A 144,179-nucleotide genomic window follows, 5' to 3' on the forward strand; every position below is an offset into this window, starting at 1 on the left:
TCTTTAAAACATAAATAAGACATTGCTGCTTAATTAAAATTTTCTTTATATGTTCGTTATTTTTTGCCACCTTCTCCAGCCACCATGGTCCCTGTCCCAGGCCTTTCCTTTTGCTCTTGTTACAGTTGGTGACTCCCAAACTTTTTCTCAAACATGCCTGAAACATGCAGTGCCGATGAAAACTTGCGGGCGATTGGTTTGTTGACAAGCTTAGTAGCTTGTTAATGAGTCATTTCAAAATGGTGGATGAGCTGCTGATTTCTGTGCTCACTCGCCTTCCATAATTTGGGAGATGGGCGTGATGATGTCGCATTGCCGACACGATGTCATCACACCAAATTTTTCGTCAGCGCCTGGTGGAGGGGGAGGGAGGAGAGGTGGGGGTGGGAGGTGGTGGGGGAGGGTCGGGAGCGATGCTTCTGATTAGGCAGGTAAATCCCAGCCCAGTGCCTATAACATCAGTGGCATTCTCCTTATAAGGAATCAAGGATTGTAGCTTGGGGAATCCTCTGCCTCCTATTTGCAGCGAGCACCTCCTGTGCTGTGCAGTCTTCCCCAGGAAACAGATGTAAAAGGAATATTTATATTTTTAAAAAAGTTTAGAAGAGGAAATGAGTTCCACTTAAAGTCCCTTGGCTCCAGTTCCATCCATCACTACCTGGTTTTCTGGAGTGGAACGCCCATCAATCCTTTAAGAGATTTTGGCAGAGGGAAAACAAATACTCATGTTTGGCTGCACCACGTACCAATGAATAATATCTAATATATAAAATGGCACAAAAAAAAATAGGCAGAATAAAGCAGGCTTGCCCAGCCCACAGCCCACGGGCCAGATGCAGCTTGTGAAGCCCCGGACTCACTGCTCAAAAATCTGGTAAGACAGGTAGGTGAAGCTGAAGATGCTGCAAGGGGGCTACACCTCCAATCAGAGACTGTTTCTCTCTCAATAGTGAGCCTATCAGCCGCAAATGTGGGAGAGGAACAGTCTCTGATTGGAGGAGCAGCAAACACTGGCGGCGGTGAGTTTGCTGGGGAGAAAGTGGTTTTCAGGAAGAGAGGGACCACGTGTGAGAGCGTGCGAGAGAACATGTGAAAGAGCAAGGTTAGGTGTGCGTGTGTATGTGTGTCAGTCTTGTGTATCTGTCTGTGTGTGGCGTGTGTGTGTCTGTGTGTGAGGGCGAGTGTGTGTGTCTATGTGTGAGGGCGACTGTGTGTGTGTGTCTATGTGTGTCTGTGTCTATGTGTGAGGGCGAGTGTGTGTGTGTATGTGTCTGTGTGTGTGAGTGTCTATGTGTGAGGGCGATTGTGTGTGTCTGTGTGTGTGTCTGTGTCTGTGTGTGAGGGCGAGTGTGTGTGTGTGTGTGAGAGAGGGAAAGCTTGCGCGTGTGTATGTGTGTGTAGAAACATAAAGACTAGGAGCAGGAGTAGGCCATTTGGCCCTTCGAGCCTGCTCCACCATTCATTATGATCATGGCTGATCATCCAACTCAATAGTCTGCTCCCGCTTTCTCCCCGTATCATTTGATCCCTTTCACCCTAAAAGCTATATCTAACTCCTTCTTGAAAATATACAATGTTTTGGCCTCAACTACTTTCTGTGGTAATGCATTCCACAGGCTCCCCACTCTCTGGTGACGAAATTTCTCCTCATCTCAGTCCTAAATGGTCTACCCCATATCCTCAGACTGTGACCCCTGGTTCTGGACTCCCACCATCGGGAACAACCTTTCTGCATCTACCCTGTCTAGTCCTGTTAGAATTTTATAGGTGTGTGTGTCTGTGTGTGTGTGTGTGAGAGAGAGAAAGGGCGAGTGTGTGTGTTTGTGGGAAAAGGCGAGTGCATGTCAGAGGGTGAATGACTGTGATCTTGTGTGAGAGAATGTGTGTGTGTGTGTGTGAGATGGTGATCGTGTGTTTGCATTACTCCCAGTCTCAGGTTTCTCACTCACCCTCACCCCCCAACAACCAACACATACTCACATCCACTCATAAAGTGGGTGAGGGTGCGTGGGTGAGTGAGCACCCTGAGACTGGGAGTGAGATGGACACATACATTCTGACCCTCTCACACTTTAATGGTCATTTTTATTCATTATTTTACCTTGACAGTTTATTACTTTGACATTGCTTTTTTTTTGCTCAGCAAGTTGTTTCTTTACTTCGCACCTCAACTTTTTTTTGGAAATTCTGTTTAATGTTTTGCCAAACCTTTTCTTTCTGAAATTTGCACATAAGTGAGAAAAATATGGAAATGTGCCCTCTGCCCCCAAGCGAAAAGGTTGGGTAAACTTGGAATAAATCAACCACTGGCTTGTGCAACACATGAAGTCAGATGATGTTCAACACGGTTAGCTGGCCCTCCTGAGCTGTTTTCCACCTCTTGCTTGTGGATTACTTGGGGCTTGTTGTTTCATTCTCCTGGTAGTCTAGCTGTGTTTTAAATAACATGGGATTGCTGAGTGTCCTTGTGTATTTTTTAATACTCTGGCATTGCGCTGCAATTTTTTGACGTTTCGCTTCAAAAGCTTTTAATAGTATTAAGACCTATCATGAAGCTTTGCTAAGGGAATATTTTAACATAGATGTTAAACCTAAGCTAATGATAATGTTGAAGCAGCACAGAGCAGGAATTTATCTGAATACATTAACTGTGAGCTAAAACTAAGGCCCGGAGGGAACTAGACCCATTAATGTCCTTCAGCCATTGGATGAATTATTTTACTATATTTAATGGTTTTATCATTTGTATCTTGTGTGGTGTGGTACATTTGCCATTTAGCACTGTTAGCATAAACAGAGGCGCACTTGTTAACAAAGGCTAAGTGATTTACTTCTGTTTATTAAAACAGTAAGTTTCCATAAATGTATCTATCTGATTATTAGTTTCTGTGTTGCTGCAGGCAATAAATTCCAGAAAGTACAATTCTTATGGGTCAGGACGTGCAACAAAAGGCCTGTGTTTCTCTGGGTTCAACAGGGTCTAATATCCATCTGCATCAGAAGTAAAAATGTCCCTGTCGTTTGCTTTCTTTAGTGCCCTGTCCTTGCTTATTCTTAGACTTCCATTTAACAAAAGAATGACTTGTCTTGCACATGCACTTTCATTCATAGATGACCATTTCATTCCGAGTAATTACAGGAACTTGGGTGGAGCTGAGTTCAAATAATCACCAAAAGTACCACTAGACCCTGTTTCGAAGGATTAAATAGCAAGTACAACAGTTTTGATTTTTTTTCTTTGAAAGTACTTCAACGCTAAGTTTAACAGGCTAGAGTTTCTGCCCTGGGTACAATTGGCAATCTTTTTGTGCTCAAAATGGTGTTCATTTTTCAAAATGAAATGATGGCTCGAATTTCTGCTCATAAAGGGTGCATAATTCGGATCTGTAATGCCGCTGCAGATGGTGTTCCAAGTGTGGTGTGCAGCATAGCACCTCATACTGGGAAGAGCTCTCACTGGGAGCACCCAAAGCCTCTGAACTGGTGCTGTTCAAACATCACTCAGAGCTAACGGCGCACTTGAGGCTCTATTCACAAACTTGGACCATTCAGGTCATTCGATGTACTCCCAAAGAACATGTTGCAAGGGGTGCCCTGCACCAGCATTGTTTAAAGAGCCAAGCACCTAACCGCAGGTAAGGTAATTTAGAAATCTCTTGCTATTGCAAAGTTTCCGGAAGTATCTTTGAGTGTTTTTGAAGGTATTGTGGATAGTTTTTGGCAGACAATTTTGCTGCTTCCTCACAGGAATGGCAGACGATCCACTGTCCTGTCTGCATAAAGGCTGCACTTGCTGCACATGCCTCTGGGTCTGCAGCAGGGCAGAGAGATGGAGCAGGGGCAGTGAAGAGGGGAACAATCTGTGCAATGCCTTCGACTAACCTGGAGCTGGACTTCGCCACGGTCTTTGTCAGTGGCAGGTGCCTGCCTGGTAGGATAGCAATGCACCCAGCATTCTGATATGGATCCCCAGTGGCATTCTCCTGTATGTTGTTGCATTGAGGCCTTCACTTGAGTCCTCTCTAACAGAACGTGTCTGTGATCTGACGCTCCAGTGAGCTGGCACACAAACTATCCTAACTCCCTCTGGCTTGGCAGCAGCCCACTCATGCTCGGTGATTCGCCACATGCTGATCCAGTTAAGATAGGTGCAGTGCCAGACCCCGAGCAGGTGGTTCTGAACTCAAGTGGTGGGGCCTTTTCATTAATGCTGTGGCGTTGTCCTCCTACCCCCTCGGGCTGTTGCTGGATGGCCAGTAGTTCTTGCGTGTCTGAAAGCAGGAAATCAGATTAGGTTAGGCTGGGTGAAAGAAGGATGTTAGGATGTGGAGCAAACCATCCATGGTCAGATCATCAGCAGCAGTTGCTCATCGTGCCAGATAGCAGGATGAACTGGAACTTAAGAAGGGGTTGGAAGGCAGAAATGTACCATCACTCTCAATGTTCTCAGCTACACTAGATACCACAGACTCAGTGGCAATTTGCTTCATCTCCTCCGTATGGGTCAGGAGTAGCAGGTATCCTTGCCCCTGCAACCCCCCCCCCTCCCTTCCCCCTGCCCCATCCCCACTCTTTCTGCTCAGTTCCCTCCTGTTATGGGTCATCTTGTCCTGCTATAGAGATGCTATAAGGGAACAGACAGGCACTTCTGCGACCATAGATGTGACTTCAGGATGGTATGTTGCCTCCCCGGTGCCAAGGTCAAGGATGTCACTGAATGGCTGCAGGGCATTCTAAAGGGGGAGGGCAAATATACAGAGGTCGTGGTACAGATTGGTACCAACGACGTAGGTAGGGAGAGGGATGAGGTCCTGCAAGCAGGACTTAAGGAGCTAGGAAACAGATTAAAAAACAGGACCTCAAAGGTGGTAATCTCTGGATTACTTCCAGTGCCACATGCTAGTGAGTGTAGAAATAGGAGGTTAGTCCAGATGAATGCATGGCTGGAGAGATGGTGCAGGAGGGAGGGCTTTAGGTTTCTGGGACATTGGGACCATTTCTGGGTGGTGTTGGGACCTGTACCAGGTGGACGAGTTGCACCTGAACTGCAATGGGACCAACATCCTTGCGGGGAGGTTTGCTAGAGCTGTTGGGGAGGGTTTAAACTAACTTGGCAGGGGGATGGGATCCTGAGAGGAGGTTCAGCAGGAGGAGATGCACAGCCAAAATTAGAAGAGAGAGCAAGTGAGTCTGGAAGGCATAAAAATTATAGGCCAGTTAAGGCACAAGGGTGTTTGGCAAGGTTGGATGGTCTTTATTTTAATGCAAGGAGTCTGACGAATAAGGCAGATGTGTTGAGGGCACAAATTAACACATGGAAGTATGATGTCATTGCTGTCACAGAGACATGGTTGAGAGAGGGATATAATTGGCAGCTCAATATTCCAGGATATAGGGACTTCAGAGACAGGGAAGGAGGTAAAAGAGGAGGGGGTATCACAATATTGATCAAGGAATCAATTACAGCAGTAAGGAGGGATGACATCTTAGAAGGCTCCTCAAATGAAGCCATATGGGTAGAACTGAAAACAAAAAGAACAATCACATTGCTGGGAGTGTACTATAGGCCCCCCAAACAGTCAGAGGGAAATAGAAGAGCAGATATGTAGGCAAATTACAGAGAAGTGTAAAAATAATTGATTAGTAATAGTGGGGGGTTTCAACTTCCCCAACATTAACTGGGTTACTCATGGTGTGATAGAGGGAGCGGAATTCTTAAAATTCATCCAGGAGAGCTTTTTAAGCCATTACATAGAAGGTCCTACAAGAGAAGGGGTGGTCCTGGACTTAATTTTAGGAAATGAAGCCAGGCAAGTGGTAGGGGTATCAGTGGGGGAGCATTTTGCAGATAGCGATCATAACTTTATTAGATTCAAGGTTGTTATGGAAAAGGACAAGGATGGATCAGAAATCAGAGTTCTAAATTGGGGGAAGGCCGATTTTAATAAGATCAGATATGATTTGGCCAGAGTGGACTGGGAGCAGCTACTTTTAGGTAAATCTGCGTCAGAGCAGTGAAACTCATTCAAGAAGAAAATAGGGAGAGTACAGGGCCAACGTATTCCAGTAAAGATAAAGGGAGGGGTATACAAGATTGGATAAAGAGAAAAAGGGAGGCTTATGGCAGATACTGAGTGCTGAAAACAGCGGAATCCTAGCGGAGTATAGGATGTGTTGGGGGGGAGCTTAAAAAGGAAATTAGGAGAATAAAAAGGGCACATGAAAAAACATTGGCAGGTAAAATAAAGGAAAATCCAAAGTTATTTTACATTACATTACATTAAGAGCAAGAGGATAGCTAGGAAAAAAGTAGGGCCCATTAAGGACCATTGTGGTAATTTGTGTGTGGAGCCGGAAGACATAGGGAGGGTTCTAAATGAATACTTTGTGTCGGTGTTCACAAGTGAGAGGGACAACGTGGGTATGGAAATCAGGCACAAGGACTGTGATATAATTAAAGAAATTAGCGTAGAAAGGGAGGAGGTTCTAAATGGCCTGGCAGGCTTAAAAGTAGATAAATCTCCAAGCCCAGATGAAATGTATCTCAGGCTGTTGAGGGAGACAAGGAAGGAGATAGCAGGGGCACTGACAATGATTTTCAATACCTCTCTGGCTACAGGAGACGTGCCAGAGGACTGGAGGACAGCCAATGTGCTATCGTTATTCAAGAAGGGAGCAAGGGATAAACCAGGGAACTACAGGCAGTCAGTCTAACCTCAGTGGTGGGGAAACTATTGGAAGCAATGCTGCGGGACAGAATTAATGTACACTTGGAGAGGCAGGGATTAATCAAGGACAGTCAGCATGGTTTTGTTAAGGGGAGGTCATGTCTGATCAATTTGATTGAATTTTTCGAAGAGGTGAGCAGGTGTGTAAATGAGGGCAATGCATTTGACGTAGTCTACTTGGACTTCAGCAAGGCTTTTGATAAGGTCCCACATGGGAGACTGATAACAAAGGTAAGAGCCCATGGGATCCAAGGCAATTTGACAAATTGGATCCAGAATTGGCTGAGTGGCAGGAAGCAGAGGGTGATGGTTGAGCGGTGCTTTTGTGACTGGATGCCTGTGTCCACAGGGATCAGTGTTGGGTCCCTTGTTGTTTGTGGTATATATAAATGATTTAGACTTGAATGTGGGAGGGTTGATCAGTAAGTTTGCGGATGACACGAAAATTGGTGTAGTGAGGAGGATAGCCTTAGATTATCGGAGGATTTACACAGGCTGGTCAGATGGGCTGATCAGTGGCAAGTGGAATTTAATCCTGATATGTGTGAGGTGATACACTTGGGCAGGACAAACAAGGCACAGGTATATACGATGAATGGTAGGACCCTGGGAAGTACTGAGGATCAAAGTGACCTTGGTGTGCATGTCCACCGGTCCCTTAAGGTATCGGAACAGGGAGATAAGGTAGATAAGTTAAATGGGATATTTAGCCTTTATTAGCTGAGGCATAGAATATAAGAACAGGGAGGTTATGCTGGAACTGTATAAAACGCTGGTTAGGCCACAGCTAGAGTATTGCGTGCAGTTCTGGAATCCGCATTATAGGAAGGATGTGATTGCACTAGAGAGAATGCAGAAGAGATTTACCAGGATGTTGCCTGGGCTGGAGAGTCTTAGTTACAAGGAGAGATTGGATAGGCTGGGGTTATTTTCCTTGGAGCAGAGGAGATTGACGGGGGGACATGATTGAGGTGTATAAAATTATGAGGGGCATAGATAGGGTAGATAGGAAGGAACTTTTCCCCTTGGTGAAGGGATCAATAACCAGGGGGCATAGATTTAAGGTAAGGGGCAGGAGGTTTAGAGGGGATGTGAGGAAGACTTTTTTCACCCAAAGGGTGGTGGGAACCTGGAACTCACTGCCTGAAAGGGTGGTAGAGGCAGAACCCTCATAGCATTTAAGAAGTATTTGGATGTGCACTTGCGATGCCTTGGCATACAAGGCTATGGGCCTAGTGCTGGAACTCCTTACAGGTGACTCCTCACAGGTGAGTTATGGGTAAATAATTGAACAGCATGCAAGCGTGGTGGTGTGGTGGGTAGGTGATGCATTCACTGACTGTGAGCACATAGGTGAGGTCATTAGGCCTTCGGTGGCACTGCTAGCAGCTCCTTGGAGCTGGACTCCCAGAGTTGATCTCCCTGGCTTTCTGCTCCAAGTCTCTTCTGGCAGTGGGGCTTGAGGGCTTCCTAGCCCCCTGGGGAACCATGGAATCTCTCCTTTCCACCTCCATGACTAAGGCTTCTCCTCCAGTGGCACATTTATGAAGCTGGGACCCCTTTCTCTGGCCTGATGTTTCATTTCCACAGCAGCAGCCTCCTGTGATTCAGTGTTGTCTCCTTTGACAAAGGACAGACTGCCTTTAAGAGGAGCAGGCTGGCTGCACCATGCACTCCCTGTGAAAGCTTGTGGCCCCTTTCCTGAGTGGTTAGGCAGCCAACAGCACAAGCCTCACTTGGACCAAAGCTACAAACTAATAAATGACGAGGCTGCACCAAATTTGAGTGCTGCCTATCTCCAGGGCAACAAGCACAGGCAGTTCACAAATTGTAATCCTGGTAGCCAAAAATTTGCACAGAGCAATTTCTGGTCTTTAATCTCTCATGTGCCTCTAATGTCCTTGTGCTTAAAAATACACAATTTAATGTTAACAGCCTCTTCAAGGGCCGCAAATGGTTACAATTGTTGGAAAATTGCCATGGTGATTAATTCAATTTGGGGGTCCATGGCCAGTAATGTGGGCAGGACCAATTATGTAGGGGCAGAAGGGATTGGCTGCTGGTGGGGAAAGAAGAGATCGGCTGCTGGTAGGAGTGGGAAGGAAACTGGCTGCTGGTGGGGTTGGGGAAGAGACTGTCTGCTGGTGTGAGAGAGTGTGTGTGTGTGTGTGCGTGTGCGTGTATGAGCGCAAGAGTGTGCAAGCGAAAGCGAATGTGCGTGTGTCTGTGTGTGTGAGGGAGTGGGAGAGAATGTGTGTATGTGAGCAAGAGAGTGTTGAGTGAAAGAATGAGTGTGTATGTATATGTGTGAGAGAGAATATGTGTGTATGTGAGCAAGAGATTGTGTGAGCGAGGGAGTGTGTGTGCATGTGTGTGTGAGGTGCGAGTTTGCATGTGTGAACGAGAGAGTGTGTGCGTGAGCAAGAGTGTGTGTGCATGAGTGGGAGTGTGTGTGTGTGATTGAGAGAGTGTGTGTGATCGAGAGTGTGTGTGTGTGGGCGAGAGAGAGTTTGTGTGTGAGCGAATATGTGTGAGTGAGTGTGTGTGAGTGAATGAGTGTGTGCGTGAGTGAGTGAGAGTGTGTGTGTGTACATGAGTGTGTGCGTGTGGGTGAGCGAGAGAGCGTGTGAGTGAGCAAGAGAGTGTGCGTGTAAGCGAGAGAGTGTGTGTGTGTGTACGTGAGTGTGTGCGTGGCTGAATGAGAGATTGTGTGTATGAGTGAGTGAGAGTGTGTGTGTGTGTGTGTGAGTGAGTGAGAGAGTGTATGTGTGTACGTGAGTGTGTGCGTGGGTGAATGAGAGATTGTGTGATTGAGTGAGTGAGAGAGTGTGTGTGTGAGTACGTGAGTGTTTGTTTGTGGGCGAACGAGAGAGTGTGTGTGTGAGTGAGTGAGTGTGTGTGTGAGTGTGTGAGTGAGTGAGAGAGTGAGTGTGTGTGTGTGGGCAGGATTTCTACCTCATTGGGTAGGTGCGGGGTGGGGGCGGGTCTGGGAGTGGCGACGAAGCTGACTGCTGCCCGCGATTGGCCCCCAAACACGACTTCACGCTGACTGGCCAATTAACGGCCAACCAGCTAGAATCATTCACTGAAACGCTCAGCGCTGCCTGAGTGGGGCCGAGCAGGGGGGCAGGAGGGTGAGCGCTAAAGTCAGCGCATGAGCTGACTCAGGGAGCTGAAGATTACTAACATTAAAAATAAAGATTTTAAAATTAAGGTGGACATGTCCCCTCAGACATGAGCAGAGACTTGTTAAAAATGAGATTTAAAAATTTTTATTATATTTTTAATTAACATCGGAAACCTCATCCCGCTAGTGGATGAGGTTTCCTCAAAAATCCAAAGGAGGCTTGGCCTTTTCGCCCACCTGCCAACTGTAAGGTTGAATGGGCAGGGAAATGTTCACTTTAATTAATTGATTAATGGGCTTTTAATTGTCGATGGGCGCACTGCCAATTCCCCGCGCTCGCCTGCTGACTGAAATATCGCACGGGTGCACAATCACGTCGGGACGCTCGCCTAATGTCATTGTGTGCTATTTCATTCTCGTGCATGTCTGGCACTCGCCCCGTTGTGTGTGTGTGAGCGAGAGAGAATGTGTATGTGTGTGTGTGTGTGTCTGAGCGAGAGAGAATGTGTGTGTGTGTGTGTGTGAGCGAGAGAGAATGTGTGTGTGTGTGTGTGTGTGAGCGAGAGAGAATGTGTGTGTGTGTGTGTGTGTGCGAGAGAGAATGTGTGTGTGTGTGTGTGAGCGAGAGAGAATGTGTGTGTGTGTGTGTGTGTGTGAGCGAGAGAGAATGTGTGTGTGTGTGTGTGTGCGCGCGAGAGAGAATGTGTGTGTGTGTGTGTGAGCGAGAGAGAATGTGTGTGTGTGTATGTGTGTGTGTGTGAGCGAGAGAGAATGTGTGTGTGTGTGCGTGTGTGTGAGCAAGAGAGAATGTGTGTATGTGTGTGTGTGTGTGTGAGAGCGAGAGAGAATGTGTGTGTGTGTGCATTTGTGTGTGTGTGTGTGAGCGAGAGAGAATGTGTGTGTGTGTGTGTGTGTGTGAGCGTGAGAGAATGTGTGTTTGCGCATTTGTGTGTGTGTGTGTGAGAGCGAGAGAGAATGTGTGTGTGTGTGCATTTGTGTGTGTGTGTGTGTGTGAGCAAGAGAGAATGTGTGTGTGTGTGTGAGAGAGAGAGAATGTGTGTGTGTGTGCATTTGTGTGTGTGTGTGTGTGTGTGAGTGAGAGAGAATGTGTGTGTGTGTGTGAGAGAGAGAGAATGTGTGTGTGTGTGTGTGTGTGTGTGTGTGAGCGAGAGAGAATGTGTGTGTGTGAGAGAGAGAAAGAATGTGTGTGTGTGTGCATTTGTTTGTGTGTGTGTGTTTGCGAGCGAGAGAGAATGTGTATGTGTGTGCACTTGTGTGTGTGTGTGTGTGTGTGTGAGTGAGATTGTGAGAGAATCTGGCTCACTCCCAGTCTCTGTGTTCACAACTCACCCTCACCCTCCACACATCAACACAGTCACATCAACTCGCGCAGTGGCTGTAGGTGAGGGTGAGTGAACAAGTGACCTGAGGCTGAGAGTGAGCTGGGAAAACAGAATTTGACCCTCTCACGCTTTAATGGTCATTTTTATTAATTGTTCATTATTTTAAATCATCAATTTATCGCTTTGCCATTGCCTTATCTTTGCTCAGCAAGTTGCTTCTTTTCTTGTTTTCAGGTTTAATATTGCACCAAGCCTTATCTTCACCTGAGTGAGAAAAAAATTGAAATGTGGCCCCTTGTATGTAAAGGCTGGACGAGCTTGTTTGAAACAAACGATTGTGGAAACTTGGTTTACACAGCATGCAACTTTCTCTTTAAGTTCCCCAATCATTTGCCCTGGCTTCACCAGCTTCTCTATCACATAATGTGTCACAAGGCGAGACGTGTTAAACTCCAGGGCCTAGGCCAGGATTTTTCAGTCAGCGTGCAGCGGGTGGGCTCGACACACCGACACGTAAAATGACCACGCGATGGTTTCGGGCCTGCGTCCTGACGTTATCGCGATGTGTTGTTCGGAGGGCGGGCGCTGGAGTCGGCTGCGCACCCGCCGATGTGTAAGTGGCCTATTAAGGTCATTAAGGAAGTTATTAGTGTAATTGTTAACGCTGCCCGTCCAACCTTACAGCTGGCAGGCAGGCAAAAAGGCCAAGCGGCGATCACCTTTTTTTTAGGAAACTTCATCCACGAGCGGGATGAGGATTCCTGAAACTTTTATCAGCTAAAAATAAAAAATTTTCCCTAAATATGAAAACATGTCCCACCTCATGTGACACATTTATGGTAGAGTTCATGTTTAATTAAATTTTTAAACCATTTGTTTAATAATTTAAATAGCAATTCAATCTCCCTGAGACAGCTCCGTGCCTCAGGGAGATTGAAGCGCTCTTTCGCGTGCATGCGCTGGCCCGGACTCTCCCTCCCGCCACCCCCCCCGCCCGCACAGGTAGCGCTGAGCTCCTGTCTTACACTGGTCAGACCTTAATTGGCCCGCCCACATAAAATGGCAGCGTGGAGCCGATTGCGGGCAGCGATCAGCTCCACCACTGCTCCCGCCCACCCTCGCTGGGCCCACCCGCTGCCTAAAAGGTTCAGGCCCATGAGTTCATGGTTCATTCATTGCTTTACTAAGGTACATAAAATTACTAATCACTTTGTGAATATCAGCGTGAGATCATGTTTATCAGATCAGTAGATCTGGGCTGTTACCTCCCTAATAACCAAAAACCTGCCTCTTGTGGATGATAAAACATAATGGGCGGAATCGTCCCGGATTTGCACAAAGTGCGGTAGCTGGTAGGAAATATGTCATTTTACCCACAGACTGCAATGGTGGATTTTCATGCTGTATTGTCCCATTCCCGCCAGCGGAGTGCTAGCTGCCTGCAAATGACAAGTTCTTTTGCACAACAAAACAACCATTGTCTTGATCGAAATTTATATTCCAAAAATTGAGAATGTTCTTGGTAAATTAAGAGAAAATAAAAACTGATAAGGAGTATTGGTACACTCTACCTATTCCCATCAGTGATATTCCAGATTTCCAGATGTTGATCTTTCACAAATAATGATCAGTTTTCCTGGCTTTAGATGCTGGCTGACCCAATGGAAATGTATGGTTTCTTGCGACAATTGCTCTTGGCTTTCCATGGTCAAAGCTCCTGGAAAGATCAGAGACCTCGAGCTGAGTTTAATGGTGGCCCCATCCATCTGTCGGAAAGCCAGCAGCAACCCGGCTGTGCTAGTCCCTAATTAACCGCTTAGTGTTGGAGTTCCAGTGCCTTTAAAGGTGAAGAGCTTTTAGGAGCTGACAGCTAATCAGGGCACTGGTGCCTCTTCAGTACTAGTAGCACCACCACTGACATAAGTTGGGGGGGTGGGGGGAGTCAGGAAGGTGACAGGCCCTTTACCCTGGGCCTTCCCACATGACAATATGGCCCTCCCTGTCTGCCAGCACATGCCCTGCGGGGGGAGAAGGGCTGGGGAATTTAATCCCACCCCCTCAATTCACTCTTCCCCAAGAAAGCATCTAGTGACCATCTAGATCTCTGTAAAAGCTGCTGGGGCTTTGTGATAGATGCTGCTTCCCATGAATTGGCTCAAGCAACCAAATCTTGGATCATGCACTAATTAACCTGCCTGTAACATGGAGCTTCTCTTGCTCTCTCGCTCTCAGTGGTGGAGTTTGGAGGCTATGCTGCGAAAGTTCCACGAAGCTCGGTTTAATGTTGAATCTGAAAGGCTGCACCTCTGACAGTTGAGCCCTCCCTCGGTTCTGCGCTTGAGTGCCAGCCTAACTGCTTTGCTCATGTTTCTGGAGCAGGACTTGAACTCACAACCTTCAGGCTCAGAACTGAATGTTACCAAATGAGCCACAGCTACATTTAATGCCAGAAACTTGCCAACAAATTGAAATGATAATAAATTTCCAAGCGGCAATGAGTTACCCTTTGTTAAGTTTGTAAAGCTGAGTCAGTGTGGGCCAACAAACACAAAGAAAAACAGTCTACACATGTTGTTCCGATTAACATTTGAATAGGCAGAATCCGTTGTGAAGCATTAAAGAGTAATATCCATACAATCGACAATATCCCCATGGTCTCTGATTGACACTGTGACCAGCACCACTGTTGATGAGTTGAATTTGGTACATATGCATCAGTTATGGGATTCTTGAAGTATGAATGGCTGAGGTTTGTGATGGTAATTTTGAACATTGTCTTGGCTCATGGTTTGAAAGAGGATCTAGGGGCTGCTGTGCAATCACTGAATCCACCAGAGCAGTAGCAAGCGAGAACAACTAAAATGAGCTTGACCATTTTAAATCACTGAGAGGTCTTTTTCAATTTATCATGTCCTTGTTCCACCAGAATTATTGCCAGACAAATAATCACTAAGCTTGATAGAGAAAATGATAACTTGATAGAGAGAATGATACGAATCAATTTTCAATGCTCCATCTTTAATCTTGTACCCTTGATCTTTCTACGTTTCTCAATCTGTCCATTGCTTTTGATACAGTTGACTGCTCCATACAACTCCAGCATCTGTCACTTGCAGTCCACTTGCATGGCTGCATGCTCTCCAGTTCCAGTACCTGTTATAATAAAGATATTACAGTGGAGGCCATGAAATGGCTGAGTTGAATAAATATTTTGCATCAGTCTTCACAGTAGAAGACACTAATAGCATACCAAAACTACTAAATAATCATGGGGAAAAGGTGGGGGGGGGGGGGGGGAAGGAAATAAATACAATAACTATCACTAGAAAAAAGGCACTAGGGAAACTAATGGGCTAAAGGCCAATAAGTCCCCTGGACCTGATGGGTTGCATCCTAGGATATCAAAGGAAGTAGCTGCAGAGATAGTGGATGCACTGGTAGTAATCTTCCAAGAGCCCTTAGATTCTGGAAACGTACCAGAGGATTGGAAAACTGCCAATGTAACACCCTTATTCAAAAAGGGAGGGAGACAAAAAACAGGCAACTATAGGTCAGCTAGCTTAATATCTGTCATTGGGAAAATGTTGGTGTCTATTATAAAGGATGTAATGAGCAGAACATTTAGAAATGCATAATATAATCAAGTAGAGTCAGCATGGCTTCATGAAGGGCAAATCATGCCTAACAAATTTATTAGAATTCTTTGAGGAGGTAACAAGCAGGATAGATAAAGGGGAACCAGTAGATGTAATATTTTTTGGATTTCCAAAAGGTGTTCGATAAGGCACCACACATAAGGCTTCTTACGAGCTAAGAGCCCATGGTGTTGGGGGTAGTATATTAGTATGGATAGAGGACCGGCTAACTAAAAGAAGACAAAGAGTTGGAATACAGGGGGGCATTTTCTGGATAGCAACCTGTAACTAGTGGAGTGCCACAGGGATCAGTGCTGGAGCCACAGTTATTTACAATATATATTAATGACTTGGATGAGGGAAATGAATGTATTATAGCCAAATTTGTGGATGACACAAAAATAGGTTGGAAGGCAAGTGATGAGGATGATACAGGGAGTCTACAGAGGGATATAGACAGGTTAAGTGAGTGGGCAAAAATGTTCCAGATGGAATATAATGTGGGAAAGTGTGAGGTTATGCACTTTGGGAGGAAGAATAAAGGAGTTGAATATTACTTAAATGGAGAAAGACTGAAGAAAGCTGCAGCACAGAGGGATTTGGGGGTCCTCATGCATGAATTCCAAAAAGCTAACATACAAGTTCAGCAGGTAATAGGGAAGGCAAATGGAATGTTGACCTTTATTTCAAAAGGAATGGAACATAAAAGTAGGGAAGTCTTGCTAAAACTACACAAGGCACTAGTTAGACCACACCTAGCATACTGTGAACAGTTTTAGTCCTCTTATCTAAGGAAAGATATACTGGCATTGGAGGCAGTCCAGAGAAGGTTCACTCAGGTGATCCCGGGGATGAAAGGATTTTCTTATGAGGAGAGGTTGAGTAGGTTGGGCCTGTGGTCATTGGAGTTTAGAAGAATGAAAGCCGACCTTATTGAAACTTAAAAGGTTATTAGGGGGTTTGACAGGGTAGATGCTGAGAGGTTGTTTCTCCTTTTGGGAGAGTCTAGGACCAGGGGGCATAATCTCAGAGTAAGGGGTGCTCACTTAAAACAGAGATGAGGAGGAATTTCTTCTCTCAGAGGGTAGTAAATCTGTGGAATTCTTTATCACAGAGCGTTGTAGAGGCCGGGTCGTTAGGTATATTCAAGGTTGAGATAGACAGTACTGGAAGACCAACCTCTTCTGTGCAGTGTTGACATTGATCACCCACTGCCACTGCCTCCCAAGCTGGAGTGGTGAGATTGCTGGACCTCCTGTGGCCAGAGGGGGGGGTGGTGGAGGACATCATGGCAGACCTCCAAAGGGCATTCCAGGGACGGGTCACTAAACACTTCTTTCAGGGCCATGTCTTCACTGGAGCAGTCCTGGGCTGCAAGCATTGCGAACTGTGTGCAGGGCTGCAGTTTAGATATGGCACCCGGAGTGAGGAAACACTGAGGTAATGATGTGGCAGGCGATTCAGAGACCACCCACCAGCGAGACAGCGTGTTTAATGATTTTAAATTAGTAAGGGAATCAAGGGTTATGGGGAAAAGGCAGGAAAGTGGAGTTGAGGATTATCAGATCAGCCATGATCTCATTGAATGGTGGAGCAGACTCGACGGGCCAAATGGCCAACTTCCGCTCCTTCATCTTATGGTCTTATGGTCTTAGTGTAAAAGCTACCTTTGTGGGGAGTGCTGCTCTGGCCCCATAAACAAAGTTCAGACTGCTGGCCCAGGATCTTCCTGTCTCACCTGCAAAATCCTTCCATACCCCATGACTTACCTGACTGACAGTCTCTGAGCCACCCAATCTTCGTATAGCCAAAGTCGGTAAACTGCATTGGGATGGCCATTTTACATGGCATTACAATAGACTGGGGGCAGAATCATTCCAGATTTGTACTAAGTGCTGTAGTGGGTGTGAAAAACGACATTTTACCTGCTGGCAGCAATGGTGGGTTTTTGCACGTATTGTCCGCTTCCTGCATCATTAATTTATGCAGCCACAGGAAACACGCTGTCGCGCTGGTGGGTGGTCTCTGAATCGCCTGCCACATCATTACCTCAGTGTTTCCTCACTCCGGGTGTCATATTTAAACTGCAGCCCTGCACACAGTTCGCAATGCTTGCAGCTCAGGACTGCTCCAGTGAAGACATGGCCCTGACAGCCAAGAAGTGTTCAGTGACTCATCCCTGGAATGCCTTTTAGAGACCCGCCATGATGTCCTCTACCCCTGCTCTGGCTGCAGAAGGCCTCCGAATTGGGAGGTGGTGGCAGTGGGTGGTCAATGCCAACACTGCACAGAAGTGGTTGGTCTTCCAGTCCAGATAGAGGATGAATGATCTCATCCATGCGGCCAGGGTAAGGCAACCATCTCATCACTCTAAACACACACTCACAAGGCCACCACACATTCACTGGCATCTCACTCACTGCCAGCTCAAGGGACATCACCGCTCACTCTCTCACGCACACCCTCACATCTCCATCTGCCTTCATCTCCACTGGAGACTGCCTCCTCAGCCTTCACCATCTTGAGGCCACTTTTACAGGTCAACATTTGCTGCCACACACACCCTGGGATACCCTCCTTCTGCAGTACACCCCTCACTCTGCAGCCACTTCCCCTGCCTGATGCCTCTTCTCCCCCTTCCCTAAGCAGACCTTAGTCCTGCAGCTGTTGACAAGCCACCCCTGATTTCCAGCTGGTCTGGTGGGCAGAGACCTGCGCGTGAGCCCCGCCTAAACGTGATGTGGTGCTGCCTGTGAAGCCTGGCACTGATGCCAGTGAGAGCCACCTGAAGCAAGGTGGGCAAATAAACCTCAAAGTCCCGAGTGAAGTGCAGCTCGCCAGGTGCATGTCGCTTATGTACAGTTGTGAAACACGTCATCATCGTGAGCTCATGGTCCAGCCTGGGGCGATAATTCCGGCCAGCAGCGCTCCTAATGAGATGCTAAAGTACTGACATTAAGGGCAGAATTTTGCCCGTGTCGGGCAGACTCGGCAGAGGTGGGCAGCAATCCGACTGCTGCCCGCGATCGGGGCCAGACCGCGATTTCATGCTGGCGGGCCAATTAAGGTAGTTGGGGTGGGGGGGGTGGTGGGGGGGCAGAGGAGGGCGAGCAGGGGGCAAGCACAAACTTTGCGCATGCGCGGGAGTGCACACTTCGTAATCTCCCTGAGGCACAGTGCTGCTTCAGAGAGATGAAGCATTTTTAAAAATAAAATAAAGATTTGAAAAATGTAATAAAACATGTTCCCTCATGTGACTCTGTCACATGAACAGGGACATGTTAATAATTAAACTGTAATGTTTTTATTTTATTTGTATTTGCTTTTGGAAACCTCATCCCGCCCATGGACGAGGTTTCCAAACAAACTCGGCCTTTTCACCTGCCCACCAACTGTAAGGTTGGACGGGAAGTGAAAAATTTCAGTTAATTGATTCTTTAATGGCCTCGACAGGCCTTTTAATTGTTGGCGGGCGCGCTGCCAACTCCGGCACGTGCCCACCGACCGAACTATCGCACGGCTGCACATTGACATCGGCGCGCTCGGCCGGCGTCCATGTGGGTCATTTCACGCTCGAGAGGGTCGGGTGTGCACCTGCCCACCCGCCGAGCTAAAAATTTTGCCCGAGGTTCCCGGCGTGTGGTGGTTGGAAACGCAGACCGCCATTGACGGGTGCAGCCGACGATTGCAAACCGATTTCACGACGGCCGCAAAACTGATTTTTGGCATTCTCGCCACATTGTCTGCTCACGCTTGCCCTGACAGGAGCCTCCAATGGGACCGGACAATTATGCCCCCGGTCTCCTTCTAAAGCGCCAGGGTAGGTATACCTTCTATCCTTCTGGTTTACCAAACAGAAATTAAGTTTACCCCTTTGGGTGAGATTAAATAAGACCAAAAATACTTCAACACCAACTACACCTTTGTCAGGGGTAAAATCTTTGCGACCAGCAGAAATTATATAGCAGCACATTTCAAACATTGATCCATTAAGCCTTCCTACCCAAGTCATTCCTGTCTTTTCCTGTGAAATATCTCTCCATCATTTCAAACTGTTGAAGTTTTGGAATTTTTAATTTTTCTTGGTCTTTACAGGAAGGTTTTCAGAATCGAGATTGCACAAACGACGTTGCAATAATATATAAACAAAATAAACAAAGAAAGAGAAAATAATTACAAGTAATTTTCTTAATTTTAACTTGAACTTCTCTTTTGCCACTTTCTTTGTTTTTATTGGGGAGAAAGCGGGAGCAGGCTACTGAGTTGGATGATCAGCTGTGATCATGATGAATGGCGGAGCAGGTTCGAAGGGCCAAATGACCTACCCCTGCTCCTAGTTTCTATGTTTCTAAACCGCTCAATCTGGGAAAAGCACATCAACAAATGAATAGGAAAAACAGAATTCAAACTCCATCAAGAAGTGGGAAGGAATATGTCAGGAGGCAACACAGCTGGTTCCCAATGAGGTTTAGCTGCCGCCTTCTAAATTTCCCAGTCTTGATTGGATAGAATTTGAAGAATATAGAAACAAGAGTGACCAGATGTCTTTATTTTACGCTGGGATTTGAAATGTAAGATTATTTTATTATTCATGAGCCCCGAGGAATGAGATCACAGTTGGAGTCCTTTATTCATGATTAATGCATGATGTATTAGCACAGACATGCAGCAATGGTGATGTGTACGGTTTTAATTACAATTATGGAAACCTTAATAGCTGTTTAGATATGCAAAAAGCACCACTTGGTTATTTACTTCGTCACAAAATAGGTTGTTGTTAGAGATTTGGTGGGAATTGAAAAATGTTGTGGAAGTTCAACTTCAAATTTTAAAAAAATATATTTAATTAGGGGCCTGAGCTCTCTTATTTCACTTGATGTGGTAAACATTCCATGTGTGGTGAACTTTTCCGTACTGAACGCATTCATCTCATGTGAATGGAGTTGTTGTGTTATCTCACATTTTCCCATCTGTTAAGCAATACATGTGCTGACAGTGAAATTGCTGTCACACAGTTCATTCTACTTCATCCATTAGAAAATCAATGACTAATCCATCCATCTCACTTTCCATTGCGTTCTGCATCACTTGTGCTCCCTATTAGTTGCTGCTGACATGAACGGAAGAAGATAAATATTGAGGGACTTTCTATAACTTTACTTTGATGTGCAAGGATTCAGTGAATGATGAAACAACAGCTTGAGTGTATGATTGCCTTTTAATGTGAAGAAACTATTTAGATTTATATATCACCTTTTGCATTATCAGGACATATCAAATGTTTTACAGCTAATTAAGTACTTTAGAAGTGTAGTCATTGTCATAACATAGGAAACTTGGCAGCCAATTTGTGCATAGGAGAGTCCCCGAACCACAATGATATAATTAGCGCATAATCGAATTGACGATGTTAGTTGAGGAATTAATATCGGCCAGGATACAGGGAAGAATTCCTCTGCTCTTATTCAAAGCAGTACCATGGGATTTTTTTTATCCACCTTAGAAGACAGAAGGGGCCTCAGTTTAACATCTCATCCAAAAGGTGGCACCTCCAACAGTACAGCACTCCCTCAGTCACTGTGCTCTGGGACCTACAATCATAAACTTCTGAGCTTCAGGGGTGAGACGCTAACAAGCGACCCAAGGCTGACAATATAGAAAAGCACCACAAGCTTCTTCAGAAACCTGTCTCGGAAAGTATGTACCATTATTGAAATCGTTGACGCCTAGTGGGTTAATCTGGACAGAATAAGTATTATAAGTCGGAGATTACAAGGGCCCTGTTATTCAACCATTTCTGCATTGATGCAAAGTGGTTTCAGATCCATTTTGATCCAAAAAGGTAGTCTGAACCCAGGAATCGGATCAATGATTTAACTGTCCACCTGATTGGAGCCAAAGGATATGACTGCGAGCAGGAAGTAGCCTCATGCTTCTTGCAATTCATACATGCTTATAGTGTAAGGGCAGTATGATGGTGCAGCCAAGTTTGGAAAATTTAAATTTGAGTATTGCTGAAAAAAAAGGACATGCTGTCGAAACTTTTTGTCTTGCCCTCATTAGGACAGAGTCAAAAACAAAAAATGCTGGAAAAACTCAGCAGTTCCAACAGCATCTGTGGAGAGAAAGACAGAGTTAATGCTTCGAGTCTGTATGACTCTTCTTCAGAGCTAAAGAGAAGTAAAAACGTGATGAAATTTATACTGTTTAAAGGGGTGGGGTTGGGTGGGGGAGGGGGGGCAGTGGTGGCGGAGGCAGAACAGGTGAAGCTGGATAGAAGGCCAGCCACAGGTGGAGGCAAAGGACAGATTGACAAAGATATCATGCACAAAAGGACAAAGGGGTGTTAATGGTAATGGTACTGGCTAAAGGTGGTGCTGATGGTGGCATTAAGGTTAGAAAGCAGAATGTGGTAATAGCAGGACAAGGGTAAGCACTCTGGAAAGAAACATCTCTACTGAGTGATTGAAGAGGGTATATTTTTACATTTCTATCTTTTATCAGAAATATTCCATTAACCAGATTTAATTCAACTTCCAATTACTTTTCTTATTTTGCCAGTCTGAAGCATGGAAGGAGCTGGTTGGTTATAAAACAAGTCAAATTTGGAGTAAATGTTGGAATAAAGCCCTTCCTTTATCTTTATTTCATATCTGTCCATTTCCAAGGTAAGTCTTTGTTTTTGATTGCTAAAATATTTTTGCACTTTCACAAGCACCTTGTAATAATTTCTCTGCATTATGTTGCATATGCTAACATTGACCGCATACTAGCTAAACAAGAAAGCTTACCACTCAGCGCATTCTTTCACATTCCAGTTCATCCATCTTATCTCTGAATGTCAATTAAGTATTTGACTTTAGGCAAGTTACTATGTTGGAATTCACCTGTAATATGCAGCACAGTGCCCCCTGGTGCAGTTAATTAGCCACAGCATATTACTCTCATGAATTCATAGGATCATAGAATTGTTTCAGCACAGAAGGAGGCCATTCAACCCACTTTGTCCATGCTACCTCTTGGTAGGAGCTACTCAGCTACTCCAGCTCCATTGCCTTTACCCCATAGCCCTGAATATATTTTTTTCTCTTCAGATAATTATCTAATTCCTTTTTGAAAGCCACCATTGAATCAGCTTCCACCACACTCTCAGAAAGTGCATTCCAGGTCCTAACCATTCGATGCGTTAAAAAAAAATTTCCTGTTTGATTGAGATTGGTCAAAATAAAATTGTGTGAGACTATCCGTAATTATGGGTTTGGCAAAAGAAGCTGGGGCGACAGAAGGAAAAACAACGTTACGGTTTGTGGGGTTTGGATTTGGAATGTGCTTTCTGATTGGATGGTGGAAACATATAACATATGCAACAGTGGCCTTCAAATGAGGATTCGATAAATACTTGAAGGGAAAGAAATTGTAGGGAACTGAGATTGACCGGGAGAGTGAACTAACTGGTTGGATTGCTCTACAGAAGAGCCAGCATAGACTCAATGGGCTGAATAGACTCTTCCAGTGTTGTGATTTTATAACTCTATGATTTCTTGTAAATTTATTGCCCTTTGGTATCATGGAGATTGATAACTGAACGATAATGGAACACTCAATGTTCTCTAATTATTGGTTAAATATGAACAATACTATCTTTCTTAGAAATAGTTTAAAATGTTATAGTGTAGTTTAATTGGAGTCCAACTTGCATAAGTGATAATCTCTTTTGTTTTGCATTCAGGAGTGGGAGAGGAACACAGTTAACATTTTGAGTCCGTATGACTCTTCAACAGAACTAAGGAAAAATAGAAGAGAGGTGAAATATAAGCTGGTTTAAGTGGGGGGTGCGGGGGGTGGTGGGACAAGTAGAGCTGGATAGAGGGTCAGTGATAGGTGGAGATAGCCAAAAGATGTCATAGACAAAAGGACAAAGAGGTGTTGACAGTGGTGATATTATCTAAGGAATGTGCTAATAGGTGACATTAAGGGTAGAAAGCAGGACGAGCAAGGTACAGATAGCCCTAGTGGGGGTTGGGTGGGGGAAAGGGATTGAAACAGGCTAAAAGGTAGAGATAAAACAATGGATGGAAATACATTTAAAAATAATGGAAATAGGTGGGAAAAGAAAAATCTATATAAATTATTGGAAAAAAAGGGGGATAGGAAAGGGGGTGGGAATGGAGGAGAGAGTTCATGATCTAAAATTGTTGAATTCAATATTCAGTCCGGAAGGCTGTAAAGTGCCTAGCCGGAAGATGAGGTGCTGTTCCTCCAGTTTGCGTTGAGCTTCACTGGAACATTGCAGCAGGCCAAGGATGGACATGTGGGCATGAGAGCAGGGTGGAGTGTTGAAATAGCAAGCGACAGGGAGGCCTGGGTCATTGCAAGGGTTATGGGGCAAGGCTGGGGGATTGGAACAGCTTTAGATCTTCAATGAATGAAAACAGGAAGTGATCCAGAATAAGCCAATGAGTGACCTGATGTAAAGTTGAAAATGGAGTGCGGCCACCACATATGTAGTGGAGTACTGACAGCAGCATGAAGATTTACAGTGTTAGTAATCATCTGATTGTCTCCTGACCCCTGCTGACTTTGTATTGGAAACTGGAACAGAATTCACTGCAGTGGCTCAAAGAGCCAATGAGTAGAGCATAGATCGCTTATGAAATTTACCGGTTATAGTGCCTATCAACTATTTTCATTGATCTGTCAACAAGCATTTATGCTGTTCTGATTTCAATGCTCTCTCAATCTCTTGATCAATAATTATTCCACCCCAATCAATAAAACAAAAGCAGTATTAGGGGGAGAACTGTATGTTTAATATCACACAGTCAATAGCTCATTGAATCATCAAATTATAGAAATTTTCAGCATAGAATGAGGACATTTGGCCCATCATGTCTGCACCAGCCGACAAATATCCAGCTTAATCCTGCTTTCCAGCTCTTCGTCCATTGTCTTGTAGGCTACAGCATTTCAAGTGCATATATAAGTACATTTTAAAGTAAACCTATTTTCTTAAAAACATTATTAAAACACTCCTTGAATGCAACACTTTCAGATTAGCATTGCAAAATATCATAATTTAGATGGGGGTCTGTGATTGTTAATCCATTTGAAAAGGGGTCCTTCAATTAAAAAACGTTTGAAAATCACTGCTATTATAGCTTGATATGGCTAAACTTGGCTATCCTAGTGTGAACCATTGAGAAGTTTACATTTTTCCGATGCTTATCTTCTCGAATAACACTGAGTATGTTTTCAAATATATTGTGGACCCTATGGTGTTTTGATTTAATGGAGCATAGAGAAATACGATAAATTGATTCAGCCAGTGTCTACTTAGAACCAGAGAAAGGTACAGCACTAGAGGAGGCCTGTGACTGTGCCAGCTCTTTGAAAGAGCGTGGCCCCACTCCCTTGTCCTTTCCCTATAGCTCTAGGGTTTCCTTCTCAACTCCCAACCCCCACTGCCTTCAAGTATTTGTCAATTCTTTTTGAAAGTCACTATTGAATCTGCTTCCAACATATTTTCAGACAGTGCACTCCAGATTATAACAGCTCAGCAAATTTTTAAAAATTCTCATTTTCACCTTTTTTCATTTACATGGAGTGAAATGAAAAGCAAGAGAGATGTATAATGGGGGGCAGAATTAGTATTGACTATTTCACCCTATTACTCAAAGCCAAAATCACCTCCTACAACTCTTTTGATTTCCCAAATCTTTTTTTTTAATTCATTCATGGGATGTGGGTGTTGCTGGCTCAACTAGCATTTATTGCCCATCCCTAACTGCCTTTGAGAAGGTGGTGGTGAGCTGCCTTCTTGAACTGCTGCAGTCCATGTTGTGTAGTACACGCACAGTGCTGTTAGCGAAGGAGTTCCAGGATTTTGACCCAGTGACAGCGAAGGAGCGGTGATATATTTCCAAGCCAGGATGGTGTGTGACTTGGAGGGGAACTTGCAGGAACTTACATCTGCTGCCCTACTCCTTCTAGGTGGTACAGATCAAGGGTTTGGAAGGTACTGTTACGAAGCCTTGGTAAGTTCCTGCAGTGCATCTTGTAGGCTGTACACACTGCTGCCACTGTGCGTCAGTGGTGGTAGGAGTGAATGTTGAAGGTGGCAGAAGAGGTGCCAATCAAGCGGGCTGCTTTATGCTGGGTGGTGTTGAGTTTCTTGAGTGTTGATGGAGCTGCAGTCATCCAGCAAGTATTCCATCACACTCCTGACTTGTAGATTGTGGACAAGCTTTGGGGAGTCAGGAGGTGAGTTACTCACCACAAGAATCCGAGCCTCCGACCTGCTCTTGTAGCCATAATATTTATATGGATGATCCAATTCAGTTTCTGGTCAATGGTAACCACCAGGATGTTGGTAATCCAATTTCCTCCCTTTTCAGTAATAGAATGCTTTTGTTTCCTCATCCAGTGCAATTTCTTGCTTCCTTTTTCTACAGCAAGTGGAAAGTCCTGTATTATGTGTTTGGGGATTTTACCAAATATTTTATTTCCTGCTCAGCTCTAGAACTACTTTGGTGAGTAAGCTCTTGCTCCATATGAACTGAACAGCTGCCTGGTATTGTAGCTCTGCCGAGAAACAAACAGGCACCTTTTGTTATTATATTTAGCTCAGTAGATATGACACAAGCCTTCTTGTGATATCCCAAACTTCAGGTATAAGAAGAATACTCAGAGCTCCCGGAGAGTTGACAGGCCTGGTTTATTGTACGTGTTACATAAAATTCCTTCTGAATATACATGCATGATCACTATAATCCACCCAATATCATAATCTAATGACCACTTGTGAGCTTTGTCCTAGACCTCCTCTGTCCGATGTCTCCTGTGGTTTGCAGTCAAATACATACTGAGAAAACAATTGTCCATGAATTTGTGAATGACTACTTAGGCTTTGCTGGTCCATTCTGGGCACTAAATTTCATAAATTGCACATTGTACATCACCATTTGCGACTCCTCAGATACTGAAGCAGTCCATGTCCAAATGCAGCAAGACCTGGACAATACCCAGGCCTGGGCTGACAAGTGGCAAGTAACATTCGTGCCACAAGAGTGTCAGGCAATGACCATCTCCAGCAAAAGAGAATTCAACCATCACCCCTTGATGTTCAATGGCATTACCATCACTGAATTCCCCCACTATCAACACTCTGGGGGTTGCCATTGACCAGAAACTGAACTGGACTAGCCATATAAATACTGTGGCTACCAGTCAGGTCAGAGGCTAGGAATCGTGTGACAAATAACTCACCTCCTGACTCCCCAAAGCCTGTCCACCATCTATAAGGCACAAGTCAGGAGTGTAATGGAATACTCCCCACTTACCTGGATGAGTACAGCTCCCACAACACTCAAGAAGCTGGACACCATCCAGTTCAAAGCATTCCGCTTGATTGACACCACATCCACAAACATTCACTCCCTCCAACACTGACGCACAGCAGCAGCAGTGTGTACCATCTACAAGATGCACTGCAGGAATTCACCAAGGCTCCTTCGACAGCACCTTCCAAACCCACGACCACTACTACCTAGAAGGACAAGAGCAGCAGATAGATGGGAACACCATCACCTGGAAGTTCCCCTCCAAGTTAATCACCATCCAAATTTGGAAATATATTGCCGTTCCTTCACTGTCGCTGGGTCAAAATCCTGGGACTCCCTTCCTAACACACAGTGGGTGTACCTACACTGCATGGACTGCAGCAGTTCAAGAAGGCAGCTCACCACCACCTTTTCAAGGGCAACTAGGGATGGACAATAAATGCTGGCCCAGCCAGCGAAGCCCACAACTCATCAATGAATAAAAAACAAAGGATGGTTGTCAAGACTTAGGAGAGGGTGCAGTGGAGATTTATCAGGTTTTGTGCAGGAGCTGTGGGACTTTAGACTAGAGAAACTGTGATTGCTCTTCTCTACGTATTGAAGGCAGTGAGGTATCAGGGTGTTCAGGTTTGAAAGGGTTAATGTGTGGGACTGAAAAAACAGCACCACCCACATGATAATGTAAGAGAGACACATATGACCAAGGATGGAGAAAGGACAAAGCTCATGACTTAGGCTGAGTAACACCTATAGTCTTGTATATCTGTATATGGTTATGTTCATCCAACAAACCAATTATTGCTCAAACATAACTATGTCTCTGCAATCGTTCCTTAGCCAGTCACAACCAACATACAGCATGGTTTCAGAGATAAGGGGCAATGGTGGGTTTTCACGCCATATCGTCCCAAACCCGCCGCATTACTTATGCGTTCCAGGGAAACACACCATTTCCAAGGTACGAGCTCTCATTCGCCTGCCACGCCATCACCTCGCTGCTTCATCACGCTGGGTGCCATTTTTAAAGTCCTGTCGCGGGCACACATCTCAGTGCTTCCTGCCCATGACTGCTGCAGGGAAGATGTCCATGAAAGGCAAAAAGACTGCAGACCCAGTTTTGGCGACGCATCTCTCGAACGCCTTTTGGATGCCGTGGAGGCTCACTGGGATGTCCCCTACCTCCGCTCTGGCAGCAGGATGGGCAGTGGCGTAACAGCCAGGCTTGGGAGGCGGTGGCAGTGGTGGTCAGCGCCAACACCCTTCAAAAGATGACAGCCACCTAGCGCCGCCAGAGGATGAATGATCTCCTCCATTCTGTTGGGCTAAGTCACTCTTCTCATCACTCTCAACTCACACACTCGCAAACACATCACACATCCACAGGGCCCTCACTCACTGCCAGTTCAAGGGACATCACCATTCACTCTCTCACACACACCTTCATTGTCCTCATCCTGTCCATGGGCGCACTCACCACCCACACATGCCAGGCATACTTATCATCTGGTCTGGGAGGCATCCTGATACACTCTCCCCATCTCTACTCATGCAGGACAAACTGACACACAACAACAGGGAGAGGTTGCAGACCGGTGGAGGAATGCCTGAAATCAAGGTCCTCACGGATTTTGAAAACAGAGCCATCCAGCTGGCCGGCGATGACCGGGACCAATCCCGTGCGGACGGTGAGGTCGGCGCTGCTCTACCAAGTGAGGATCCAGCAGTGAAACATCCATCAGACAGTCATTCTGTGAGTGATGTGTCCTGTTTCACAGGCCACTGCCATGCACTAATTGTCTCCCCTTGCTTCCAAAGGCACATATGGGAAACAGTAGACAGAGTCCATGACCCAGATCTTCCAATCAAGCCCCAAAGAAACTTCTGAAGAGGAATCTGAAGACACTCCCGCTGAAGACCCATCACAGCGCTCACCCATGCCCCCCACCAGTGCAGAGACACACACCTTGGGACCTAGCATTAGAATAGCCTTGGGATCACAATCCGGTGAGCACATCACACTATTTGATCCACAGCAGGTGACAGCAGGGAATTCCCAGGTCCCCGGCACTCAGGGAACTACTGGAGGCCAGAAATCTGCTGAGTCTGAGTCAGATGATGAGCCTCTGGACTGGATCATGTCTCAGTTGCTGGAGCTGCAAAGGCAAGCTCAGGAACACAAGGAAGGGATTTCTTTTTTATTATTCATTCATGGGATGTGGGCTTCACTGGCTGGGCCACCATTAATCGCCCTTACCTATTTGCCCTTGAGAAGGTGGCGGTGAGCTGCCTCCTTGAACCGCTGCAGTCCATGTGGTGTAGGTACACCCACAGCGCTGTTAGGAAGCGAGTTCCAGGATTTTGACACAGTGACTGTGAAGGAACGGCGATGTATTAGTCAGGATGGTGAGGGGATCATCCAGGCGGTGGTGTTCCCAAGTATCAGCTGCCCTTGTCCTTATAGATGGAAGTGGTCGTGGGTTTGGAATGTGCTGTCTAAGGAGCCTTGGTGAATTCCTGCAGTGCATCTTGTAGATGGTACACACTGCTGCTACTGTGGGTCAGTGGTGGAGGGAGTGAATATTTATGGATGTGGTGCCAATCAAGCGGGCTGCTTGGTCCTGGATGGTGTCAAGCTTCTTGAGTGTTGTGGGAGCTGCACTCATCCAGGCAAGTGGGGAATATTCCATTACACTCCTGACTTGTGCCTTATAGATGGTGGACAGGCTTTGGGGAGTCAGGAGGTGAGTACTCATTGCAAGATTCCTAGCCTCTGACCTGCCCTTGTAGCCACAGTACTTGTATGGCTAGTCCAGTTCAGTTTCTGGTCAATGGTAACCCCCAGGATGTTGATAGTTGGGGATTCAGTGATAGTAATGCCACTGAACTTCAAGGGACAATGGTTAGATTCTTTCTTGATGGAAATGGTCATTGCCTGGTACTTGTGTGGCGCTAATGTTACTTGCTACTTGTCAGCCCAAGCCTGGATATTGTCCAGGCCTTGCTGCATTTGGACATGGACTGAAGAGTGACTTATCTCAGCAGAATGGAGGAGACCAGTACTCCTCTTGCGGCTGTTGTTTTTTGAAAGCCGTTGGTGCTGACCATAGCTGCCACCACCTCCCAAACCTGGTTGGTCATGCCACTACCCATCCTGCTTTAGTATTTGAGAAGTCGTGAATGGTGCTGAACATTGTGCAATCATCAGTGAACATCCCCACTTCTGAACTTATGAAGGCAGGAAGGTCATTGATGAAGCAGCTGAAGATGGTTGGGCCGAGGACAGTACCCTGAGGAACTCCTGCAGTGATGTCCTGGAGCTGAGATGACTGACCTCCAACAACCACAACCATCTCCCTTTGTGCCAGGTATGACTCCAACCAGTGGAGAGTTTTCCCCCTGATTCCCATTGACTCCAGTTTTGCCAGTCTGCTGCACTCCTCAGGTTGCAAGGCACGATGGAGGAGACCGTCTACCTTCAGGCTGACGTGATAACTCTGACATGCCAACGCACCAAGTTCAATACTGGTAGGATGGCGGCCATCATGGAGAGCTTGATCCAGGACATCGCTGGTGCACTGATGCGCTGGCTCAACTCCATTGCTGATGCCATAGTTGGCCTCCAACAGTGTGTATGTGAGAGGGGTGCAGGGTTGCTTGATCTCACTTCAGTTACCCTTTCTCCTTAAGGAATTAGCCAGGGGCCCTTGAACACCCATATGGAGGTGGATCAGCAGGTGTCCCCCCCCCCCCCCCCACCCACAGGACCATCTATCCAGGTGACTCCAGGAGGGTCCAGCCCATCCAAATCCCCTCTTCTTGAGACCTCAGCAGCCCCAGCTCCACAAGTCGAGGAGGGGTCTCCGCATTGCATGTCGTCATTTACTCCACAAATCTAGCAGGCATGAGGGCCTCCCAAACGTGCCTGCCTTGTCTGGCCAGAGCGAGGGCCTCATCCCCGTCATCATCATCTTCGGGAACCTCCTCACCCTCATCCCTGTCACGCCTTCCACACGCTATTGTGAAACACGGCGGTGAGCTTTCCCGCTGATGTGGCCAGATGATCCAGCGGGTTGGGGGGGGGGGGAACAATTCCGGTGGGGCGGTCTGATAATGATATGCAGATGTATTACAATGAGGTTCCCGACGTCTGGTGGCAGGAAACGTGGTCCACCACCTGCAGGCTGAGCGGACAATCGCAAACTGGTTTCGCCGTCGTTAAACTGATCGCGCCATATTGGGCAGGATTTTATGCGTCAGCGAGTGGGGGTAGGGCCCGCTCACCGATGCGTAAAATGATGCGCGGTGATGTCGAGGGGAACTCCCGACATCAACACGCCCCATTTAAATTTTCAGGAAGGCGGGAGCGCAGCAAAATCAGCCAATTGAGGCCATTGACAGAGCTAATTAACTCATTAAAGGACCTGCCCGTCCAACCTTAATGTTGGCAGGCAGGCCAGGAGACCCGGCGGGAAGTAGAAAAAGCACGAAACCTCATCCACCGGTGGGGTGAGGTCTCATGTAGCTGGTAAAAACTTTTAATGAAGTATTTGTGAAAATTACGGACATGTCCCAACTCATGTGGCATTGTCACACGAGGGGACATGTTAGGGAGATTTTATTCTTCTATTTTTAGGTTTTTTACGTTTACATCTGACCTCCCTGAGGCTGTACTTAGCCTCAGGGAGATGAGTGTGGTCTTTTGTGCTCATGTGCGAAACAGCGCACTCTCAATTTTGGGATCCCCCCCGCTCGCATAGGGAGTGCATAGCGCTTCTGTACGGACGTCACCTTGGGTGGGCCTTAATTGGCCCGCCCACGTAAAATGGCGCCGCCCACCCGATCGGGGGTGCCGATCAGAAACACGCCTGTCACCTGCCCTTCAACTTCACCCCCGACAGGGGGAATAGACCATAAGACCATAAGACCCAGGAGCAGAAATTAGGCCATTCGGCCCATCGAGTCTGCTCCGCCATTCAATCATGGCTGATAAGTTTCTCAACCCCATTCTCCCGCCTTCTCCCCGTTAACTTTGATCCCCTTGCCAATCAAGAACCTATCTATCTCGTTGAATATTCAGCCCCATTGTCTGCTTATGCCACTGAGCACGCCCGACTCTCGCAGTCACGGAAAATCCCGGCTAAGATGTTACAACGGGTAGAGGAGACTTGATCACAGAGTTCAAAGTTATGAGATGTTTCAATAGAGTACATAAGCGGAATTCTTACCACTGGCTGGAAGGTCAATATCCAGAAGACACAGATTTAAGATAGTTGGCAAATTGGTGGGGGAGGGTGGGGAGGATGGAGAGAATTTTTTAGTGCTATGAAATGTATGTACTTGAAAGATGGTGAAAGCAGATTCAATAGTTACTTTCAATAGGAATTGTAAATGTCCTTCCAAAGGAAACTTTTTAGAGCCATTTGCATATAGTAGGGGAGTGGGAAATATTGGTCAGTTCTTTCAAAAAGCTAGTACAGGCATGATGGCTGAATGGTCTCCTTTTATGCTCTGTGTTTCTAAGAAATCAACAAATAGAAAATGGCATTTTTTTAATTCTGTTGTCAACATATTTAGAGACATTGGCTAATTTCACAGTATTTACTGTAAGAATTACTCTTCAGCATTTTACTTGTGGGTTTGAGTTTTCTTTGCTGAGTGACCAGGGAATATGCTCTCCACAGGCAGCAGAGGCCCATACTTCAGCCTGTTGGCATTGCTCTTGGCGTTCCGGGTCCTCGCTTGAGGGGTGAGGTGGGTTGGCCTGCCATTGATGTCGGTTGTAGCACTCATTCAAATGAGGTGGAAATGGGGCAGCCCAAGACCTCATGCCACATTTCCTTGTTCCTTTGCCAGCTGGCTGCTCACTCGGAGGGTGTACAGAAGGAGCATGTCTTAAATCTGAATGCTATGGGGCTCAAGACAGGCACTGCTCCAGTTCAGATTTGGGCAAAGGATTTATACCTCACACGCAGTCATTAGTGTAGTCAGGATGTTGTGCAAAAATATTATTTTCTGTAGTACACATTGGGATCGATTCTGCCCACCCCTGTGTTAAATGGTTGATAACAACCGCAAAGGTTGGTAGCCATACCACCCCGTTAACACCAGCAGCATGGCTTGTTCCATTTTAAAAGGGGTCTTTCACCATCACCAGTTGTCCAGATTCCACCACTACTCTCCTCCGTCTGGCTGAACTTGTTCTCACGCTGAACAATTTCTCCTTCAACTCCTCTCACTTCCTCCAAATAAAAGGTGTGGCTATGGGTACCCGCATGGGCCCCAGCTATGCCTGTCTCTTTATGGGGTATGTGGAACATTCCTTGTTGCAGTCCTACTCCGGCCCCCTTCCACAACTCTTTCTCCGGTGCATCGATGATTATTTCGGTGCTGCTTCATGCTCTCGTCAGGACTTGGAAAAATTTATTAATTTTGCTTCCAATCTCCACCCCTCCATCATTTTCACGTGGTCCATCTCTGACACTTCCCTTCCCTTCCTTGACCTCTCTGTCTCAATCTCTGGTGATAGACTGTCCACCAATATCCATTACAAACCCACCGACACCCACAGCTATCTCGACTACAGCTCCTCACACCCCACTTCCTGTAAGGACTCCATCCCATTCTCTCAGTTCCTTCGCCTCCGTCGCATCTGTTCCGATGATGCTACATTCAAAAACAGTTCCTCTGACATGTCCTCCTTCTTCCTTAACCGAGGTTTTCCACCCACGGTCGTTGACAGGGCCCTCAACCGTGTCCGGCCCATCTCCCGCGCATCCGCCCCCACTCCTTCTCCTCCCTCCCAGAAACATGATAGGGTCCCCCTTGTCCTCACTTATCACCCCACCAGCCTCCGCATTCAAAGGATCATCCTCCGCCATTTCCGCCAACTCCAGCATGATGCCACTACCAAACACATCTTCCCTTCACCCCCCTTATCGGCATTCCGTAGGGATCGCTCCCTCCGGGACACCCTGGTCCACTCCTCCATCACCCCCTACTCCTCAACCCCCTCCTATGGCACAACCCCTTGCCCACGCAAAAGATGCAACACCTGCCCCTTCACTTCCTCTCTCCTCACCGTCCAAGGACCCAAACACTCCTTTCAAGTGAAGCAGCATTTCACTTGCATTTCCCCCAACTTAGTCTACTGCATTCGTTGCTCCCAATGTGGTCTCCTCTACATTGGAGAGACCAAACGTAAACTGGGCGACCGCTTTGCAGAACACCTGCGGTCTGTCCGCAAGAATGACCCAAACCTCCCTGTCGCTTGCCATTTTAACACTCCACCCTGCTCTCTTGCCCACATGTCTGTCCTTGGCTTGCTGCATTGTTCCAGTGAAGCCCAACGCAAACTGGAGGAACAACACCTCATCTTCCGACTAGGGACTTTACAGCCTTCCGGACTGAATATTGAATTCAACAACTTTAGGTCGTGAGTCCCCTCCCCCATCCCCACCCCCTTTCTGTTTCCCCCTTCTTTTTTTTTTCCCAATAAATTATAAAGATTTTCCTTTTCCCACCTATTTCCATTATATAAAAAAAAACCCACTAGAGCTATACCTTGAGTGCCCTACCATCCATTCTTAATTAGCACATTCGTTTAGATAATATCACCAACTTTAACTTTAACACCTATGTGTTCTATTGTACTATTGTTGTTGACATCTTTTGATGATCTGCTTCTATCACTGCTTGTTTGTCGCTACAACCACACCAACCCCCTCCACCTCTCTGTCTCTCTATCTCTCCGCCCCCCACACACACACCTTAAACCAGCTTATATTTCAGCTCTTTCCTGGACTCGAACTCAAGTTCTGTCGAAGGGTCATGAGGACTCGAAACGTCAACTCTTTTCTTCTCCGCCGATGCTGCCAGACCTGCTGAGTTTTTCCAGGTAATTCTGTTTTTGTCCAGATTGCATGCCTGATTCAGATGGTAGGCCCATTACCCTGTGGAAATCATGTAAATCATGGAAATCATGAATGGCCTTACAGGTTGGAATGGGTTCAGAGCATGTGCAATGGGAACTCCGATCAGCTCCATAGGCAATGGAGGGGACGAGGCCTTCTACAGGAAGTGTTCAAGCGCCTCCTGTTTGCCACCTTGAAAATTCAAATGAGGCTGGAACCTCAAACTGATGGGAGTCATTTCGTTCAAGTCAAAATCCACCCCACTGTGTCAATAAAAATGACAACTTCAGACTGATGTAGACAATTCATTGCATCTTACTAAGGATTATTTGCTAGTAATATTTTCCCTTTCAATGTAAAAGAGATCTATTTTTCTCAGTATTGCACCTCCCACTGTGATGCCACCTCCCACTGTGTTAGTCTCCTAACACCTATTTCATATTCAGTTTCAGCCCTATTCGTCCTCCTGTTTGCAACAATTAAGTCAGAAGGTTGTATGTTCAAATTCTGCTGCAGAGACAAGCAAATAATCTAGGCTGACACTTCAGTGCAGTACTGAACAAGTGCCTTACTGTTGAAGGTGCTGACTTTCAGGTAAGGTGTTAAACAGAGGCGCCATCTTCCCTCTCAGCTGAACACAAAACATATCCTGGCACTATCTGACAAAGTGTAGGAAAGTTCTCCTGGTTCCCTGGCCAATACTGTCACAGGTTCTGCAACAGGAGGCTATGGGTGGAGTTGTTCCAGATTTGTACTAAGTGCAGTAGCGGACGGAAATAGGACATTTATCCTGCTGGCCGCAATGGTGGGTTTTTGTGCTGTATCGTCCCAATCCCACCTCATTAATCGTGCATTCCCAGGAAACATGCCGTTTCGCTGGCGGGAGGATTCTGATTTTTCCCACCATGCCGTCACCTCGCCGCTTCCTCACGCCAGGCGCCATATTTAAGGCGCAGCCGTGCTCACAACTCTCAGTGTCTCCAGCCCAGGACTGCTGCACAGAGGGCATGGCCCCAAAAGGCTAGAAGACTGCAGGCCCCTGATTCAGTGACGTGTCCCTGGGATGCTTTCTGGACACCGTTAAAGCCCACCGTGATGTCCTCTACCCTCTGCTCTGGCTGCAGGAGGCCCATCAGGGCCACCGCGCTGGCTTGGAAAGCAGTGACAGTGGTGGTCAGTGCCAACACTGCATGAAGAGGTCGACCATCGCGTGCAGGAAGAGGATGAACGATCTCATCTGTGCCGCCAGGGTAAGGCAAACATCTCATCACTCTAAACTCACACACTTACAAGGCCATCACACATTCACTGGCAGCTCACTCACTGCCAGCTCAAGGGGCATCACCACTCACTCTCCCACACACACCACCCCCACATCTCCAGCTGGAGACTGCCTCCTCAGACCTCACCCTCTTGAGGCCACTTGCACAATCAACATATATCCCCGCACACACCCTGGGATACTCCCCTTCCCCAGTAATGTCCTTGCCCCGCAGCCCCTTCCCTTGCCTGAGGCCACTTCTCCCCCTTCCCCAAGCAAACCATAGCCCTCCAACCATTGGAAAGTCACCCCCGCCTTATGGCTGGTCTGGCAGGTAGAAACCAACCTAGAAGCTGTGAGCCCCTCTAACAGCAATGTGGTGCTGCCTGTGAAGCCTGGCACTGATGACCGCGAGTGCTGCCCAAAGCAAGGTAGGCAAACAAACCCTGAAGTCCTGAGGGAAGTGCAGCTCGCCAGGTCCACGTCGATTACATACTGTTGTGAAACACATCAGCATGCAGTCACGCCGATGTGCCCGGACGATCCAGCGTGGAGAGATAATTCCGGCGAGCCAGCTTTATAATGATACGCAGATGCTTTACAAGGAATCTCCTGACGTGCAGCAGTGGAAAATGTGGCACGCCATTGACGGGTGGAGCAGACACTTGCAAACTGGTTTCATGATGTTGTGAAGCCTATTTTTGGCCTTCCCACCATATTATCATGCCCGCCATGATGCCTGATGCCAAAGGGCACTGAAAATTCCATCCTATAGCATCAAACATGGAAGAGAGGGAGGCAGAAATATGGTTTAAGTTGAGTTACATTATAGACAGGGCGGTGAGTTTATGGAATGCCTGCCAAGACAGGCAGTAGGGTCTGATTATACCAATAAGAGAGGTATACATAGGCAGCTGGCCAAAGAATTCATAGAGGAATATGAAGGTTGTGGGACACGATGAGGTAGAAATTCACTTCTGCGAGTTTTCCAAATGGTTGATTTCACATTTGCTGTCTGTTATACTCTCAACTCCATTGACCTCAACAGAAGTAAATAATCGCAGGGAAAATAGACTGATATAAGATTTTGCAGCACAGAAACATTCCAAATAGTGTGTGCTAGTGCTTATACTCCACACAAACATCCTTCCGTCTTACTTCTCCTATCAACATATCCTTCTATACCTTTCCCTCTCATGTTCTTATCTAGCTTCCCCTTAAGTACGTCTACGTTATTCCTCTCAACTACTTCATGCAGTAGCGAGTTCCCATTCTTACCACAAAGCTCCTGCCCAAAGCAAGTAACTACTCTTCAATACTGGGGTTGGACAGATGAATCATCATGGTCTCACTCAGTCCTGTACATTCTTGTTCTCCTGTATAATCCGTAGATTTCCACTTTCTGCGTGGCAGTAAGTTTGTTTTATTTAAATTCAGAAATTCGATGAAGGGCCACGATCGAGTGAGTACAAAAAAGTACTGGGGGTGTGAAAGAGTGAAAGAAATTGGCAAGTATTATTACAAAGTATTTACAGCACAGAAACAGCCTATTTGGTCTAACAGATCCATGCCATTATTTATGCTCCACACAAGCCTCTCCCCACCTATCTTCATCTAACCCAATCTCATGTCCTTCAGTTCCTTCCTCCCTCTTGTGCGCAACTAGCATCCCTTTAAATGCATCTATCCTATTTCCTTCAATGATTCCTAGTAGTAGCGGGTTCCACCTTTTAACCACTCCCTGGTTAAGGAGGTTGAATTCCCTGTTGGTTTTATTATTCACTATCATTTATTTATGGTCATTACTTCTGGACTCACCTACAATTGGAAACATCTTTTCTATGTCTACCCTATCAAGCCTCTTTCATAATCTTGAAGGCATCTGTCAGGACCCCTCAGTCTTGTCCTTTCTAGAGCCCAACCCTGTTCAATCTTTCAACAGGTGTCTGTTTTAGAGGTCTGTGGAATTTGGGAGGAAAGAAAGAATGTGAGAAGTAGGAGGTGCCACAGTATTGAGATAGTGGGAGTAGGAGATAGTGAAATGAAGTTGAGGAGGGTGGGTGGGAGGAGGTTGGCTAAATTTCAGTTTTATCACTAGGGCAGTGACCTGATGATGCAGAGCTCCCGTTCATTGTAAATTTTAATGGAACAACAAGTGGGCAGGTTGTACCATAGCTGGGTAATCTGCAATTCAGTTACCACCCAGATGGCAAAACACAAATTATCGCTGGTTTCTCTAGAGCTTTGAAATTGTCAACAAGCAGAAAGTAATCCTATAAATGATTTAAATGTTTATTTTTAGCTGCCACAAATGACACATGGCATGAAACATAATTCATAATTCAAATTTTGATGATTTGGAAATTTTTATCCTCTTTATTTAAATCCTATTGGTTTGCTATAAACATTTCTAATCCAACCAGTCTTATCACTTCAGTACATTACTGGGGAAAAAATAGCACATTCTAGTCATGGTTGGAATCAAAGGCACAAATTTTTCTCAACCCAACCCAATCCGATAAAAGCAAAATACTGCGGATGCTGGAAATCTGAAACAATAACAGAAAAAGCTGGAAAAACTCAGCAGGTCTAACAGCACCTGTGGAGGCAGAAACAGAGTTCATGTTTCGAGTCCTTAAGACTCTTCTTCAGAGCTGAAGAGAAGTGGAAATGTGATAAAATTTATACTGTTTAAGGGAGGGTGGGGCAGGTGAAGCTGGTTAGAGGGCCGGCGATAGGTCAGGGCAAAGGAGAAATTGACAAAGATGTCATGAACTGAAGGACAAAGGGAGTGTTAATAGTAGTGGTAAGTGCTAATAAAAGGAGCTAATAGTGGCATAAAGGTAAGAAAGCAGAATGTGATAATAGCAGAACAATGGTAGCATTGTGTGAAAGAACAACATGGAACAAGTAACAGATGGCCCTGTGGGGGATGGGGTGGGGAGAGGGGGCAGTGGTGGGGGAAAAAAGGGTAGAAAATGGGATAAAAAAGGGGATAAAACCACAGATAAATGAATAAAAGTAAAAATAAATGGATAAAAAATAAAAATGAATGAATTAAAAAAGGGCATTAAAAAGGGGGTGAGGATGGCAGAGAAAGTTCATGGTCTGAAGTGGTTGACAGGGCCCTCAACCATGTCCAATTCATCTCCCGCGCCTCTGCCCTTGCACCTTCCCCTCCCTCCCAGCACCATGATAGGGTCCCCCTTGCCCTCACTATTCACCCCACCAGCCTCCACATTCAAAGGATCACCCTCCACCATTTGCACCAAATCCAGCAGGATGCCACCACCAAACACATCTTCCCCTCAACCGTGCCCCCCCTCCAAGTTAGCATTCCGTAGGGACCATTCTCTCCGGGACACCCTGGTCCACTCCTCCATCGCCCCCAACACCTTATCCTCTTCCCATGGCACCTTCCCATGCAATCACAGAAGGTGCAACACCTGCCCTTTTACTTAACCCTCCTCACCGTCCAAGGGACCAAACACTCCTTTCAGGTGAAGCAGCATTTCACTTGCACTTCCCTCAATTTAGTCTACTGCAATCGCTGCTCCCAAAGCGGTCTCCTGTACAGACTGGGTGACCGCTTTGCGGAACACCTTCGGTCTGTCCGCAATCATGACCCAGGTCTTCCTGACGCTTGCCATTTCAACACTCCACCCTGCTCTCATGCCCACATGTCCGTCCTTGGCCTGCTACAATGTTCCAGTGAAGCTCAACGCAAACTGGAGGAACAGCACCTCATCTTCTGACTAGGCACTTTACAGCCTTCCGGACTTAACATCGAGTTCAACAATTTCAGACCATGAACTCTCTCCTCCATCCTTATCCCCTTTTTTAATCCTTTTTTTTTACATTCATTTTTATTTTTTATCCACTTACTTTTATTTTTATTCATTTATCTGTGGTTTTAGCTCCTTTTTAAATCCCATTTTCTACCCTTTTCTCCTCCACCACCACCCCCTCTCCCCACCCCATCCCCCATAGGGCCAGCTGGTACTTGTTCCATGTTGTTCTTTCACACAATGCTACCCTTGTTCTGTTATTATCACATTCTGCTTTCTTACCTTTATGCCACTATTAGCACCTTTTATTAGCACTAACCATTACCATCAACACTCCCTTTGTCCTTCAGTTCATGACATCTTTGTCAATTTCTCCTTTGCCCTGACCTATTGCTGGCCCTCTATCCAGCTCCACCTGCCCCACCCTCCCTTAAACAGTATAAATTTCATCACATTTCCACTTCTTTTCAGCTCTGAAGAGGACTCACTGAATAAGAGCTCAAAATGTTCTTTTGTTTCTGTCTCCACAAATGCTGCTAGGCCTGTTGAGTTTTTCCAGCATTTTCTGTTCTTGTTTTTGTTTCCACCTAATCTGAAGCTTGGGAGGGGGTTGTTGGTTCATTGAAGTGGTTACACAAAAAAAGGGTTTGACCAAACATTTTTACTCTCTGTTTACCAACATATAACTCAATATAATCTCATTAAATGAGTAGCTGACATGATATCATCAGATGGTGATCTTGCTCTCCTCCCTCTCTGACTGAACAATTTTCTTTAGTCATGGTACTGCTTTTACTGTCTTCTTAAAGGTCTTAGACCAAGTGTGTTTGCTGCCTTACAGGTTTATGAGGTCCCCTAGTTCATGTTGTTTAACTCTAGTTGAATTGCATCCAGCCAATCCCTTTGCATTATTCTAGATGCTTTTTCACACCATGACTGGAGGAGAGACTAGACTATAGGATCAATTTTAACATGGGGAAGGAGTCAAAGGTGCAGGGATCGGAGCAGACTCTGATCTCTCTTGGTCTGACAGAGCAGTTTTTGACTCCCAGGCTTGCCTTACATCTCCCAGCTCTAACTCCCCCCCTGAAGCTGCTGGGAGTGATGTAGAGGCTGATGAGTGAGAGTGGGAAATGGCACTGAGTCCCATTGAAACAATTCCCAGCAAGGTAAATCAGGAAGTGAGGGTAATGGTGAGGCGGGGGAGTGGGATGTCAGGAATGCAGTCAGGGATGTGGGGAATAAAGCCATGTTGAGGCTCAAGGTTTCCTTTAAGGAAGTGTTAAAATAAAATAATTTATAAGACACATTTTTGATATTCTTGTGGCCACGACAGTGCCTGGAGCCAGATTTTGCTAAAGGGTCCAGGATTTTCCGAGTCTTAATTGGCTAATGTCAAAATGCCATGTACATCCAAATGACTCCAGCTTTGCCTCTTAAGTGAGAATTCCACTCATCTGGGATGGGCACCTTTTCCCAGAGTCAAAAAAAATTATCAGTTAAATTTATCACCTCTGTAAACAGTAGATGAAGTTTTTAAACTCAATTTAACTCCCTCACAACCATACTGTTCCCACCATGCTAGGTAGGGTTAATAATGACCCTTCACCAATGTATGTTATCGCCCTGGGGTGGCTGTGAGTCTGGAGTCCCCTTGTGGGCGAGGTCATTTTGTAACATTAGTGATAGATACAGACACTTTATGGGTGGAAACATTAAGTTTATTTACGATATACTCAGCAGCAACTAAACATGTGCTTTCAACTCCAACTCTAACTCTACACTGATTGCTGAGGTTTTCCACACTACTCTCCTATTGGTTACTACAGATCATGTGATCTCTCCTAACAAGTATTATTCTTAAAGGTACATTACACACTAAATAAAACCATAATTACTACATTACTCCCCCTTTAACTCAGCTGTACGTATTATCTTTACAAGTACATATTTTTCAAGACAACATAATATTTACACTGGGTAAGGAATTTACAAGTTCAGACTTTCAGGTAGTTTCCTGGTACGTGTAGAACGCCCCAGCTCCACAGCTTCAGATTCTTTGTCAGGAACCTCCTTTTCTGGAGTCGCCTGAATATCAGGTGCTTCAGTGGGCATTTGCAGTTCTGAATCCTCAACTCTTACAGGAACATCAGACATGTCAGTCCTGAGCTGAGCATCCTCAACAGGAAACCTGGTTTATATTTTCTGCGTTTATTTTGCTTTAAGATTTCCAGAATTTGTAGTTTTATTCTGACCCAATCACGGTCACTGGTGGAAACAGATCTTGGTGATTTGTCTCTCTCTTCCTTTAATGGTCTACATGTTTACGGATGATTCGGCCTTCTACTTCCATGTGGTAATATAGAGGTCAAGTCACCGCATTTATTTCACCCTGGTAACCACTTTGGTCCTTCCCCAAAGTTTTTCACATATACCATCTCTCCCACTGTAAATTTCCTCTCGCGACAATGCCAGTCGCGTCTGGTTTTCTGGCTCCCCTGAGCCCTCTCCACCTTCCCCTCTAAATTCGACATTATTAAGCTCAGTCTTGTCCTGAGACGGCGTTTCAGTAATAAGTCATCAGGTGTGACACTTGTTGTTGTGTGAGGGGTGGTCCTGTAATGAAAAAGAAAGCGTGCTAGCTTGGTTGCCAAGGAATTGACAGTTAGCTTTTTCATGTCTGCCTTGAACATTTGAACCACCCTTTAGGCCAGTCCATTTGAGGAAGGGTGGGACGGTGCAGTTTTCACATGAGAGATACTGTTGAGCCTGATAAACCGCTGAAACACAGCATTCGTAAATGCCATGCCGTTATCGGAAATGACTACTTCTGGTAGTCCGGGAATGGCAAAACTCTGTCGTAGTTTCTCAATTATAGCAGTTGATGTTGGTGACTTCACCTCATATGTACATCCAACCATTTTGAATGGGCATCGACAATGAGCAGAAACATTATTCCCAGGAAAGGTCCGACACAGTCAATGTGTAACTGCACCCAGGGTCTACCTGGCCACTTTCATGGGTGTAATGGAGCTGTCACAGGCAACTTTTACAGTTCCTGATATTGCACACAGTACTTTACTAAACTGTTTATTTCATCATCCATCCCAGGCCACCATTGATTGTTGCATGCTACAGTCTTCATTTGGGAAATTCCTGGATGGGAACTGTGTAGTTCAAATAAAAGTGGCTCCATTCCCTTTGGAGGAACTAACACTTGTGCTCCCCACAATAAGATGCCAGCCTGGCTGGTTATTTCACTTCTCCTGTTGAAGTACGGTTTCATGACATCAGATACACGTAACTCCTGTAACCAACCATATAGCATTTGATCTCGTACTTGAGATAGGACTGGGTCCGGACTTGTCCAGCCTCTGATCTGCTACTGGTGAGGGATCTAAGAAACTTAACAGTAAAACAAGTTATTGTGGAGCTGGGATGTGCTCATCATTTTCTTGTAAAGGCAAATGACTAAGGGCATCGGTGTTTGTGATTTGCTTGCCAGGCCTATGTACGAAAGTATATTTGTTCGCTGTCAGAATTAAAGCCCAACGTTGTCTTCTTGCTGAGGCTTTGGGTGGTATTGCCTTGTCCTCACTAAACAATCCTAGCAATGGGTTGTGGTCTGAAACAATTGTAAAATGGCAGCTGCGTATGTACTGGTGAAATTTCTTGACACCAAAGATGATGGACAGGCCTTCTTTCTCTAACTGCCCGCATCCCTTTCCCGCTGTAGTGAGCGTTCTTGATACATAACCTATAACCTACATAACCTCCATGCTGTCGCCCAGCCGATGAGAGAGCACTGCTCCCACTCCAGAGGGAGGTGCATCACATGTCAGCACCAATTCTTTCGTCTGGTCATAATGCATTAATAGATTGGAAGAGTGCAACAATTGTTTCACCTTTATGAAAGATTCTTTCTGGGGCACCTCCCAAGACCAACGTTGGCTCTTTTTGAGTAGAGAATGCAGGGGAGACAGCACTGTAGACAAATTGGGTAAGAACTACCCATAATAGTTGATTATTCCTAGGAATGATTTGAGCTTGGAGGCGTTCTTTGGCGCAGGTGCCTCTCTTATGGCTTTCACTTTCTCCTCAACTGGGTGGAGGCCCTGTGAACCTACCCGGTGACCCAAATAGATTATTTCCCTCACTTGGAATGTACACTTTTTTTTTAAACACACTCCTGCTTGCAAGAAACGTTTTAAGACTTCTTCTAAGTTTGCCAAATGCACTTCTTCAATGAATCCTGTCACCAATACATCATCTAAATAGATTACAATCTGGGGCAGTCCCTGCAGTAAGCTTTCCATTGTTCTTTGAAAGTTGGCACAAGTGGAGGAGACACCAAAAGGCAATCGTGTACATTGGTACAACCCTTTGTGGGTATTAATTGTGACAAATTCCTGGGAGGCATTATCCAACTCTAGTTGTTGATAAGCATGACTCATGTCAAGCTTAGTGTACATTGCCCCCCCCGCACCAGCTTGGCATACAGATCTTCGATTTTTGGAATGGGGTGTCTGTCTAGCTTAGCTACTTTTTTAACCGTCAGCTTGTAGATTCTACAAATTTGGACTCTTTGGTCGGGTTTAAGGATGGGGACTATGGGTGCTGCCCATTCTGAGAGCTGAATATGTTGTATAATGCCCAGTTTCGCTAGTCTGTTCAGTTCAATGTCGACTTTTTCTTGCAGGGCATATGGTACCGGTCTCACCTTCATGAAGCAAGGGGTTGCTTCCGGATCCACATGAATCTTGGCCTGCAGGCCCCGGATTTTCCCCAATTTGCCCTTAAAGACAGTGGTGTACTTTCTAAGTAGCTCTGGTCGCCCATTTGCTCTCAGCTGGAAATTTCAGCCCATTCTAACTTAATCTCCTTTAACCAATTTTGTCCCAGGGGGCTTGGCCCTTCACCTGCTACCACAATCAAGGGTAGCTTTACCGATTGGCTTCCATAATAGACAGGTATTCTGCTTATGCCTTTTACTTGAGTGTCTTCGCCCGTATATGTTTTTAGCTTGGCGGCTGTTTCTTCTAAACTTAATTGATGTTCACCATAATTCAAATATCTGAAGGTATGTTCCCCAGTTACTGTAGTGGAAGCTCCCGTGTTCACTCCCATTCTAACAGGTTTGCCATTTACTTTCAATGTGACAAGTATTGGTTCTGACTTTCCAACTTTCAGATTAAACAATGAGTAAATGTCTGAATTTGTTGTTTCAGGCTCTTCTGCATTGTAGATTTCATTGGGCTTCTCCTTTTATTTACAAGTCTGCTTGAATCTTTCCTTGCATTGCCTCATCATGTGTTATTTCTGTGACAATAGTAGCATTCAACTTTTTAAAACTGCCAATTGCTAAAAGACTGATTGTTTCCACCTCTATTAAAATTATTCTTTGATTTTGTTGCTAAGTTATTTTTCTTTATTCTTCGGTTAGCTGTCTCCCGCTTCTCGGCAGAGTCTCGCTTTGTCGCACTACTTCCGGTTGAGGTTTCCCACCCGATGTGGAGGACGGTGCCATTTTGTGCACCCTGTATTCCTTTTGAATCTCTTACTGTGCTTTCCATGGCCAGCGCTATCTCTAGCGCCTTGTTGAGACCCGGATTTACTTCGGACAATAATCTTTTCTGAATAGTGTCCTCTTTCATACCATGCACTAAACGATTTCTGAGCAGGTTGTTCAGTCGTACCGAACTCACAATGTTCCATTAGCTGCTTCAAATTTGCCACATAGCATGATGCAGCTGTCTCACCCGGGGCTCTATTTCGCAGATTAAATCTGAACCTCTGCATCGTGACTGAGGGCTTGGGTTGAAAGCGACCCTTCACGAGGTCCACAAATTCATCAAAATTCTTCGAATCTGGGGCACTGGGTGCTATTAAACTTTGAATCAGACTGTAGGTTTTGCTCTCACAAGTACTCAAGAGGATCGCTAGCCTCTTTTCCCTCTTAATCTCGTTTGCTTGAGAAAAGAATGTAAGGTGTTCTGGGTATTGAGACCAATCATCTGTGGCAGGTTCAAAAGGATCAATTCTCCCAAGTTCTGGCATTTTGAGAGAGGATAACTTCTGTAATTCTAACAGAGCTTGCTATTTACAATCACTGGGTGAGATACAGTGCTGATTTCTTTTTAACTTGATTTCTCCTGTTCAATCCTATCCCGTCCTTGTCTCCAGTTTGTTGTAGGATGGCTGAGTTGTACTGTTAGTGACAGAGTTGATCTGTACACACTTCTTGAGTAGAAAACATTATGTTTATTTACAATATACTCAGGAGCAACTACACGTGTGCTTTCAACTCCAACCCTACACTCACTGCTGAGGTAGCCTGCACTACTCTCCTATTGATTACTACAGATCATGTGATCTCTCCTAACAAGTATTACTAAAGGTACATCACACACTAAATAAAACCATAATTACTACACTCATTGTATTGAACTGGTGTTTAGGTGGATGCAACTAAAGTTCGAAGTTTTCACCTCCACACTATCAGCATTGTGATCCTGTGCATGTGCCAGTCTGAAGGTATGTACAGACTACAGGCATGGTAACAGCAACGGAACATTTTCACATCCCTTTTCAAACAATTGCTGAGTTTATTTGGCACTATACTCGCATACTTCTCTGTTTCGTCCACAACATTACATTTCTCTAACAGCAGAAACTATGGCATCCATGCATTGGGCATCAAAGCAGTGGTGCTTAGAAAAGATCAAGACAATCAATTCATCTGAGCATTGGTGTCAAAACCTAATTTACACTTTGACACTTGACCCCAACTTTGTCCCCTCCTCGTTGACAAGAGAAGAAAACCAGGAATAACCCTCTGTGTATTCAGAGACACAGAAGGCAGAGGGACATCTCCAGGACTCACTGCTCAACAAAAAATGAACTTATTGCATCTGATGCTAGGGCAGATAGTGAATTACAGGCCACTTATACCACATAACTCCATAGTTAAAGCCTCTATGTCATTCGCTTCGATGTGCCAGGCTATCCGCCTGCATTATGGTTTCTAGGCCTACCTCTTAGGCCTGGCTGATTTCAGATTGCAATCAGACTAGAGGCATGAGGACCTGTATCACCATCTGATGGCCTTCTTTGAACGTGTGAACATTGGAACATAGGACTTAGGAGCAGAGGTAGGCCATTTAATAAGATTGTGGCTGATCTGGTTGTAATCTCAGCTCCACTTTCCTGTCTGTTTCCCATAACCCTTGACTCTCTTGTCTAGCAAAAATCTGCCAAACTCAGCCTTGAATTAATTCAATGACCCAGCCTCCACTGTATTCCGGGGAAGAGAATTTCACTTCCTTATGAGTCTCTGAGAGAAAAGATTTCTCCTCGTCTCTGCCTTAAAAGGGAGACCTCTTATTCTTAAACTGTGTCCCCTAGTTTTAGTTACCCCTGCAAATGGAAACATCCTCCTGGAATTTATCCTATCAAATCTTCTCAATGTCTTATATGTTTCAATAAGGTCACCTCACATTCTTCTAAACTCCAATGGTATAGACCCAACCTGTTCAACCTTTCTTCATAAGATAAGCCCTTCATTGCAGGAATCAGTTTGAGTAAACATTCTCTGAACTGCTTCTAATGTAATTATATCTTTTTTCAAATAAGGAGACCAAAACACAGTATTCCAGATGTGGTCTCACTAAGGCCCTGTAAAGCTGTGATAAAACTTCCCTACTTTTATATTCTATTCCTCATGCAATGAATGCAAATATTCTACATACCTCCCTAATCACTTGCTGTGCCTGCATACTAACTTCTTGTGATTCACATGTCAGGACACCCAGATCTCTCTGTACCTCAGAGTTCTGCATTCTCTCTCCATTCAAATAGCATATTGATTTCCTATTCTCCCTGTCAAAGCGCATAAGAACATGAACATATGGATTATGAGCAGGGATAGGCTAGTCAGACCCTCAAGCCAGCTCCGCCATTCAATAAGATCATGGCTGATCTGATTGTGGACTCATCTCCATCTTCCGCCTACCCCTGATAACCTTTGACTCCCTTGTTAGTCAAGAATCTATTCACCTCTGCCTTAAAAATATTCGTTGATCCTGCATCCACCACTCTCTGGGGAAGAGAGTTCCAAAGATTCATGACCCTCTGAGAGAAAAAAATTCTCCTTGTCGCCATCTTAAATGGAAGACCACTTATTATTAAACTGTATCCTCTAGTTCTAGTGTCTCTCTCAAGGGGAAACATCCTTTCAGCATCCACCCTCTCAAGTGCCCTCAGGATCATATATGCTTCAACAAGATCCATCTCCCATTCTTTTAAGCTCCAATGGGTACAGGACCAGCCTGTCCAACCTTTCCTCATAAGATAACCACCCTCCATCCCAGGTATCAGTCAAATGGACCTTCCCTGATCTGCTTCTAATACATTTATACCCTTTCTTAAATAAGGAGACTAAAACTGTACATTGTATTCTAACTGTGGTCTGAACAACGTCCTGTACAAGTGTGGCAAAACATTCCTAGTTTTGTATTCCAATGGACAAGTTCACATTTTCCCATATCGTACTTCATCTGCTAATTTTTGTCCACTCACTTAATCTGTCCATATCCCTTTACAGGCCCTTTATCTCTTCTTGACAATTTACTTTTCTACCTATCTTGGTGTCTTTGGCAAAGTTAACTACCATACATTTGGTCCATTCATCCAAGTTATTGATGAAGATTGTAAATAGTTGTGGCCCCAGTACTGATTCCTATGGCGCTCCACTAGTTACTGCTTGCCAACCTGAAAATGATCCATTTATCTCTACTCTCTGCTCCTGTTGGATAACCAATCCTTTATCCATGCTAATATTTTACCCCCTACACTATACGCTCTTAGGTTGTACAATAGAGCGCCTTATCAAATGTCTTTAGGAAATCCAAGTACACCACATCTCCAAGTTCCCCTTTATGCATCTTGCTTGTTACTTACTCAAAAGACTCTAATAAATTAGTTAAAATTGATTTCCCTTTCGCAAGGCTATGTTGATTCTGCCTGACCACATTATGATTTTGTAAGTATCCTGCTATTAGCTCCTTAATAATGCATTCTAGCAATTTACCTATGACAGATATTAGTAATAACCATCTCTAACAAGAGAGAATCTAACTATTTCCCTTGACATTCAATGGCATTACCATTGCTAAAGTCACCATGATCTACATCTCTGAGTCTGCGAGTGACCCTCCAGAGGTGCTTGGCGTCTTGTTTGCTCCTGACGTTATTAAGTGTGAACTACAACTCATTTTGGTTGTATGTGAATGTATCGCTTCTTACACTGCTACTTGCATCATTGCCAGTGAATAACATGACACCTTGAGGGTTGGTCTCCTCCAGTGCGCACTTTGTCCACTGGATGGTCCCCTAGCTGTGGACTGATCGTGCCCAGGGATTTCCATTCTGTTAGGAGACAAGATGCTTCAGGAACTTCGCATTGCCATTGAGCTCGGGAGATTGAAAAACTCCAACAAGAACCCAGTAGTGGAGAAGGTAATGTGGGAATGGGAGGATAGGCCCTTATGCCACAAACCACATGGAGACCCTATCACATCTTTGGCCCTGTCCATTGCCACTACTCATGACTCAACCCATGTCTTCGATTCTCTTTCTGCTAGAGAATTATGGACACAATGAGACCAGTTCACCAACATGTAGATTCTCTGTTCAACGACAGTGTTACTGAGCTTTAGTACTGGCTCCATCAGGACAATCATCCTACTACAGTCTTGCAGCCCCCAGGCTCCTGATCCTATAGAAAACAAAAACAGAATTACCTGGAAAATCTCAGCAGGTCTGGCAGCATCGGCGAAGAAGAAAAGAGTTGACGTTTCGAGTCCTCATGACCCTTCAACAGAACTGAGTAATATTAGGAGAGGGGTGTATTGTATTGTTATTTTGTTGGCTTCATTAAAGTTCAACATTTTCAGTTCAACACTGTTGGTATTGTGATCCCGTGCATGTGCCAATCTGAAAGTTTACTGGCGTTTAGTGCAAGAAAAAGCAAAAGGAGAGGAATGTCCATCATTTTTCTCACCAATCTCAATAATGACTCATAGTTTGATTCTTTATTGTACTTTATTTTGCTGCCATCAGAAATGCTTCAAAAACAAATGCTGAATTTTGCACAATAACTTTTTCCCCATTTTTATCCATAAATGGATCTTCAGATAAGGAATATTGTCATCATGTTTGGTGGAGATTTTGTGGAGAAGTGGGAATTCGAGCCTTGCAGACAGACTGTCAACATTTGAGGTGCGCAACAGAAAGGGGGGAATTGTGAAGCCAGAAGGATGTCACTTTAACCGCAGGATTCTCATCATGAGGAAATGTAATCAAAGTACCTGGAAAACACAAAAGGACAAATCAGTCATAGAGTTCAGCTACATCCTTTCTTTATAAACACTTTGTTCCACACCCTGGTGTCAATTTTAACTTTCAGCCAGTTACCAGTTCTGGCTGAAAACAAGTAGCCATAATTTTGTGTTACTTACATCAAAGTGATGAGCTGCAGGATGTCAAACTAGTGTCCCAATGCTGCTCACTGGATACAGGCTGACCAATGTTGGCTTGTGTTGCTTGCAGCAAAGTAAAGAGTTTGTGATCACAACAGGGGCCGAAATTATTTTTCTCCGGCCCAGGGGAGCCCAATGAAAATAAAAATTAAGAGGGATGTAAAATTAGCCGTCAATTCGCTAGCCCCTGTCTTACTATTGCACAAAGTTAAAATTACCCCCAATCTTGTCTTGCTCATCCTTCAAGGTGAAGATGTTCATCATCTGGGGATTTTTGGTAGGGTTGAAGTGATATATAGGTGACTGCTAATGCTGATCTGCACCCGGAAGGTTCTGTTGTAAGTAGGACAGGATACCGGAGACAATTGAATTTTGGATGAGTTGCTGGCTTGGGATTTCTTCCCCTTGCATTTTCTGTCCTCAGTAGCTGATATTGAGACTTGTGGAAGACATGAAGTGTCTGTGGGGCTTTGAATTGGTTCATGCTTTTATTAAAACAGTAGAATTTCATATAATTGTATTAACTTATTCATTATAGCTTTCGACCTCTCCTAGGTCTTTGAAGAAATGAAAGAGACAAAAGATTTCAATTGTTCCATTGAGGGAAGAAATCAATTTTTAATGATTCAATTATTGTACTGAAAGAGGAATGGAGGTTGTGTGAACTGATGAAATGCGATCTTAAAGGAAGTTAATGAATGTAAATAGGGTTGGGTGATGACTGGGGAGGAGAAGTTGGGCATTGATATGAGAAAGAAATAGTGTGAGAGAAGATAGAGGATCTTTCAAAAGCTAGGCGAGAACATTGAAGACATCATTGGGAGGCATTTGATGATAATATTTTTAGACATGCACATTGCCAGACCTTGTCAAAGACTTTTGAGATCCTCAAGGCACTGGCAAATCATTTGCCATAGTGTTCAAGAACAGATTTACATAGTCAAAATCACCAATTAAATAGTCAGCCCAAAAGCCATAATGACAGTTATAAATTAGATCGTACTTTCAAGATTGTGGATAATTTGAATTAACAACAGCTTTTGTAACTTTAGAAAGTATTGATATAAGGGCAATAGGGTATTAGAAGGGTAAGTGGGTTTGTCTTACCCAGAAATAGGGCCAAAATAGGCATATTTCCAAGGAGAAGGAAAGAATACTTAGGATAAGAGGGACCAAAGAGATTGTATAGTACAGGGTTACATCTGAAGCCATACGTTTTGGGGAAACTTGCAAAGATATTGTCAAGTTCACAAATCGTATTGGAAACTAAGGGCAGAATTTTGCCCCTGTTGGGCAGGCTTGGCGGGGGTGGCCAGGGGAAGTTGGGAAGCCGACTGCTGCCTGCGATTGGGCCGTGACTGCGATTTCATGCTCACGACCTAATTAAGGCCCGCCCAGCATGAAACGCGTGCTGCAGCGCTCAGCACTGCCTGGGGGGGAGTGGGGAGGGGGTGAGGAGGACGAGCGCACAAGTTCACGCGTGCGCGTAGGTGTGCTTAGGGAAAGCTCCCTGAGGCACGGAGCTGATTTGAAAATGCAAAATAAAGAATTGTAAAATGTTCAAAAACATGTCCCCTCATGTGACTCTGTTGCATGAGCAGGGACACGTTATTAATGAAATGTTAACATTTTAATTTTATTTTTAATTGCTGTTGGAAACCTCGTCCTGCCCACTCCCGCGCCCGCCCACCGAGCAAAATATCACGCAAGTGCACAATGACATCAGGAAGCTTGCCCGGCGCCATCACATGTCATTTTACGCTTGTTTGGGGCCTAGGAAGCAAGAGGATCCAACCAATCTCATAGAGATAAAAAAATGGACCAATCTCCTTTTTTAAGCTAAGACCGTGGTTTGAGTTGTAGGAGAAAAGTCAGGCGAAAGGGTCAGCTTTCTCTTGAGAGAGTTCGTAACGGTGCCATCAAGGTGGAAGAGGACGGAAAAGAAGATTAGCGGAAGTTATGAGAAAAGTTTTGGCAAGGAAACAGGAATTGTTGCTCAGGAGGCAGGAAATTTAAGTAATGAATAGAACATTGGTTAGTAATTGATATAAGATGACCCAGCACCTGCATAGAACCACTTCATCAGTTAGACATAATAAATAGCTTCACTGTCGATGCCAAGAACCTGTCATTGTGTTTATCTCCCTGGCAGCTGTTACCTGGTCCAACCCTTCCTCTTTGGTTTTCCAAAATGCAGTCCCACCATATCATCTTTTTGCCTTTCATGAGGCCTATTTCATAGTTTGTTCTATATAGTGTATAAATATGTCAACAACAATTGAGTAGATTAAAAGCATGTTATGATTTATTTTTACACTTGCTAGAATGTTCAGTGCTCAGATTGTGCAATAGCTCAGAAACTTGGCTACTCATTGCTGTGACACATCATTTTGTAAATAATGTTAAATATAGCTTTACAAAGCTTCTCTGATGGCTGGACTGGTTAAGCTAGTATGCAGATAAAGTGTACAGACCAGGTACACCCCAGGTTCGATCCCTGATCCGTGCTCAGTTAAGTAATCTCAATTAGGGCAGCAGTAACTATTTGACTCTTCTCAACCCATGGGTGCCAAAATAGGCTTCAGTGTCCTGGATTTGAAGGGAAAAGTAGCTCATTTTGATTTGTGAGTGGACGTTGGATGGGGGTCACATTCAGACTTCGTTGTGACGCTCACATCTCCTCCCCATTATAAAATAGTCCACTAAGACTCACTCACTCGCGTTAGGCTTGAGAAATGACAACTTTGGGCATCCTTGGAATGAGACTCCAGTTGAGAATGGTGAGGCTGGGAAAAAGGAGGAGTTAATACAATTTTAATTATCCCAAAATAGCAGCAAAATAGCACAGGAATAAGCAGAGTTAATTAAAATCAGGCAATGATTAGGTGAGGGATCTTAATTGAAAAGCCAAATGGATATAAGCCCGTGTCCAGTGGCGTCCCACAGGGATCTGTGCTCGGTCCCCTATTATTCGTCAATTATATAAATGACATAGATGACTATGTGGGGGTAGGATTAGTAAGTTTGCGGATGACACAAAGATTGGCCGGGTGGTTAACAGTGAGGATGAGTGTCCTGGGCTACAGGAAGATATAGACAGGATGGTCAAATGGGCAGATAAGTGGCAGGTGGAATTTAACCCTGAAAAGTGTGAGGTGATACATTTTGGAAGGAGTAATTTGACAAGGAAGTATTCAATGAATGGCATGACACTAGGAAGTTCTGAGGAACAAAGGGATCTTGGCATGTGTGTCCATAGATCGCTGAAAGCGGAGGAGCATGTTAGTGGGGTGGTGAAAAAGGCATATAGGACACTTGCCTTTATCAATCAAGGCATAGATTACAAAAGTAGGGAGGTCATGTTGGAGTTGTATAGAAACTTGGTGAGGCCACAGCTGGAGTACTGTGCGCAGTTCTGGTCACCACATTATAGGAAGGATGTGATTGCACTGGAGGGGGTGCAGAGGAGATTCACCAGAATGTTGCCTGGGATGAAACATTTAAGTTATGAAGAGAGGTTGGATAGACTTGAGTTGTTTTTGTTGGAGTAGAGAAGACTGAGGGGGCGACCTGATTGAGGTGTACAAGATTATAAGGGGCATGGACAGGGTGGATAGGGAGCAGCTGTTGCCCTTAGTTGAAGGATCAGTCATGAGGGGACACAAGCTCAAGGTGAGGGGCAGAAGGTTTAGGGGGGATGTGAGGAAAAACTTTTGTACCCAGAGGGTGGTGACTGTCTGGAATGTGCCGCCTGGGAGGGTGGTGAAGGTGGGTTGCCTCACATCCTTTAAAAAGTACCTGGATGAGCACTTGGCATGTCATAACATTCAAGGCAATGGGCCGAGTGCTGGTAAATGGGATTAGGTAGGTAGGTCAGGTGTTTCTCAAGTGTCGGTGCAGACTTGATGGGCCGAAAGGCCTCTTCTGCACTTTGTGATTCTGTGATTCTGTGACATATTCTTAAAAATTAAAATCCGATTTAAAGTAAGGTTTAACATTTTCTATTGTCTTACAAGTATACTTATCCAGTGATAACCATTTTATTTCACAGTCAATTCTTGAACCTGTTGTGAACAAAGCTGTAGACTATTATTATCCAACAATATTGCACATTTTATGTTGCCTTTTGCTACTTTTATTAACCAATCAATAACCTTGGTAAATAATGCTGGGATGAAGGCCAAATTTATAAACATTTTTCTATTACTTTTTAAAATCTAAACTTTTCTTCACCTCCAATGACCTGTTCTTTATTCTAGAATTATGGTCCATATCCATAAAATTCATAAAATAAAAACAGAAAATGCAGGAAATACTCAGCAGGTCAGGTAGAATCAATGATCGACCTGAAATGTTGGGTAGAATCTTCTGCCCTCCTCTGTGGTGAGTTTGGCGGCAGGGGGGGTGGGGGGGCGGGTGGGGGGTGGGGGGCGGTGGTGGGGGAATGTCATTTATTTGGGCAGGAGGGTGGGCAGTGGAAACCCCTAATTAAGCCCAAGGCCGGAAGGCCCATCCAGCCACCTCTGATATGAACCCAGAGATGACAGTGGGATCACCATGTGAGGAATACGACCAGCACACCCATGTGGAACATTGGGACTTTCCACGGGAACATCCCCTTCTGACATCGGGAAGGGGAGGGGGCCACCCTCCTGCCACTGCTGCTGACCTTCCTTCCCCCGACTCCCTTTCCCAAGACCCTCTCCCCGCACCCGTCTCCCAACATCACTCACTCACCAGTGAGGGTACTAGACCTCGGGTCAGTGTCATCCAGCAGCTGCCACTGCATCCCTCTTATTGGCTGGTAACTCTTGGCAGGCAGGACTTGCTGCTAGCCTGTCAAGTGCCTGAGTGGAACAAGATGCAACACCCCTTCCCTAAAAGAGGCAAAGTCGAGCTCTTGCAAGCTCTCCAGCCAGCGGCTGAGACCTCCTTCATCTCCACAATATTTGGCCTGTTAACTCTGTTTCTCTCTACAAAGATAATGCCTAATTTGCTGAATATTTCCTACATCTGTTTTTGTCTCAGATTTCCAGCATCTGTGGAATTTTGCTTTTCCATAAAATTATTCTTCTCATGTACCTGAAAATTGGTCCCAACAACCATGTCTTTCTAGCCCAACAGAAGACAGAGTGTTGAAGTCTGACCGGGTCATGATTATTGACTTACCCTTTACCAGTATGAAGTGCCTAATGAAATAGCTTACACCTGTGAGTCATCTCATTGGTAACAGCTGAGGGGTAAGACTGATTGGACTTTTCTCTATGTCCTGTATTTTGGCTATCAAACAGCTTAGCAGAAAAACAGTGATAAGATTCAGTGCTGGCCAGCAAGGAGACTCCCATGTTATTGGTAAATTTCTTAGGCCTGGGGGCTATGCAAGTGTACATGGGGTACAAATATGGTGAGAAATTGTTGATGTTAGCTCCATTGAAACAGGAATAATTTGGGAAGCTAAAGCCTTTGGACCTAGGCCAGTATAAGCTTTGGTGTTTTACAGATTTCACCTACAGTAGAAGCTGCGGCAAACCAGCAACAAGAGCCAAATGGCTTATTTCCATCAACGAAGGCAGAGATTTTCACCATGGTGGAGAGGCTCTTCAAATTCCAGAGTGTGCAGATTAGGCCAGGTAAGAGGAGGTCTGAATTTGGCGGATTAATTTGGATAGTGAAGAGCTATGGTACCCCTTTGGTTGGGGTCCCAGAACAACTTTGGGAGAGGTAAAGCACCCTATGGGATTGCTAAAATTAAACTGATTATGCACCTATTATGCACAAATTTACTGGATCTGTCAAGTTGTCAAAGTACTGTCCAACTGTCAAGGGACTGTCCAGTTGTCAAGGAACTGTCAAGCTGTCAAAAAACTGCCAAGAAATTATCCAGCTGTCAAGGAACAGTCCAGTTGTCAAAAAACTGTCCAATTTGCAAGGCACTATTGAGGAATAGTCAAAGCTGTAAAGGAAATGTACAAGGATACTATGTGAGTTGGCATGGAGAGAGTAAGGCCAAAATGTTGTGGGTAGGGGGAATGGGTTGGCAAAGGAGGTATGAGGGGCCATGAGGGATCAGTGGGAGTGTGTGGGGGGTGAGGGATGAGGGTTGGAGAGGATTTGTTTTGTTCTAATGTTTTATTTAAGCAAACCCAGTGCCTGAGCACAGAGGCAGGCCTTCTGCCCAGCCCACCTCTGCACCTGGCAGCCTCTGTACTCAGTCCAGGGTCGCCGGCCCCGACTTCTATTTCAGCCTGCACCCCACGGCCAAAAATCCGACCTATGAGTGGACATTTTTAAAGGTCAGGTTTGCAGACTTGGGAAATCTCCCAACTCTGTCCATCCAACCTGAGAGTGAAAACATGGGCCTAAGATTGTGATTCGACACAATTTCGTCACACAGTCCATTAGATGGTTGGAAAGTAAGCTGCCATGCAGAAATGTACACCTAATTGTGCCTATTATCATAAAATCACCGTATTGCTCCTATTCAAGATTGTTTCATTTCTAATCTTAATGGAAAATTTTCCCCATGTTGGGTGGGCTGTGTGGGAGCGGGAGTGGACCTGATCACCGCCTGCGAATGAATCTGAACCGCCATTTTACACAGGCGGGCCAATTAAGGCCTGCCCAGTGTGGTTCGCGATTCCCGTGCATAGCGGGAGTAGGTGGGCAGCGGCAGGTGTGCACAGACCGCTGGGTCCATTGGCGACTCAGCGGCCTATTTAAATGAAGGCCTGGTAGCCTTTGTAAGGCTGCTCGCAATAGCCGGGAGAAGAGCACATTAGAGGGACAATGTGCCTGATGCAAGTCCGAAGGGCAGGCCATTGGGGCAGGCCAGGCTGGAGGGTAGGCTAACGGGACAGGCCAGGCCGGAGGGTAGGCTAACGGGACAGGCCAGGCCGGAGGGTAGGCTAACGGGACAGGCCAGGCCGGAGGGTAGGCTAACGGGACAGGCCAGGCCGGAGGGTAGGCTAACGGGACAGGCCAGGCCGGAGGGTAGGCTAATGGGACAGGCCAGGCCGGAGGGTAGGCCACTGGGGCAGGCCAGGCTGGAGGGTAGGCTAGCGGGACAGACCAAGCTGCAGGATAAGCCATCGGAGCAGGCCAGTCTGGAGGGTAGGCTAACGGGACAGGCCAGGCCGGAGGGTAGGCTAACGGGACAGGCCAGTCTGGAGGGTAGGCCAGCGGGACAGGCCAGGCTGGAGGGTAGGCCAGCGGGACAGGCCAGGCTGGAGGGTAGGCCAGCGGGACAGGCCAGGCTGGAGGGTAGGCCAGCGGGACAGGCCAGGCTGGAGGGTAGGCTAACGGGACAGGCCAGGCCGGAGGGTAGGCTAACGGGACAGGCCAGGCCGGAGGGTAGGCTAACGGGACAGGCCAGGCCGGAGGGTAGGCTAATGGGACAGGCCAGGCCGGAGGGTAGGCCATTGGGGCAGGCCAGGCCGGAGGGTAGGCTAACGGGACAGGCCAGTCTGGAGGGTAGGCCAGCGGGACAGGCCAGGCTGGAGGGTAGGCCAGCGGGACAGGCCAGGCCGGAGGGTAGGCTAACGGGACAGGCCAGGCCGGAGGGTAGGCTAACGGGACAGGCCAGGCCGGAGGGTAGGCTAACGGGACAGGCCAGGCCGGAGGGTAGGCTAACGGGACAGGCCAGGCCGGAGGGTAGGCTAACGGGACAGGCCAGGCCGGAGGGTAGGCTAATGGGACAGGCCAGGCCGGAGGGTAGGCCATTGGGGCAGGCCAGGCCGGAGGGTAGGCTAACGGGACAGGCCAGGCCGGAGGGTAGGCCACTGGGGCAGGCCAGGCTGGAGGGTAGGCTAGCGGGACAGACCAAGCTGCAGGATAAGCCATCGGAGCAGGCCAGTCTGGAGGGTAGGCTAACGGGACAGGCCAGGCCGGAGGGTAGGCTAACGGGACAGGCCAGTCTGGAGGGTAGGCCAGCGGGACAGGCCAGGCTGGAGGGTAGGCCAGCGGGACAGGCCAGGCTGGAGGGTAGGCCAGCGGGACAGGCCAGGCTGGAGGGTAGGCTAACGGGACAGGCCAGGCCGGAGGGTAGGCCAGTAGGGCAGGCCAGGCCAGAGGATAGGCTAATGGGACAGGCCAGGCCAGAGGGTAGGCCATTGGGGCAGGCCAGGCCGGAGGGTAGGCTAGCGGGGCAGTCTGCTCTTCGTTTTTCTGGTGAGTGCCTAGCTGCCCTCCTGGAGGAGGTGGCAGTGCGGTGGGAGGTCCTTCTTCTGAGGGACAGGAGGCGGAGGCCTCCCACCTGACCAAATGTGTGTGGGAGGAGGTGGCCGAGAGTGTGAGCTCCCGTGATGTGGTGCGGTGCACATGGCTCCAGTGCCGCAAAAGGTTCAATGATCTCCTGCGCTCGGGAAGGGTGAGCACCATGTTGGCTCAGGTCACTTAATGCAGCCGCCACCCTTTCCCCCAAACCACCTCCCCTCCCCCGCCCACCCGGCAACTCTGAGTACAGTAATGGCACTGAATCCTTTACAGCGTGTATCCCTCACCGGGTGAGCCAGCAGATATTGCCCATGCCGGGTGCACCCTGAGAGGGTTGAGTTAAGATGGGTTCTGCATCCGCAGCATGTGTGACATTGACACCCAGAGTATAGTGTGGGGGTGAAAGTCAAAGGTCTGCACCCAGGCAGAGTGCTGGAACTGGGAAGCATGTCAAAGTCAGGGTGCTAACATGCTGGGAGGGGAGCTTCCAGGTGGTGGGACACCAATCCATCTGCTGGTCTTTGCGCTCCACCTGCTTGTGCCTCCTTGCTTAGCAAAGTGACACCTTGTGAAGGGAGCAGCATTTGGGCAATGTGGGGGGGGTCAGCCCTGGCTTGTTTGGGTGAGTGTGCAGCAGCTGTGAGGTGATGAAGAACTGGAGACCTGCAATGTCCCACTCTGGCTGGGTTGGCTGGGATGTGATGGGAATTCAGGTGCAGGCTGGACTAATCAATGCTCCTCTCTCCTTTTCAGGAAAAGACTGCACACAATGCGTCTGAACGAATGCAGACTGGCGAAGGCCAGGCCCAGTTCACCTTCCTAACGTCTTACGAGCAGCAGGCCATGGATCTGGAGAGGCGCCATGCCTCCAGGTCCACTGGTGGCAGTGAGACTGGGGTGCCACAAGGAGGTATGTTTGGTGAGCACCCAGGTCACCATGTGTGTCCCAAAAGCCAAGGCACTGCTGAATGCTCAGTGATTGAAGTTAGCAACATGGGTTTACCATTGATTATGGAAGGATGAGCGCATAATGATCTAGGGGAGCAGCATGTAAATTGACATTGTCTCCACTGTAACTAATCAAATGTCCTTTTTCTTCCTTTCAGCATCACCGGAGCAGGGCTGGGAGGAAGAGGCAGAGGACCCACCTCTCACCCCTGAGGCCCCAGAGGAAATCCACTCACCAGCGTCACACCATCTCAGCCAGGCAGGCACCAACGCAGATACTAGCTCCTCATTGGGATTTAGATATTCAGCTAGTGTCCCGGGGCACGGTGATGAGGGCACTTCACACTTGCTTGAGGTGTGGGCAGAGACAGAGAGAGTGCCCAGGGCGCCGACAGTCGGAGGACTCCTGGGGACCATGTACATGCTCGGTTGGTGGATGATGATGTGCCTCTGGAGTCGCCTGTGAGGCAGCAAACACTGGAGGTGCAGCAGGGTATGCGGGGCGATCCGGCAGAGATACATGAGGCTATGTGTGGCATGGCGCCCATGCTTGAGGAGTTCACAGGAGGTTATGCTGAACTGTATAAAACGCTGGTTAGGCCACAGCTAGAGCATTGCGTGCAGTTCTAGAATCCTCATTATAGGGAGGTTGTGATTGCATTAGAGAGTGCAGTGGAGATTTACCAGGATGTTGCCTGGGCTGGAGAGTTTTAGTTATGGGAAGAGATTGGATAGACTGGAATTATTTTCCCTGGAGCAGAGGAGATTGAGGGGGGACATGATTGAGGTGAATAAAATTATAAGGAGCATGGATAGGGTAGACAGGAAGGAACTTTTCCCCTTGGTGGCGGGATCAATAACCAGGGGCATAGATTTAAGGAAAGGGGCAGGAGATTTAGAGGGGATGTGAGGAAGAATTTTTTCACCCAGAGGGTGGTGGGAATCTGGAATTCACTGCCTGAAAGGGTGGTAGAGGCAGAAATCCTCATAGTATTTAACAAGTGTTTGGATGTGCACTTGTAAAGCCAAGGCATAAAAGGCTATGGGCCTACTGCTGGAAAATGGGATTAGAATAGTTAGGTACTTGTTTGACTGGTGCAGATTCAATTGGCCGAAGGGCCTTTTTCTGTGCTGTAGACCTCTATGATTCTATGACTATCCCAGCTTGGTGCCCATCCATCTATGGTGAGCAGGGAGGTCTGAGGTGACTTCACATTGCCTTTGGTCTCTGCGGGCTCCTCTCAGGGCACTCCGGATGAGGGCGCAGCTCCTCCGCTCCTATGCCAGTGACCATGGCATCTAATGAGGCTGCAGCGACTGGGGAGATGCCAGCTGTGGAACTGGCTGCTCCATCCCAAGCGGGGCCATCAAATGCTCCACTGGCCAGCGGATGTCCACCAAGGTCATCGAGGCTAACAGGACAGCACAGTGAGCAGGCTGTCTCAGATGTCAGTGCCAGCAAGGGGATAGCACCTAGACGTAGCACCCGTAAGTGTAAATTTAAGGCACCTTAGGGACACCACAGATTTCTCACTGGTGCTTTTATGTTGGCCCATGGTATTTTGTGGAAGATTTGGTGTGATGTCCAGCACCATTTTTGTCTTGCTTTACGAAGTTACATTTGTTCTCTCAATAAATTTGGACATGTTGCCATGCCTCAGGGTGATTCCTTACATCTGCAAGTGGACAGGAAGCCATGATGTTATGAGTGAGTTTTTTGACATTGAGCTTTATTGACAAGAGCCTTAGTTAATGTTAGTATCCAGGCAGATTCAGCACTCAGGTATCGAACATGGAGCCTGCAGCCCTGGCGTGTGTTGAAGGTCCACCTGTGGTGAGCTGGCTGAAGGTTCTTTGGATTAAAGCCTCTTGGGTGTCCCTGCCTCCCTGGAGTATGCCCGGGTCAGCGTCTACCCTCTCAGCAATTCCCTGTGCATGCTCACCCTCAGACTCACTGTTGGATTCATCGTGTGCAGCCGGAGCAACTGCGTCTACGTCTTCCTCATCTACTGCGTCCCCCTTTCCAGTGCCAGATTGTGGAGAGTGCAGCATGTAATCACTATCAGCGACACACTATCTGTGGGGTACTGGAGTGCGCCGCCTGAACGGTCGAGGCATTGGATGCGCATCTTGAGAAGACCGATGGTTCTCTCCACCACAGCCCTTACGGAGTTGTAGCTCCTATTGTACCGCTGCTCGGCCTCTGTTCTTGGATGACAGAGAGGCGTCATGAGCCACCTTCTGAGAGGATAGCCCTTGTCACCCAGCAGCCATCCATCCATCCAGCCAGGCTGGAGGACTGAAGAGCCCCGGCACCTGGGAGTATCTGAGGATGTAAGCATCATGGGAGCTGCCTGGGTACCTTGCACAGACTTACAGAATCAGCATCCTGTGATCACACACTATCTGTTCATGGAGTGGAAGCCCTTCCTGTTGTCGAAGGCCCCGGGCTCACCTGCTGGCGCCTTGATAGTCACATGTGTACAGTCTATAGCACCCTGGACACGGGGGAAGCCAGCAATGGCTGTGCAGCCTCTGGCTCGCTGTGTCTGACTTGCCTGGTTGCAGCAGTAGTGAATGAAAGTCAATGCGCACCTGAATGGAGCGTCTGTCACCTGCTTGACATGAGTGTGGACAGCTGATTGGGAGAATCCGCAGAGATCACCCACCGACCCCTGGAAAGAGCCGGAAGCATAGAAGTTGAGGACAGCTTTGACCTTTAGAGCCACTGGCATGGGGTGCCCACCCATACAGTTTGTGGTGATCTCAGGGCCTATTATCTGACAGATAGAGGTGACTGTCTCCCTTGAGAGACTGCGCCTCCTTTGGCACTGGACCTCAAGCATATTGAAATGGTTGCTTTGCCGCCTATAAACCCTGACAGCAGGATAATGGCATCTTCTGTGGCCCCTTCCGCCTTGGACTTCCTGTTGGCCCTGCGCCCCTTGTGTCAGTGCCTGTCCTCTCAAAGGTGGCTCCCCTGGAGGCTGAATGTGAACTCCTGGCCTCCTTCCCCTTCCAGCCCTCCCTTCCTCCTCAGAGGAGACACCTCCAGTGGACAACAACTCCCATTCCCAGACTATGGGAAGGCTTCCTGAAAGCTGCAGGCCCTAAAAAAGATCTTTACTGTAGAGTCCTGGCCTGAAGGCTTTTACTCCTGTCCAAGCAGCTGGGTATGAGTTTTGAAGTATTTCTGCTCACACAGGCAAGTATAAGCTACTTTCACACTTAAATACCTGAAAGATCACATTCGCGACCCCACTCACCCCTCTTATCCCCCCAGTGGATGAGGTTTATACAAATGTCTCCTACCCACCTGCCCATTGTGCCCATGCGATGTCCTGAAGATCACACGGGCCCTGAAAAATTGTATTCAATTGCTGCCTCAAGGGCCTTAACTGGCCCGTTAATTGGTGGTGGGTGCGCATCCGAACTCATAGCGCCCGCCTTCCCAAATAGCGCAATGGCGTGCAGTGACATCGGGATGCACGCCCAGCGTCACTGCCCGTCATTTTATGTGTCACCGCATGAATGGGAAAATTCTGCCCTTAAAATTGTTCTTTTATGTGATAGAAAATGGGGGATTTATCCCCTTTCAAATTCTAGAATATTTTCATCTTTTCATTTGAATTGAGTTTAGGTACTGGGGTTTTAGAATGGAGATTTGTTGTTTCTGCTTAAGTTCTCCTTTGTCTTGACATGAAGTTTTGGGTGTGAGCATAGTTCGTGCGCAGGGTGAGGTGGGGAGGTACACTGCATCACGCTACATCATCAATCTGTTTTGAAATTTTCATCCTTGTTTCCAAATCCATCCATGGCCTTACCCACTTTTTGTTTTAGCTCTGTAACATGTTCCAGCCCCTACAACCCTCCGAGATCTCTGTGCTCCTTCGATTCTGGCTTCTTGTGTTTTCTCAATTTTCACCATTGGCAGCCAGCTTTTATTACCTCAGCCCTAAGCTCTGCAATTCCCTTCCCAAATCACTCTGCCTCCCTATCTCAATCTCCTCCTTTGAGATGTTCACTTAAAGCTTGCCTATTTGACCAAGCTTTTGATTATCTCTCCTAACGTGACTTGATGTCATATTTGGTCTAATAATATTCCTGTGAAGCGCCAATGGATGTTTTACTATTTTAAAGGTGCTATATATAGGTTGTTGCTGATTTTTATTCCATTGATTTGACTCCAGTGAAAATCAGATAAGTTCTCTAATTAACAGGCTCCATCAGTTTATCACCCAGGTAGTGAAGGTGACAATTTGCTCCATGCTTTCCAGGCTTGATAGTGAAGTGGGAGGAGGCTTGTGTGGAGCATCAAACAGTTGGGTCAAATGGTTTGTTTCTCTGCTCTTTATTCTATGTATTTGTAAAGGAGCTTGGCACACTCTTGTTTGTGTCTTTGTAAATACTCACTTATCAGGTTATTACGACTTGTTGTCTTAACCCTCAGGCTTGTAAAATGCTCATTTTTACAGGATTGCACTTTGAAAGAAGATGAATCGTGCTGTTCAGGAACTGTAATTAAGTGTTTTAGTTACAAAAGCAACAGTCACGCCTTGGCTATGCAATTAGCTGAAATAATGACAGAGAATGCTGGAAAAACTCAGCAGGTCTGACAGCATCTGTGGAGAGGAACACAGTTAACGTTTCGAGTCCATTTGACTACTATTTTTCCTTAGTTCTGTTGAAGAGTCACATGGACTCGAAACGTTAACTGTGTTCCTCTCCGCAGGTGCCGTCAGACCTGCTGAGTTTTTCCAGGTATTTTTATTTTTGTTTTTGTTTTGCTCACTTTTATTCTGGGCTAAGCAGAATGTCAGTGCAGCTGCCCTCAATGTAAGATTGCACTGGGAAAACATTCAACTCACAACTGGGAAAAGTTAGAAATGTAATAGGTTTTGAGCAAGTGAAAGGGGAGAGGGTGGGAAGAAGAACAAAAGGAAGGTCCATGTTAAGGTGGAGGGCGGGAGAGATTAAATGGTGCAAGACCAACGAGAGTGGTAATGGGACAAGTAAGGAAACAAAAGGTGTCATAAGAGGTGTGAATGGCAGGATTCTGAATTAGCTGCCTTCCAAAAGCAAAAAAAAAGGAAATAAGAAACAAGAGAGAAAATAAAACAAAAAGGCAAAGAAAAAGGGATTAAAATAAGGGCAGAGGTTATGATCTAAATTGTTGAACTCAAATGATTGTTTTTATTTCAGATTCCCAACATCCTGGCTATTTTGTTCTTGTTCAATTGGTTAAACTTGCTTACCAGCTTGTTCAGAAAGGATTAGAGGCTTCCTGAAATAAGGTCTTCGACTCAGCCAGTTCACGTTGGTCTTCATCCTCCAGCTGACCAACAGTCCTAATGTTCCATACTTTCCCTGTTCTTTTCATTTCTTTATCCCCCTTTCCTTCAACCAGCTACCTAACCAATTCCTAAAGGTTGTCATGGTTAGTAAATCAGCTCGTTCACTGCAGCTTCACAAACATGAGTATAAACAGGATTCCCCTGCTCTCTACCCTGAATCTCTTACAGTTACAGAAAGAATGAGCATTTCAATAGAAGGTTTTTTTCCCCCATTGGGACTAACATCATCTTTGACTGCCCATTTTACACCTCTTGCAATTTTTCTTTCCATTCTCTTCCTTCATCGTTCTTTAGTTCTGAGGATTATTTGCTCTACCTCCTATTTTGATATTATGTAGGGAGACAGTGGAGTAGTGGTAATGTTACCAGCCCAGTAATCCTGAGGCTCTGGGCACATGGGTTCAAATCCCAGCATAGCAGTTTTAAGTTAAATTAATAAATCTGGAATTGAAAGCTAGTCTCAGTAATGATGACCATGAAACTATCACTGATAGTTTGATTGTTGTAAAAACCCATCTGGTTCACTAATGCCCTTTAGGGAAGGAAATCTGCCTGACTAGTTTGTACTATATGTGACTCCAGACCCACAGCAAATGGCCCAGCAGGCCACTCAGTTCAAGGGCATTTAGGGATGGGCAACAAAATGTTGGCTTTGTTAGTGACATCCACATCCCACAACAGAATAAAGAAAAAAATCTGGACAAGACTCTCTTTCACCCTGCATCCACATCACTGGGACACAAGTGTTCCCAGGACAAATTCCTGGGGATAGCACTGCCCACTTACAGTCAGTTTAAGGAATTGTCCCTAACATCGACTCTCTGGTTTTACCATTTTTAAGCAAATTTCAATCCAGTTTGATATCCTTCCCTTCCATTCCATACCCCATCGTGTCCTGTGTGGTACATTGTCAAAGTCTTGTATACATCAAAGCCACTGCTGCTCACCACTCAACATAACTCCTCGACGAACTCTACCAGGTATGTCAAAATGATATTCCTTTCTAAAATCTGATGGCTGCTTCTACTCCATCCAGGTATTTAGCCATTCCACCTGTAATTACAGATGTTAAGCTAACTGCCTTGCAATTACTGAGGTCATTTCTGTCTCTGGTTTTGAAAATGACTATTACATTTTCAACTTCCCAATCCTCTGACACACTTCCACCCTCAATAAAACCCTGAAGGATCTAGAGCCTCCATGATTTCTTCCCCCACTTCTCTTAGGATCCTCAGATGCAGCCCACCAGGACTAAACCAAAGAAGAGCTGTTGGGAGAGGTGACCAAAACTTTGGTTAAAAACAGTAAGTTTTAAAAAAAGAGAGGGAGGCAGAGAAGTGGAGGAGTTTAGGGAGACAATTCCAGGGTGTGGTGTTTTGGTGACTCGACATAGTTGACATTGGGGGTGAAGGAGGGGTGCAAAAGAGGCCACATTTGAAGGAATGAGCAGTTTGGGATGGGGTGGTGCCTGCAGGAGGTCATAGAGATGTGGAAGGGCAAGGCTTTGAAAGAATGAGCATTTGAAATTTTGAGGCGTTGGTTTCTCCAGGGAAACGCAGTACTATTGGAAAGGAGTACTGTATAATATGAGAAAAGAGTCTTTGTTAGTCAGGTGGCACATTGTTCCATGCATTCCATGCATGATATTTATACATTTTAGACCATGGGTGGCACAAGCCTGCCTATGAGAACTGCCTGTTTTACTGAGATTGAATAATGAATGTCAAGTGAAGCCTGCATTGTGACAGTTGATAGAATTCTTGGGGACTATATAATCCTGAAACATATTTCTGCTTGACCTTGAATCCATTAAGCCTGTTGGGGCTGCACTGGGAGGATTATCATAATATTGTGTTTCTCTTTATTGAAATGTCAACAATTCCTGGCTTATGAGGTGACAATTTGACACATAAAGTGATACCGGCACTGCTACCATAACCACTTTCTTTAAGCATTTCTCCAATCTCCCCCCATTCACCCAAGTCATTGTGAGTTGCTCTATATGCTGCCGTGAGCTGTTCCTGATTCAGTTGCACAGCACTTCCTTTAACCATGAACTAGAAACACCTGCACACACATACAACCTGATCGGTTGTTGTTTTTAAGGTTAGTCATGCAAAACTTTGTGAGGTACAGAATAAAGCAATCAAATGTCCAGTGATGCTTTATTGGCACCATTTCAGAGATTGGGCGAACTTGGCATTCTTTTCGTTTAACATAAAAAACGCCTTTGAAATTTGAGGCACCTGAAATCCCAGTTTGGGATTATTATTGCAAGTCGCATGGTTTGAGCCTTTTGTCTTTTGCTGTCAATAAAAGGTGTCAGGCGCACTGTTCTCTGATGTCTTTACACTAGAAGTTACCCTTTCAAAAATTATCAGGATTTTCTTCAAATTGCTTCCCATTTTCTAGGTTTTCTGGTGTTAAATGGATTAAACTTTAGTGTGGGGTGTTAAACAGAGTAAGGCCTCACACCTTAAATCCTCCATTAATAAACTGCCGATGTGCCCTCTGAGAAATAAATGCCTTTGCCCTTTTGATCCTCACCCAGATTCTGCCCCCTGCCCACTCTCTCTCTCTCTCTCTCTCTGCTTTTCAACAGGGGCTAGTGATGTGACCAATATTTCTGCCGTATTCCCCCCCCTCAAATTTCCAGCTCAAACCCAATTCTATAGGTGCAATGTCCCTTTAAATCCACTATCCCTCAAGATGAGCAGATACCCCATGTGCAGGCAGTGAGTTTGGAGTGTGGTAAGAGAGTCAACGTGGTGCTTCGCTATTTCTAGACGTGGTTCTTTGCATACACCATTTTCTCTGACACCCAGATGATGACGCAACAACAACTAGCATTTATGTAACGCTTTTAACATTGTAAAACTCCCCAAAGTATTTCACAGAATCAATTAGACAAAATTTCACCCTGAGCCAGATAAGAAGCGATTTGATTTGGGAAATAATAGGTCAGGTGACCAAACACTTGGTCAAGGATAAAGGTTTTAAGCAGTGCCTTGAAGGAAGGACACAGAAGGATCACGAGAGTTAGGGAAGTAAGTGAAATCTTTATCGTTGGTACAGAATGTGCTTTAAGAATGGCGAATTACCTTGAACATCCTTTTAAGATCATTGCACTTTTTCCTGCACTGTGTGGGGTGGTGGAAGTTGAACTAATTGCTTCAGAATCTCCCCTCATAGAGTCTGAACCATGCTCTGTGAAGCATCTTAGAAGGTTTTACTATGTTCAATGGACTATATCAATTCGACTTGTTGATGCTGTGAAGTTTGAGGATCAGCACTTCACCTTTTGATTAAGCACATTATAATCTTCCAGACCCAATATTGAGTTCAACAAGTTCATTTCATAACTTCTGCTCCTTGTTATTTGGCATGCGCTGATAGTGGTTAAACTGTTGCCATTCTCACCTCCTCTAGGCCCATCTTGTATTTCTTCCCATGTCCATTACCACTCCCTTTTGTTCATACAGTCATTCCTTTTGTCATTCAATCATTCCTGCCTTTCATACAGACATAGGAAATTGGAGCAGGAGTAGGTCATTCAGCCCTTCAAGCCTGCTCTGCCATTCAATATGATCATGGCTGATCATGGTGCTCTCCCAATACCCCTTGAGGTCGTTAGAATCCAGAAATCTATTTCCTTCTTAAATATATTCAGTGACTTGGTCTCTACAGCCTTTTGTAGTAAAGAATTCCATAGGTTCACCACCCTCTGAGTGAAGAAGTTTCTCTTCATCTCAGTCCTAAATGGTGTACCCCGTATTGTGAGACTGTGACCCCTTGTTCTGGACGCCCCCAGCCAAAGGAAATATCATCCTATCCCTGTCAGGATTTTATATGTTTCAATGAGATCGCTCATTCTTCTAAACTCAGGTGAATATAGGCCTAGTCGGCCCGATCTCTCCTCATACGACAATTCTGCCATCCCAGAAATCAGACTGGTGAACCTTCACCGAACTTCCTCTATGACAAGTATATCCTTTCTTAGGTAAGGAGACCAAAACTGCACACAATACTCCACCCTATCGCAGATATTCCCTTTTGCTCTTTTCACCCATCCTCTGTTTTCTCTGCCTCTATACTTGCATATAAATTATTACATCTTAAACTTTTGCCAGTTCTAATGAAAAATCAACAGCCTAAGATATCTGGATGAATTTTGACTCCTGAAAAAAGGTGGGTTGAGGTTGGGTCTGAGGTTAAGATTCAAAAATGAAATCTGAAACAGGAACCCAACCCATACTGAACACATCCACAGCCTGTTTTATTGGAGGCAGGATGAGCAGTGGGCAACCAATCACCGGGAGACAGGTTGGTCAATTAAATATTATAATTAGGAAGTGAACTTGGTTTCTCAGGCCTCGGGAAACCTGATAGGTAAGAAGGAATAAGTGACTTTACAGCGCTGTTTGTGGGCCGGGGTGTAGCAGGAGTGTGTCCTCAAAGCCCAACAAGCTACTCAGTAAACTCTGCCCTAACCAGAGTCAGATTGTGCCTCTGCAACACCACCACACCCCTCCCCCCCACCACCAATCCTGTGATTGGTTCAACCGACTATACTTTCCTGCGCTCCTTGGCTACGGCCTTGTGCTGCAGGCTTCCTCAGTTGGCAGGCCTCTAGCCTATCAGTCAGACTGCCTGTGGGCAGAAAATTGTCAAAATTGACAAAAAAAAAACGTTAAAGCCCTGCAATTAAAATGTGTAGCACATCCGAGCGACCCATTCTTATGGGATCCCTGACCTCATAAAAACCTTCTTGCATGTAAAGTGCATCCGGACTGAATTCCAAGACATTAACTCTGTCCACAGGTGTTACCTGACCTTCTGAGTGTTTCCAGAATTTTCTATTTTTATTTCAGATTTCCAGCAACCACGTTATTTTGCTTTTGTGCTAGCAATCAGATGTTAGATATTTATTGCCCGGAACTGTTTTGATGCAAATTAATTTCTTTTGAAATGAGCAAGCAAACGGAATGTAAACACATTGATTACATTCATTTTAATGCTAAACAGAAGAACGGCTTATAACTGCCAGCTTCTTTCAGGGAAATGGAAAAGACTCCATGGTGCCCGTTGATTCCGTGATACCTGGAGTGAGTGGGTTGTTTTATGAGGAAAGATTGGACACATTGGGCTTGTTTCCACTGGAGTTTAGAAGAGTGAGGGGTGATTTGATTGAAGTATACAAGGTCCTGAATGGCCTTGACAAGGTGGACATTGAAAGGATGTTTCCTCTTGTGGGTGAGTCCATAACGAGGGGGCACTGTTTTAAAATTAGGGGAGGCCCTTTTAGGACAAAGATGAGGTGAAATTTTTTCTCTGAGGGTTGTGCGACTTTGGAATTCTCTCCCTCAGGTGGTGGTGGAGGCGTGGCATTGAATACTTTTAAGGCAGTGGTAGAAAGATTCTTGTTAGGCAAGGGAGTCAAAGGTTATCGGGGTTAGGTGGGAATGTGAAAATCAAAACACAGGAAGATCAGTCATGACCTTATTGAATAGCAGAGCAGGCTTGAGGGACCGAATGGTTTACTCCTGCTCCTATTTCTTATGTTTTTATGTTCTTATGTGCTACTTTATACAAGAGCCATGAAGTTCTCTGTGGTATCCTGGCCAATATTTATCCCTCAACCAGCACTACTGAAAACAGGGTCACTGGTCATAATCACATTGCTGTTTGTGGGAGCTTGCTGTGTGCAAATTGGCTGCCACATTACAACAGTGATTACACCTAAAAAAGTACCTCATTGGCTGTAAAGAACTTCTCGGATATTCTGAGATTGCGAAAGGTGCTATATAAATGCCAGTCTGCCTTTCTATTCCACAACAATGAATAATGCTGCGGATTGAGATCAGGCAAATGAGCTTGGTGTCATAGGAGCTTGGGGCATGGGACGTGCATGGGGGTCCAGGGTCAGAGAGGGAGAGAAAATGGAGATAAGGGGTCAGGTGCAGTGGGAGGGATCAGAGGTTGGGCTTTGGATGAGGACGCCTTGACATCTCCGATTGGTGGCCTAGGGGGAATATAGAGTGGGAATCGGCGATCGGTAATGGTGATGATCAGGAGGACTAAATGTGGCTACGACTGCTCCTCTGGTCTCCACATTCAGGTAAGCCTCTTAATTTCTTTGCAGCAATGGCTGAGGGTGGTTTCCCTGCGATGTGGCCTGTTGCCTCAGGGCAAACCACTCTTGAAGAGGAGACCACAAGATGACATTAGACCCATTGTTTTGCTTATACAAAGTGACAAACATCTACTTCAGATGATGGTAAAGGACATCTCTGATTTGTACTAACACAACATGGTGACTAGTGCACTTCTAACTAAAAGCATGTCGGCTTTTCCTGTCTGCTAACTGGGTCCCATAGACGCTTGGACAGCCCACAAATTCTAGACCTGGTTGACATAATGGAAGTAGTCGCCTAATTGTGACAGTACAGGTGCCAGCAAAAGTTAAAAGTGGTGTGAAGTATGCTCAAAGCACATTTTTCTGCATGAGCTCCTTTACCCACCCTAAGGTCACATTCCAGAAGTGAGAAAGATGTTGAATAGTCTGTAAAACCTGCCCATATTTATATCAACAGTAGCATCCCTGATTGTAATCTAACAACTGCTTGTTCCTGGGCTGCTGGGTGAGAGAGAATATAATCATTTTGAATGGAAAAAAACAAACTAATCTGCAACAATGTATTTTTACGGTATTGTCTTACAAAAAATTTGATGCTACTTTGAGGCTGCCAGACTGGAACATTATGGCCTAGATTTGCTGACAAAATGACAATGGCATTATTAGTGTGAGTGTGGGATCACACCAGCAATTTGTGGCAAGCAAGAAAAACACACCGACTTGTTGGATGATTTGTGCTGCTTCACTGTTAACTTGGCAAAGACAGCAACTCATCGCCAACCTCCCCATGAGTTTCAACCAATTGCTGCATTTGCACTGTTAAAACAAACTGAAGTCACTGCAGAAAGTTAGGGCTGCTACTTCATGGCACAAGGACCCTGTTAATAGGATAATATGTTTCCAATAGCCTTCCTCCTAGAAACCAGTTAACAAAATGGTAGTTACTCTGCACACAACCAGGATGCAAGCTTTGTTTAACCGAGTTATCACATTAATTTGTTGTGAATTCTGACTGGGAGTAAAATCAATGGTTAAATTCATATCCGCTTTGGTCCACCAGTTTTGTAAGTAACCAACGATCACCACGCTGATTCCAAAAATAACACAAGTTGAATTACTAAAAAAAGAAATAGCATTTGCATGCAGGCACCAGCCACCTTTGATTCTTAGGCCAGAATTTTCCACCCCTACCGTAAGGGAACCCGCTGTGGCAGTGCTGGTGAAACTATTGAAATCTCCATTGAATCAGGAAGATCCTGCTGGCGCGAGTGGCTAGGAAATTCCAGCCTAAATTAAAAACCATCAAACAGTGGGCAGGAGGCTGTTTTATTCAAACATTTAGACATGATGTCCCATAAGCAAAGTAAACTTAAAACTAAACATTTTCCTGCATCTTATTTGGTAATAAACAACATTATGAGATCCAAATTGTTACTTTGGAGCTTTGCTAGCCATTTATATCCATAAATTTAATTGATTAAGGAGATGTTGATTGTGTTGTTCACCACCAAGGTCCCATGTGCCCTTCCAGCAACTGGTGGTGCAAAATTACTTGGAACTGAAGGGTGAGGAAATGATTCAACTCATATTGTTCATCATGAAATGCCCCGCTTCAACAAATTTGGGTTATTAAAACAGCTCACTGAGAACTGTATCTCAACCTTGCAATGCTAGTTACAGATAAGCAGTAGTGATAACATAGAAGCAGTTTCAGACAGGAGGAGACACTTGGTCCATCTCACCCACCTATCCACAGTATTCACTTGATGCATTGTTAATACCGCTGAATCCTATTTGTTAAAAAAAAACACCAGTTTAGTTTAGTTCCTACTTGAAATCCATTGATGTTTCTTGTTCCACCATCCACGCTGACTTATATAACCCGTTTGCAGAGCTGATAACATAATTCAGTAATCAGATCAACAATCTTGATTGCATCATGGTGAGGGCTGTGAGAACATTTCCACAAGGTAACCTCAGACTGCTTGGGTTTTGCACCAGCTTTAAGGTAACTGCAGTCCATTGCACAGTCATATTGCGTATTCTAGATCATGACAATTCTCTGCATAAAAGGATGTCTCCTCAACTCCCCTCTGGTTCTTTTGCCAACCATTGTAAATTTGTGTCTGCTGGTTACCAACCCCCCCTGTCAGTGGCAATGGTTTCTCCCAATATACCCTATCAAAACCATTGATGATTTTACATATCTCTATGAAATCTCCTCTTAACATCTTTCTTAAATTCAGTTCAGGAAAGCTTACCACTAAATTGCATGACACAGTTTATACCAATAAAACCAGAAATTTCTTCAGATTAATGCAAGTTGTGGCAAACAGTCAAAATGTCCCTGGCATTCCTGTGTCCGTTCATTGGAACAACAAAGCAGGTGGATGTTAGTCGTGGGGGAGTTACACTGGGGGAGATCACCTATGGATGATTTGTCATGTTCCAAGCTGACCTGAGTATCCTGAGTTTGGGGAGCTCCTCATTGTTTCTTCCAGTTGAATATGACTCTTCTTCGGAAATTGAGAACTCCAGTCATATTCGACTCAAAACGTTAACTCTGTTTCTCCAGAATGTTGCCAGATCTGCTGAGTATCTCCAGCACTTTTCTGTTTTTACACCAGGAGTAACTCCCCTGCTCTTTTCAGAATAGTGTTGTGGGATCTCCCAACAATGCCAGAGACTAACAATGCCAGCCAGAGTCGACTTGCCAACCAATCAGCATCCTTTTCTCTTGTAGTATAAATTGTTGTGATCATTTGAAATTTGGCATTCTTGTGTTTGTCCTGATGAGTGCAAGACAAAAAGTTTTGGCAACATGTCTCTCTTTTCAGCAATATTCAAGTTCTGCGCTGCCAATTGACTATTATGTAGTTTTACGCAGTATTTACAGCAAAGAAAAGGGACAATAAAGGCTAGAGAAAGGTGAATAAAGGCAAATATTTATTTATTGAAGCTTTGCTATTCAATCTATCTCTCATAGACCATTCCAAAACTTTTCAGTCTTTCTCTGGGGAAATTCTTGGAATTTGGTGGTCTGCCAGTAAACTATTATTAAAAAGACTGAAATTACTGGAAACACTCAGTGGCCCAGGCAGCATCTGTGGAGAAAGAAATAGAGGAACATTTTAGGGTGAGGACCTTTCATCAGACTGAGTTGTCAGCATTGGAAATCACACCTAATATGCTGAGGTAATCAGTAATTTAAGAATCAAAGCTGAAAGTCAGGAATGATAGCACAAATAGTCTCCCATGTGTACAAATATATGTGTTAGCTGTGGCTCAGTTGGCAGCACACTCATCTTAGTCAAGAGGTTCTGGGTTCAAATCCCACTTGAGAACTTGGACACAAAAAAGGCTGACACTCTAGCATTATTGAAACTGTTAGAGGTGCTGTCTTTTTGGATGAGAGGTTAACCCTTCTGCCCTCTCAGGTTGATGTAAAAGATCCCACAACACTATTCTGAAAAGAGCAGGGGAGTTACTCCTGGTGTAAAAACAGAAAAGTGCTGGAGATACTCAGCAGATCTGGCAACATTCTGGAGAAACAGAGTTAACGTTTTGAGTCGAATATGACTGGAGTTCTCAATTTCCGAAGAAGAGTCATATTCAACTTGAAATGTTAACTCTCAAACAATGTCACAAAAACATTATCACATTGTTGTTTGTGGAAGCCTGCTGTGCACAAATTAGCTGCCACATTTCCTACATTATAACTGTGACCTAGTATTTAATTGGTTAAGCACTTTGGGATAGCCTGAGTTTTTGAAAGGTACTATATAAATGCAAATCTTTCTATCCATGTGGCAGCAATTAATGAAGAGATCCAGTAAAGCATCTCATACCTGAGGCAATCTCTGAAAAGAGACACCAGATCAAAACCTTATCAGTGTTTCCTTTCTCGTGGTAGAAATCAGATATGATATTCAGGGATGACTATCGAGGCTGGTAAGAGAAATTCTTCAGATTCACTTTAGTTTCATTCAGAGATGTGTAATTAAACAAAAATGGTTTAAATTACGAATTTGTTTCCATTCATATGATGGAGCAAAAAAGATACATTTAAAATTAAAACAATTTTAAAAATATCCTGTTGTGGCATAATCATTATATTTATTTATAATGATCTATTTGGGAGACTAACTAAAATAAAGATATAAATGGGTACCAAACACTTTGGTTTATCTACAAATTGTGAGGTTTTAGCATCTGGGGTGCAATTTCACTTATATTCTTGGTGCGTACTGTGCTCGCCAGGATGAGGGATGTCAACAGTGGGGAGAGGAACACTATTTCACTTTTGGAAGTGCCACTTTTGAGGACTCCTAGATTAAAAAGAAAATAGTATGGATGCTGGAAATCTAAGATAAAAACAGGAAACACCAGAGTGCTTCTGTAGGTCAGGCAGCATCTGTGGAGAGAGAAATAGAGTTAATGGGCTGGAGAGTCGGCAGGAGCCCCATGTCGTCTCTGTTCAGGAAGGCACACTGTACTAAGTACCTATCAGGTCACTGGCTTATCTGGCCAGCGTGTTAAAGTCATTGTTCATACTTTGAGTAAAGGTCAATCTGGAGCCAGTCTTTTCCTTAGCACAGGTTTAGTCACAAAACCATAGAGCACAGCCACAGATTCTCCTTTTCCTTCCCCTATACTAATATAAACCAGTTCTTGTAAACTTAAGAATAATTCCCTAATCTTTCCCCAATTAGTAACAGCTGCTCTCACTTACAAACTAAAGCGTGCACTTCATTGTAACAGGATTCCAACACAGTAGCTGGCCTTCCTCGGGATTTAGGGCCCAAGGGGTAGAAATTCCAGACCCCACAATGGTGCCGGCCAATCAGAGGCCAGCAGCAATCCAATAGGGAGGCATCACCAGGAGCAATGCAGCTGCTGGTAACATACCCACCAGAGGCCTAGGATCACTGAGAGACCCAGGCCAGAGGTGGCTTGCTGACAGGGGTAGGAGGGAAGGTTGGAAGAAAGGGCTGGGGAGTGGCTATTAATGCCCCCCACCCCCCACCTCCTTTCAGATGCTGGGCCTCTCGATAAACAAAAGGGAAGGTCTGTGATAGGGTAGAGAGCAGCAATGATTAAAAAGCAAAGAGGATGATGGTGCGAAGCAAAGGGGGTGGCATTGGAGCAACAAATAAACAGAAGTTGAAACCAATGGATGTGTCGGAAGAGCCATTGACAATATCTGCTGGTGAGAAAATAGGAGCTGTATTTATAATCTGAACTTGGTAAACTCAATATTGAGGCTGTAAGGCTGTAAGGTGCTTAATTGAAAGAAGAGTTGCTCTTCTTGAACTTGCATTGTATTTCTCTAGCTTCTCTCTAGCTTCTCTTCACTCTTGCCTCATGTCATCTCCAAGTTTATTTTGCCTAAGCGGAACATCACCAGCTTCTTTGAACCCATTTCCATTAAACTGCAGACCACCAAACATCCTGCTCTCATGCTAGCTGATATTGTAAATGTTTTTCTCTCCTCAGGGGACATCTTCACAAGGCATGAAGAAAGCAACAAGCAGTTAAGGAGTAGGCAATGAATTGCCAATAGACATCATAGTGGGAGAGGGCAGGGTGGTGTATGAAACCATTGCCAATTCATTGTGATCCAAAAAGGGGCATATATTGTTGGTATATGTTCTATTGATTTTAAGCAGCCCATCTCACCAATTTCTATTGATTATCTCCCCCCCCCCAACCCCCCCACCCCATACTAACCTCATAAATGCACATTCACAATCACTGCTTGGTAGTATTAATGATTTATGGTGTTAATGCCCATTTGATAGCAGTAATTATTTTCAGTATTAATGACAGATAATATGAATCAATGATACAGCTTTCATTAATAAAAGTTGTTTTTATTTTCCAGGTTGAAACAAACAAGAAACAGTTAACAACATAAGCTGATATCAAGCCTAATACACACATCGGTATTATCAAATGCATCCCAAACGAAAAATCTACCTTCGCAATCTGCCTCCTGCTCTTCCTGAAACACATTCTAAAGGAAGACAAAAAAAAAGTATTATCCAACTTGGTTGGGACCAGTAGTCCTAGCCTAAGTCCCCTAATGTGGCATCCGATTGAATTTATATTACGAAAGAATCTCCGTTTCTCCCCAGCGATCAGCTTAGTTGGGGTCATTTTCCACACTTTCCAAGCTCTCAGCAAAGAGCTTCTTGGGGGCGGGGGGGCGGGGGGAGGCAATGTGGTAGGACACATTTTTTCAACCATGAGCTGCAAAAAAAAATTGCAAAATCTTGCTTGTTCCTCTCAAAGTCTGAGAGCTCACCTTGTATTCTAAAACGCCAGCCTGGCTGTTCCATGGGATCAGACACTTACTTTGATGATGGGAACTGGCTGGCCCCAATCTTGTGTGTGTGTATGTATGTGTCTTTCTCTTAATCTGGCATTAATAACTATCCAAAAGCACTAATCACTGTTTGGTAAGATTTCCTCGCTGCTCTAGCAGTTAAGAGCTTGCAGCCTCACACGTTGTCCACAGTCTTTGAAGAGCTCTCCCCGGGCACGTTTTCTGCGCTGGAGATCGAGTCGAGCCTGGTGACGGCGCGGTTTTCCACGATCAGACCCGGCGCCTCCTTCACGAAGCTGAAGAACTTCCTCTTCTTCGCCTTCTCCCGTTCGAAGAAGTCGAACGGGAGCTTGTTCGCCGTCTTCTGCGTGCTGTAGTTGTCCAGCATCTTAAAGACGACCACCGCCCCCGCGATGCCGAACACCAGCAGGATGTAATAGATGGCATCGCCCTCGTTCATTCGGGGGGCTGTGCTGCTGGTCACGGCGGAGAAGTGTCCCGTCAACTGGTCGCTGGCAAGACCAGAGAGAGTGGCGTTTAACGGAGCCTCACTGACTGCCATTGACTCAAGCTGATGAGTGTCACTGGAGGGAAGGGATTGAAAAAATAAAACTGCTTGAGAGTCTGATTCGAAGTGGTCATTGTTGGTATCAAGTGCACAGTGATCAAAAACTATCAGGAGTTTTAGCTCAACACAAGTGATTAAGATTAGGCAGCTAAAGCGATTGATCTATTAAGCAGTCATACGGTTCTCACTATAATTACCAGAAACTGAAACTTTAAAAACATTTATATATTTTATTCCTGATCCATTGAATAATGCAAACAATTATGATTCTAAATTAATAACTCGCAGTGATAATTATAATTGAAAAAATTCAACGTGCATAATTATAGTTCTTATTTAATAGAGCTGGTGAATAAGATGGCATTGATATAGTTCACTATTAATATAAAATAATTAATATACCACAAGAGGTTGTATTTTCTCCCGCTTGGATAGCAATTGATCAGCTCCTCCCGTCAGGCTGGGTTAAACTAGTAATAAATCTTTTAATTTCACTTTTTTAAACATGTAGAAGACTAAAAAAATGGGAGGAGTTTATTTTAAAGAAACCTAAGGAGCAAGTCACGCGTTCCAGAACACAGAAATCAAGAGCTTTTCCACACCTTTACTGCTACTATCACATTCCCTTACACCCTGTAATATGATAGTAAGGGGAGAGGTCTGGAAAGTAGCTTAATTTTAAACTGGGCACTGGGTTCTGTCTTACTGCAGTGCAGGGGAATGCACCTGGCTGGGCCTCTGCTTACCTTGAGGATAGTGGAATTCAGTATAAGCTACCTATGACAGCGCGGTATTAATTTTATTGACGGAAAATGTCAACAGCTTGTGTTGAAAGCAAACAAGGGAAACGGGTTGCTCCTGATTCGATTGAGAAATGAGTTGTCACTTTGGCACTTCACGCACTCGAGGCTGCAACTGGGATGCCTATGGACAGCTCCACGTCTGATCACTTGCCATCGGTTACCTTCCTGTGCCGAGAATTCAATGCACTGGTACTCCGGCCGTGTGACAGTGAATAAACTGCTCTTCTTCACGACCCACAGCATTCTGCACATAGTCAGGGTTTACACATTTGCATTAAGTGTTTGGCATGTGTTCCTGGCTGATGTCAGTGCTTTCTCTTGTGCTATTTCCCTATCTGCAAGATGGGCACCAAATTCCGGGAAAAAGTCGAATATAAATAACCACTCTTGCCCAAGTAAAATATCATGGAAGGAATGTCAGAAAACATCCACACCCATGCCTCAGGATCCTGATCTCTATACAGGTTGCTTGAATTGATCAGAATATAATGGCAGTCTGGTCTGTCTACCTGTTAACTTTGACAGTGACGCAGAAAGTAAAGTTAGTAGTTATTATGCTACCCTTTCCACAGTGCTTATCGCTGAGTACTGAAGGTCTTTGCCTTTTACTCCAAGGAGACCTTTGACTCATGAACTGGTATTCTTTTAGTCTTATGAGACTAAATAAGGTAAAAGTAAATGTAAAAGTAAATGTGAAGCGCAAGATAATGGAAGGATTAATCAGCAGTGTCGCACCTATATTTACGTCGTGTCTTGGCAGACAGGACCAATGTAGGAGATTGGTGACAAGACTAATAGCCATAGGGACAGCTAATAACATCATTGAATCACAGAATGATTCAGCACAGATGGAGGCTATTCATGCCTCCATCTTTGGAGTATTTGGATGTGCACTTGAGATGCCATGGTATACAAGGCTATGGGCCTAGTGCTGAAAAATAGGATTGGAATAGTCAAGTACTTGTTTGACTGGCGCAGACTCAATGGGCCAAACGGCCTCTTTCTGTTCTGTAGGCCTCTATGACTCTATGCCTGTGCCAGCTCTTTGAGAGAACTATCGCATTAGTTCCATTCCTTACTCATTCCCTCATTAGACTGAAGTGGTGATGTTCCAGCCATCGTAATAACTTTAAGATATTCTTTGCATTTTAAAAATTTGCACTATGGGTAGGTAGATGTTTTCAATTGCCATTCTTGCTTCCCTTTTGGAACGTTTTTATTGAGTCAGCTTCCACCATCATTTTAGGAAGTCCATTCCCAATCATAACAACCTGCTGCAGAAAAAAAAATCCTCCTCATTTTGCCTGTTTTTTTTGCCAATTACCTTAAATCTGTTTTCTTTGGTCACTAACCCTTCTGCCAGTGGAAACCATTTCTCCGTATGTACTCAATCAAAACCCTTCATGATTTTGAACATCTCTATCAAATCGCCGCTTAATCTTCTCTGCTCTAAGGAGAACTACACCAGCTTAATGTAAGAATACAAATAATAGGAGGAGGAATAGGCCATTGGGCCCTTCGAGCCTGCTCCACCATTCACTAAGATCATGGCGGACTGACCTCAACTCCACATTTTGCACTATCTCCATTCCCCTTAATTCCCTTAGTACCCAAAAACCTAGTGATCTCTTGCCTTCAAAATACTGACTGACTGAACATCTGCTGCCCTGTGAGGTAGGGAATTCTGAAGCTTCGCACCCCTTTGGATGATTTTCTCCTTACTTCTCCTTATCTCAAAGAACTAAAAAAATTAGCATACAGGTTATTCTAGCAATTCAGAAAGCAAATGGCACGTTGGCTTTTAATAACAAGGGATTGGAGTACAAGAAGTCTTGCTACAATTGTACGAGGCTTTGATGAGACCTAGAGTACTATATAGTTTTGGTCTCCATGTTTAAGGTAGGACATACTTACATTGGAGATAGTACAGTGAAGGTTCACTAAATTGGATCATGGGGCTGCCTATGGTGACAGGCTGAATAAACTGGATCTCTATTCACTGGAGTTAAGAATGAGAGGTGATCGCATTGAAACATTAAGGGTTATGAAGGGGCTTGACAGCGTAGATACTGACAAGTTGTTTCTCCTGACTGGGGAGTCTGGACAAGGGGATAAAGTATCAGGATAAGGGGACAATTATTTAGGACTGCAATGAGGAGAAGTCTTCACTCAAAGGGTTGTGAATCTTTGGGATTCTCAGTGGGTTGTGGGGGAGCCATCATCAGATATATTTAAGGCTGAGATAGACAGATTATTATTCTCTCATGAATCAAGGGATATAGGGGCTGGGCAGGAAAATGGAGTTGAAGCCCAAGATCAGCCATGATAGAATGATGGAGCAGGCTCGACAGGTCATATGTTCTTCTCCTGCTCCCATGTCTTACATTCTTATGCCCACAGTCCTAAATGGCTGACACCTTATTTGGAGACCGTGACACCTAGGGTGGAATTGTCCCAGAAATTGGCAAAGTCCAATATTGGGCGGGTAAAGCAGCATTTGACCCATCAACGGCAATGGTGGCTTTTTCCATTGTATTGTGAGGCACTTTGTTTAAAAAATGCAGAGGCACGGGCTTCATGTCAGATGACTGGCAGTGCGGCCTCTGATTTGCCCACCCCTCCATGACCTCAGGCCTTCAGTAATCCAGGCACCAGATTTGAAGGGCACCCCTGCACAGAGCTAGCCCTCCCTAAGGGATCGAAAGCTGCTGGAAAGTCCTCCTAAGGGAGGAAACATGCTGCTCCCCAAATTTAGTGACACCTCCCTCGAGCGTCCCTACTGAATGCAGTGGAGGCCAGCCGTGAAGTCCTCTACCCCCTCTCTGGGTGAAGACCAGCAAGCAAGGTCTCCAATCCCGCATGGGAGGTGGTGGCAGTGATGGTCAATGCCAATGCCCTGCAAAAGGGGACAGTCACTCAGTGCTGAAAGGGGGTGAATGGTCTCCTGTGTACCACTGTTCCACTCCTTTGTTCCACGAGGGTACGTCACTCTTCTCATTACTCTCAACTCACATTCTCACAAACCCTCTCACACACGCCTTCATTTGCTCTGTGGATCATGTCCTCATCCTGTCCATGGCGCCGCTCACCACCCACACATGCCTGTTATCCTTATCATCTGGTCTGGAAGGCATCCTGCTTACACTATCTCCATCTGTCTTCATGCAGGAGAAGCTGGCACACAACAAAAGGGAGAGGTCACAGACTGATGGAGGAATGCCATCAGAGGAATCCAGGCCCTCCAGCTGGCTCTGATGGTCTGGACTATCCCTGTGCTGATGGTGAGGTCAGCGGTGCTAACCCAGGTGAGGATCCAGCAGTGCATCATTGATCAAACAACCATGCTGTGAGTGAGTTTCCCCATTCTGCAGTCTCCTACCATGCACTAACTATCTTTCCTTGCTTTTGCAGGCACATCTGGGAAGCAGCCAAGGGGGTCCACAAGCCAAGTCCTCGACTCCAGCCCCTAAGGCACCTTGAAAGAGGAATCTGATGACACCCTAATTGAAGACCCATCACAGCATTCACCCATACCCTCCACCAATGCAGACACACACCTCGGTGGAATCTAGTTCTAGAGTAGGCTTGGGGTCACAATCTGGTGAGCACATTGCAGGCAGCAGCAGGGACTTCCCAGGTATCCAGCACTCGGAGGACTTCTGGAGGCCAGAAATCTGTTGAGTCCAAGTCAGATGAGGAGCCTCTGGACTTGGTCATATCTCAATTGCTGGAACTGCGAAGGCAAGCTGGGAACATCAGGAAGGGATGTTTGCTGCACTCCTCAGATTGCGAGGCATGATGGAGGAGTCTGTCTACCTTCAGTCTGAGATGGTGGCGTTGGCATGCCAATGCACCGAGTTCAACACTGGTAGGATGGTGGCCACCATGGGGACCTTGATCCAGGACATTGGTACTGCACTGTTGCAGGAGCTGCATTCCAACGCTGAGGCATTTGCAGGCATCCATCAGTGTCAATACCAGAGAGGGGGAGGACATCTTGATCTGACGCCAGCTGCCTCTTCCACTCAATGAGTCAGCCAGGGGCCCTCAGGCACCAATAGGAAGCAGGGTCAGCAGGTGCACAGTCTGGGGGTCATCCATCCAGTTGGACTCCGGGAGTGTCGGCCCATCCGGATCCCCTCTTATTTTGACTCCAGCAGCTCCAACCCCACAGGCCAAGGAGGGTGCCACTGGCACACTGCAGGATCCTGAAAGCAGGTTGGGGCCCTGTAGGTCTCAGCCTCCCAGAGGACACCTGCTATGGTCATCCCAGACAACAGGGCTTAGCAGTCAGCAGGCTGCCTCCACCTCCACTGTGGATGTCGGGGGAGCACCAAGATGTAATGGCAGTTAGAAAGGTCGAGAAAGTTTAGTTGCACAACATGGGCATGGGTATTAATCACTTGTACCTAATGTCTACCATTGTAAATATGCTTCCAAAAATATCTCCTTGTCTATGGCTCCTTGTAATGTTGAGCAGTGTTCGTGTCAATCAGATGTGAAACCTCATTTCCTGCACAAGACAAAAGCTAGTGTTACAGTGCAGGGCCTCTACCCTGTGCAGAGTAACCTTTTGAGCACAGTGATCGTCCAGCTTCAAAGTCACACTCCAGATTAGTGGTGCCTGCACCTCCATGTGGCTTGTTGCTGCTGCAAGAATCTCGTACCCAAGCGTCACTGGGTTCCGTGATGTTCTCTGTGTGCTCACAGCACCTTTGAGGCAGTTCTGCACCCCCCCATCTTGACACTATTCTTGACAGGTGAAGGTGTGGTGCTGAAGAGAACAGGTGATGCAGCCTGCCAAAGGATCAAGTTGTCTTAAAGCCCATGTGCCTACTGTATCTCAGCAGCCTCTCGATGATATGAGCCTCTTCACAGAGTGTATGTGCGCTGCCCTCAGCAAAACAGGTCGCAGATGCAATGTGAAGATCTCAGGACTGCTTTCACTGCACCTTGTCATCGTCCTCCTGGAATCTTGTGACAATGAGTTCCTCATGAGTAAGCCTGCGTTGTTTGGCCAGTGCAATGGCCTCATCGCCTGCACTCTCACCTTCCAGAACCTCATCACTCTCATCCCTTTTGAGTTCCTCCTCATTGGAGGACGCGTGCAGCTCTTGTATCTCCTCATCATCCAGGTCCTCCCCCCTTTGCATCGCCAGATTGTGTAGTGCGTAGCAAGTCACTATGATGCACGACACCCTCTGGGGAGTGTACTGCAGTGCTCCACCAGATCTGTCCAGGCACCAGAATCTTATTTTCAGGATGTCAATGGAGTGTTCAACAAACTCCGGGTGGCGGCATGAGCCTCGCTGTACCTTCTCTCACCAGAAGTCTGAGGGCACCATACAGGTGTCATTAGCCATGACGTTTGTGGGTAGCCCTTGTCCAGGAGGTGCCAACCCGGCAGCCTGTGTGGTCTCTGGAAGATGTCAGAGCTCTGAGACCTGCCGAGGATGTATGAGTCATGGACGCTTCCAGGGTATCTTACACACAGCTGCATGATCTGTTTGTTATGGTCGCAAACCAGCTGAACATTGAGAGGGTGGTTCACATACAGGTCTGCTTGTTGCCAGGGAGATGTAAAAGCCACATGGGTGCAGTCAATGGCACCCTGCACCTGTGGGAATCTGGAAAACTGAGCAAATCCCAGCACTCTTGCTTCCTGGCTTGCCTGATCCCTGTTGAAATTGACAAAGGTGTGCCTTGGCAAAAGGGTGTCTGTGACCTCCTGGATACATTTTTGGAACACCTTCGGTCTGTCCACAAGCATGACCCAGACCTCCCTGTCGCTTGCCGTTTCAACACTCCACCCTGCTCTCATGCCCACATGTGTGTCCTTGGCTTGCTGCATTGTTCCAGTGAAGCTCAACGCAAACTGGAGGAACAGCACCTCGTCTTCCGACTAGGCACTTTTCAGCCTTCCGGACTGAATATTGAGTTCAACAATTTTAGATTATGAACTCTCTCCTCTATTCCCACCCCCTTTTCGATCCCCCTTTTTTCCAATAATTTATATAGATTTTTCCTTTCCCACCTATTTCCATTATTTTTAAATGTATTTCCAACCATTGTTTTACCTCTACCTTTTAGCCTGTTTCGATCCCTTCCCCCCACCCCACCCCCACTAGGGCTATCTGTACTTTGCTCGTCCTGCTTTACACCCTTAATGTCACCTATTAACACATTCCTTAGATAAAATCACCACTGTCAACACCTCTTTGTCCTTCTGTCTATGACATCTTTTGGCAATCTCCACCTATCACTGGCCCTCTATCCAGCTCTACTCGCTCATCTGCAGGTAGCACATGCACCATCTGTAGACCTTGGGCCTAGTGATGCACCTATAAACAATGGCTTTGTGGGGTTCATCCTCTGTGTGCGGAGGAGGCTGTCCCACCCCTTGATCTTGAAGATTCTGCTCCTCCCTTTGGTGAGGCAGGTTCCTCGGTCACATTTGTGTCCTTCTTCTCCCCTGCCTATAAGCAATCAGGCAGACAGCCAGACTCCATGTTCTTCTCAACGCAGTATCAAAAAGAGAGACGCAAGAGACGCAATTGTCTCCTTGGTCAGGTCATCGTCTGCGGCTGCCTCTCCAGGCCCCTTAACGCATGCTGAAGGGTCCAGGTCACCAATGGATGCTCAGTACTTAGAGCACATGAGTCACCGTGCCCACACCTGGCACCGCCTGACACCACATGACCAAGTGGCAGCAGCTTCGGTCACTCGACTGCATCCTGAACTCTTATTTCAGGCACAGGCATTTTCCTAACTTGGATTTGAAAGCTTTGCAGTTTGCTTGTACCATGAGGGTCACTTTTCACTGTCTACTGAACTATAATGCAAGGGACTAGGAGCGCACCTCTCCATCAGTGTTCAATGGCCACCTTCCCCAGCAGGATGCTCAGGCTTGCCCATTTGCGCAATGGTTCTGTAGCACCATAGCACACATTCGAGTTTGAAGTGTATGTGCGAGGGTTAACAGTAGAGGGGCAATCATTGGCATTGTGAGGAATTAGTGCTGCTCGAATGAAGGATTGCCCATACCAACCCCGCATTAAAGGAGCTGTTCGCAACCACTCCCCAACCCATTGCTTCTACTCCACCCAATCAATATGGCTTCTGGCCTGACCACTGATTGCTGATGTCCATCTCTCCTCTCCTCCTGACCCAATCCCAGCTCTAACTTTAGCAATCGCCAAAACTGACTCCAGCATTTCCCACTGACCCCTGACTACTATCCACACGGTTTCCGACATTGATCCTGAACTTTGACCCAGGCCCTGAACACTGACTCATCTCCTGACCACTGATGTGGGCCCCAACATCCAACCCATGCCTCAATCTTCATACCCAACCTTCCAATTCAGGCCCCAAACCCCGATCCTTGGCTTGGATGCCCAAGCCATATTCCATCCTGGACACCCCAATCTCGACCCACCTTCATGCCTGATACTTTGACTCCCAATCCCGCATTTTCTTTCTCCCAGTTCTCAAATCCCCAATTTTTGACATCACAATCTCTGGACACCAAGCCCCATGCCCCAGTGACTGACTTGACACAACACCCACCCTGGACTCACTTTACTGAAGGTTGCAGTGGTGCTAGTAATGGTCAAATTTACGCTACTCCTTGCCGTTGCTCTGTGATAGTTTTACTATAATGAAGCTTCAAGCCCAATACCTAGTGAGTCTTGGGTCCCACCCTTCCCATGTAGATTGTACAATGTACACCAATGTAGATTGGGAAAATCAAATTGGCAGAGGTAGCCACAAGCAAGAACTCATAGAATATAGTTGGGATAGTTTCCTAGAACAATATGTTGTGGATCCAATCAGGCATCAGGCTATTTTGGATCTGGTAATGTGTAATGAGGCAGATTTTTAAAATGATCTCAGAGTAAAAGATCCCCAGGAAACAGTGACGATAACATGGTGGAATTTAGCATTCAGTTTGCGAATGAGAAACTTAGTTTGGAAACAACTGTGCTAATCTTAAATTAGGGTAATTACAAAGGAATGAGGGCAGAGTTGGCTGGAGTGGACTGGGAAAGGTGTTTAGCAGGAAAGACGGTTCATGAACAATGGTAGACATTTAAGAAAATAGTTAATGACTCACAACAAAGATATATCCCAGTGAGGAAGAAAGATTGTAGGAATGAGATAAACCAACCATGGTTAATAAAGGAAGTTAAGGATAGTATCAAAGGGAAAGAAAAAGCATATAATGTGGCAAAGAGTAGTGGTAAGCCAGAGGATTGGGAAAGTTTTAAAAAGCAACAGAAGATGACCAAAAAAATAATAAAGATGGAGAAAATAAACTCTGAGGGTAAACTAGCAAGTAATATCAAAACAGACAGTAAGAGCTTCTTTAAATATATAAAATGGAAGACAGAGTCCAATGTGAATAGAAGCCCCTTAGAGATTGAGGCTGGGGAAATAATAATGGGGAACTAGGCAATGGCAGAGGAGTTGAATAAACACTTTGCATCAGTCTTCACGGTAGAAGACATGAAGAGCATACCAAAAATACGAAATAATTGTGAGGCAAAATTGGGGGGAGGAAATAAATACAATGACTACCACTAGAGAAAAAGTATTAGTGAAACTAATGGAACTAAAGGTCAATAAGTCACCTGGACCTGATGGGTTGCATCCTAGGATATTAAAAGAAATAGCTGCAGAGGTGGTGGATGCACTGATAGTAACCTTCCAAGAATCCTTAGATTTTGGAAAAGCCCCAGAGGATTGGAGAACTGCCAATTTAGCACCCTTATTCAAAAAGGGTGGGAGACAAAAATCAGGTAACTATAGGCCACTTAGCTTAACATCTGTCATTGGGAAAATGTTGGAGTCTATATAAAGGATGTAATAGAGTATTTAGAAATGCATAGTACAATCAAGCAGAGTCAGCATTGCTTCATGAAGGGGAAATCATGCCTGACAAATTTATTAGAATTCTTTGAGGAGGTAGCAAGCAGGATAGATAAAGGGGGACCAGTAGATGTAATATATTTGGATTTCCAAAAGGCATTCGATAAGTACCCCACACATAAGGCTACTTAATAAGGTAAGAGCCCCTGGTGTTGGGGATAGCATATTAGTATGGATAGAGGACTGGCTAACTAATAGCAGATAGAGAGTTGGGATACAGAGGCATTTTCAGGATGGCAATCTGTAACTAGTGGAGTGCCATAGGAATCAGTGCTGGGGCAACAATTATTTACAATATATATTAATGACTTGGATGAGGGGAGTGAATGTACTATCGCAAAGTTTGCAGATGACACAAAAATAGGTTGGAAGGCAAGTGGTGGGGATGACACAAGGAGTCTATGGAGGGATATAGACCAGTTAAGTGATTGGGCAAAAACATGGCCGATGGAATATACTGTGGGAAAGTGTGAGGTTATTCTCTTTGGCAGGAAGAACAGAGGAACAGAATATTATTTAAATAGAGAAAGACTGCAGCACAGAGGGATTTGGGGGTCCTTGTGCATGAATCCCAAAAAGCTAACATGTAAGTTCAGCAGGTAATAGGGAAGGCAAATGGAATGTTGGCCTTTATTTCAAAGAGGATGGAGTATAAAGTAGGGAAGTCTTGCTAAAACTATGTAACGCACTAGTTAGACCACACCTAGAATACTGTGAACAGTTTTGATCTCCTTACCTAAGAAAAGATATACTGGCATTAGAAGCAGTTCAGAGAAGGTTCACTAGGTTGATCCCATGGTTGGAGGGATTTTCTTATGAGGAGAGGTTGAGAAGGTTGGGTCTGTACTCATTGGAGTTTAGAAGAATGAAAGGCTACCTTATTGAAACATATAAGATTCTTAGGGGGCTTGACAGGGTAGATGCTGAGAGGTTGTTTCTACTTGTGGGAAGTCTAGGACTAGAGGGCATAATCTCAGAGTAAGGGGGTGCCCATTTAAAACAGAGATGAGGAGGAATTTCTGCTCTCAGAGGGTAGTCAATCTGTGGAATTCTTTACTACAGAGGGCTGTAGAGGCTGTGTTGTTAAGAATATTCAAGGCTGAGATAGAAAGATTTTTGATCAGAATCAAGGGTTATGGGGAAAAGGCTGAAAAGTGGAGTTGAGGATCATCAGATCAGCCATGATCTCATTGAATGGCAGGGCAGACTCAATGGGCCAAATGGCCTGCTTCTGCTTCTATGTCTTTTGGTCTTATGGTCATTCCTGAATGTGGAATGCGCTCTGCAGCACCGCTTGCCAGAAATGAACGTATCGAATTTCTGGGCCAGAAAATCCGCTATATTTGGTGAAAGTGTGGGCTGGTCTACAAATGAGCTAAGTGGTATTTGTACCGCTTAAGAATCCAGATTTTTCTTATCAGTTGTTGACAGGACCAGGACTGAAATCCAAACGGAAAAGTTGGAAATACACAGCAGATCAGGTAGCATCAAAAAAGAGAAAAAAAATTAACTACCATGTTTCAGATTGAAGGCAAAAGTATTCACATTTGAAAAATAGTGAGAGGAATTGGAGGGGGTCTGGAGGGGAGAAGGGGAATAGGAGAATGAATCAACAGGTTTATCAATCACAGAGAGGGCAATAATGAGGGTAAAATTTATCTGCGCCCATAAAGGGGCAAGATGGGAGCACCAGGCCTGAATGGACACTTATTATTGGACCTTGGGCCTCATGATCAGCAATCCAGTGATCTGAATCATGATCAGCAATCCAGTGATCTGAATCATGATCAGCAATCCAGTGATCTGCATCATGATCAGCAATCCAGTGATCTGAATCATGATCAGCAATCCAGTGATCTGCATCATGATCAGCAATCCAGTGATCTGAATCATGATCAGCAATCCAGTGATCTGAATTATGAGCATACCCAGGCAGCTCGGTGGAGGCCCTTGACGATTAGAATAGCACATTGTTGGCCGTGATCCTGAGATAAGTCCTTAAAGAAAACCGGAAGAGGTTGGGAGAAACAGTGACCAGTATCATGAAGGGTAGTGTTGGGCAGGGTCAGGGATTAGCACTCCTGCTCCTCCCACCTTTGCATTCAGGGGAAGTACTTTTAACAACTTTACCCTTTTTTGCGGTCCCTTAAGGACTGCCTGTTAGGCCAGATGTAGACCTGCTCTTCCTGAATGCAACTGCCGTTTGCACCACACACCCCCTTCAGCTGCAAACCAATAATGCAGACAGGGATTCAAATAGGTGCCAGGTCTCTTTTTGTACAAGCAAAGTAGCGAATACCTGTTTGAGATGTGGGCCCTGAAAGTCTATTTTTTGTGACTAGGCCAGAAGAATGTAAACATTCTGTGCAGGATTGGCTTACTTTCAAATGCTACCGGAAAGCTTCTAAAGTATTTTAAATCTTTTCGAATACAAAAGCGATGGTCATCAGAACTAACCAAACCTGCCCTGAAATTGACATGAGGAAATCAAATCTACCTTCTTGAAATTAACTTGTCAATTAAGTACAAAGGGTAGAACCCACTAATTAAAATTGAAGGCGGGGCACCAATGATATGTCCCTTAGTGGCTAAAATCTTCATTTATGTAAAGAAACAGAGAAGGGCCTGTTATTTGGAGGAGACATACGATATACACCTTTAGAAAAATACTGACCCATTTAATCTATTGTGCTTTATCTCCTGCCAAACAAAATATGAATAAGATTTACTAATCTCTCTCTCTATATTTTGTTCCGTTTCTTATTTTTCACCAGGTTTATCTTGTGAGACTAACACAGGGGCAATCGAAATTACATATAAAACTTTAAAACAATGAAATACTGAGGGTTACCAAAGCAGGAATGGAAGGAAATGGAAGGCTCTGAAACGTTAACTGTTTTTTTCTCTCCGCAGATGCTGTTAGACCTGCTGAGTTTTTTCCAGCATTTTCTGTTTTTGTTTCAGATTTCCAGCATTCACAGTATTTTGCTTTTATATTATGGAAGGAAACTAGTTGAACGAAGTGAGATTGCATTCCAAGTTCATTAAGCCTCGGGAAACAGACGGCATTATCCAATATCACTAAGAAAGGTGCACCAGTTTTACCCCTTTTATTCACCTTGAGTTATGGAAGAAGAAACATAGGTTTTGCTGAAAAAAGAGACATGCTGTCAAAGCTTTCCATCTTGCACTGATCGCAAGAATACCAAATTGTAATGGGAACAACAATTTACACCGCATGAGAAGAGAGTGCTGATTGGTTGGCAAGTAGACTCTGATTAGTAGAAGTGTTGCCATGGAGAATGCATTAGGTAAATCATAGGTTTTCTGGATTGTGGTTTTATTGTGAATCAGAAAAAAACAGTGTATGCTGTAAAGTGGACTTCAGTTTTATTTAAGCATTTGACAGTTCCCCAATTATAAAATTATGTATTAATATCTGACTAAGTAAACCATACTGTGAAAGCTAATTGGGCTGACATTACAGAGTCAACAGCGTAAAGTCGAATGGGTGCTCGCCAATAATTTAAACAGATCTATGCAGAAATGCATTGCAGATAGTGACAGTGAAGGACCATTGCAGGAAGTTTCTTCTCTGGTTTCTGCTTCTGCTTCTGTTTTAGTTGCGTTGGCATCACGGTCTAATATCCGTATTCGGCAAACATTAATATGGGTAGCGCTAGCTAAACCAGGCATGACCTGCTGAGATGGTAGCCTTGATAATGAAAACTTTTAAATGGAAATTACCTAGAGATGGGTCTTGAAGATTTCAGGGAGTGAGGCTGTGGACTATTTCCTTTGGCAGCTTGTTCCATTGTGGGATTGTCCTTGGGAAGGAAGATTGTTGATACACTGTCTTGGGAACAAATGGTCTTTGTAGTTTGTGTGGATGGCTAGCTCAGATTTTCTCATTGCCACAAGGCACCAGGTACTTGTTTCTGTCAACTCCCACCATTCCATATTTTATAGAACATATTGAGTCTAATTTATTCCCTCCTTTGCTGTAGCGATTCCCATTCCAAATCTTTGATCAAGGATGTGACGCTGGTGTAATTCCCTTACTGATTCGTGCAGGATCATCAACATCCTTTATCCACACCTGATACAAGTGTATCAACAATCTTCCTTCCCAAGGACAATCCCACAATGGAACAAGCTGCCAAAGGAAATAGTCCACAGCCCCGCCACCTAAAATCTTCAAGACCCATCTCTAGATTGTTTCCATTTAAAAGTTTTCATTAAGAGGACTATCATCTCGGCATGTCATGCCTGGTTTAGCTAGCGCTACCCATATCAATGTCTTTGGATTGCTTCAATCTTATTTATATCTCTTGCCATATAAGGGTCGCGCATGCAACTTGCATACTCCAAGATTGGACAAACAAATGTTTGGTATGCTGTAACTCTGATATTTTTGTTGCAATACCAAAGATTCGTCCTCAGAAATCCAACAGCCCTGTTTGCTTTGGATGTTATCTGCTGAATGTGGAATCCCCATTGAAAGTTGTTTTTAAGAGGAACCCCCAGGTATGGCTGTGTATCTACCTGTTGGAGAATTTGATTACAGAACTTAAAAGCTATCTGTTGGTGGATACTTTTTGTTGGTGATTCATGTAACATAGCATTTTTTTTGGCAATGAATGTCATTTCCCATTGGTTCTGCCATTTTTGCAATTCCAGAAGATCAGGGTGCAGCGAATTGATATGATCTTGAGTTTTCCCTGATGTGCAAACCATGCAGTCATCTGCAAATAGTTGCACCCTGTTTTTTAATTTGTGTGGAAGATCGTTAATGTACGTCAAGAAGAGTAAACAAAGTTCCCTGGGGCACTCTGGAGAGGACATCTCTAGCAGAGGATGATTCCCCATCCCACACCAGTCTTTGTCTTCTGTTGTTAAGGAAGTGCCACATCCAATTGAATAATGTCCCCCTGATTCCACAGTAATGAAGTTTGGACAAGAGCTTTCCGTGAGGAACTTTGTCAAAGGCTTTTGAGAAATTTAATATTGCCTTGTGAATAGTTTCATTTCTTTTGACACTTGAATCTAGGCCACCAACAGTATGTAAAAGCTATGTTTTGGTAGATCTTTTCAACCAAAAGCCATGCTGACCATCTATCAGGATATTGTGTGCTTCAGAGTGCTTCATTACATGAGAATGAACAATATGTTTGAGCAATTTGCAAATGACAATGGTGGGAGACACAAGTCTGTAATTTCCTGGCTGATTTTTATCCCCTTTTTTGAATATGCCACAGATTTAGCTTATCTAAGTAGCCCCAGTTGATTGACTCTTGAAAGAGAATGGCAATATTGGAGCCAGTTCATCAGCTGCTAACTTTAAAATCTGGGGAGGAGTTTTACCTGGACCCAGAGCTTCATTTAGATTTATTTCTTGCAATAATTTCAAAACACCCTCTTTACTTATAATGAGGTTTAGTATGTATGGTAGTGCTCACCATCTAAGTTGGGTATGTGGGTTAAATCTTCCCTGTTATATACACTGGAAAATTCATCACTTAGTGTTTCTGCTTTACCCTCAGGATCGCAAATAACTCTGTTGTCTATTTTGATATCTGAAATGCCCAATTCTTCATTTTTGATTTTCTTAATGAATGACTCGAAGTTAAGATTCTCCTTAATAGAGGTTGTAAAATATTCAGGAGCATAAGAGAGCTTTCCTTACTTTCCTCTGGCAGGTTTTGAATTCCTTCTAATCCTCCTCGTCCCCGGACCTCTTAGCCTTGTTATAAAGGTACTGTTTCTGCATAGCCGATGGTGTTCTCTACGGATCTGTGGGAGGTCCCTCCTGTGGATGAAACTTGGAGGTGCATATTTATCCATGGCTTCTGTCAAGACATTTTGCAGTTTGTCCCATTTTTCTTGCACTGACAATGAAATTAAATTAATAAAGTAACATAGGAACGTAGGATCAGGAGTCAGCCATTTCATCCACTGAGCCTGTTCCACTGTCCAATTAGATCTTGGCTGATCAGCTACCTCAACGCCACTTTCCCACGCTATCCCCACCTCCCTTGATGTCATGAATGACAGTTGCTAAAATTCTAAAAATGCTTTCTTATTCTTTCCTTGGCTGCATTTTTCCCAATGAATATGTGTTCCCTTGGCCTTTTTCTAATATTTACATAACAGCTGCAGGTCAGATACGATGATTGAGTGATCATTAAATCCTGGTTCTATAGACAGCCCTGTGAACAAACTTGTATTGTTGGTGAGTATGAGGTCTAGGAGGTTACTTCCTCTTGTTGGTTCTTCAATGAACTGTTCCACTCCACTATCAGCAATCACATCTCAGAGATTGCGCACTCTTTCCACAAGCATAGTGATTTGATGTCAGCATATAAGGACTTTAATCCTTTTCGATGATTGGTTGAGCTCCTCAACTCTATCTTTATCATCATGTTTTGGTTCATAGACTGTTCCTGTGTTAACTGTATGTCTCGCTTTGATTTCTAATTGATTCCATAATATTTAAATACTCACATTACTACTAAGGTCTAAATTACCTGGATGAGGTAATGTACTCCTTCACATCAGGAAACGAGGACGCCAGAGCCTATACAGCTCTTAGGATCAAGACATGGGATGCACATTAACTCCAGAAGATTGGAGGGTGGTACTGACATTTACTCATAGAACCATAGAATTGTTACAGCACAGACATGCTCTCTGCAACAGCTAGTTCCACTCCCCTGCCCTTTCCCCATAACCTTGCGATTTTTCTTCTCTTCAGGTGTTAATCTAATTCCTTTTTGAAAGGCACAATGGAATTTGTCTCCACGACACTCTCAGTGCATTCCAGATCCCAACCTTTGGTTGGATAAAAAAAAAGATTTTCCTCACGTCACCATTGTTTCTTTTGCCAATCACCTTAAATCTGTGTCATCTGGTTTTCAACCCTTCCTTCTATCTACACTACCTAGATGTTTCCTGATTATGAATACCTTTGTCAAATGTCCTCCCAACATTTTTTTTTATTTGTTCACTGGATGCGGGCTTCACTAGCTAGGCCAGCATTTATTGCCAATCCCTAATTACCCTTGAGAAGGTGGTGGTGAGCTGCCTTCTTGAGCCGCTGCAGTCCATGTGGCATACGTACAACCACAGTCCTGTTCAGGAGGGAGTTCCAGGATTTTGACCCAGTGACAGTGAAGGAACGCTGATATATTTCCAAGTCAGGATGATGAGTGGCTTGGAGGAGAACTTCCAGGTGGTGCTGTTCCCATTTATCTGCTGCCCTTGTCCTTATAGATGGCAGTGATTGTGAGTTTGGGAGGTGCTGTCTAAGAAGCCTTGGTGAGTTACTGCAGTGCATCTTTCTAAGGAGCATAGCCCAGCTTTTCCTAATTTAACTAAAGTCCCTCATCTCTGGAAACATTCTTATAAATCTTTTCTGCACCATCATTAAAGACTTCACATCCTTTCTAAAGTGTGATGCTCAGAGTTAGACACACTACTCCAGTTGAGATTGAATCTTATGATAAAAGATCATCATAATTTTCTTGCTTTTGCACTCTATACCCCTATTTATAAAGCCCAGGATCCCATATGCCTCATTAACCACTTTCTCAATCTGTCCTGCCACCTTCAATGACTTGTGCTCATATATCCCCAGGTCTCAGTTCCTTCAACCATTTTAGAAGTGTATTGTTTACAATTCTGCTTGTTCTTCCCACCAAAATGTACCACTTCACACTTTTCTGCATTAAATTTCATCTGCCATGTGTTCACCCATTCCACCAGCCTGTCCATGTCCGCTCGAAGTCCATCGTTATCCTCCTCACAGTTCACTATATACTTCCAAGTTATTTGTGCCCTGTACACCCAAGTCTAAATCATTACTAGATATCAAAAAAAGCAGTGGTCCTATTGTGACCACTGAGGAACCCACTGTATACCTTCCTCCTGTTCAAAAAAACAACCATTCACCTTTGCTCCGTTTCCTGTCACTCAGTGAACTTCATATCCATGCTGCCACTGTCCATTCTATTCCATGGGTTTCAACTTTGCTGCCAAGCCTATGTGGCACTTTTGGAAGTCCATATAGACCACATCAATTGCATGCCTCCACTGCAAGTATATCCCTCTGTAAAGAAGGAGACCAAAACTCTACGCAGTACTCTAGGTATGGTCCCACCAATGCCTTGTACATTTGTAACAAGATTTCCCTACTTTTATACTCCATCTCTCTTGCAATAAAGGCCAGCATTCTAGTTGCCTTTCTAGTTGCTTGCAATACTGTACTGGCATATTAACTTTTTTGTGATTTATGTACGAGGACACCCAGATCCCTCTGTATTGCAGCATTCTGTGGTCTCTCTCCATTTAAACAATATTCTGCATTTCTATTCTTCCTACCAGAGTGAATAATCTCACGTTATTTCTCATTATCCACATCTTTCAACATCCTGGGGAGTTACCATTGACTAGAAACTGAACTGGATCAGCCATATAAATACTGTGGCTACAGAACCGGTCAGAGTCTGGGAATTCTGTGGAGAATAAGTCACTTCCTGATGGCCCAACGACTGTCCACCGTCTCCAAGGCACAGGTCAGGAATGTGATGGAACGATCTCCACTTGCTTCAATGAGTGCAGCTCCAGCAATACTCATGAAGCTTGACACCATCTAGGACAAAGCAACCCACTTGATTTGGACCCCGTCCACAACTTTAAATATTCACTCCCTCCACCATTGATGCACAGTGCCAACAGTACTGCCTATAAGATGCACTGCAGCAGCTCACAAATGCTTCTTCAACAGCACCTTTCAAAACCGCAAACTCCATCACCTAGAAGGACAAGGGCAGCAGATGTATGGGAACATCACCACCTGCAAATTCTCCTCCAAGCCATACACCAACCTGACTTGGAAATATATAGCAGTTCCTTCACTGTTGCTGGGTCAAAACCCTGGAACCCACTTCCTAACAGCACTGTGGGTGTACTTACATCACATGGGCTGCAGCAGTTCAAGAAGGCAGCTCACCACCACCTTCTCAAGGGCAATTAGGGATGGGCAATAAATGTTGGTCTAGCCAGCGATACTCACATCCTGTGAAAGAATTTTTAAAAATCTGCCAAATATTTGCCCACTCACTTAACCTATCTATATCCCGTTGTCTGCTTGCTTTCCTCGCAACTTGCTTTCCTACCTGTCTTTTTATTGTCAGCAAATTTGGCTATAATGCACTTGGTCCCTTCATCCAAGTCATTCATATAGATTGTAAATAGTTGCGGCCCCAGCACTGATCCCTATAACCCAGTTCTAACATAAAGCTCCATGCTCTTATATTCTCTGTCTTGGTCAATAAATCCTGTATACCTTCTTAACCACCTTATCTACCTGTCCCGATACCTTCAGGCATCTGTGAACATTCACTCCACGTTCCCTCTGTTCCTCTAAACTTCTCAGTATCCTACCTTGATTGTCTATTCCCTTGCCTTTTCTTGTCTTCCCCAAATGCGTAATGTCATATTTCTCCAGATTGAATTCCATTTGCCCTTTTTCTGCCCATCTGACCAACCCATTGATGCCTTCATGCAGTCTACGGCTTCCTCACAATTAACCATATCACCAATTTTGTATAATCAGCAAACTTATTGGTCTTGCCCCTGCCTTACAATCTAAATCATTGATATATATCACAAAAAGCAAAGGATCCAGGACTGAGTCCTGCAGAACCCCAATGGAAACAACCTTCCAATCACAAAACACCCATCAGCCATTACCCTTTGCTTCCTGCCACTGAGCCAGTTTTGGACTCGAGATGTCACTTACCCTTGGATCCCATGGGCCTTTACTTTTCTGGCCACTTTGCCATATGTCGCCATGTCAAAAACCTCGCTAAAATCTTTGTGAAATATGTCAAACATACAAGCCTCATCAAGGGAGAGGTGGTGGCATAGTGGTATTGTCACTGACTAGTATTCCAGAGACCCAGGATAGTGCTCTGGGAAATCTGTATCCCACCATGGCAGAAGGTGAAATTTGAATTCAATAAAAATCTGGAGTTAAAAGTCTGATGATGACCATGAAACCATTGTCGATTGTTGTAAAAGCCCATCTGGTTCACTGATGGAAGGAAATCTGTTGTCCTTGCCTGGTCTGGCCTACATGTGACTCCAGACACACAGCATTGTGGTTGACTCTTAAAATGCCCTCTGAACAATAGCAGTTAGGAATGGGCAATGAACGCTGGCCTAGCCAGCATTGCCCACATCCCATGAATGAATTAAAAAACCCTTTTGTTACCACCTCAAAATCTTCAATTAACTTCCTTAACAAAGGCAAAACAAAGAGGCATTGAAACTGCGTAAGTAACTTGCTCATGTGGAACCATAAGAGGCAAAAGGAACTGGAGCTGTGTTGATTTTGGAAGCTTTGTAAACATCTGCTATTGGGCCAATCAAGCAGAAACAATCCTGTTGCTCCTCTACTCCACCCTTAGAAATGGGCACTCAAACTGTCAGGTTGATGTTCAGACAAAGACTGACATTTATTGTTATCAGCCAGTTAGCTGGAAGCATTTGGCACATTCTTGATGTTTGTTTTGTGATCTGCTATGGCTCACCTAAAGAAATTCTCTCATGTAATGGGCCTGCGTCTATAGCTAAGAAGGAATCCTTAAGCTAAATGGAGAAAATTATATGTAAATTACTTTAAGCGACTTGGAGTTGAATTTCAAGGTCCTGCCCTTGGGAAACCAGGGCAGCAACAGACATTTTTTTATTCATTTTATGTGATATGGGCGTCACTGGCTGGGTCAGCATTTATTGCCCACCCCTAATTGCCCTTGAGAAGGTGGTTGTGAGCTGCCTTCTTGAATCGCTGTAGTCCATGTGTTGTAGGTACACCCACAGTGCTGTTAGGGAGGGAGTCCAGGATTTTGACCCAGTGACTGAAAAGTTACCACTCTATTTTCACCCCCGGTGTGGACCCCACCATTTTCTTCTGGGCCAATTGCTGTCCGCCTGTTACACACAGGACCCAGTTTGCGATATGCAACTTGAGTTCCTATGTCAAACAAACAGCCCTAATTTAGTCTGGAGGTACCATTTGGTAGTTGGTAAACTCTACATACTCTGATCATTGATGCCAGGCATTGAGTGGCCCAGTTGGGTGTTCAATGGGACAGTTGTAGTCCACTTGGGAAGATATAAGGCTTGTTTTTATTTAGGAAATTTATGAGCCCCACAGGAGCCAGAATCCCTGCTCTTTTGACTAGCAAGCTGGCAGTGAGCGCCTGAACATTGCTCACAGGCCACTGGGATGAGGCCTGTTCCTTCCTCATAAATGGCTCGGGATCTTTCACAGGCAATGTGGGCTGGCTGCATGGTTACTCTTCTCACTACCCATCCAAAGTCTGGCCACAATTAATATCTATTCCCAAGAAAACAAAAAGTAGCCTTGAGTATTGCTGAACAAAGAGACATATTTAAGCTTCTCGTCTTGCCCTCATCAGGAAATTTGGCAAGTAAACAAATTTAAGTGGAAAACAACAATTTATACTGTAAGTGAAGAAGGTGCTGATTGGTTGGCAAGTGGCCTTGCCATGGAGAATGCACCAGTGATTGTGACTGACAGTTAACTGCCAAGCATTGTTTGAAATTTAAACCAGGCAGCTTCACCCTGATTGGTCAAGGCATTGCCCTGAGGAATGAGTCAGTGAATGGCTACCACTTACTTTGTTTAGCTGAAACAAGCACAATGTGTGTACATGTTATTTCTGTCTGCAAAGAACAAGGCCCTATGTATTAATATATGTAGCTTCCATATGCAAATGCACCCCACTGCGAGCTCGACCAACAATCCTAAATTGGTTGTCAGTGTAATTCTTATCATACTGAGGATTATTTAACAAATATTGTCCAATCGCAGAATCACATCTAATGTTGGACACAATGTTTTGAGATTTGCAAGCACGGGCTGGTTGTGTACAGTCTGTACCCTACCCATTCCAAACAGCGGCTGGGACATGTTGTTTGATATGATCCACCAGTCTTTGGGATGTACGGCCTACATACCTAGCATCACACTGGCACTGAAATTCATACACCACATTACTCATTTGTGTGATAAGCAGAACACCTTTTTGGCTTGACGGCAGCATCCCGTTAGTGACAACTAGCACTCATGTTGCTACTGCATAGTAGCAGCGTGAAACAGCTAGCTTCACTTGTTGCTCAATTTTTTGAGATTCCTTGCCCTTCCAGGGTAATCTGAGGTATTCAGGGCCAAAAGTGACGGCCTTAAGCTCATTCATGATTTTGTGTGATATACAACATGAAATGATCTGATCAGAGTAGCCATTATCCTTCAGGGTGCCTTTGACGCACCCTATTTCAGCATCAAGCTTGCATGGTGAGCAAATGGCTCAGGCCCTATTTACACAGTTGCCAATAAGACCAATCTTATGGTGTGTGGAACTGGTGTGAGAATAAATAACCTTCTTTATTTTAATCTTACAAAAGCTTGCTGCTGAAATTATTTTAATTGGGACCCACACTCCGAGGGGAAGAAAAGACACATCTCCTACATACAAAACATACTGATCATGGGCAGTAAAGGGAACACATACATTCTGTCTGTGACAAATCTCAGCGAGGCAGGATTTTCCCTTTGTCAGGCAGGCGGACCTGGGAGTGGCAGAGAAATGGACTGCTGCCTGCGATCAGGCCCCAACTACTATTTCACACTTGGAGGCCAATTAAGGCTCGCCCAGACATCTGGGGTGGAGGTGGCAGCCCTGGCATGCATTTAAAGCTGACCTTTAGTAACCTAGCTGACAGAGCATTGGATCAAGGTGACCCTGCCCCCCTGCAGGTTACCAAGGTCTGGCTCCATGCCCTTAGAGTTCTCACCATTCTCATCTTCGGACTTACTACTGGACTCATCATCTGTGGCCTGTGCAGCTGCTTCAACATCCTCTTCCTCCAGTGGGACCCCCTTGCTAGTGCCAGATTGCGGAGAGCGCAGCATGCAACTCTGATCAGTGACACCCACACGGGGGGGTGGTGTAATGCTCTCCCTGAATGGTCCAAGCATCAGAAGTGCATCTTGAGAAGAGCTATGGTCCCCTCTATCAATGCCCTTGTGGAGGCATGACTTGTAATGTAATGCTTCTATGCCTCTGTTCTTGAGTGGAGAAGAGGCGTCATAAGCCACTTCTTCAACAGATTGCCATTGTCACCCAGCAGCCATCCATCCAGTTGTGCTGGAGCACTGAAGAGCCTTGGCAATTGGCACTGTCTGAGGATATAAGCGTCATGGGAGTTTCCAGGATACCTTGTACAGATTTGCAGAATCATCATCCTGTGATCACACAATATCTGCATGTACATGGAGTGGAAGCCCTTCCTGTTGACAAAGGCACCCGGCTGACCCGCTGGCGCCTTGATGGCCACATGTGTGCAGTCGATTGCACCCTGGATGTGGGAGAATCCAGCAACCACTGCAAAGCCTCTGGCTCACTCAGCCTAGCTGGCCTTGTTCCCACAGTAAAGTATAAAGGTCATTACCCGCCTGAACAGAGCTTCTATCACCAGCTTGACACAACTGTGGACTGCTGATTAGGACACACCACAAAGATTCCCCACTGACCCCTGGAAAGAGCCATTGAGGGCCACTGTGATCTTCAGGGCCACTGAAGTGTTCCCAAAATTCCCGCATTTTTCATATCATCAACAAGGATATGACTTTTGGACTTTTATGACAGAGGACCCAACTGCTGAGTTAAGTGTAGAAGCCTGCAGACAGGAGGCTAGGCCCATGAAGGCCTGGGACTGGACATGCCCAGGCTTGTTGAGTGCAGTGTGGATTGTTCTCTGAAACCAGACAACGAGAGGAGACAGAATATGCATTCTTCCCTTTTAAACAATCAACCCAGAGAAAGACTTCATCTTACACGAAACTAAAGTCCATCAAAATCTTACATAAATAATCGCTACTAACTACTAAGGCAGGAAGGCAGCAATCAATGCAATTATGTGAACCTATCAATACTCCACATATACAATGGCTTTGAATTCAAGACTAGTTACGGGGACAGGAAGACAACGATAAACATCATGCGAGCCCATTAAAAACAACGAGACAACAATCACCTGAAGAAGCCCACCAAAATCAGACAAAGAACTAACCTTGATTTATGCTCAGATAAGAAATTCAAAAAAAACCCGTATAACTGGGCCACCAGTTACAAAGGGGATGAGGGTGAGCAGTTTTGGAGCGGTTGAAGCAGAGTTTAAGCAGGGAGAGGTAGCTGAGCCAAGCAGAGGGAGGAGATCTGGAGGTTTGCAGGCCCGCAGGCAACATCACGGTGAGGGGCACGGGGTGGCAGGCTCAACCGAAGACAACAAGGCCGCAACCGCAGCCTCCACGAAGATCAACCACCCACCATCGCGTCCTCCACTCAACTGAAGAACCTTCGCAGATTCCACAGACCAGGACCAGGTGGGGACGGCAGGCCACAGAGGACACAAAGAGCGTACCCCAAAACTGCAACCGGCTTACCTGGCTGGATTTCGAACTGTCAAGGAACCCTGGGTGGTGAGCATGATCCCTGACCACTCCTAGCTCAATTTAGTTAGGTTTGGGGGGTGGGACAAAGGTAAGGGAATTAGTAGCGTGATTTTCCCTCATTATGCTGTGTGATCCCCATTCTTATCTAAGTGTACTTTGTAGGTGTGTATAATCTCAGTGTAATCCTAATGTTATAAATTCATTTGTGACTTCAGTAAACCCAGTTTTTTTTTCTTGCACCAAAACCAGTTGTCTGCTGCACTCTGTCACAACCCCCAAATAAGTCCAAGGTCTAGAACCCAGGGAGTGGGAGCGATTCGGACCGCTCGGAAGTCAGAGGTGAAGCTGACACACACACCACCCCCTACATAATGGCGACCATGGCAGGACCTTGGCAAAAGGGTTGCGATGCAATGGACACTGATTTGGAAGAGAGAACCGTAATGGAAGAGAGGATTTCAAATTATGTGTTCAGTAAGGTGAATATGGAAAAAAAATGGGTCACTAATCTGTTAAAGGCTGGGCACCCAGTAGATGCTGCAGCTAAACGGACAGAAGGGAAGGATCATAAAAAATCCATAGAAAAGGCCGTCTGGCTGATGTGCTTCAGGAAACAGATGCAGCTTTCGGACTGGCTCGGTGAAGCCCAGGCAGCTGAGATTCGGGAGTCAGCCCTGGAAGTCCAAACAAAGGCCCTAGCAGGGGAGAAGTTACTGTTAGCATTGCAGGCTCTGAACCAGGAAAGGGTGCAGTTAGTGGGGGAACATAAGACCCAGCAGGAATATTTACAGTGTCAGGTCACCGAGGCCAAGAATAATGAGCTGGGGTTGCAGGAAAAGAATGCCCACCTAGCAAGACTAGTAAGAGAGCAGGAGGAGAAAGTAATTGGACTGCTAAGAACTTTTAAATGGCCACTTAATTAATGGCAGGCACCGCTCTGGCACCTGTTCGCACCCACCGAGCGAAATATCACGTGAGCGTGCGATGATGCAGGGTCGCTCACCTGATGTCATCACGCACCATTTTACTCCTGTTTGGGTCAGGCATGCGCCCTCCCATGGGACGAAAAATTCTGCCCAGGGTCTCAAACCCACATCCTTCAAATAACTACCAGGTCATTTATTGGAAAATCAATGCACTATCTATTCCATAGGCCATTGCTTGTTGACATAAGTTAGCGTTTCATTGGGTTCAATGTACACTCCTGAGCTTCAATTGCCTTATCTGTTCATAGCTGAGGGTCTCAGATGTACAATTCAATGACTTTTCACCATATTCTATAGATTCCAATACTCAATAATTGATTTACCTTTGGATGTATTTTCCATTGTCATGTTATCTGTGGTTGTGCAGTTAAAACTCTAAATAGCCATGTTTATGCATTTGTTAGAATTTGTGCAGCATATTTCCAACATATTGCTGATCCTACTGGAATGATAGTGTAAATGTATGGTCTAATGGGATAACAGGAGTCTGTTACAAAAATTTGCTAAATGCAATAGTAAATTGTAATTTCATCAGCTAGGATCATATATATATATGTAAATATAGACCCTTTTTTAAAGACAAATATACTTTTGCTGAACAAAGGACATTGCCTTAAAATGGAGATAAAAACAAAAACTGCAGATGCTGGAAATCCAAAACAAAAACAGAATTACCTGGAAAAACTCAGCAGGTCTGGCAGCATCGGCGGAGATGAACAAAGTTGATGTTTCGAGTCCTCATGACCCTTCAACAGAACTGAGTAAAATTAGGAGAGGGGTGAAATATAAACTGGTTTAAGGTGGGGGGGGGAAGAAGTTGGGTGTGGGGGGAGGTGCTTGTAGGGACAAGCAAGCAGTGATAGGAGCAGATAATCAAAAGATGTCACAGACAAAAGAACAAAGAGGTGTTGAAGGTGGTGATATTATCTAAACGAATGTGCTACTTAAGAATGGATGGCAGGAAACACAAGCTACAGCTCTAGTGGGGGTGGGGTGAAATAAGACTAACAGGGCATAAAAGGTATAGATTTAAAAATAATGGAAATAGGTGGGAAAAGAAAAATCTATATAAATGATTGGAAAAAACAAAAGGGAGGGGGAAGAAATGGAAAGGGGGTGGGGATGGAGGAGGGAGTTCAAGATCTAAAGTTGTTGAATTCAATATTCCGTCTGGAAGGCTGTAAAGTGCCTACTCAGAAGTTGAGGTGCTGTTCCTCCAGTTTGCACTGAACTTCACTGGAACAATGCAGCAAGCCAAGGACAGACATGTGGGCAAGAAAGCAGATGCTGCCAGACCTGCTGAGTTTTTCCAGGTAATTCTGTTTTTGCCTTAAAATGGATGCCAGTTTGCCTCTCTATGGTCACAGTCCATTTCATGGAGAGGTGGGGTCTATGGAGGCCCCAAGAGACAATGACCTCCCTAGAGGTGTGAAAATCTTCCTTCTGATCCCTTCCAGGTGGAAGAATGAGCCATTCAGGAGTTAATGGCTGAGAGTTTTTTTTTAAAATTAATCGCCTCGGCTATGAAACAATGGCTAAAGGGAAGCTATGAAAGACATGAGCAAGTTCACTATATTCTTTGGAATTTACAACTGACATGGAGAGGTCACATGTTACAACCTTTTTTGTGGATGCTAGGATTGTGATTTAGGCAGACACACAGGCTGCCATAGGGAACAGGGGTCTCCCCACCACCTCTCCCCAGTCTCTCTATAGAACATTTCATCTAAGTCTGCATCCTGTTTTGCTTAGAAAAGTGTTTTCATCCTTGTAGCAAACAGAGACTCTATTAAAAAGCTGTTGGATTTCCTACAACAGTGTTTCCAGAAGAAAAGGGACAGGCCAGCCACAATTGTGAGGAACCAATACCTCTGATAATCAGTGAATTTTTATTGTCTTACTTTTTTTTTAATCAGCACTTTAACTTGACCAAGTTTAACATTTGATATCCTATAAAGTTGTATTTTTTCCTGCATGCTGGGGTTTGAGTGTGCGTTTGCACGTGGTAACGGGAAGTAGGATGTATTTGTTCATTTTTAATATTTTTACCTGGGTGGGTGTTAGTACAATAAAATTGACCCCTTTATGTGTTTAACTCAAGACTACCTGCCTGTCTTAGTTCTCATGAATTGCACAGTTAAGTACATGCTGAGCTGGCAATACAGCATCTGTTTAAAATTCAAAACCTCTGCTATAACCAAATGGGGAGTGGGAGAAGAGGGAAGCCACTCTATCGCCCCTCACCTAGTTGTAACATGTCATTGACGTGAAAGCAAATTCCCAATTCTTTTTAAGATTTCAGTGGTGATTCTCTCAGCAAAAGTACTTCAGAATCTGGCACATCCAATTAATTTTTCACTGATTAAAAAACACTTCCAATTGCTTTTGTGATATTTTCTTTGAGGAAATAATAATTTATACTTTGGCTTAACATATGAAAATATTGCAGGCACTCATGAACAACAATGTTTTTATCTGTATGGCTGGGGGAGCAGTTGCAGTTCAATGTTAAGGTTAACAATCCATTCAATGGCTTCAGCAGACGCAGTGTGAATGGTTGTGATGCCACCAGGAATGGATCCATCAGGGCAAAAGTTCATTATGTGGTCGATGGCCTGGCTTCGATGACCACACTGATAATTCAAGCATTCCCTCAAGTTCCACTTATGGAGCAAGAGGCCACATCTTCTCTGGCCTATCCTCAAGAGGTTGACGGTTGTCTAGATTTTCTGTGGAAGGTTAAAACCTGGGATTTCACCACTCGGGTCAGTTACCAGGTTCTGGTTGGTGGTGTCTGCACTCAACCAGGAGGTACGCCATCTAGAGATGGGGCTGATGCCAGTTTGTAGGGTGTGGAGTGTGTTCTAGTAGGGACAACAGAATTTCAGACCAGTGCTTGGGTTTCTTTTTGTGGTCCTGTGTCAATGGGAGTGCTTCATTAGCTGTCAGTTGGTGATGTTCTTTGAGGAGGATATCTCTCCTGTGGACATCAAGAGGTTCAATGTGTGCTAGCACAGGAAGCCACCTGAGTTGTGTTAGTCTCAATGTTCCAGAAATAATCCTCATGGCCTCGCAGAGATGGATATCTACCATGCTTAGGTGGTGGTTCCTGAGCCAGGTTGAGCAGCAGTACTCTGTTGTAGGCTAGACCTGGGGCAACTGAAGCAGTGCATAGTTTGTTGGCTCTGCTGCTTCTAGTGATACCCGCCAGTTTCTGATGTGGACCCATTTGTAAAGAAAAATATGCTTTTGTTGAACAAAGGACATTGTCTTAAAATGGCAGCTAATTTCACTCCCATTTTGACCTTGGCTCCGGTGTTCTGGAGGTGTTGCCAGTAGGTCAATGTACGGTTAAGAATGATGCCAAGGTTCTTAGGCATTGGATCTTGGGTAAGTGGATGGCCACAGAACTGGATGTGAAGATCTTCCCTGGTCTTCAAGTTGGGTCAAAGTTTGCATTTTCTGAAGTAGGCTTCCGGAGCTCTTGGAAGAATACAGTGAAAATTAAGATCCCAATGAAGCAGCAGCACTCCTGGAGTTCCTTGATGAAGAACTCCTTATAAGATGGTGGAAAACATCAGAGAAGATTGAGTTCACTTACAGAAGTTGAAAGGCCTGGAAACCCCTATGGCACCTTGAAGAAGTGGAGCAAAACCACACCAGCAGACAGAATCAACACTGATGCCATCACTTCACAGCTTCTAATAATCTCGAAAATGCAGCAGGGAAGATAAGTGGACAGTAAATCCTCAGACTTCCCCAGAGCAGACAGGCTTCTCAAGCCCTAGCACAGGAGAGGAAGTGGACAGTGCCCTGATAGTCACCGAGTCAGGCACAGCAGCAGGAGAGGATGGGGTTTACCCAGAATTCCTGAAGACCATCAGGCCACAGGGAAGGAAGTGACTAACAAAGCAGTTTACCAACATCCACGACACACACACACCATTCCAAACATCTGGCACCAACCCAAGATAGTGGCCATTGCCAATGCAGGGAAACCACTGGATAACCCTAACAGCCACGACCCCATTGCCCTGCTCACAATAGCGTCTTGGAATGCCTTCTGCTAAACAGACTGAGTCCTACCCTGGAAGCAGCAATGGAGCCCTGACCCCGATCAGGCAGGTTTTCACACAGGGGTAACTGCTCTGAGCAGCTCCTGACACTGACCTGACATGTTGAAGCCAGTTCCCAGACAGGCCTAAAAACAGGAACCACCTTTGTTGCCTAACCCTGTACCTGTGACACAGTGTGGCGCTTAGCTATGCTGCTGAAACTCTCCAAAATCATCTTTTGTGTGAAAACCCTACAACTAACCAACACCACAATCAGCAACCAACAGTTTCATGGCACCTTTGAGGTAAAATCTGCCACGCACACATAACCAAGTCTAGGGATCAGTTCTTACACCTGCTCTCTTCAACATACATGGGATATAGATCAGTTGGAGACTTGGGCAGAGAAATGGCAGATGGAGTTTAACCTAGACAAATGTGAGGTAATGCATTTTGGAAGGTTTAATACAGGCAGGAATTATACAGTAAATGGCAGAACCCTTAAGTGCATCGACGGGCAGAGGGATCTGGGTGTACAGATCCACAGGTCACTGAAAGTGGCAACGTAGGTGGATAAGGTAGTCAGGAAGGCATTTGGCATGCTTGCCTTCATTGGCAGGGGTATTGAGTATAAAAGCTGGGAAGTTATGCTGCAGCTGTATAGAACCTTGGTTAGGCCACACTTGGAATATTGCGTGCAATTCTGGTCACCACATTACCAGAAGGATATGGAGGGGTTGGAGAGGATGCAGAGGAGATTTACCAGGATGCTGCCTGGTCTGGAGGTTATTAGCTAAGAGGAGAGGTTGGAGAAACTCGGATTGTTCTCACTAGAGCGACGGAGATTGAGGGGCGGCTTGATAGAAGCTTACAAAATTATGAGTGGCATGGACAAAGTAGATAGTCAGAAGCTTTTTCCCAGGGTTGAAGAGTCAATTACTAGGGATCATAGATTTAAGGTGAGAGGAGAAAACTATAGAGGAGATGTGCGGGGCAAGTTTTTAACGCAGAGGGTAGTGAGTGTCTGGAATTCGCTGCCAGAGGAGGTGGTGGAAGCAGGCACGATAATGGGGTTTAAGAGGCAGCTTGACAAGTACATGAATAGGATGGGAATAGAGGGATACAGACCCCAGAAGTGCAAAATGTTAGTTGACGGGTAATATGATCGGCACAGGCTTGGAGGGCCGAAAAGCTTGTTCCTGTGCTGTACTTTTCTTTGTTCTTTGTTCTATATACATACACTGACCTCCCTCCTACAAAGTCACACTCTTTGCATACACTGCCAACTTGGCCCTGGCTATCCAGTCGAAAGAACCTTGGGACATGAACAACAATAATTTGCATTTACATAGTAAAATGACCTGAAGTGCTTCATAAGTGTGTAATTGGACAAAAATTGACCGCATCCAAAAAAAGGAGACATTAGGCCATGTGACAGAAAGCTTTGTTAAAGAGATAAGTTTTAAAGAGCATCTTAAAGCAAGAGAGCGGGGTGGAGAGGTTTAGGGAGGGAACTCCAGAGCTTAGGGCTTAGGCAGCACGGCAAAGCCACATGAAAGTGAGAAGAAAGTGGAGAATGCACTGAATTGGAGGGTCTGTAATTCTCAGAATGTTCCAGGAGTGGAAGAAGTTACAGAGATAAGGGAGGGGTGGAGTTATGGACCAATTTTAACAGGATGGGAATTTTAAAATCGAGATGTTTGCAGGCCAGGTGCCAATGTTGGTCAGTGAGCACAGGGATGATGGATGAGTGAGAATTGGTGTAAGTTAAGATATTGGTAGCAAAGTTCTGAATGAGCTCAATCTTATGGAGGGTGGAAGATTTGGGAGAATGTTACCAGTGGCACCCATGAGGGTCTGTTTCGAAATAATGACTGGCTATGTAACTGGGCAGCATCTGACTGGAAAAAAAGGATAGAATAGCTGTTTTTAACATTCAAAAGGTACTAAATAACATAAATTTTGACAAATAAAAACAGAAAATGATGGAAAAACTCAGCAGGCCTGGAAGCATCTGTGGAGGGAGAAACAGAGGTAATGTTTCAAGTCCATATGACTCTTCTTCAGACAAGTTGTTTTCTTTATTCATTTACGGGATGTGGACATTGCTGGTTAGGCCAGCATTTATTGCCCATTGCTAATTGCTCTTGAGAAGGTGGTGGTGAGCTGCTTTCTTGAACCGCTGCTGTCCATGTGGTTCAGGCACACCCACAGTGCTGTTAGGGAGGGAGTTCCAGGATTTTGACCCAGCGACAGTGCGGGAATGGTGATATATTTCCAAGTCAGGATGGTAAGCGGTTTGGAGACGAACTTCTAGATGGTGGGTGTTCCCACTATCTGCTGTCTTTGTCCTTCTAGATGGTAATGATCGTGGGTTTGGAAGGTGCTGCCTAAGGAGCCTTGGTGAGTTTCTGCAGTGCATCTTGTAGATGGCACACACTGCTGCTACTGTGGTTTGGAGATGGGGGGAGTAAATATTTGTGGATGGGGTCCTGACAGCATGGTTCCAAAGTCAGGCGGGAAAATTGTGCCGGCTATTTCAGTGAACAAATGGACAATTGATGGAACAAACTCCCCAGAGAGACTGTGGAAACAGTTAGGGTTAATTCATTCAAGTGCATAATTAGATAGATTTCCTTGAGAAAATAATACTTCGGGATTCAGTACACGAGTAATTTTAGACATGGCGTGTGCTAAGTGTACTGTGCCAATTGCCCATGGGGGACCTGAGGAAGTGGCCAGAGCTGGAGAACAGTGTGCTTATTATTTACTTGATGCATCTGGACAAATAGCCATTTGGCTTATTTTATAGAAATTTCATGGCCCCATAAAAATTAAAGATAGCTGTGTCCTTAATAGTAACTGGCAGAGTGTGGAGAAGATTGGGCTGCAGATCCACTTACAGAAAGCGGCAGTGTGCCTGTGACAGCTTTGGAGGGTAAAACCTCCACAGTGACTGCTTCTTTATCAAATGTGGTTAGGAAAACCTCTGATGGAGATATGGCAGCCAATGGGCGCCGTGTGCCTGTGCTGTAGTCTCACCAGCTCTGACCTCACTCTGTTGCACCTTTTCTAAGAAAAGATGGTGAGGAAGTTCCCTGAGCAAACTGTGGCCTGTTTGTAAAGCTGACAGGAGAGCTGGGGAAATGAGAGCTCTTATGCAAATACCTCACAGGCAGGTGAAACAAAAACTTAGCAACAATGGAAAACAAAATACATTTAAAAAACACAGTAAACAAGGGTTTTTTTGATAAATTAGGTAGGGAGAAATAATTTCCATTGAAAGGAGGGTCAGAAACCAAAGGACACAGAGCTAAGATAATAAGCAAAAAAATTATGGTGGGTGGGGGCGAGTAAACAAAAATTTACGCAGTGAGCTGGCATGATCAAAAAGGAAATTATATAAATACTTAAAAAGGAGAAATATTTATGGCTATGGGCTACGAGTGGGATTAATTGGATAACTTTCAAAAGCACTGCCTCAGAGTGTAATGGAAACAGATTCAAATGTGGACCTCAAAGGGAATTGGATAATTATCTGAGGAGAAAAAATTTGAAGGTGGGGGGGAAAAAGATGGGGGAGTGGGGCTAGCTGAATTACCCTCGCAGACAGCAGGCATGAACACGATGGGCTGAAGGGCCTCATTCTGTGCTGTAACAATTCTATGATTCTATCTTGTATTATTATGGATGGCTTGATGAGAGAGTGATATGGGAGCATGAGACCCCTAACTAATGCAACATGTGCTTCTGCCATCTGGCTCTGTACCAAAGAAATTCAATGCTTTTTCATGAGTAGTCAAGGTTAGTGAGTGTATCTTCAAATATCACATTCCACCAACTTCACCACTAGCCTCAGACACTGCTCAACACACTACACCCTCATCGCTCACCAATCAACAATCTTCAATTACAATTCATACCTAACATTCCCAACAATTTCCTTCAATCACAACCGACACCTAACATTCGTAGCTTCACCTTGCCTTCATGCACTTGGCACTATTGCAAGTGCCTCACAGTAAAAGGTGGCGTACAACAATAGCAGCAGCTGCAGCAGTTAAATGAGGGGGTGGGGGAAGCAGACACAGTTGCATGTCCTCACCCTGATGGAAGAGACAGTGCTCTCCATCGTTCGAGCAGCCATGACGGTGGCCAAGGCTGACAGCAGGACTTTAAGGATCAAAGGTGTGCTCTTACCTAATCTTCTTTCCCACATCCCATTCCCTCTCATTCCACAATCTTTTCTGATTCTCAAGCTGGACATGGTGTAGGCATGCACCTCTTTTCCTTCCTCGTTCCTTGTGTTCTTCTCCTCAGATATTCAAGAACTGTCAACTGGTTAGGCAGTGGAACGGGGCGGGGTGGTGAAGTGCCAGGGAAAGAGGAGACTGATGATGATGATGAAAGAGTATCACTCGATTTCACACTTGCAGCCACTAGCTCTGATACTGACACTGTGTGTAACTCAGAGCACGCACTGGAGGAAGCAGATGGGCATGTACACAGAAATGCATTGGCAGGCCTGCCAGAAAATCTGCAGCCACTGTCAAGGAACATGGAGGAGTCCAACACCAACTTGGCACAGGAGGTTGTGCGGAACATAAAGGCCTTCCTTTCCAGCGTATAAGTGGGCCTGCTTCATGAGAATATTTCAGGACCCAGTCGTGATGCAGCAAGTGATAATCATGCGGCAAAAGTGGGGGAGGAAATAAATATAATAGCTATCACTAGAGAAAAAATACTAGGAAAACTAATGGGGCTAAAGGCCGATAAGTACACTGGACCTGATGGGTTGCATCCTAGGATGTTAAAGGAAATAACTACAGAGATAGTGGATGTACTGGTAGTAATATTCCAAGAATCCTTAGATTCTGGAAAAGTCCCAGAAGATTGGAAAACTGCCAATGTAACACCCTTATTCAAAAAGGGAGGGAGACAAAAAACAGGTAACCATAGGCCTCTTAGCTTAACATCCGCCATTGCAGAAAATGTTGGAGTCTATTATAAAGGATGTAATAGAAGAGTATTCAGAAATGCATAACCCAATCAAGCAGAGCCAGCATTGCTCCATGAAGGGGAAATCATGCCTGACACATTCATTAGAATTCTTTGAGGAGGTAACAAGCAAGGTAGATAAAGGGGAACCTGTAGATGTAATAAATTTGGATTTCCAAAAGGCATTCAATAAGGTACAACACATAAGGCTACTTAATAAGATAAGAGCCTAAGGTGTTGGGGGTAGTATATCGGTATAGATAGTGGACTGGCTAACCGATAGAAGACAGAGAGTCGGGATACGGGTGGCATTTTCAGGATGGCAAGCTGTAACTAGTGGAATGCCACAGTGATCAGTGCCAGGGCCACAATTATCTACAATATATATTAATGACTTGCATGAGGGAAATGAATGTACTATTGCCAAGTTTGTGGATGACATAAAAATAGATGGGAAAACAAGTGGTGAGGATGACACAAAGAGTTTATAGAGGGATATAGACAGGTTAAATGAGTAGGCAAAAAAGTGGCAGATGGAATATACTGTGGGAAAGTGTGAGGTTATGCACTTTGACAGAAAGAATAGAGGAGCTGAATATTAGTTAAATGTAGAAAGACTGAAGAAAGCTGCCGCAATGCAAGAATCCCAAAAAGCTAGCGTACAAGTTCAACATGTAATAGGAAAGGCAAATGGAATGTTGGCCTTTATTTCAAACGGAATGGAGCATAAAAATAGAGAAGTCTTGCTAAAGCTAGGCAAGGCACTAGTTAGGCCACACCTAGAATACTGTGAATGGTTTTGGTCCCCTTATCTAAGGAAAAAAACTGGCATTGGAGGCAGTCTAGAGAAGGTTCACATGGGTGATCCCAGGGATGGAGGGATTTTCTTATGAGGAGAGGTTGAATCAGTTGGGCCTGTACTCATTGGAGTTTAGAAGAATGAGATGCGACCTTATTGAAACATATAAGATTCTTAGGGGGCTTGACAGAGTAGATGCTGAGAGGTTGTTTCCTCTTGTGGGAGAGTCTAAGACCAAAGGGCATAATCTCACCCTTTTAAAACAGAGATGGGGAGGAATTTCTTCTCTCAGAGGGTAGTCAATCTGTGGAATTCTTTATCACAGAGGGCTGTAGAGGCTGGGTTGTTAAGAATATTCAAGGCTGAGGTGGACAAATTTTTAATCAGTAAAGGAATCAAGGGTTATGGGGGAAAAGGCAGGAAAGTGGAGTTAAGGATTATCAGATCAGCCATGATCTCATTGAATGGCGGAGCAGACTGCATGAGCCGAATGGCCTACTTCTGCTCCTACATCTTATGGTGATTGCCAATGCCTCAGCTTCCATGGTAACACAAGCAGAACCTACCCAACACCTGAGTGGAGCAGTGGAAACTCAGACTGAGTTATGAAATCTCAGCTTGGATCATGAAGCTGTTATCCTGGCCCAGGAAGACCACATTCCTCCTGCTAGCCCTCCACCAGTGCCCTCGTTTGCAGTTGCCTGTAAGCCAGTCAGCCCAGACTGCTACAAAAACAAAATACTATGGATGCTGGAAATACTCAACAGGTCAGGCAGCATTTGTGGAGAAAGAAACAGAGTTAACATTTCACATTGGTTGTTGTGTTATTATAATTATATAATACCTTGGACTTATTTACGGTACAAGACACAAGGCACCAAATGCTCAAAAGGGATTGGGTTGTGGGTTCATTTATTAAGACTAGGCACATGAGAACAGTTATACATTGGTATAAAGCTTGATGTTATTAGAGCTGGGTGTGTGCCCTTAGCTAAAAGCAAAAGTGAAACCAAAACTGGATCATGTGACACATTTTCCTGCTAGTGCTGTCATGCTGATGTCCCTTCAAGGCATATTACACTGATGTTTCAAGTTGGTGATATCATCAAACTGGAAATAGAGTAAACAACTACAGAGGTGAGGGGGTTGGGGAGTGAGGAAGGCATGAGTGATTAAATGACAAAAGGAATGGTGTATGGGAGGGTGTAAGGCAAAAAGAGTGGATAATGGGACAACTAAAGAAACTAAAGATGTGTATAGAGGAGGCGTAAATGGAAAAAGCAGAATCATCACCAGCTAACATTCAAAAATAATAAAATACAAAAAAGCACAAAAAGAATTAAATGTGGGCAGAGGTTATGATCTGAAAATGTTGAAATTAATGTTGAGTCCAGAAGGTCATAATTGAAAGATGAGGCACTGTTCCTTGGGCCTCCATTGAGCTTCATTGGAATTCTGCAGGAGAAAAAGTCAGGAAGAAAAATCTGGGCACGAGGCTGGTATTTGGAGTTTGCTTGCAGATCAGCCATGATTTTACTGATGGAAGAACAGGTTCAAGAGACTAAATGGCCTCCTTGTGTTCCTATGTTGCTATGCAAGTGCAGCTTGTTGCCATGAAGGCTCAGGTTGCTACCAGCATGACTGCAGATACCAGTGTTAAAACGTGTTTTCAGGGTCTCACAACATCTGTCCTCCAACATATTCCTAGTCTCACTGAGGTGCTGACTTGTGGGAGTGGCAATGGTTCCGTTGTGTTGAACCTGCTGTCCTATATTTCTATATAGTATTCACCCTCCCACTTGCTGTCATTCCCCCTGTTGCTCCTGCTGCTGGCCACCAGCCAGCCAGCCCAGGCAGCTGCCGGCCATGCTGAGTGGTGCAGTCCGATGCCGGGCTTCTCAGCCCAGAGCTGCTTCAGTTTGCCCTGCAAGGCCCCCTGCAGTCTCCCCCATTGAAAGTCAGCAGCCTTCCGCCAAGCATGGTGCAATCACTGGGGTAGTACTGAATTAGATTGGCAAAGGCATATGGAAGACAGGCTCTTAATAACTGGGTGAAATATTGGATGGTTTTCGTTAGTTTGGGATGGTTGATTTTTGGTGATCTTTAATTCAGCATTGTCACCCAGAGGGTGCCTAGATGGTCAGTGACAGAGGGAAGGTAAGGTGTAGGATTGGGGAAAGGGGAGGGTTAATATTGGGGTGCTGTCGATCCCAAGGCTTGATGGAAAGAATCAAAGACCAAGGGGGAAGGTCAGAGGTCTGTGGAAAGTGGGGTCAAAGGGTTGGGAGGAGGGGGGTTTTGGAGGCACTGGTGAGGAAGCAGCGTTGTTGGAGACCTTGGAAAAGTCAGAGGACTGGTTGGGAGGGGAGGTTGGAGGGGTATTAGGGGCTTGGCAGGAGATGGGAGGCCTGGCAGGGAACTGGAGGCCTCGGAGGGGGATGTTATAATGGAGGCCTCATGGGAAAGACTGACTGGGTGACTGATCATGGAAGAGTTCCTTGTGCTGGATCTAAGAGTTAGGTGTAAAAACACTCCCCTCCTGGATCAGCCAAGTCCTTGCCTAGAAAGCGCTGCTAGGGAATCCTGGCCAACAACAGTTAAATTCAAAGAGTTAAATGGTAATGAACCTCAGAATTTCATTATCATATTTAAAGCTGCGGCCCACTTCCTTGGATTGGGCTTGTCAAACCCCCCACTTCCACTCAGCCTCAGCTAAAGTCAGAATTGGGTGGGTTAGAGGTGAGCTTGGATTGAGAATCTGAATTTTAAGACCTTAATCCCCACCCAACCCAAACCCACCCATTTTATTGGTTAAAACCCCTCCCTGTACTTAGTCTTGAATCCTCACCAATTAGTAATCTATAACCTACTAAAAAATCTTAGGCCACTTGACCTTTGAATGTTTTTGCTACACAGCTTTCATTACATTTATTCCTAGTGCTAGCTACCCTTCAGAAGGTGATGGTGAGCCACTTTCTTGAATTGTAGCAGTTGTATTGTGAAGATATTTCTTCAGTGTTGTTAGGTAGAGAGTTCAACTGTGAGTGCCTTTGTCTTCTTCTGTCCCATTTTTGTAGAGGTTTGATACAACCGAGTGGTTTCAGAGGGCAGGGAACCACACTGAAGTCATATAGGCTAGACAAGGTAAAGACAGCAGGTTTCCTTCCCTAAAGGGCATTTGTGACCTGATTTGTTGTAATCATTCTTTTCTATTTAATGCAGTATAACAGCATTATAGAGTTTGGATTAGAAAGTGTGTAAGGCCAGTTTTGTAGCCTAGATTCCACCTACAATGATTTGTGTTAGAAAATATAGCTCCACAATGCATTGCATCTTAAACATGATGATACATTTGAAATAAATATTCTTCCCTGTTCTTCTTTGCAGTTGTATTATTTGGGCCATATTTAAATGGTTTAAAGTAATGTACAGAGATGTGGAATTTATGGTTCTCAAAGCGTTTGGGACTGAAAATTAGATGAAACTTGTTACCAAGAATTAATTTAATCAGTCACTTGGTAGTACAGAACTTGAATATTGTTGAAATCGTGCACCCATCAGGACAAAGGCAAGAATACCAAATTTCAAACAATCACAATAAGTTTATAGTACAGGAGAAGAGGGTGCTGATTAGTTGGCAAGTTGACTCTGATTGGCCGAGATGTTGCCATGGAGAAATTTGCAGAAACTCCAACTTTCAAAAGTAGCTTCTTTTTCACCACTAGCCCCATTCCCCCAACTCCCCACTGCACCTCCCAAGTAATTTTTGTGAGAAAAATGGTCACAAGAAATTCCAAAATGGGGCAGTCATCTATCCCAGTGCATATCCATATATAGATCAACCAGGTGTAATTTCAATTTGAGTCCTTTCATTGTTGTGACAGCTTACTGCGATCATTTATCCAACATGACCTTAACTTGCATTGACCATGTCCATTTTCCTGTCATCAAATTTATATTGACCGCATTGTCCTTGCCTTTTTCAAATCCAGTATGAGATGGTTATCAAGCACATTGATTTCAACATTTTCTTATTACTTTATCTAACACTATGGCAATTCATCCATAGCAAGAGCAAGTCAAGGTTATCAGTGGACAGAAGAGTAACTACTATTAGATTGCATTAAAGAATTTGGATTTTAGAGCCCTTCTTCATATTCCCATACAAATTCCCTCATAAATATTATCCATTTTATGTTACTTGCTTGAGTCTACATAGGACACATTTACCAAGTTTTAGTATGAAATGATATTTACTATAAATAGTTTTGCATGGTTCCTTGGAACTATAGCCAGGGCTCAGCTAAGAGGAAAGGAGAAGGTAAGTGATTAATAATACTACTGATATACTGCATGAAACATTCCCTCTTATTATATTTTACATTACACAAAAAGTTAGATTCATATAGAATTTCTAATTCATTCTATAGAAATTACACTATGGCAAAAGGCCATTGGTTGTTGGTGTTTATCTTCCACACAAGCAATATTCCTAAGAGCTTGCATTTAATCACATCTTTCACAACAACAAATCACCCCAAAGCTCTTTGCAACCAATAAAGTGAGGTCACTGATGAGAAACTTCAGCTATAAGGATAGATTGGAGAGGTTGGGGCTGTTCTCCTTGGAGAGAAAAAGGCTAAGAGGTAATTTGATAGAGATGTTCAAAATCATGAGGGGGCTGGAGAGAGTAGATAGGGAGAAGCTGCTCCTGCTTGTAAAAGGATCAAGAACGAGAGCGCACAGAGTTAAAGTGATTTACAAAACAAGCAAACATGACATGAAAAAAATCTTTTTCATGCAGCAAGTGGTTTGGGCCTGGAATTCACTGCCTGGAAGTGTGGTGGGAGCAGGTTCAATCAAAGCATTCAAAAGGGCATTGGATGATTATTTGAATAGAAACAAGGTGCAGGGGTACAGGGAAAAGGCAGGGCAATGGCATTAGGTCATAATGCTCATTTGGAGAGCTGATGCAGATACAATGGGCAGAATGGCCTTCTGTGATTCTATAAAGTAGGAAATGCAGCAGCCAATTTACATACAGCCAGGTCCCACAGGCAGCAATGTGACCATGACCAGATAATCTGCTTTTGTGATGCCGATTAAGGGATAGCCATTGGCCGCTACTCTAGGGATAACTCCACTGCTCTTCTTCAAAATAATACCATGGAATCTTTTACATCCACTTGAGGGTGCAGAGAGGGCCTCAGTGCAACAGCTTACCTGGAAGGTGGCATCTCCAACAGTGGAGCACTCCCTCAATACTGCACCAAAGGGTGGACTTTGATTTTTGTGCTTACATCCTCGAGTGGGACTGGAACCCACAACCATCTGATTCACAACAGGAGCATTCCCAACTGAGCCACAGCTAGTGACATTTCCTTTCCCTCTTCCTATATCACTTTATTCTCTCCTTTTCAAAAATCTAATAGAATTGCCCATAATCTATTGCTGCAATTGGTCCTTTACCTTGGTGTTTTAAATACAGAAAGTAAAAACAGAGGGTGAAATTTTGGGGTGATCTTTTAGTGCTGCATACTACCTGCAACTTGATTGTATCCCAGAACCTGGGATCAGAGTAATTTGCATAGCAAATGTATGCCCAGACCATTTAGACTACTTACGGGGCAATTTAATCCCACCTTAGCTGCAATCCACAGCCTTTGGGAGATCGGCCTTTTAAAGTTTAAATCTAACTTAAGGCTTTCAGCAGCCCTGGGTTCCAAGATGCTCAGGCATCTCTTGCACCCATCATTGTAGCATTTTACCTTCAGATTCAAAATGACCTTAAAATGAGTTCTGATGAAAAATCTCTTCCCTCCTCCAGTGAATCCATCTGGTTCATTGTGCCCTATTGCTGAATACATCCTGATGCACAGTCCTTTGGTAAGGGCTCCCAACTGGGGTTCTGCAGCCCTCCTAAGGGTCCACAAAATGGTTTCGAGGGGATGTCAAAAATAATTACATTTGTAAATGGAAAGTCCTAGTTACATCACCCAAAAAGCAGTTACACCGTGACTTTGTCAGTTCCCAGCTCAAGCAATTGCCGTCTTTATAGCAATTTGCTGTACTTTCCTTGGTGACCTTTCTCCACTCATAAGAAATATCCTCAGCCACGCTGTTCTGATTGTTTTTGGTACTTCAATGCAAACCTTTCCCTGTTGCCCACGTCACAATTACTGCTTCCTACAAGTTTATCGATATCCTTCATCTCTGCTGCTCTTAACATGTGCCTGCTTTTCTCAATTATTATTTGTTTGGTGGGCGGAAGGTGCACTTTCCCCTCCTTCAATTATTCACCCAGCCGGCTAGCCCATCATTTCCATACTTTTAATCCCTGTGTTCAGCAATCTTTGATCACACGCTTTATTGCTGCTGGCCTTTCTTTGTTTTAAGAACCTGGACATTGTCTCAGAGTTTATCTTCACCAGAGAAAAACATTCCATCCGCACAAGGTCAAAGCCAAACAAATGCCCATCTGTCTATCAGATTTTCCCCAGCATCTGTGGGAAGGGTAAAATAAAATCAGTAGAATTCCCATTCCTGATTGCCATCCAGTGATCCCGGCAGGGAAATCCATGGGCTGAATTTTACCAGGATGGTTAAGCTCTGCTGCAGAAACCGAAAGCAGCAGATGATCCCGGCTTAGGTGGGCAGCACCAGAGAGGTATATTCCCAATGATGGTCAATTCAGTAGCTGTCTCTGGAGCAGCTTTCCCAATTAAGGATGGCGGCCACCCCCCCCATCCCCACCCCCCCACCCCCTCACACACACAGCCCCCCACCCCACCCCACCCCATCCCCACTACCCCCACTCCCAGCCACACCAAAGAGCTCCCAGCCCAAATAGAGGGCTGGCAGCAGCTCGGCAGCCTCAGCAGCACCACCATTAGCAGTGGCCATTGCTGGGGCTGCAGCTGCAGGATGAGGGTGCCTCAATGGCCAGGCACCCTTGAAAAGGGGTTTATGGGGTTTGGGGATGGCAGGCCCTGCTGTTTGGGGGTGGTCTCAGTGGACAGGTGGCATTCATGTCACCAGGTGGCCCTTGCTGAGAAGGGGGCCGCCTCCGTGGACACCTTAGGGCCCAAGAAGGATGGTTCCCCCTTCCCCATCACCCGGAGCCCATCACCAGGTTTCAACTGACAGCTCCCCACCTCCCCACCACCAGCATGGACAAAATGCCCATGGAGGCGGGAAGTGAATCTTAATTGGTCACGAGGAGGGGGAAGGCTTGCCTGCCATCTTACCCTCATTGGAAAAATTGCATGGAGGTAGAAAGACAATGGGTACCCCACAGATGCTGTCTGGTGCGGTATTGCCAGCCTTCAACCCCCGCCCCCCACCCAGCCCTTGGCCAAAGGCTTGGTAAAATTCTGGCCCATGTGTGTGGGCAACAAATGAAGCAGGATCATGTTGGCTATGATGCTGCGGAATGCAGCACTGCCTTCCCCACAGCTAATGGTTCCATCTAGTTCAACCTACTCGATTCTCATCAGTAACACCAATATGAAGAAAAGTACTGAGCCAGGGTGAACGTTGATCATGATGTGTCTGTTTCCTTGTTGATAACTCCATGTCTTGACAGAGCTGATGCACAACCCACCAGCAACACATGTCATGGCCTGAACTTTACATTCATCGGGAGCGCGCGATCAGCGGGCCCGGAAGCAGACCACAAAATGCTTTTCCACCCGTGATCGGTCCCCGAGTGCAATTTCACGCTGGCTGGCCAATTGGAAACATGGACTGAGAAAGCCTCAGCGCTGCTGGGTGGGGAGGAGGGGTGGGGGGGGTGGTGGTGGGCTGAGGATTGCGGGAAGAGGATGGGGTCCGACAAAAGTGAGGGTGCGGGTGGGCAGAAAGCAGACAGCTGGTGCGGAGCTGCCTCATGCAGTTGCAGACCTGGACAGATTAAATGGCAAGAAAAAGATGCACTAAACTGTGTCTATGAAGCAGATTCAAGCACCTGACGGAAGAACTCAGATATCAGTCACCAGATATCCTTTTTATTATATTCCACCCTAGACATTGCATCCCGACCCGGATCGAGGTTTCAGGGAAAATGGAAAAGGCCACCTGGCTGATTGGCCCGTCCGCCAACTGTAAAAGTGGACGGGCCACATAAAATTGATTACAATTGTTTCCTTAATGGGCTTAATTGCTTGCTTAATTGTCGGCAAGCACGCTTCTGACTGCCATGCACTCCTGCCGAACGAAATATTGTGCAAGTGTGCGATGATGTCAGGACACGCACTTGATGCCTTCTTGCAGAATTTCATGCGCTGTCAGGTCGGGTGCACACCCACACAACCAATGTAAAATTCCAGCCCATGTTAAGTGAGCCATAAAATAACAACAATAAACATGTGTTTAGTTCTGTAACTTTTTTATATACTGTTATGTCCCCATATATCATGGACTTTCAGTCAATATTTGATATTTTTAAAAATCACAAAAAGCTACAAAAAAGATGGCCGCACAAGGGTCACCTGACTTACCTTGTGGATTGAAAAACTCCCTATCTCAAGAGGAAACAAATGTAACTTTCCATACTGATGTTGACTCAAAGCCTTTTCCTGAAACTAAACCAAAAGTGTAATTTCAAATTGAATGGGTCATTCAGATACACATACACTAGCTGTCTCAAACTCTCAAGGTGTGAAAGTCACCACGCAGGATGTATAATCAACTCAGCCACCCACCTCATTGAAGAAAGACTTTGGACTTTTAACAGGTCACATGGTAAGACAGCCAGGTTTTCTGCCTGCTCTTGAAACAGCAAGAAGCTGTTCCATTAGATAGCCATCGAACCAGCTGTACGTCAACTAAGCAGCCAAGGTAATAACTATACCTTGAAAGTGAGAGGACTCTCTACAGCCTGATACAATTTCAAGTTCACCTGAGAAGCAGCCTCCTGGAAATTCGACTACAACAGCGTTCACATATTACTGAAAATCTTCTGCTTTACAAGATGTTCACTTTAACCAGAGCATTAACTCATCTAAGAAACTACAAGCCTTCTACAAAAAGAGAGACTGAGAAAATCATAAATTGTAATTGTATTTATTTTCTTAACTGTGTCTAATCCTTATGGAATGATAGTGTGGGTGTGTCGAGTGAGTAAGACATGTTTTTAAAACTCTGGGGCAAGTGGGAGATAATAAATAACCATTATTTCACAACTCACAAAAAGCCTGATGCTGGAGTTGTTTAAATTGGGGCAATCAATCTGAGGGTAAGAAAACACTCACGTCTCATACAGAAAACACACTGATCTTGGAAAGCAAGAAAACACTTTAATGCTGTCCGTGATAATACAGAAAGAATACTTGTGTTATATGTTTGTGGAATTTTCATAACACAGGACAGGGGCCTCAGAGTGAAAAAGACTGAGAGCCCCTGATCTAGTGAATTAATTCTGGTACAGCGTCCCAAAAATATGTACCAACCTGGTACACAGGCTGTCCGTGGTGTGACGACTCTGGTATAGAGACTCTCCCGGTAAATACATTGCAGAATACAGGTACCCCCTGGTGAATCCATCCTGGTATACAGACTCTGTCTAGTGAATACATCCTGGTACATAGACTCCCCCTGGTGAATCCATCCTGGTATACAGACTCTCCCTGATGAATCCATCCTGGTACACAGACTCTCCCTGGTGAATATATCTTGGTATACAGACTCTCCCTGGTGAATACAGCCTGGTACACAGACTTCCCTTGATGAACCCATCCTGGTATACAGACTCTCCCTGGTGAATCTTTCCTGGTATACAGACTCTCCCTGGTGAATACATCCTGGTACACAGACTCGCCCTGTGAATACATCATGGTATACAGACTTCCCCTGGTAAATACATCCTGGCATACAGACTCTCCCTGTTTCCATATTCCAGAGACTGCCCTAGTGAATCCGTTCTAGTACAGAGAGTCTCCCTGTTGAAACCATTTCTGTACAGTCTTTGTCAAGTGCAGAGTTTTCTCTGGTATGTCTATCCCAGAATAGATTCTCTCCATTATGAATCTATCCAGGATTTAAAGCCCTGCGGCAGCTTGAAGGGTCAGGTGCAGCCCAGGAGCCTTGTCAGCAGCAACAGCAGCATTGCAATCAGGTAAGATGACAGGGTCCAGGTACAGCTGTCAAAGTTGTGGCAAAAGAATGCAGGTAATCTAGAGGCACAGATTGAAGCGATGTGTATGCTTGCAACGCTGGAGGCAGTTACAGGAATAGGGAGGGCAAGGCTTTGGAAGGATTTAAGCAAGGAGATGAGAAATTTGAACAAGAGATGATAGGGGATTGGAATCAAATTCAAGTCATTGTGCTCAAGTGGATGCTGCACCAACACTATAGTATAACATACAAACAGTAAATTACTTTGCTCCTTTTTGCTGACCCTTATAGATATTGGTAGCATTGATCTGTGGCAAGTTTTCTTGGGCCATTTGTCATTTGATTGACAGAAAATCAGTTCAGGAGCCAACCATGGAAATCTGTCCATTGTTCCCTTCTTCAAATTGGTAAAAAAGGGAAATGTGTACGATTTGAGTATAAAATACAGTATGAATGAAAGCCATTTTAAAGTAGCTAATTGCAAAATTCAGCACCTCTAAGTGAATGACTAGTAATCAAAGTCATCTAAATGGATCAGAGCATTGCTTTCAACAACTTTCATCTTATCTTATATCACTCTGCTGGTTTTTTTTATCACTATTTAACTCTACATGAACTGTGATATAAATGTATTTATGTAAAGAAACTTCAATGGGTTAGCACGTTGTAGGTATAAGTGTGTCATGCAAACCAAAATAAGCAACTGGAAACATGTGCTGATTCAAACACAATATTATTACTAGATATTCAGACAAACATGTTCCATGTGTTAAGATAACATTTTGCTATGTATATATAATTTTGACCTTTATCTTGTTTCGTTTGTGTACTAATAAGTGAATAATGGACCTCAAGAAAGGTCTGTGTTCCAATGGAATCCCCCTATTGTTATAAAAGCCAGCCCATGCAATTTCAGCTAAGTCTTGGAAAAATTCTGACTGTGATGGCAAGTGACATTTCCTTTCATCCACAATTAGAAAAGAAGTGAAATTTTCCATCAAAGTACTGTGTGATAAACCTTTACTTACTGTTCTTAAAATGAAAGCATTTGAAAAATCAAATGGCTATCATGATTTTACAACAAACTACTTACCAAAACATGACCTTTATTGTTTTCATTTGTTATTTGCATAAAGGTACAATTCACACAGCTCACTCTCTCCTGTACTCCTGACTGTACATCCCTTATCCAAGCAAGACATTTTTTTTCCATTTACCATGCCTGCTCACTTGCAGGGACACAGACTGCCTTATAAACACTCTTATGTGCAAAGTTAAATCTATACGCTATATCCAGTGCACAGCAGGCACTGCAACTGCACAATCATTAGGAGAGAAAGAAAATGTTTCGATGCTAGATTAAAAATTGATAAAGTAACCAGCAGCTGAAAGACAGTAACTTAGTGGGGACTCTCCAATCAGTCCCAGAGGGCAAATTTTAACCTAAAATTCTCAGAGCTACAGAGAGATTTGGAGAACTCTTTGAGGTAGGCGAATAAAGACCAGATGAGAGGGGAGAGAACGGAATCAAAATAAGCTTGGAAAGAGTAACAAGCTGAAACAATGGTACAGAAGTTACATGGTGTGGATGGAGCACAGGGCGGGGCTTTGAGGAGCTTGTACCTTTCTCCTGCCATAACCTCTACAGAAAGCCTGCAGAAGTATCACAAAACTGTCGATCAATATTTTTAAAATTCATTTATGGGATGTGGGTGCACTGGCTGGGCCAGCATTTATTGCCCATCCCAAATTGCCATTGAGAAGGTGGTGGTGAGCTACCTTCTTGAACTACTGCAGTCCGTTTGGTGGAGGTACATCCACAGTCCTGTTAGGGAGGGAGTTCCAGGATTTTGACCCAGTGACAGTGAAGGAACAGTGATATATTTCCAAGTCAGGGTGGTGAGTGGCTTGGAGGTCAACTTCCAGGTGGTGATATTCCCATGAACCTGCTGTCCTTATCCTTCTAGATGGTGGTGGTCATGAGTTTGATAAGTGCTGTCTAAGGAGGCTTGGTGAGTTCCTGTAGTGCATCTTGTAGATGGTACACACACTGCTGCTACTGTGTGTCAGTGCTGGAGTGAGTGAATGTTTGTGTATGTGGTGCCAATCAAGTAGCCTGTTTTGTCCTGGATGCTGTCAAGCTTCTTGAATGTTGTTGGAACTGGACTCATCTAGGCAAGTGGAGAGTATTCCATCACACTCTTGAATTGTGCCTTGTTGATGGTGGACAGGCTTTGGGCCGTCAGGAGGTGAGTTACTCATGGCAAGATTCCAAGCCTCTGACCTTCTCTTGGTAACCATAGTATTTATGTGGCTAATCCAATTCAGCTTCTGGTCAATGGTAACTCCAAGATGTTGATAGTGGTGGAGTCAGTGATGGTAATGCCATTGAACATCAAGGGGCGATAGTTAGATTCTATCTTGTTGGAGATGGTCATTGCCTGGCACTTGTGTGGCATGAATGTTATTTGCCACTTGTCAGCCCATGTTGGATATTGTCCAGGTATTTGGAAATGAACTGCTTCAGTATCTGAGGAGCTGCGAATGGTGCTGAACATTGTGCAATCATCAGTGAACATCCCTACTTGTGTCCTTAGGATGGAAGGAAGGCCATTGATGAAGCAGCTGAAGATGTTTGGACCTAGGACACTACCCTGAGGAGCTTCTGTAATGATGTCCTGGAGCTGAGGAGATTGATCTCCAACAACCACAACCATCTTCCTTTGTACGGATAGGGCAGTAGAAATTGCCATTCATTGCCCAAAGCCAATATCTGGTCTTTTTTTTCTGTAGAGTTGGCACTTCCATAGGTTAGAAATGACAGTAGAGGGACACAGGGAAGTACTGGACAGGAAAAGTCTCCAGAGTTTATCTGATCCGTCTCAAAAAAACTTTCAACCCTTCACTCCAAAAGGTATAAGTAGAATAAAGAGCTAACTGCACACTAGCATTCAAATCTCACATAAGCATGATATATAGAGGCTGTGATATAGGGCAACCAATGTCACAATGGGTAGAATTGTTACTTTAAAAAATAATTTGAGGTTTACTTTATAATTTAGTGGTTGACAGAAGCAGCTTCACCTTCATCATTAAAAATATTACTGATAGATCCAGGTTGGTGAGCAGCAGATGTTCATGGTCTTTTAACTTACATAACTACACAATTTCCTTCTTGCACTGCTATGAAAATGCACATATTGGCCAGAATTTTTCACAGAGGCAGTGACCCCATCCCCAGCTGAAAAGTCTGGAGCAAGCCCGCCTGCGCCAGCTCGGAATGCATCATTGGATGTACGGCCATCAGGTTAACTGCCCAAGGTCATGTCTTCCTCCCCCCACCCCCACATCTAGGAGGATGTTCTGCCTCCAAGAGCTGCCAGCCAAATAGCCTGTTTTTGTATTATAAATTCTATGTAATCTAGTTAGGGTGCTCCATATCCCCAGACTAATTTTATTAAGCTCTCCCTCTTTCTCTGCTCTGTTTCTTTATTTTCTCTTTGCTCCCCTAATGACATATTGGCTAAAAATGCTGTCCTCTGTAGCATGAAGCTGCAGACAGCAGAGAAGTCCATGTTCAATTTGTAGTGTGTGCAGAGTTAACTGATTTCCCCAGGGCCCTGCAATGAAGTCCTGTAAATGGTGTGCTAAATAAATGAAAACCAGTCAGGATTTCCCCTACTGATACAAAAACAGAATTACCTGGAAAAACTCAGCAGGTCTGGCAGCATCAGCGGAGAAGAAAAGAGTTGACGTTTCGAGTCCTCATGACCCTTTGACAAGTTCTGTCGAAGGGTCATGAGGACTCGAAACGTCAACTCTTTTCTTCTCCGCTGATGCTGCCAGACCTGCTGAGTTTTTCCAGGTAATTCTGTTTTTGTTTTGGATTTCCAGCATCCGCAGTTTTTTTGTTTTTTTCCTCTACTGACAGCTGTCCAGTGCCAAACTGGAACAGGCAGAAAAGGGTGTTGGGCAAAGCAGCTCAGCTCTGCCCAACCAGCATGCCGGCAAACTTGGTCCTGTGTTTGGGTGCGGTACTGGATTCTTGCCAGTAGCCCTGGAAATATACCCCAACAAAAATCAGCACCTTCAGGATAGGGATAGGGTAAAGACATCCAATGCATATTCCGCTTAGAACTGAGAAATGAAAACTTAACTCTGGCTGAATTCGATGTCTTAAAATAGCAAGGTCAATTTCTGTTTTGTTAGATGAAAGTAAGCCAGCACCACTCTATAGAGTGTAAACGAAGGAATCTGCAGTACACTTCTACATGATTGTTCTCGACATTTTAGACAGTGGCACATCAGGATTTTGAAACTGTTCCAAAGATCAAGTTGTAATTGTGGAAAAATATAGCAAGGTCTCACCAGAGCCTGCAAATCACATCTGTCCCCCCCCCCACCCCCGTGTTAGTACCGGCTTACAATAAAAAGTCTTCCTTTTCCAAGATCACTCAGGTCCACCTTTACGCTCAAAGCCTGTCCTTTAGATCTTCAAGTGTTATAAAAGAATAAGGTGATATCCGAAAAATTATTGTTAGATGAGCTGCAATATTCCAACAGGTGAGCAGCTCAAGCATTGTTGGATCTATTTTCAGTTTCTACTCTGCTGGTCTCACTTTGCTGCAATATGTTTAAACTCATTCTAACAACATCCAGGAGGATGGGAGTATTGATATTGCCATTCCTCGAAAACAAAAGCTAAGTTCAACTAAGTTTCCCCACAATTGCTTCCTCTAAACATTATCTAGAGGCAATCCTTGCTGTCTTTCTCTGCCTTGTCATCTTGTGACTTGACTGCAGAGCAACCCAAGTTTCACACCTTGCCTCCTGCACCTTTACACAGTGTTAAAAACAAAAGAACTGGGGATGCTGGAAACCTAAAACAAAAACAGAATTACCTGGAAAAACTCAGGTCTGGCAGCATCGGCGGAAAAGAAAAGAGTTGACGTTTCGAGTCCTCATGACCCTTAACCCTAACCTAAGTTCTGTCGAAGGGTCATGAGGACTCGAAACGTCAACTCTTTTCTTCTCCGCCGATGCTGCCAGACCTGCTGAGTTTTTCCAGGTAATTCTGTTTTTGCCTTTACACAGTGTGTTGCCTGATGATGGAGAAGCTGACTGTGATGCACATGTTGACTCTCCATAAATGAATAACATCCACAGCATGGTTGCCAACCCTTTGGGATTGTCTAAAATCCTTCAGAGATTAAACATTGACTGCCAGGAGAAAAAAAACATAGGGGCAATGCTGTTGAACACATTTGTTTATTAGTTATGGAGGCATTGGGGATGGTGTGGTAGTAATGGGGAGGCGTTGGTGGAAGGCTATTCGATTGGATGCAGCAGTTGAGCGTCATGTGAAGAGACCTCTAGAAATATGTTCCACCAGAATTGGCAACCCTCTCGTGTTTTTTAAAAAAAAATAAAAGCAGTTTAAAGCATGCTTAATAAAAATATCTCCTATTGTAGAAAAACATAACAGGGCACCCAGACATTATGAAAAAATCATTATGCACCATTATGCACATCATTACTCTATACCACAGCTTTTTTGTGTCTAAGCTACATGGTACAGTTTTCTTGAAGGTGAAGGTGGCAGCCAAGGAACAGCAAGTAATTGTTGGGATATCAGGATATCAAGGACACAGCTCCCATCCACTGTTCAGGTGTTTCTCATGGAGATGAGCTCCATGGATGCACAGACTGTTCTCCTGTTCCCTCAAGATTTACCCACAGATTGCCTTTTCGCAATATAGCGCGGGATCATCCCAGATTTGCACTAAGTGCAGTAGCAGGAGAAAGGACGTTTTATCTGCCAGCCGGAATGTGACTTTTCGTGCCGTATCGTCCTACTCCTGCTACATCCCGCCTCATTAATAATGCATTCCCAGGAAACAAACCAGGTCGCTGGCGGGCAGCCTCTGATTCACCTGCCTTGGCATCAGCTCAGCCTTCAGTAATTCGGGTGGCATATTTAAAGGCTGCCCCTCCACAGAACTAGGACTCTCCAAGGGATAGGAAGCTGCTGAGAGCTGATGGCTGCCAAAACTAGGAAACGTGCTGCCCGCCCAAATTTAGCTACGCCTCCCCTGACTCAGCGGAGGCCCACCGCAATGTCCTCTAGCCCTGGTTTTGGCGAAGACCACAGCAAGCAAGGTGACAAATCCAACATGAGAGGCGGTGGCAGTGGTGGTCAACACCAATGCCCTGAAAAAGAGGACAGCCACCTAGTGCCGAAAGAGGATGAATGATCTCCTTCGGTCCACTGGGGTAAGTCACTCTTCTCATTACTCTCAACTCTCACACTCACAAGCCCATCACACATCCACAGGAATCTCAGTCACTGTGAATTCAAGGGATGTTACCATTCACTCTCTCACACACACCTTTATCTGCCCTGTAGATCAAGTCCTCATCCCATCCATGGTACCACTTACCACCCACACATGCCAGATATCCTTATCACCTGACCTGGCAGGCACCCTGCTTACACTCTCTCCATCTGTATTCATGCAGGACAAGCTGGCACACAACAAAAGGGAGAGGTCGCAGGCTGGTGGAGGAATGCCTGACATCAAGGACTGAGCAGATTTTGAAAATAGAGCCATCCAGCTGGCCGGCGAACATCTGGACTGGTCCTGTACTGACAGTGAGGACGGTGCTGAACCAATGAGGATCTAACAGTGCAACATCCATCAGACAACCATGCTGTGAGTGAGTTCCACTGTTCCGTTGTCCACTGTCATGCATTAATTATCTTTCCTTGCTTTTGCAGGCACATCTGGGAAGCAGCTGAGGGATACACAACCTGAGTCCTCTGACTCAAGCCCCAAAGATACGTTGGGAGAAGAATCTGATGACACCTTAATTGAAGACCTATCACAGTGTTCACCCACAACCTCCATCAAAGCAGAGACACACACCTTGGTGGGACCTAATCCTAAAGTAGCCTCAGGGTCACAAACTGGTGAGCACATCGCACTGTCTAATCCACAGCAGGCGGCGACAGGGACTTTCCAGATTTCTGGCACTCTGAGGACTGCTGAAGGCCAGAAATCTGCTGAGTCTGAGTCAGATGAAGAGCTTCAGGACTCATTCATACCTCAGTTGCTGGAGCTGCAAAGGCTAGCTCGGGAACATCAGGAAGGGAAGTCCCTGCACTCCTCAGATAGCAAGGCACAATGGAGGAGTCTGTGCGCCTTCACTCTGAGGCGATAGCTTCAGCATGCCAACACACCAAGATCAACAGTGGTAGGATGGCTACCGCCATGGAGACCTTGGTCCAGGGTATCGCTCCTGCACTGCTGCGCAGGCTTAACTCCATCACTGATGCCATAATTGGGCTCCACCAGTGCGAATGTGAGAGGGAGTGGGTCAGGCCGATCTTGCTCCAGCTTTCCTTTCTCCTCAAGGAGTCAGCCAGGGGCCCTTGGGCACCCATAGGGATGAGGTTCAGAAGGTGTCTCCCCCCCCCCCAACCCACCCGACGCCATCCATCAAGGTGATGCTGGGAGTGTCCGGCCATTCTGAATCCCCTCTTCCTGTGACCTCAGCAGCTCCAGCTCCACAGGCCAAGGAGGGTGCCACTGCCAAAGAGCAGGACCCCGAAAGCAGGCTGGGGCCCTCCAGGGTCCTCTCGGCCCTCCAGAGGATGCCCGCCAAGGTCATAAGCAGACTGCCTCCTTTGCTGTGGATGTCCGGGGAGCACCAAGATATAGCAGCAGGGTTAGGAAAGTTAAGAAGATATAACTCTTTCTTGAGTTAAACAATCAAACTAAATCAACAAAATTGGGATAAATCAAGCACAGCCTCTAATTCAGGTCAGCTGTAGAACTAAGAACAAAGTTTAAAGGAACCTTACAAACTTCAAACCAAAATGTGATTAAAGGGGTCAATAAAACACCCCAGTCCCCGCGGTGCCCACCTAGCATGGAAGGCCTCGAGCGCGTCAGCAGACACCGTGTGCTCCATTTCCATCCGGCCGCGAACGTAGCCGCGGAAGAGGGACAAACAATCAGGTGGGACTCCCCCGTCGATCGCCCGCTGCCTGGACCTGTTAATAGCCAACCTGGCCAGGCTCAGGAGCAGGTTCACGAGGAGGTCCTCCTCCTTCCCGACCCCCTTCCGCACCGGGTGTCCATAGATCAGGAGCGTGGGGCTGAAGTGCAAACAAAACATTAATAATAGGTTTTTCAAATAACTAAAAAGGGAGTGCAGCCTACCACACCCTATATAAGCATGGTCCATGGACTCCACAAGACCGCAAAAAGGGCATGCCTCCTGGGAGTCTGTGAACCTACACATTCTATGATTATAAGGGACTGCTGCATGCAACACCCTCCAACCCAGGTCCCCAAACAGCACCCACCTTGGGGCTCACACCCACGACCTGAGATTATGGCTCATGTGCTCTACGGGCTGAGATAGCCAGGATTGTGCAGAGCTGTTTCGTATCCCGTTAAGATGTAACTCTTATAGAGTCAAAACAATTCAACTAAATTAACAAAATTGGGATAAATCAGGCACAGCCCCTAATTCAGGTCAGCTGGAAAACCAAGAACAAAGTTAAAAGGAACCTTACAAACTTTAAACCAAAATGTGATTAAAGGGGTCAATAAAGCACCCCAGTCCCCACAGTGCCCACCGGGCACGGAAGGCCTCAAGAGTGCCAGCAGACACCACGTGCTCCCTCTCCAGGGACATCCGCCCGCAAACCCGTTAAGATGTAACTCTTATCGAGTCAAAACAATTAAACCAAATCAACAAAATTGGGATAAATCAGGCACAGCCCCTAATTCAGGTCAGCTGTAAAACCAAAAACAAAGTTTAAAGGAACCTTACAAACTTTAAACCAAAATGTGATTATGCATTCTCCTATTAGAGGGGACTGCTGCATGCAACACCCTCCAACCCAGGTCCTCGATAGAAAGGGGGAGGATACCTCCGTAGAGGGCCTCCCATCGGGGGCCTCTGCCGCCAAACGGCAACAAGGCACGCCAGGGTGTGTCCGGTCGACGGACAAGGGCGAGAAAATGGAAGGTGTGCAGCAGCAGTCCGTACAAATAGCTCCTCTTTGCCGTGCCAAAAGGCACAGAAGGCATGTCCCCGAGGCGGCTCATATTGCGGGGCACCAGCACCCGAGGGAGGGTTCGGGGCTTGGGGCCAATGTGGAATTCTGTCCCAACAGGGGAACGTTCAGACGGAAGACCACCGCGCACCTGGGCCATCTCAAGACCCAAAATAACGTCGGGTCCGAGCACGACCGTTCTTGGATGGCATCGGCTGCGACCTGAACACTCACAGATGCGCGACGCGCCAACTCCTGCGGGAGCATCCAGCCCAGTCCTCCGCCACCCAGCACGTCCCCGATCCTGGTCACCCCCGCGGCCACAGCCCTCCTCTCCGCCAACCACTGAAAAGGACGGAGGGGCGGATTCCTGAGCAGCGGCTCTCTGACGATAGCTGCTACTCCTGACGGGGGAGAGCTGCGTCGCGAGGCCACCACTTTGCAGACTTTGATCAGGTCCTGGTAAAAGATGGGCAACGCCTGCAAGGAGCCACCGAGGCCCCTCTGTTCTATAAACAGGAGCTGGACGTCATAATTCAGGCCGTGCACCTGACGGAAGAAATAAGCTGTCAGGGCACACCATCTAGGAGGAGGCTTGACGTAGAGGTATCGCTGCAGGGTCTGAAGGTGGAAAGTCGCCACCTGTGTGCGTAGGCACACTAGCGCCTGACCACCCTCCCTAAGCGGGAGACTCAGAACCTCGGCAGCGACCCAGTGCAATCTTTTGTCCCAGAAGAAGTCGACTAACAATCTCTGGATTCTTGTGACAAAGTCCAGGGGAGGGGTCAACGTGACCAGCCGATACCACAACATGGCGGCGATCAACTGGTTTATGACCAGAACTTGACCCCGGTAAGATAGCACTCGGAGCAGTCCTGTCCAGCGCCACAGGCGAGCGGTGACTTTCGTCTCCAGTTCCTGCCAGTTTGCCGGCCAGGATTCCTCAGCGGGGCAGAGATGGACCCCCAGGTAGAGGAGGCTGGTCCTGCTCCAGGTGAAAGGCCTGAGCTCCTCGGGTAGGGGATCCATCTGCCACTGACCGACCAGGAGTCCAGAACATTTACCCCAGTTGATCCTGGCAGAAGAAGCGGCAGAGTAGACTTCCTGGCACTCGCGCATCCTCCGCAGGTCAGCCGGGTCACTAAACACAAGGAGCACGTCATCGGCGTAAGCTGAAAGGACCACCCCGATGCCCGGCCCGCGCAGAACCAATCCCGACAACCTCCTCCGCAAGAGGCGCAGGAAAGGCTCCAAGCAAATAGAATACAACTGGCCAGACAGGGGGCAGCCCTGACGTACCCCACTCCCAAAGCAAAGGGGCGCCGTCAGGGACCCGTTAACCTTCACTAGACACTCCGCGGCAGTGTACAGAAGTCGGATCCGGGCGACAAAATGCGTCCCGAACCCGAACGCTCGCAGAGTTCCGAGTAAGTGTCCGTGATCCACCCTCCTGATCGAGAGACAGGAAGGCGCTCGACAGACCAGCCCTCTGGGAATGGTGGATGATATCCCGGACCAGATGGATGTTATCATAAATGGTTCGGTCTGGGACGGTGTAGGACTGGTCAGGGTGGATCATATGGTCCAGCACGGTGCCGAGCCGAGAAGACATGGCTCGGGCGAAGATTTTGTAGTCCGTGCTGAGGAGGGAGACCGAGCGCCAGTTTTTCAGAAGGCGGAGATCCCCCTTCTTCGGCAGCAGGGCAATCACGGCCCTGCGCCCCGAAAGGGGCATCTCCCCGGTAGCAATGCTCTCCCCCAGGACCCCCGCGAAGTCGCTCCCCAAGACGTCCCAGAACGCCCTGAAGATCTCCACGGTCAGCCCGTCTAGTCCCGGGGTTTTGCCCCTGGAGAGACCGTCGAGTGCGCCGGTCAGCTCCCCCAGACTTATAGGTGAGTCAAGCTTTCCGGCGCACTCCGAGCCGACCTGCGGCAGGTTCTCCCACAAAACTCTGCAAGCGTCCTCGCTGGATGGATCTGGAGAGAACAGGGCAGTGTAGTAATCTCGGGTATGGCCCTGATACCCTCTGGGTCCGAGCCAAGGGATCCAACGTCAGCTAGCAGCGTAAGGAGCTGCTGACAGACCCCGTGCCTTTTTTCCAGCGAGTAGAAGAAGGGGGAGCCGCGGTCCATCTCCTTGAGGAAGCGGATCTGCGATCTCATGAACGCACCCCGAGACCCGACCAGTTGCAGGTCCCGCAGCGCGCCCTTCTTCTCATCGTACACCGACCGCAGGGCCGGGTCTGTGTCGGGCTGACGGAGACGTGCCTCCAGGTCAAGCACTTCCTTCTCCAACTCCTCGACCCTGGACTTGCGTCTCTTTGTCGACCCCTTTGCGTACTCTTGACAGAAAACTCGGACGTGAGTCTTGCCCACATCCCACCATAGCCTCAAGGAGGGGAAGCCTCCCCGCTTCCTTCTCCAGCCGGCCCAGAAGCGGCGGAACGAGTCCAGGAACCGCTGGTCCTCCAACAACAGGTTGTTAAAATGCCAGTAAGCGGACCCCGTCTGAGCGCAGAATGAAGTGAGCTCCGCCCACACCAGATGGTGGTCCGTGCACGGAACCTGCTGTATAGAAGCAGCCGGAACGCAGGACACGTACGCCTTCGAAACGTAAAGGCGGTCGAGTCTGGACGCTCCGACTCCAGGTGACACAAAGGTGAACACGCTGGAGTCAGGATGGAGATTTCGCCAGACGTCCACTAAGTCGAAGGACCTGACCAGGTCCTGCAACTTACTTACACCTCGCGTGCAGTGCGGAGTACCGTGACGGTCCCGGACCCCGAGGGTGCAATTGAAATCCCCCCCGAGGACGATGCGCTCGCCAGCGTCGATGGAGCCGAGATGAGTGGACACTTCTTCAAAGAAGCTCGCTTGCTGCTGCGTGCCCAGGGGAGCGTATACATTCACAAAGTGAAGCACCGCCCCCCCCCAGACGCACAGTCAGGTGCAGCAACCGGCCTGGCACCGGCTCCTTGACCCCCAAGATCTCCGGTTGAAAATGCGGGGCCAACAAGATAGCCACCCCACCTGAATTGGAGGCTAGGTGACTCATGTAGACCCCCCCTTGCCACTCCAGGAGCCACGTGGCTTCGTCTCCCGGAACGGTATGGGTTTCTTGCAGGAAGCACAACGCATACTTCCCGTCCCTGAGGACCGAGAAGTTCTGGAACCTGCGTTGTGCGCCCCTGCTGCCGCGGATGTTGAGGCTGGCTATAGTCGTCTTCATTGTCAAAGGTACATCAAACCTTAAGTAATTAAAAAAAAGAAGAGGACTTTTTAGTCCTTCCTCTCCTTCAGGAGCCCAGCGAGAAACGTTTGGACCCTCCGCCGTGCGTTCCTATCCAACTTGGGAGACTTGAGAGCCTCGCCAGTGGACCAGAACACCAGCGGAAACGAATGCCACCGGTCCAAGACCAACTGAACCCTGTCTCGGTGACCGCGGTGCCCCGACAAAAAGTCCCAGAGTTCCCTTGGGGGGATGAGGGGGGAGTCAGTGGAGGGCACCAGGGGATCCACCGCCTCGCTTGAGAGCGACTCTGCGTAATCCCCAACGCTCACCACTGACACCCCGTCCTCCTCCGGGTCATCGCCTCCAGCTGCCGACCCCTCCCCCGCATTGAGTACGGGGGCTGATTCGGAGCTGCCAGCTGGCTCTATCTGTGCCTCGATCCCAACCCCAGGATCAACGCCAGAGGAGTCCTCTCTGGTCTCCTCTAAACTTTTTGGGCCAGAGGGCAGCGGCAGTTCTGATGCCCGCTCTCCTCCCGGCACCGGGTCGTCCGGGGAGCTCAGGACAAGCTCCTGACCTAAACATAGGACGCCCGGTGCTAAGGTTTGGGAGGGAGCGGGAAGGCCCTCCTTTTCACCGCCACCCAATGACCTATTTTTTTCTTTGAAATCAAGGAAGCTGCAGTCCCCCGACGAGCCTGAAGGTACCTAGGGGGTATTGAGTGTACTGGAGCTGGGCACCACCTCAAGGGAGGTGCCCTCATTGACCCCCGAGGGGCCCTGTTCAGAGGACTGCAGCAGTCTGGTAGGGGGAACAGTGGTGGGGGTAGGGGTTTCGGGTTCCCCCAGAGGGCAGGACAAGGTTTTACTCGGTGGGGACGCCACCACCTCTTCATTGGGGGAATGGACACACCCAACTTCCTCAGTTAGGGCGTCGCCCACTTCCTCCTCCGAAGGATGACGTCTCTTCCTGGTCAGGCTGGAGGCTAGGGAGACCTCCATTTCCGAGGGCCCCCCCTCCTTGTCCAGCCCTCCCGGACACTCCACCCTCTGGGGTTTGGGATCGTTTTCCCTGGCTCGGGGTCCCGCGTCTCATCCCCTCCGGCCCCGGGAGCACGTGCGGGAACGACGCTAGGGCTGGATGTTATTACTTCCCCCGAGCCGGTTTTTCCACGTGTTTGGGGGGTTTGAGGGGTTTCAGGGGCCACCTCCAAATTTCGGGTCTTCCTCCACACCTTCTTACGGCGCGGGGGCTCTCCCCCCGCCTCACCGGCAGCCGAGATGGCAGCTGCTGCCGGGGTCGCTTCCTCTTGCGGGGAGGGAGATGGAGTGGTGGCGGGGGGAGGAGGGGCGGTGCCAGCCGCGGCCGCTTGGGTGGAGCTCGTGGCCTTGGAGGCGGGGCAATTCTTTCTTACGTGCCCCGCCTCCTTACAAGCGTGGCACCGCACGCCTTCCGCGGTCCAGAAGACCCAATAGGCGGTCCCCTCAAAATTGACCGAGAAGGCCCCCTCCAGGCACTCCTCCCGGGCCAAGCGGACGAAAACTTGGCGCCGGAAGGAGTACACGTGGCGGAGGGCCAAGTCTTTGAGGCCGAGCGGGACTGGCGCAACCCCCGACCTGTCCTCCCCCAGCTTATTAAGGTGGGGGAGGAGGAGCCCACATGGTATAAAGGGTGGGACATTTGAAATAACAATCCTCTGGGCGGTGGCCTCAAGGGGATCCACCGCCAGAAAAGTCCTGCCCACAGTGAGCCCCTTCTGCAGGGTGAGTTGCACCGCCCGCTCGGACCTCAAGAAAAATACAGCCTTTCCATACATTTTTGAGGCCGCTAAAATGGCTGAGGGGCCAACAACCCCAGCCATAGCCTTAACACATGCCTCTATTGTCATCTCCGGGTGGGCATAGCTCTTTACCCCGAGGGCCCTGGTGAGGAGGCAGAAAGGCGACAGGGCAGCGGGAGCAGCAGGAGCTGCAGAAGCAGCCACCCCCTGCATAGGTCTTTTTTGAAGGCCCTGCCACCGGTGACAAGGCCGCCTCCACATTGGCCCCCGAGGGCCCGGCCACAGGAGTTGTCGAAGTGGCCTTTGGGCCAGAGCCGCGCCCACCCCGAGAAGGATTGGCCATTGTATTTGTTTTTTTCTCAATATATTTGTAAAGTCCCTCTCTATGGAGGGGAGGGGGGAGAGAGGTAGAAATAACCTCCCCCCTTTTTGACAGTAAGGGAGAGGAGGGAGAGGAATAAAGAGCAGGGAGGCACAGGAGGGAAAAGAGCAGGTTCAGGCTCAGGTGGGTGTCTCTGGTTCTTGAAAAAGTACGTTGGGTGGGGGGCCTGCTAATCTTCAGGCAGGGGGAGGCGATGTCTTCGCCAGCTATTTCTGGCTATCGGGAAAGGGCTGGGTTTGGGGGGGAGTGGTGGAAAGAAGGATGATTTAAACCACACCCCTCCCTTCCTTCCCCAAACCCTTTGCAGTCTTCCTGCCTCCCCCTACAAAGCACAGTTCTCCAAAGCCCCCACCTTCCTCAAAAATACAGAGTCCAGACACCCACCTACGAAGTTGTTGTAAAAGTCAGTTTCGGCCTCCTGGCCTTCCTGCCCTGTAGTCGCAACGAGGCTGCACTTTCACTTTCTCTCCCTCTCTCTCCTTCGGCCCCACACGGGCAGGGGCCCCACACGGGCAGGTCCAGCAGCAGCAGCAGCAAACACCCTCGAGTGCAGTTCCAGCAGCAGCAGCAGCAGCAAACACCCTCGAGTGCAGTTCCAGCAGCAGCAGCAGCAGCAAACACCCTCGAGTGCAGGTCCAGCAGCAGCAGCAGCAGCAAACACCCTCGAGTGCAGGTCCAGCAGCAGCAGCAGCAAACACCCTCGAGTGCAGGTCCAGCAGCAGCAGCAGCAAACACCCTCGAGTGCAGGTCCAGCAGCAGCAGCAGCAAACACCCTCGAGTGCAGGTCCAGCAGCAGCAGCAGCAGCAAACACCCTCGAGTGCAGGTCCAGCAGCAGCAGCAAACACCCTCGAGTGCAGGTCCAGCAGCAGCAGCAGCAAACACCCTCGAGTGCAGGTCCAGCAGCAGCAGCAGCAAACACCCTCGAGTGCAGGTCCAGCAGCAGCAGCAGCAAACACCCTCGAGTGCAGGTCCAGCAGCAGCAGCAGCAAACACCCTCGAGTGCAGGTCCAGCAGCAGCAGCAGCAAACACCCTCGAGTGCAGGTCCAGCAGCAGCAGCAGCAAACACCCTCGAGTGCAGGTCCAGCAGCAGCAGCAGCAAACACCCTCGAGTGCAGGTCCAGCAGCAGCAGCAGCAAACACCCTCGAGTGCAGGTCCAGCAGCAGCAGCAGCAAACACCCTCGAGTGCAGGTCCAGCAGCAGCAGCAGCAAACACCCTCGAGTGCAGGTCCAGCAGCAGCAGCAGCAAACACCCTCGAGTGCAGGTCCAGCAGCAGCAGCAGCAAACACCCTCGAGTGCAGGTCCAGCAGCAGCAGCAGCAAACACCCTCGAGTGCAGGTCCAGCAGCAGCAGCAGCAAACACCCTCGAGTGCAGGTCCAGCAGCAGCAGCAGCAAACACCCTCGAGTGCAGGTCCAGCAGCAGCAGCAGCAAACACCCTCGAGTGCAGGTCCAGCAGCAGCAGCAGCAAACACCCTCGAGTGCAGGTCCAGCAGCAGCAGCAGCAAACACCCTCGAGTGCAGGTCCAGCAGCAGCAGCAGCAAACACCCTCGAGTGCAGGTCCAGCAGCAGCAGCAGCAAACACCCTCGAGTGCAGGTCCAGCAGCAGCAGCAGCAAACACCCTCGAGTGCAGGTCCAGCAGCAGCAGCAGCAAACACCCTCGAGTGCAGGTCCAGCAGCAGCAGCAGCAAACACCCTCGAGTGCAGGTCCAGCAGCAGCAGCAGCAAACACCCTCGAGTGCAGGTCCAGCAGCAGCAGCAGCAAACACCCTCGAGTGCAGGTCCAGCAGCAGCAGCAGCAAACACCCTCGAGTGCAGGTCCAGCAGCAGCAGCAGCAGCAGCAAACACCCTCGAGTGCAGGTCCAGCAGCAGCAGCAGCAAACACCCTCGAGTGCAGGTCCAGCAGCAGCAGCAGCAAACACCCTCGAGTGCAGGTCCAACAGCAGCAGCAAACACCCTCGAGTGCAGGAGCAGCAGCAGCAAACACCCTCGAGTGCAGGTCCAGCAGCAGCAGCAGCAAACACCCTCGAGTGCAGGTCCAGCAGCAGCAGCAAACACCCTCGAGTGCAGGTCCAGCAGCAGCAGCAAACACCCTCGAGTGCAGGTCCAGCAGCAGCAGCAAACACCCTCGAGTGCAGGAGCAGCAGCAGCAGCAAACACCCTCGAGTGCAGGAGCAGCAGCAGCAAACACCCTCGAGTGCAGGAGCAGCAGCAGCAAACACCCTCGAGTGCAGGAGCAGCAGCAGCAGCAAACACCCTCGAGTGCAGGAGCAGCAGCAGCAGCAAACACCCTCGAGTGCAGGAGCAGCAGCAGCAGCAAACACCCTCGAGTGCAGGGGCAGCAGCAGCAGCAAACACCCTCGAGTGCAGGAGCAGCAGCAGCAAACACCCTCGAGTGCAGGGGCAGCAGAAGCAACCCCAAAAGCAGCAGCAGAAACAGTTGAAACACTGAGGAGCAGCAACACCAACACCACACACCTTCTCTCCTCAGTATCAGGGAACAAACTGAATCCACAGTTGCCTCCAAGAGATCGTTAAGAAGATGAAATCTTGATAATCTTTTAAATGAAAACAATTAAACCAAATCAACAAAATTGGGATAAATCAGGCACAGCCCCTAATTCAGGTCAGCTGTAAAACCAAGGACAAAAATTTAAAGGAACCTTACAAACTTTAAATCAAAATGTGATTAAAGGGGTCAACAAAACACCCCAGTCCCCGCGGTGCCCACCGAGCACGGAAGGCCTCGAGAGTGCCAGCAGAGACCGCGTGCTCCCTCTCCAGGGACATCTGGCAGCGAACGTAGCCGCAGAAGAGGGACAAAAAATCGGGCGGGACTCCCCCGTCGATCGCCCGCTGCCTGGACCTGTTAATGGCCAACTTGGCCAGGCCCAGAAGCAGGATCACGAGGAGGTCCTCCTCCCTCCCGACCCCCTTCCGCACTGGGTGCCCATAGATCAGGAGCGTGGGGCTGAAGTGCAAACAAAACATCAATAAAAGGTTTTTCAGATAACTAAAAAGGGAGTGCAGCCTACAACACCCTATGTATACATGGTCCAGGGACTCCACAAGACCGCAAAAAGGGCACGTGTCCTGAGAGTCCGTGAACCTATGCATCCTCTTATTATAGGGGACTGCTGCATGCAACACCCTCCAACCCAGGTCCCCGATAGAAAGGGGGAGGACACTTCCGTAGAGGGCCTCCCATCGGGGGCCTCCGCCGCCGGACGGCAACAAGGCACGCCAGGGCGTGTCCGGGCGATGGACAAGGGCGAGAAAATGGAAGGTGTGCAGCAGCAGTCCGTACAAAAAGCCCCTCTTTGCCGTGCCAAAAGGCACGGAGGGCATGTCCCCGAGGTGGCTCATATTGCAGGGCACCAGCACCCGAGGGAGGGTTCGGGGCTTGGGGCCAATGTGGAATTCCGTCCGAACAGGGGAACGTTCAGACGGAAGACCACCGCGCACCTGGGCCACCTCAAGACGCAAAATAACGTCGGGTCCGAGCACAACCGTTCTCAGGTCTTGGATGGCATCGGCTGCGACCTGGACACTCATAGACGCGTGTCACGCCAACTCCTGTGGGAGCATCCAGCCCAGTCCTCCGCCACCCAGCACGTCCCCGATCCTGGTCACCCCTGCAGCCACAGCCCTCCTCTCCGCCAACTGAAAAGGATGGAGGGGCAGATTCCTGAGCAGCGGCTCTCTGACGATAGTCGCTACTCCTGACGGGGGAGAGCTGCGTCGTGAGGCGACCACTTTCCAGACTTTGATCAGGTCCTGGTAAAAGACAGGCAACGCCTGCAAGGAGCCACCGAGGCCCCTCTGTTCTATAAACAGGAGCTGCACGTCATAATTCAGGCCGTGCACCTGACGGAAGAAATACGTCATCGGGGCACACCATCTTGGAGGAGGCTCGACGTAGAGGTATCGCTGCAGGGTCTGAAGGCGGAAAGTCGCCACCTGTGTGCGTAGGCACACTAGCGCCTGACCACCCTCCCTAAGCGGGAGACTCAGACTTCAGCAGCAACCCAGTGCAATCTTTTGTCCCAGAAGAAGTCGACTAACAATTTCTGGATTCTTGTGACAAAGTCCGGGGGAAAACGACAGAGTAACTCTTTCGAGTACAAACCCGTTTCCATCTGTTGTCAGATGAAGTTACATTGTTTCATAGTTTGCCATTGTGAGATTTGAACTCTTGATAATCTTTTAAATGAAAACCAAATCAACAAAATTGGGATAAATCAGGCACAGCCCCTAATTCAGGTCAGCTGTAAAACCAAGGACAAAGTTTAAAGGAACCTTACATAACCACTTGGCTAGATGTAACTCTTTCGAGTACAAACACGTTTCCATCTGTTTCAGATGAAGTTACATTGTTTCATAGTTTGCCATTGTGAGATTTGAACTCTTGATTTTGGGGTTACAAACCCAGTACCATAACCACTTGGCTATTTAGGCCAAGCCTCCCGTTAAGATGTAACTCTTTCGAGTACAAACCCATTTCCATCTGTTTCAGATGAAGTTACATAGTTTGCCATTGTGAGATTTGAACTCTTGATAATCTTTTAAATGAAAACCAAATCAACAAAATTGGGATAAATACAGCCCCTAATTCAGGTCAGCTGTAAAACCAAGAACAAAGTTTAAAGGAAACTTACAAACTTTAAATCAAAATGTGATTAAAGGGGGCAACAAAACACCCCAGTCCCCGCGGTTCCCTCCGAGCACGGAAGGCCTCGAGAGTGTTAGCAGACACCGCGTGATCCCTCTCCAGGGACATCCGGCAGCGAATGTAGCCATGGAAGAGGGACAAACAATCGGGCGGGACTCCCCCGTCGATCGCCCGCTGCCTGGACCTGTTAATGGCCAACTTGGCCAGGCCCAGGAGCAGGTTCACGAGGAGGTCCTCCTCCTTCCCGACCCCCTTCCGCACCGGGTGCCCATAGATCAGGAGCGTGGGGCTGAAGTGCAAACAAAACATCAATAAAAGGTTTTTCAAGTAACTAAAAAGGGAATGCAGCCTACAACACCCTATGTATACATGGTCCAGGGACTCCACAAGACCGCAAAAAGGGCACGTGTCCTGAGAGTCCGTGAACCTATGCATCCTTTTATTATAGGGGACTGCTGCATGCAACACCCTCCAACCCAGGTCCCCGATAGAAAGGGGGAGGACACCTCCGTAGAGGGCCTCCCATCGGGGGCCTCCGCCGCCGGACGGCAACAAGGCATGCCAGGGCGTGTCCGGTCGACGGACAAGGGCGAGAAAATGGAAGGTGTGCAGCAGCAGTCCGTACAAAAAGCCCCTCGTTGCCGTGCCAAAAGGCACGGAGGGCATGTCCCCGAGGCGGCTCATATTGCGGGGCACCAGCACCCGAGGGAGGGTTCGGGGCTTGGGGCCAATGTGGAATTCCGTCCGAACAGGGGAACGTTCAGACCGAAGACCACCGCGCACCTGGGCCACCTCAAGACGCAAAATAACGTCGGGTCCGAGCACAACCGTTCTCAGGTCTTGGATGGCATCGGCTGCGACCTGGACACTCATAGACGCGTGTCACGCCAACTCCTGTGGGAGCATCCAGCCCAGTCCTCTGCCACCCAGCACGTCCCCGATCCTGGTCACCCCTGCAGCCACAGCCCTCCTCTCCGCCAACTGAAAAGGATGGAGGGGCAGATTCCTGAGCAGCGGCTCTCTGACGATAGTCGCTACTCCTGACGGGGGAGAGCTGCGTCGTGAGGCGACCACTTTCCAGACTTTGATCAGGTCCTGGTAAAAGACAGGCAACGCCTGCAAGGAGCCACCGAGGCCCCTCTGTTCTATAAACAGGAGCTGCACGTCATAATTCAGGCCGTGCACCTGACGGAAGAAATACGTCATCGGGGCACACCATCTTGGAGGAGGCTCGACGTAGAGGTATCGCTGCAGGGTCTGAAGGCGGAAAGTCGCCACCTGTGTGCGTAGGCACACTAGCGCCTGACCACCCTCCCTAAGCGGGAGACTCAGACTTCAGCAGCAACCCAGTGCAATCTTTTGTCCCAGAAGAAGTCGACTAACAATTTCTGGATTCTTGTGACAAAGTCCGGGGGAAAACGACAGAGTAACTCTTTCGAGTACAAACCCGTTTCCATCTGTTGTCAGATGAAGTTACATTGTTTCATAGTTTGCCATTGTGAGATTTGAACTCTTGATAATCTTTTAAATGAAAACCAAATCAACAAAATTGGGATAAATCAGGCACAGCCCCTAATTCAGGTCAGCTGTAAAACCAAGGACAAAGTTTAAAGGAACCTTACATAACCACTTGGCTAGATGTAACTCTTTCGAGTACAAACACGTTTCCATCTGTTTCAGATGAAGTTACATTGTTTCATAGTTTGCCATTGTGAGATTTGAACTCTTGATTTTGGGGTTACAAACCCAGTACCATAACCACTTGGCTATTTAGGCCAAGCCTCCCGTTAAGATGTAACTCTTTCGAGTACAAACCCATTTCCATCTGTTTCAGATGAAGTTACATAGTTTGCCATTGTGAGATTTGAACTCTTGATAATCTTTTAAATGAAAACCAAATCAACAAAATTGGGATAAATACAGCCCCTAATTCAGGTCAGCTGTAAAACCAAGAACAAAGTTTAAAGGAAACTTACAAACTTTAAATCAAAATGTGATTAAAGGGGGCAACAAAACACCCCAGTCCCCGCGGTTCCCTCCGAGCACGGAAGGCCTCGAGAGTGTTAGCAGACACCGCGTGATCCCTCTCCAGGGACATCCGGCAGCGAATGTAGCCATGGAAGAGGGACAAACAATCGGGCGGGACTCCCCCGTCGATCGCCCGCTGCCTGGACCTGTTAATGGCCAACTTGGCCAGGCCCAGGAGCAGGTTCACGAGGAGGTCCTCCTCCTTCCCGACCCCCTTCCGCACCGGGTGCCCATAGATCAGGAGCATGGGGCTGAAGTGCAAACAAAACATCAATAAAAGGTTTTTCAAGTAACTAAAAAGGGAATGCAGCCTACAACACCCTATGTATACATGGTCCAGGGACTCCACAAGACCGCAAAAAGGGCACGTGTCCTGAGAGTCCGTGAACCTATGCATCCTTTTATTATAGGGGACTGCTGCATGCAACACCCTCCAACCCAGGTCCCCGATAGAAAGGGGGAGGACACCTCCGTAGAGGGCCTCCCATCGGGGGCCTCCGCCGCCGGACGGCAACAAGGCATGCCAGGGCGTGTCCGGTCGACGGACAAGGGCGAGAAAATGGAAGGT

Source organism: Carcharodon carcharias, chromosome 18 (assembly GCF_017639515.1).
Source record: "Carcharodon carcharias isolate sCarCar2 chromosome 18, sCarCar2.pri, whole genome shotgun sequence".
Classification (NCBI taxonomy): Eukaryota; Metazoa; Chordata; class Chondrichthyes; order Lamniformes; family Lamnidae; genus Carcharodon; species Carcharodon carcharias.